This window comes from Rhineura floridana, chromosome 4 (genome assembly GCF_030035675.1).
Source record: "Rhineura floridana isolate rRhiFlo1 chromosome 4, rRhiFlo1.hap2, whole genome shotgun sequence".
NCBI classification, from domain to species: Eukaryota; Metazoa; Chordata; class Lepidosauria; order Squamata; family Rhineuridae; genus Rhineura; species Rhineura floridana.
Window position 1 is genome coordinate 29259513 of NC_084483.1, and position 114472 is coordinate 29373984.

A 114472-nucleotide genomic window follows, 5' to 3' on the forward strand; every position below is an offset into this window, starting at 1 on the left:
CATAATGATGTCATAAAATCATAAAAAATAAGTAACTGGGGGTACACACCCCAAAATCTGCTCTGGGCCAGGACAAATCATATACCCCAGGAAAGCGGAGGGTGTCCCCTATGAGATGCCACTGCGTCCCATCCGGCCCAGAGCTTCTGGTGGGCACCGGGCACTCACAAGGGCATCTATGCAAAATCAAACTGGACAAAAACAGAAAAAAATAAGTAACTGCGGGTACACACCCCAAAATCTGCTCTGGGCCAGGACAAATCATATATTCCAGGAAAGGGGAGGGTGGCCCCTATGAGATGCCAGTGCGTCCTGCCTGGCCTAGAGCTTCTGCTGGGTGCAGGGCACATGAGAGAGCATCTATCCAAAACCAAAGCAGACAAAAACATACAGGAAAAAATAAGTAACTGGGGGTACACGCCCCAAAAACTGCTTTGGGCCAGGACAAATCATATACCCCAGGAAAGGGGAGGGTGTCCCCTACGGGATGCCACTGTGTCCCATCCGGCCCAGAGCTTCTGCTGGGCACCAGGCACTCATGAGGGCATCTATGCAATATCAAACTGGACAAAAACACACAGAAAAAAATAGGTAACTGTGGGTACACACCCCAAAATATGCTCTGGGCCAGGACAAATCATATACTCCAGGAAAGGGGAGGGTGCCCCCTATGAGATCCCACTGCGTCCCACCTGGCCCAGACCTTCTGCTGGACGCAGGGCACATGGGAGGGCATCTATCCAAAACCAAAGCAGACAAAAACATACAGGAAAAAATAAGTAACTGGGGGTACATGACCCAAACACTGCTCTGGGCCAGGACAAATCATATACCCCAGGAAAGTGGAGGGTGTCCCCTACGGGGTGCCACTGCGTCCCGTCCGGCCCAGAGCTTCTGCTGGGCACCAGGCACTCATGAGGGTATCTATGCAAAATCAAACTGGACAAAAACACGCAGAAAAAAATAAGTAACTGGGGATACACACCCCAAAATCTGCTCTGGGCCAGGACAAATCATATACCCCAGGAAAGTGGAGGGTGTCCCCTACGAGATGCCACTGCATCCCGCCTGGCCCAGAGCTTCTGCTGGGTGCAGGGCACATGGGAGGGCATCTATCCAAAACCAAAGCAGAAAAAAACATACAGGAAAAAATAAGTAACTGGGGGTACGCGCCCCAACATCTGCTCTGGGCCAGGACAAATCACATACCCCAGGAAAGGGGAGGGTGTCCCCTACAGGATGCCACTGTGTCCCGTCCGGCCCAGAGCTTCTGCTGGGCACCAGGCACTCATGAGGGCATCTATGCAAAATCAAACTGGACAAAAACACACAGGAAAAAATAAGTAACTGGGGATACACACCCCAACATCTGCTCTGGGCCAGGACAAATCATATACCCCAGGAAAGGGGAGGGTGTCCCCTATGAGATGCTACTGCGTCCCACCTGGCCCAGAGCTTCTGCTGGGCGCAGGGCACATGGGAGGGCATCTATCCAAAACCAAAGCAGACAAAAACACGCAGGAAAAAATAAGTAACTGGGGGTACCCACCCCAAAATCTGCTCTGGGCCAGGACAAATCATATACCCCAGGAAAGTGGAGGGTGTCCTCTTCAGGATGCCAGTGCGTCCCATCCAGCCCAGAGCTTCTGCTGGGCGCAGGGCACAAATGAGGGCATCTATGGAAAACCAAACCAGAGAAAAATGTGCAGGAAAAAATAAGGAACTGGGGGTGCCCATGCCAAAATCTGCTCTGGGCCAGAACAAATCATATACCCCAGGAAAAAACATGGTGTACTCTATGAGATGCATGTCTTTCCCAGCTAAAATAATGAAGAGTAAATATGGCAAAACTGGTACAGAATGCGGCGGCGCGCGTGATTAAAGGCAGCCGCCAGCGAGATCATATCACTCCAGTGCTAAAAGAGCTGCACTGGTTACCAGTTGCTTACCGGGCCCAATTCAAGGTGTTGGTTTTGACCTTTAAAACCCTATACGGTTTTGGCCCAGTCTATCTAAAGGAGCGCCTCCAGCATCATCAGCTATGCCGCCCAACAAGATCAGCCTCAAAAGACCTTCTCTCCATCCCATCAGTCAAAACAGCCAAACTGGTGAGGACGAGAGAGAGGGCTTTTTCAATTGTGGCCCCCACCCTGTGGAACTCCCTCCCAAATGATCTCCGCCATGCCCCTTCTGTGATGAGTTTCCGCTGGGCCTTGGAGACCTGGCTCTTCAGGCAGGCTTTTGGGGTGGGCTAGATTTTATCTTCATTGTTTTTAGATTTTCAATGTCTAGGTATTATATGCCTATGTTGTACGTCACCCAGAGTGGCTGGACAGCCAGCCAGATGGGCGACTAATAAATTCTATAAATAAATAAATAATAATTTGTGGTGCCCACTACAAAATCTTCTGTGGGCTATGAAAAATCATTCACTTGAGCAAAGTGAATAGTGTCCTCCGCGAGATTTATTTATTTATTTATTTATTTTATTTTATTTATATACCGCCCTAAGCCCGAAGGCTCTCTGGGCGGTGTACAAAAAGGTAAAAAACAAGCAATGTATAAATACAATAAATACAATAAATCAAGAAAACAAAACAAACAAACAATAAAAGAACCAAACAACATCCAAAATACAAATAATGATGAAAATGCATCCTGCCTGGCATGGTTTGTGGTCATACAGAACAGGTATTGACATCTATGCACAACAACAATAATCAAGCTATGTAAAAAATACATAAGGAACTGTGGGATTCCACCATCAAACATGCTTTGGGCACTGCAGATCATACACCCATGCATTCTGGAGAGGGTTCCCACCCAATTCAGAATTTCTTGTATCTGTCGGCACAGACAAGGGCATATATGTATTAGAAAATATAGCAAATATGTACAGGAAAAGAATAAGGAAATGAGGTGCTCATCACAAAAGATGAGGTGCCCATCATGAAACATACTACATTGCACCTGGAAGAGTGTCTTCTCTGAGATGCCATCCATGAATGCTTTTGAGTGTCAATTATGAAATTACATCTTCAAGAAATCATTGTTGTTTAACCTGCCACGTTTCCTTCTGTCGCCAATACCAATGGCTTTTTAAAATAATAATATTTGAGCTGTAACAAGGTGAGTAAGAGGGTAGACTGATACAAAAATTAAACATAAAAAAATCCCATCTTTCAACAACCCTTTTAAGGAGAGACCTTGTCCCAGTGTGCTTCTGTATTGGAATTATATTTAAGATGTTTTCAACAATGTTTTGTAATTTTCAAAATGTGTTTTTCAATGTTTTGTATTTGATTTTGTAAAGATCTTTTGTTTTTAAGATGTTTTTAAAAGACTTGGGGGGTATCACTTTTTTGCCACCCTGGGCAAATGTGGTGATGTTTGTGCAACAGATGAGTTGTTCCAAGACTTCACAAAGAAAAATAGTACTCCAAGTCATATTGTAGCAATGAGGCTATAAAGGACCAAACAATAATGATGATGTGCAATGTGCAGTTTAGAAGGTCCTCTTCTAAATCTACTACTATTTCAGAGATGTTTGAAAACCATGGTTTGAAAACCATTATTTTGAATGGGTGAAATTGTTTAATTCCAGCCCATGTGAAATGGTGTTGATTTTGTAAACTGCAAAAATGTTCTAATATATTTCTAAGCAAAATGTTTTTTACTGTTTTCCCAGTTCTGATAAATATGACTTCCTTATTTTTTTTTAATTAAGTCTGCACTTGTTTATATGTTCATTTGTATACTTGGTTGTTACCTGCTGGAGAAATATATATGTGTAGTAATTTATTTAGAGATATAATAAATCAAATGCACAACAATTCTTCTCAAAGTATGACTCTATGTTATCTGGTGCCATGGCAGATGGAAACTTGGCCGGATCACCAGACAACGATTCACTCAAGAAGCATAAAGATGTAATTTCATAGATGAGACTCTAAACTATGCATGGATGGCATCTAATAGAAGACAGTATCCCTGATGTATGGAACTATGATTTGTGGTGCCCCAAATCATATTTTGGAATGGGCATCCAAGTTTCTTATAATCTTTCCTATATATTTTGGCTATTCTTCTGATACATAAATTAATGTTGTTGGTGTTGTTTAGATTTATTCCCTGCAGTTAACTAAAATGTTTCGGGCGGATCACAAAAGTTATAAAATGCATAATTAAATACAGTTCAAACACTCTAAAATCAGAAATGATAAATGACCTTGTCTGAGCTATAACTGAACAAAAAGCTCTGACCTGGGTTGGAACCAATGCCATCTTGTAGAGGACCCTGTCCTGTATGAATATATGTATGGATTGTCACCTTGCAGTGGTGAGTGGGCTTGCGTGTTCCAATGAACCCTGTGAGCTATGCCGTCAGGAGTCATGTACTCCCAGCGGGGTCATCCATGGCGGTAAGGTCAAGGGAGAGGAACCAGACAAAGAACGATCCAAGAAAGTCCTCAATGGCAGAACAGGCGGAGGATAACAATGTGTATGTTACAACGGCTGTGAAGGCGGATGAAGGCTGCAGCAGATAAAAGACTTCCAATCAACGTGGTATCCATGCCATTGTATCAAAGCCTTTTTCTATCAAGATTGTGTGTTGATTGTTGTGCACCGATCTCCCCACATAAAACAAATTAACACACAGGCATCTTCCAACCAAACCAAACCAAAAGTCCCATGGCGATCGGCGGATGGCAATGGGGGCAGGACTGGGAAATCCGGAAGCCGCTAGTCATGGACCGGCACATGGGCAGCGGATACAGACTCAGTAGTCCTGGCTCAAGGACCGAGGCAGTTGAGTTGTTCGGCAGCTGTATCCATGACTGAGCGGTCCTATTCAGGATCCACTATGCTCACCCCATATGGGGAAGGGGCTAGAAAAGGTGCCCTAAACATAGTCTGCCTCATCTCTCTCCCTGACTGGATTACCACATCCAGTGGGGTCACCACTTAGCAGTCGTAAAATACAAATGAACTTTGGAACGTGGAATATACTGACATTACTGGACAATACAGATAGTGAACGTCCTGAACGCAGGACTGCCATCATTGCAAGGGAGTTAAGACGTTTTGGTATTGACATAGCAGCATTCCAAGAAACTCGAAGAGCAGGAGAGAGACAATTGAAGGAAGAAAAAGGTGGTTACACCTTCTTATGGAATGGACTGCCTGAACAAGAACGACGAATACATGGAGTAGGCTTTGCTATTAAAAATGATCTTGTGAAGCTCTTGTCAGAAGTTCCTACTGGCATTAATGAACAACTCTCAACTCTCCGATTAAAACTTGCCAAAAACCAGCAGGCAACTATTCAAAGTGCTTATGCACCAGCATTAGATGCTGATGAAGACATCAAGGAAAATTTTTATACCCAGCTGGACACCATCTTATCAGAGATACCTAAGGAGGACAAAATTATCCTCCTGGGCGATTTCAATGCAAGAGTTGGGCGTAATTTTGATTTATGGCCAGAAACCATTGGGAAAGAAGGAGTTGGCAATAGCAACTTGAATGGAACTCTACTTCTGACTTAATATTCAGAGCATAATCTTATTATTACAAACACACTCTTTCACCAGAAAGATAAATTTAAAACATCATGGAAGCACCCTCGGTCGAAGCACTGGCATCTCCTCGATTACGTAATTATCCGTGCCAGAGATCGTCATGATGTACTCCTCACCAGGGCCATGACGAGTGCCAATGACTGATGGACAGATCACCAATTAATTCGATCCACTATGGCCATTAATATTGTTCCTCAACGTAGGCTCCAAGGAAGAAAACCAAGGCGTAAAATGAACATCCACGCCCTTCAAGATCCTATTAAGCGAGCTTGCTTTCAAACAACTCTCAAGAAACATCTACCTACGGAACTTCCTGAAAACGTTGAGGAACACTGGATTAAACTGAAGACATCCATTATTGCAGCATGTGAACAAACTATTGGATACCAAACTAAGAAACATCAGGACTGGTTTGATGAGAATGATAGTGAGATTAAACATATCATTGTCAAGAAAAGGAAAGCCTTCCAGATATGGCAAAAAGACATTAACTGTGCTGCTAAGAAAAAAATATATGCTAGTGCAAAGGCTGAGGTCCAAAGAAGAACTAGAGAAGAACTCCCAGTGGATAAAAAAAGCTCAAGAAATCCAGCATTTTGCAGATGCTCATGATGCACAGGGCTTTTTTAATGCCACAAAGGCCATCTACGGACCAACAAATTATGGTACAAATCCCTTACGTTCAATAGATGGTACCAAACTTCTAAAGGACAAAGAGTCTATTGCACTGCATTGGAAAGAGCATTACCACGATCTCCTTAATCGTAACTCTATTGTGGCTGATGAGGTCTTTTCGCAAATCCCGCAACAACAAATTAGAGATGAGCTTGCAATATCCCCTAATTTGGATGAAGTCAGTAAAGCCATTAATCAAATTAAAAATAACAAAGCTAGTGGACCTTATGGGATTCCTGCTGAAGTCTTTAAAGAAGGTGGGCCTGAACTTACACAACAACTTAATAAACTCATCGTAAAAATCTGGATGAGGGAGGAGATCCCGGAAGACTTTAGGGATGCAATAATTATCACTCTTTTTAAGAAGGGTGATAGAACAGATTGTGGGAACTACAGAGGTATCTGTCTTCTTGCTACCGCAGGTAAAATCCTTGCAAGGATCCTTGCAAATTGCCTCCTACCTATTTCAGAAGACATTCTCCCTGTATCCCAAAATGGTTTCCGCCCTTCCAGGGGGACAGTGGACATGATCTTCACTGCACGACAACTTCAAGAAAAATGCAGGGAGCAAAACCGACCTCTGTATATGGCATTTATTGATCTGACTAAGGCTTTCGATACTGTAAATCAAACTGCCCTCTGGACCATCCTTCTGAAAATTGGATGCCCTGATAAATTTGTGAATGTTTTGCGACTCCTCCATGACGACACGAGAGCAACAATTTTGGATAACATTGGCTCTCAAAGTGATCCATTCAAAGTGGGATCAGGCGTCAAACAGGGATGTGTCATTGCTCAGACCTTATTTGCTATTTTTATCGCCATGATTCTACACCTTGTTGAGGGAAAACTTCCCACTGGCGTGGAAATCACATATCGAACAGATGGAAAGCTTTTTAATCTCAGTAGGCTGAAAGCAAAAAGTAAGGTAATTACAATCTCTGTCATAGAACTTCAATATGCCGATGATAATGTAGTCTCCACACATTCAGAGGAAGATCTTCAAACTATCCTAAATGTCTTTGCAAAAGCATATGAAAAGCTTGGCCTCTCGCTTAACATCAAAAAAACCAAAGTGCTTCATCAGCAGGTGCGAACCAATTCCAATCCAGCTTAATGGTGCAACACTGGAGAATGTCGATCACTTTTCTTATCTTGGCAGCCATTTCTCTGTAAAAGCTGACATCAATGCTGAAATTGAGCATAGTCTGAGCTCTGCAAGTGCTGCATTCTCCCGAATGAAACGTAGAGTGTATGAGGATTGGGATATTCGCAGGGAGACCAAAATGCTTATTTACAAAGCCATTGTACTACCGACCTTACTGTACGCCTGTGAAACATGGACCATCTATAAACGCCACTCCCAACTTCTTGAAAGATTCCACCAACGCTGCCTCTGGAAAATTCTGCAAATTACTTGGGAAGATATGTGGACTGTTAGCGTATTGGAAGAAGCAAAGACCACCAGTGTTGAAACAATGATCCTCCAACCCCAACTTCGCTGGACCGGCCATGTTGTTCGAATGCCTGATCACCGTCTTCCAAAGCAGGTACTTTACTCCCAACTTAAGGATGGAAAACGGAATATCGGTGGACAGCAAAAGAGGTTTAAAGATGTTCTCAAAGCTAATCTTAAAAGATGTAACATACATTAAGAACTGGGAAGCCTTGGCCCATGAACATCCCAAATGGAGGTCGGCCATTATCGAAGGTGCTATGGACTTTGAAGAAGCACGAGTGCAGGGCGAAAGAAACAAATGAAGTGGAAGGCACATCAAGCAAATCCTCATCGTGACCATCTTCCATCTGGAAACCTATGTCCTCACTGTGGGAGGCTGTGTGGATCCAGAATTGGCCTCCACAGTCACTTACGGACCCACTGCTAAAGACCTTACAATCTTGCTCGGCCATGAGTGATCGCCAATGAATGAATGAAATGAATGAATGAATGATATATAATACTTCAAATAAAGTTTTGGGATGGGCACCACCAGATCCTTTTTTCCCCTACCTAATTTAACATTTGGATGTGTATAGTTGCTCAGATCCACTCCTTCTGCACACAAGAAATTCTGGGCAAGTCAGGAAGCCATGGATTCTCGTAGAAGATGTTTTTGTCCATTTTAGTTGTGAGTATATGCCATCATATGCACCCTGTGCCCTGCACAACCTCTGGGCTAATCAGGACGCACTGGTACGTTATAGAGGACACCCTCCACTTTCCTGGGGTGTATGATTTGTCCTGGCCCAGAGCAGATTTTGGGGTGGGTACCCCCTGTTACTTATTTTTTCCTGTATGTTTTGTCCAGTTTGATCTTGCATAGATGCCCTCATGAGTGCCTGGTGCCCAGCAGAAGCTCTGGGCCAGGCGGGACGCAGTGGCATCTCATAGGGGACACCCTCCCCTTTCCTGGGGTATATGATTTGTCCTGGCCCAGAGCAGATGTTGCGGCGTGTACCCCCAGTTACTTATTTTTTTCTGCGTGTTTTTGTCCAGTTTGATTTTGCATAGATGCCCTCGTGAGTGCCTGGTGCCCACCAGAAGCTCTGGGCCGGATGGGACACAGTGGCATCTCATAGGGGACACCCTCCGCTTTCCTGGGGTATATGATTTGTCCTGGCCCAGAGCAGATTTTGGGGTGTGTACCCCCAGTTACTTATTTTTTATGATTTTATGACATCATTATGTATTTATGATAATAGCGGAATCCTGATGATTTTGATTGTATACATTTATTGTCAGTCTTGACGGGGAGAGTCTCCTGATTACAGCGATATATCATACAGGGTACCCCATTATATATTCTGGGCTTCAGGGGCATGTTAAATTTGGCTTGACGTTGCTGTAGCTGTCAGCTTTTCTTCTTTGTTAGTGATTGAACTTTCACACAAATAAGGAACTGGGAACTAGGAACCAACTTCAGCGTCGCGTTCAAATCCATAGTCAGTCATGAAGCTTTCTGAATGAGCGGGAGACATCTCTCAGCCTAGCCAACCTCACAGGTTTGTTGTGGGCGTAAAATGGAGGCAAGAATTAACCGTACATGCCATCTTGGACGAAGGGAGGATGTGAGCCATAAATGTAGTATTGTTGTGATTATTAATTACATTGCTTTGGCTCTGAAATATAGCCATCAACGTTTCATAGTCATCCTTTTTTGAACAGAGTGGAATTTGCGAGTGAATATAGATCGGTTCCTGAATTTTGATTTCTGTTGTAATCCAACGGTTTTGATTTCTATACTATAATGTTTATATATGATGATAAACCGTAGGTCCTTGCTAGAGATGTGAATGCCCGGAAGACAACCGCCCCCCCCCCGTTATTTTCCGATTTTCCCAGGGTCTTCACATTTCTAGTCCTTGCCTTTTGCAAGTGTTTCAATTTTGCGAAAACAAGTTTTAAAGGAAGCCCTAAGGCTACATCGCAGGAACCTACAGGTAGGCGGGGTGTGAAGCTGCTCACCTATGTAGAAACGCGCGAGGCGGTTGTAAGCGCAGTTGGACGGAATGTTAAGCGCCATTCAAATAATTGCAACAGGCGCCTTACGATGCGCGTTTACGCAGAAGAGTCCCCACTGTGTTCAGTGGGTCTTAAGTACTCCGTAGTAAAGAGTATTTAGGATTGCAGCCTGAGTTGCATTGAATGTAGGCCTTAGGATCGGGTGCCTATGAAGAACTGGATTGGGCGGAGAGAGTGGGCTCAGGCTGCTCATGGTTTTAAACCCCCGGGTGAATCGTGGCCGATGCTACTCCAGGCTGCGAGGGTAGGGGGAAGAAGAGTACAAGACATCTCGCTGCAAGGCCATGTTCTGCACCGCCACACCAAGTTACCAAGTTAGGCAGGCAGCACTTAGGCGCCGCGTGGTGGGTAAATGATGCTGGATGGTTCGGGGGCAGAATTTTGAACTTTTTCGATGCCGGCAGCAAAGACCGGCGAAGGCTTCGTTAGAGCCCGACGCAGCTCCGTCCGGCCCCGCCCCTGGACTCTCAAGTCCCCGCGGGCAATAGCTTGAGGGGGATGCTCTTACCACTGTTATGGCTGGCGCTCGAAGTAGGGATACGCTCCCGCAAGGGAGGAAGCTGCCAAACGCCGACCTCTCGCAAGAGCAGACGACGACCGTGGGCCCTTCAGCAGAAGAGGTGAGTCCTACTTCCAGCGTTCCTCTTAGGCTGTCCCGAAAGCTCCCTTTCCCCAACGCACTTTAATATCTATCCGGGTTGCTGGGACACATAAGGGAGAATTCAGGTTTGTTGTCCCTCTTGTAACCCTCTGAACCCTCCCTCACAAGCCAGGGAATCATTCCCCGCGGGAGGCCATGCCGCTAACGCCCTCATAAACTTGGACCCCGGGAGTGACACGCTCCCTTCGCGTCAAGCTAGACGTCGTTTTCAAAGGCTTGTTCAAATCTGGTGCTTTTTTTCTCTCCCACAAAAAGTAGGTGCGTGTTATATCGGAGTCAGGCTAAAGTAATCCAGAATAACTGTCCCTCTTATTTGTTTGTTTCTTTGTTTGTTTAACAAAATGGATATACCGCTTGAATGCAAAGGTTTCCAAGGTTAGGTATTCAGAATAGCCAGGAAGTCCTGTTTCTCCCAAGAAACATGCAGTGAACGAGCGAAAAAAGCCTTTTAACCATCTCTGTGAACGTAAGGGGTTTTTGAAGGGGTAGCCAGTCTGTGTGATGATGCTGAGTAGGCAACATTAAGTGCCGTTTTAAGTATTACAAATAAAATTACGCTGTATTCCTGCCTGAAACTCCAGTGTCATTGAAAGTACAGCTTGCTGCAATTCCAAATTCAGTTAGCTGCAAACTATTACTGGTATTTCAAAAATGTAAGCCTTGTTTGGTTTTTTGGGTTTAATATTACAATACAGATCTACATAATACCCACATCCTTCTGATATTGCACCCACCTCCCATAATCCAAACCCAGGAAATTAAGATAAAAGGAAAGGTAAAGAAGAAAAAGCAGAAAGAGATGCAAGGCAAGCTACAAGGGGCACTCAGAAATATGGGGGGGGGCAGGGAAAGACTGAGTTAATTTTTTGCTGTCATTCAGTCAGAATGTGAAGAACGTCTTTTTAATATCTTGCTTGCTTACAGTACAATTCCTATACATTTAACTCAGAAATATCTCCCATTGAGTTCAGGGGGACAGGTAAGTGTGCAAAGGACTGCAGCCTAAAACACACACTGGTTGCTTCTGGTCCTGGATGAAGCATATCTTGAGTACCATCATCCCAATTTGTTTTCAAAACTTTGCACAGAGATTATACAATGTCATTGTCAAATGGCTGTTATTCTGCACCTTGCATGGTAGGATTCTGTTACTTTTCTTACTACTAAAAGTCCAGGTTGGGTATGTGTGTATTCAGAAGTGGATCTGTTGCACAAGAGCACTGTTTAGTTATTGCTGTTTATCACAATGTATCCGCTCCCTTTGTGATGGGTTACGAAGATGCACTCTTATTGTGAAACAGGTATAGTCCCGCATCTGTCCGAATACATGTGAGATTCATGCCAAAGTGTGACAGCTTAGAAGCATTCTCTGTCAACTCCTCAAGGAATGGGGAAAGTACGGGAAATATTGAAAGAATCAGTGTTCTCAAAATCTATTATTTCCTTAACAAATGTTGTATTGAATGGTTTTCTTTCTTTCTTTATATTTTAATTCTGTCCCACCTTTTTTCCCTGGAAGGATCCCTAAAGCAGCTTACAGTAAAAAATAAATCAAATATAATTACTTCTACTCCCCCCAATACCTGCCATTGCTCTCTCTTAGTATATACTCTTTCCCCCCATCCCCCCAATTCATATTAGGTCATTGTGGCCCATTCCATTATGGCTTTTACCCCATCACACTCCCTTCAGTTCTGGCTGGTTGGTGGTCTGTTGCTTATTGCTCCCTTCTCCAGGACATCAAGTCTTTTCACTGTCCAAAGCGGGAGGATTCAGGCGCAGCAGGTGTGCTTCTGTATTTATTTAGCAGGATGCTAGGGGCAGTGCCTGGAAAAAATGTTCCTGAAGCCTGTAAGAGTTTTCAGCATTCTTAAGTGGTACAGTCCCAAAAGAGCTGTAACATGCAATATTTCTGAATACCTAGTTAGACATTTAGTTCTACTTCATATGTAACCTGAAGCCTTTGTGTAGTGAAGGAGCAGCTTATCTCAGCCATGACACATGAACCAGGGAGAGTTTCCATGCAAACATCTCTTCACACAAATGGTCTCCCTCATGGGAGGGATGGCTCACACACAGTGGAGGGCACCTTGCTCCGCCATTATGCAAAGGATCAGGTAACTTTATAAGCAGTTGAAGCAATTAACATCTTTCCATGTACTATGGCTGCAAGCAAAGAAAATATTACTGAAGTGTAATCTGTCTTCCAGCAAAAATGCCTTTCTTATACTGTATTTTTTTGTTCTTCCTTACTTGTGAACAACTAAGATATATATTAAATGAGTGGAAGACATGAACAGCCACTCCTTATTTACCTTCTGAGCATATATATATTGTCTGACCAATCTGTCTTGGACTATATTAGATTTATCTTGGGACACCAGTTATACCATTGCAGCTTCGTGTGTGGCTAGAACGGCTCTTGTCTAGAATGGCTTATTGAAATAAATGTCTAATACATAAATGTACATAAAATGCCTAGTACACAAATGTACATAAATAGACGTTATGCTTGGGAAAATGTAAAATAAAGAGATAAACAATGTTAACAGCTTCTTGGTTTAAAGCAAGTACTGCAGGTTGACATAATTAATATTCTGCTGTTGCTACCTCAATAAAAATACTTATGCAGAGACATTCCCTGTACTTCCAGAATAAAGCAGTTATTTCTTATTTTAAAGCTTAAAGTCTCTGTCTGACTAATTTGCAGGGCAGGTATAATCTTTAGCAAAGATTAAAACACACACACATAAGCTCGCTCAGCACTCTCCGTTCCCAGCATCACGACTCTCCAACACCCTGAATGTCTACTGAATATTTTTCTTTAAAAAAGAATACCTATGGATGACATGGATGCTGCCTTGGGTTCCATGACGGAAGAAAAGTGGGATATAAATATAATAAAACACTAGTAATTTGTTTATATAATTTGTTTATATAGATCAGTATAAATTTAATTGTTGAATTGCCAGATTCTGGGTAGTACAAGACATTTCTACTCTTCAGTGCCCCAAATTATTTGTAGACAGAGCACTCAGTTCCATTCATTTTGGAAAAATGCATAGAATTTGTTTTGGGAAGAAAATGAAAGGGGATCCAACTAATTAAAACCTTTACCATGAGACAAAGTATTGTTTATTTGTTGCATACCATCTTTCCTCAAAGGCACTCAACATGGTTCATAATTTAAAATATTAAACCTAATAATAATGAAAAATGGAAATGGACTGCCTTCAAGTCGATTCTGACTTCTGTTGACCCTATGAAGAGGGTTTTCATGGTAAGTGGTATTCAGAGGGGGCTTACCATTGCCTTCCTCTGAGGCTAAGAAGCAGTGACTGAGGCTAAGAAGCAGTGACCTAAGGTCACCCAGTGAGCTTCATGGCTGTCTGGGGAATCGAGCCCTGGTCTCCCAGGCTGTAGTCCAACACCTTAACCACTACACCACACTAGCAATAAAACAGCAGGCCATTGGTGGGCTCTTCAGGAACTGATGGCAACCTGGGCTTCTCTTCTGTCTTCCCTTCAGGGCAAGCAGACTTTTGTAAACCCTGAGGTGGGGGAAGGGCTGATCCAACTGGGTCTCCGAGGAGCAAAACCTATGCATTTCTTGGCCTGAACCTCTTTCAGCAGTGGTGCTGATCTTTGGGATAAAAATCGTTTTAGAAATTAAACATAAGCAATTTTTTCTTATAATCAATGGTGTTCAAAATCTTAAACAAGAGGGGGGAAATCCCCTTCAGATTAACTAAATGGGATCCATTGGATTTTTTAAGCCCAGTCATCATACTACTTTGTCACTCCTTTTGAGGCAGGAATTTGACGTAGCTGTCTCTGGTCCCTCCATGGACAATCCAGTTTGTGCCTTTGGACAGTGAAATGGAGAGAATGGGAGATATGAAGTTCTGTGGATTTCAACAAGGGGGTGCAAAGTGAACTGAAAATTGTTGAATTTGGGAAGGCTAGAAAGCATGAAACCAGCTTATGCTTACTGATGAGGTTGTTTCAAAGAGTTTATAGGAATGGGTAGCTCTCATTTTACATATTCAAACTGAGGATATTACAGGATTATACTTGAACTTAAGTTTGAAAACTTATTTCTTGAGAAATGTAAGTTGCTTTTGTACTATAGATTCTAAACTTGACTGATTTTCACTTTTTAACACAACTGTTAAAAATAATTTTTCAGTAATGTTGGTTCATCTTTGCCTCGGTGATAAGGCTGACCTGTAGTTTTATCTCAGAGTCCCATGTTTTGTAGTTCCTTCTCACTCCTTTCAAACCTCTGCTGGTTTGATCCTGGTCCTTTCTGATAAGAATAACACAACAACAACATGGAAGTGGATGGATATTTGAGTGACAAGGTTTGAAATTCAGTCCTGTAGCTGAAAATGTTATGTGCCTCTCATTCTACATATGATCTCTTGTTAATATTGTGTTTAAAATTAACAAACAGCAATATGTGCATTGGGGCTCATTGTTGTTGTTATGTGCCTTCAAGTCGATTACGACTTATGGCGACCCTATGAATCAGTGACCTCCAAGAGCATCTGTCATGAACCACCCTGCTCAGATCTTGTAAGTTCAGGTCTGTGGCTTCCTTTATGGAATCAATCCATCTCTTGTTTGGCCTTCCTCTTTTTCTACTTCCTTCTGTTTTTCCAAGCATTATTATCTTTTCTAATGAATCATGTCTTCTCATGATGTGTCCAAAGTATGATAACCTCAGTTTCATCATTTTAGCTTCTAGTGATAGTTCTGGTTTAATTTGTTCTAACACCCAATTATTTGTCTTTTTTGCAGTCCATGGTATCCGCAAAGCTCTTCACCAACACCACATTTCAAATGCGTTGATTTTTCTCTTATCAGCTTTTTTCACTGTCCAACTTTCACATCCATACATCCTTTCACATTCCATACATGGAAATACCATGGTCTGAATGATCCTATCTTTAGTGTTCAGTGACACATCTTATCATTTGAGGACCTTTTCTAGTTCTCTCACAGCTGCCCTCCCCAGTCCTAGCCTTCTTCTGGTTTCTTGACTGTTGTCTCCATTTTGGTTAATGATTGTGCCAAGATATTGATAATCCTTGACAAGTTCAATGTCCTCATTGTCAACTGTAAAGTTGCATAAATCTTCTGTTGTCACTACTTTAGTCTTTATGACGTTCAGCTGTAGTCCTGCTTTTGTGCTTTCCTCTTTAACTTTCATCAGCATTCGTTTCAAATCATTACTGGTTTCTGCTAGTAGTATGGTATCGTCTGCATATCTTAAATTATTGATATTTCTCCCTCCAATTTTCACACCTCCTTCTTCTTGGTCCAATCCTGCTTTCCGTATGATATGTTCTGCGTATAGATTAAATAAATAGGGTGATAAAATACACCCCTGTTTTACACCCTTTCCGATGGGGAACAAATCGGTTTCTCCATATTCTGTCCTTACAGTAGCCTCTAGTGCAGAGTATAGGTTGCGCATCAGGACAATCAGATGCTGTGGCACCCCCATTTCTTTTAAAGCATTCCATAGTTTTTCATGATCTACACAGTCAAAGACTTTGCTGTAATCTATAAAGCACGGGGATTTCCTTCTGAAATTCCTTGGTCCATTCCATTATCCAATGTATGTTTGCGATATGATCTCTGGTACCTCTCCCCTTTCTAAATCCAGCTTGGACATCTGGCATTTCTCGCTCCATATATGGCAAGAGCCTTTGTTGTAGAATCTTGAGCATTACTTTACTTGCATGGGATATTAAGGCAATAGTTCGATAATTACTGCATTCCCTGGGATCCCCTTTCTTTGGAATTGGGATGTATATGGAACGCTTCCAGTCTGTGGGCCATTGTTTAGTTTTCCATATTTCTTGACATATTTTAGTCAAAATTTGGACAGATTCAGTCTCAGTAGCTTGTAGCAACTCTCCCTCCCTAATGCAGACAGAGAGGGACGAATCCTCGGAATTCCAAAAGATCAAAGACGATGTCCCTGTGGATATCATAAGGAGGAGGACATTCCTCATATACTGCTTCATTGCACAATTTATCAGGATCCCAGAACTAAGTTCCTCAAGAAGCTTTTAGATGAGTCTGAATCTCTTACAGAAGCGGGGAAAGTAATTTCCTTAATGTCTGATTCAAATTTGGATGTAACACATAAGGTATCCCTGTTTGTGTTAGCAGCTTTGAAACTACGAGCTAATTTTATTCTGAATCTTAATAACAGCTGCCGTTCAAGTCTGTCTTAGTTTTAAATTTTAGACGCTGTACAATCAGCATAGATTCTCATTACCTTATGATGTTTTAAATTTTCCTTTATAGAATTTATTTTAAACTCAATTATAAATTTTAACATGGTAAGTTTGTTGTACATGATATATTAATTAATTTTGTGTTGGCCTTTGGCCCTGCAATTTAAATAAACTATGAGAACTCTATTGGTATGCTGTCTATTCCTGGTGATTTGTTTCTTCCAAGTATTTTAAGAGCAGCTTTCACCTCACATTCTAAAATTTCTGGTTCTTCATCATATGGTTCCTCCGTGAATGAATCTGTCATCCTAGCATCTCTTTTATAGAGGTCTTCAGTATATTGCTTCCATCTTCCTTTTATTTCATCTCGGTCAGTCAGTGTGTTCCCCTGTTGATTATTCAACATCCCTACTTGTGGTTTAAATTTCCCTTTTGTTTCTCTAATCTTTTGGAATAGGGCTCTTGTTCTTCCCTTTTTGTTGTCCTCTTCTATTTCTATACAGTAACTATTGTAATAGTTCTCTTTGTCCCTACGTACTAGTCACTGTATTGTTGCATTTAGGGTTCTGATTGTGTTTCTATCTCCTTTTGCTTTTGCTTTCCTTCTCTCTTTAACCATTTGAAGAGTTTCTTCAGTCATCCATTGGGGTCTTTCTCTCTTTTTAACTAGAGGTATTGTCTTTTTGCATTCTTCTCTGATAACATCTCTGACTTCATTCCATAGTTCTTCTGGTTCTCTGTCAACTAAGTTTAAAGCCTCAAACTGGTTCCTTATTAGATCTTTATATGCTTCTGGGATGTTATTTAAATTGTATTTTGGCGTTATGATTGCTTTGTTGGTCTTCTTTAGCTTTACTCTGATTTTCGATACGACCAGTTCATGATCTGTACCGCAGTCTGCTCCTGGTCTTGTTTTTGCAGAAAGTATGGAACTTCTCCACCTTCTGCTACCAATTATATAATCAATTTGATTCCTATATTGACCATTTGGTGATGTCCACGTGTATAGTCGTCTTTTCGGTTGTTCAAAAAATATGTTCGCAAGAAACAAATTATTGGCTTCACAGAATTCAATAAGTCTTTCTCCTGCTTTGTTTCTGTCTCCTAGGCCCCATTTCCCCACAATTCCTAATTTTTCTCTGTTCCCTACTTTTGCATTCCAATCCCCTATGATTATCAGCACATCTTGTTTTGGTGTGTGATCAATTTCTTCCTGTACTTCTGCATAAAATCTCTCCAATTCCTCTTCTTCTGCATTTGCCGTTGGAGCATAGACTTGGATGATGGTTATGTTGATAGGGTTCCCATTTAATCTCATTGATATCAGTCGCTCAGACCTTGTGTTGTAGCTCCTAATTGCTCTTGCTACATCACTTCTCACTATTAAATCAACCCCATTTCTTCTTAATTTCTCATTTCCTGCAAAAAATATTTTGTAGTTGCCTGATTGAAAATGTCCCATTCTCGTCCATTTTAGTTCGCTCACACCAAGTATTGTAATGTTGATGCGTTCCATTTCTTGCTTGACAATTTCTAACTTTCCCTGGTTCATGCTTCTCACATTCCATGTTCCTACTGTGTGTGTCGTACAACTCCGGACTCTCCTTTCGCATCTGTGCGCATCAGCCTCTGGGCCTCCTTTCGGCTTTGATCCAGCTGCGTCATTAGTCACAGCGCTGCTCATACTTGTCCTTTGTTCTTCCCCAGTAGCTCGGTGAGTGCCTTCTGACCTGGGGTCTCATCTTCCAGCACTATCTCATTTTGCATTTTGGATACTCTGTTCGTAGGGTTTTTGTGGTAAGAGATATTCAGAGGTGGTTTACCATTGCCTTCCTCTGAGTTTGGATGCATCTTAGTCTGGTGTTTCAGCTTTGACCATTCTGCCTTCGGTGCCCCTGCTAGGAGTCTAGCCTCTTGGTCTAGACTCCTGACGGCATTGCTCTCAGCTTCTTCAACACACTCAAACCCCCTCACCACATTAAGGTGCGCATCCGAAGAGGAGGATTGGGGCTCATAATAGCCACTATTTTAAAAGAACATTTTAGTTGCTCTGCTGGCTAATGGATTATGCCCAATAATGGCTTAGCCCATTATACAACTAGTTGACTTTACAATATAATTCACCTAATTTCCCTGTTAATACAAAATGTCCCTTTCTGCATTGGTTTGAGCAAGGTAGTTATGCTGTAGATCCCAGCACACCTCTAGCTTGTACTGCAAGGGTCCTCAAACCAGCCATGTCTGTAGCAAACATATTTGATGAGACGCATCATTTAATGACACCAGAGCAGAGAGGAGTCTGCAACACTCTTGTCCTGGGCGTGGGATCTGGTGGATCAATTAAAGGTATGAAATAGGTCCAGGGTACAAATGTCAAAAAGGAAGAGAATCCTGCAAAAGCATAGAATTGCTTAATTATCCTTCATCACTGTCAGTGCTGAAGTAGAGGGAATACATCTAGTTGTGTTTTATAATGAATGGGAGTATGGACTGGTAATACTGCAGAAAAATTTGGACCTCTAGTTGAGCCCTAATTTGGTGGTCTGGTCCAGGCCATAAAGATCTATTTTGTAGTGAGTGGATAATAAAATACCTTGCATACATTTTAATAGGAAAAAATGCATGCCCAGGGCTAGCCCAAGACATTTTGTTCCTTCAGCTGTAAAAGCTGAATGATATCTCCCTTCCCCAAGAGGAAAAAAAGTTTAATATGAGCCTGCTGCTCCAAATCTGGTACCTGAAGTGGATCAGCTCACTTAGCCTAATGTTAAGGCTGAAATTGGAAGTTCTTTGCAAAGCACAATTTGAAATAACACTTTGACATTCAAAAGTTGAATTTAAGTTTGGCTTCTGAGGAGGAATTATTTTAAAAAGTATCTCTACAGCTTATGATGGGTACTGACAGCACATATGAATGCATGTGGTCTGCCTTACAAATTTCCAACAAAGAGACTATTCCTGTATTAGAAGTCAAATATTTTATTATTGCAATTTTCTCTTTTTGGGGTGGGGATGAGATGGGATTAAAATATTATAATGCAATTCCTTCATCTCTTGATTCTTTTTTTCACATTTGCAACGCTCGGCAGATGTAGTAATTTTTAATGATACAGAAACAAAAGTGATACAGAAACAAAAGTACCTTAAAAGCGGAATTTCTTAATAATATGTCAGGTTATGTTGCAGTTGTGAAGTTATATAGTTGCAGCTGTTGCTGCTGCTTCTAAAAGCTCTATGTATATATATAGCAACCTGATGGCTGAACTTCCCTTTTTGGTTCATTAACTGCCAGTACACCAAACAAGGGAGTGAAGCAGAATGTGGCTTGGCTCCTTTCTTGGTTTAAATGTTATGTAAATTACATAGTTGCTATTCTCAATAGTCATGTTAGTTTATACCTGCCTATCAAGGGTAGAGGGAAAAGTTTGGGGGGGAATGCAGATGATATAATTCCTTTTTTCACACACAGCAAAGATGGCTGTTACGCTGGGTACATATTTCAAAAAGGAGTTATTAACTGTGAAAGTAGTCTACTGCAAGCACAATTTCTTGATTCCTGTACAATGGTAAAACATTCCATTAAAAAAAAATTATCCAGTGCTGGTAGATGGAAAACACACACATCTTGTTCAAGTTAAACTTAACATACATCGGACAATTAATATAATTATAGGGTAAACAAATTTGCTCAAGGTTGGAAACAAAAAAATCCACATTTTTAATTTTATTATATCTATTTTGCAAAGGGCAGAAATACAGAGAAAGAAGCAAAAAACACAGGGTAGGAAAAAGAATAAAGTATTGTCCAATGTGGTGTGGACACTCTCGTCCTTCATCAGGGAAATCTACAATGGAAAAAATGTTTATAATTACAAAACTGAATGTTTTATTTGTTATTTTTATTTATTAGATTTATTAGTCACTTTATTCCTGAAGGTCCCCAAGAGACTTACACAATGTTAAAACAAAACAAATAAAACACACTGTGAAAGCATAACAAACAACAACAACAATAACAATGCCACCACAACCCCCACAGCCACAGAAAGGTTTGGCAGCATCTTAAAAACAAAACAAACTCTTCATATGTAAAAATCATGATAGACTTAAAAAGAGGAAACAAAACAAAAACATTCAAAAACCAAGTAAAAGTATAAATCAATTATTCCCTTTTCCCCTACCCTGTGCTATTTGCTCCTTTCCCTAGTCCCCCTCCCCTTTTTGCACTTGCCAGAAATATGGGGAAGCAAGAAGTAATTCAATTGGAGGTTTTCAAAACACATTTCTGGAGTCCTAGGGGCACACCATCTAGACTACAAAGAGTAGAAACTGAAGTTATGCCTGTGATGGTACCAATGGCCTACCCTTGCATCCATATATAAAAGAGAGCTGTCATTCAGTGCTAATCTCATCAAGATTTCTTTAAATGAACAACAATTTAACTCTTTATCTGCTGTACTGGTCAGGCTTATCCACATGGGAGTATAACTTTGTGTTAAAGATGCTGTTTTTACCTCCATTTTCTGTTTGTACCGTCTACAGTAAGGGATCAATGCCAATTGCAAACACAGTGTTTTCTAGTCACACTTGAGAGGAAGCATCAATCACGCAGTTTCCTAAAGACCACACCCTCCAATTTAACATTTCCACTCCCTCTGTTTACCTGGCAACCAAGCATGATCAGTTTGTTCTACCAGTAAGTTTCATTTAAAAACAACAACCCAGAAGTGCAATTATTTGTATTTTCACTTGTACAATACAGATGAAATACAAATCTTTCTTTGAGCAGTGTTATGTTTTTGTGCACAAGTTAGGGGGGGAAGAAATAAAGGCACTGTTTGCAGCAACTTAAAAAAAACTTGCAGAATAGGAGGGAGAAGAGGAAGTTTCTCTTCAGCCCGCAGGAAATGAAATGAAAGAAGGGAGGAAGAGGGAGAGGGGAACGATTGACACACCCACCTCAAAGCGTTGGAACAAAGCGTCTACAAGCCCAGGCCTAGAGATACAGATTGAAGGCATTTTTCCCTTCCCTTTTTGGATTATCAAAGGATTGGGTTGGTATGGATTTACAGGGGGGAAACTGTGATAGCTTCTGTTTGCCAGTAATTGTTGGGATAGGCAAATGTTGCATGTTCATTTTAAGGGATATTTGGGGAACATCCCATGTACCTGTTTTACCATGATGTAACTTCCTAGTGGGTGGGGTTAGTTACCTGGTTTCCTCCTCCTTTGTCCTGGGGGATTTCTTGCAAATTCTCCATTGCTGATCAATCCACCATTGAGAGAGGCTGCATGGCAAATGATGCTCTCTGCTGAGAGCATCACTTTAAGACTAAGATGGACTGAATACCTTCTATTTTTTTTCATCTAAGCTACAGCCTATGTTTGTAACATATGAAGAGGTCGTGAGTAAATGTTTTTATCTTTTACCTAAGAAGTTTGTGTCTGTTGTTATTTATATAGAGAAAGGTGGGGCTGGTTACATTCTCATTCTGCTGCTTGTGTTTTTTATATCTCTGCTAAGAAATAGGACCAACCACATTAGTTCCTATTTCTCTCTGGTATTTTTATAATACCGAACAGTAATATCATGTGAACCATGCAAATTAAAAGGGGATGCAAGTAGCACCAGATACACAGTAAAACCCTGTGTAGATGAGCCCTGTTATTATATATTATTGTAATTTTGGTTGGTTTTGTTATTTGCTGCCCTGAGAGGTGTGTAGGCACCAGAAGGATGGGATATACATTTTTATATATAACAAGCAAAACTCTATGAAATTGATTGTGTCTGGACTTGGTAGCCAACAAATCCCGAGCTAGAGGTAATGTTATAAAAGTGTATCTGAGTGTTTGCCTTTCCACTGAGTAAATGCAGGGAGTCCCTCCCAGCACAGAATTAAGGAGAAGTGTTTGTTGGATGTGCTGTTCCTCACATATCTGAGGTCTTATTTTCTTGAAATTAAACATTATTCCTACCAACTGTGCCATACATACGCAGAACTAGAGAACATAGGCTCCTTCTTAGAAACCCAGTCCTGATTTTCCCAACTCCCATCCAGCAGCTCTTCACAACCAAAATACTATCCTCCTTTGCCACAACTCTTGCCACATGCAGGATCTTCAATCTGAGCATCCGCAGGGCTCCTTTCTTCTAGAGCACAGTCCCTCAGAAATTTGATTTCACCACTAGGCCCTAAAACAGCTAGTGAATAAAATATTTCCACCAAAGAAATCCACACCAGGTTGTTGTTTTGGGAGCCTTTTGGGGGGGACGGACTTCCTTTCCCTCTGTGTCCCTCATTTCTGTACTCATTCTTCAAAGGGAGTTGATACAAAATGCACATACTCCTTTCTGGGGCGGGGTGTGTGGAACCAGTGCAGAAAATACCCTTCCCTTTAAAAAAAAATGAATAATACAATTCTGTTATCTTAGGAAAAGTCTGTAGAGTTGCCTTCCTGTATCACTGCGTGCCACCGCTAAGCCATCCTCATGTGATACAATTCCAATGAAGGAGCATCTTTTAAATTTTGTGCATATGGGCTTGAGCCTCTGAATACAGCCACTTTGGAGTCTCCAGTTTTTTAAAAAATGTACAAAACTTTATTGCGGCAGGAAAACTTGATGTGGGCAGCAAAACTGGCATTCCCTTCTTGGCGCTGAATGAAACAGGATTAACCTGTTGGAAACCATAACCTGAGCCCCAATAATGATATAATGGCTCTACTTTGTCACAGTCCTAGTCACTTCTCTGTAATTTTGTTCCATGTGAAGGAATAAAAGTAAATACTGAATGCCAGTCCAGCACTAGGAGCACCTAGTTCCCATTTAGGTAAGTATAAGAGCATACAGCAGGATTCAGGTGTGCCTTTCTCTCTGTGTGTGTTGAATGTATAGATATAGATGTTTATACAGATGATAAACATTGTATAACAAGAAACAATGTATACTTTTATATATAAGGTGTGGACAACCTACAGCCCAAAGGCTGTGGCTCTCTACCTATTTTTTTGTGGGTGGCAAGGAGGGAAAAACGGGGAAAGGGATGACAGAAAGAGAGAGAGAGAAAGGGGGTGTCCACCCATCCCTGGTCTGGCCTTTCTACTGACATGCAGGGCCCAACAGAATCAACAGAATATGTCCTAGACATTCACAAAAAGGTTTCCTGCCTATTATATATATTATATATATAAATGTTATAAGGCTATATATCAGGGCCAGTGCCAGGCATGACTGGGCTCTTGGGCACCAGCTTGCCCTAGGCACGCGGCTCCTGCCTGTTCCACCTATCTTTCTCCTGTGTTCCGTTGCTATGCATGCAGGGCTGCCATCAACCAAGATGGCGGAGGAGGCTTCTCTAAGGGGCTAATGCCCCCGCCGCCATCTTGGTTGATGGTGGCCCTGCACGTGCAGCAACAGAACACAGGAGAGAGGTAGGTGGAATGAACGGGCAGGCGGTCTGGAAGCTCTGTCCCTGTGATCCGCAGCAGGGGGCCTGCCACAATCGTGAAAGGGGAGTGCTACTCTCCCACCCAAATGAGGGGCCCTTCCTTTGGCACCAGCCTTGCTATATATAATAATCAAGCTTTTAAAAAGGAGTACAAGTATTTTCAGGAGTGAATCTGTCATAGCATCTTTTAGTGACACTTTTATGCCAGAGATCATTTATTTTAAACATCTTAGTGGTTTAACTGAAGTTATGTCAGGCATATATGGAAAGAGAATCTGTTCATAACTTTCTGAAATTTGATACCCACCATTTTTGTGCTTGATCCTGGCCTGTACTTTTCCCCATAAAGTTCTCTTTTTTCTTTCCCCCTTTTCAGCTCAGATATGAAGACAAGCTCTCGATGTGCAGCAAATTATGCTATGGCATTGGAGGTGCTCCAAACCAGATTGCCAACAGCGCCATCTCTTTCTTTCTGCAGATCTATCTCTTAGATATAGCTTTGGTAAGTAGTTTTTACAGAACTTTGTTTTTACAGAGCTTCATTTTAGCAAAAAGTTTTGGAAGCACTTGCTGTGAACATGTGAGAAGTAAATAGAATTACTAATTCAGTGGGAGCCAGGAAGGAATATTTGGGTGGGACGAAAGGCTGTGAAGAACTCCTTTGTCTCATCTCCTGCAATAAAATTATCATTAGAGGGAGACATCCTCACTCCCTGACAGTCACAGCAAAGGGAGGTAGAACCTGTTTCCCTTCTATCCCTTCAACGATCATAGGGTGCTTATACCCCTGATAATCACTGATAGTCGGGAATTTGGACTGGTTGAGCACGCTCAGCTCCTATGGGTCCTCCATACCAGTCTCCTGAGTGCAATAGCATGAATACGTATAGCAGCCTGTAGGTGGGATTGGATAATGAAAGTATCTGTATCCAGAGGTTTTATGGATTGCGCTGTTGACCGTTGCTCACATAATAGCTGCTTGGCAGTGGACTTTAACATTTAAAGTTTAAATTTTAAAGTTTAAATCATTCTAAGTGACAATTGTGATCACAGAAAAGCCTGAACCTGCCCCCAAGTGCCAATGCAGACCTTTGGACAGATTTGTGACGAAATGGTCAATTAAGTGATTGACATATAAACTACGCTCTGCTCCTGGGGGGTTGTCAGTTGCCTGACCCACATGATTACTGCCTATAGAGGTAGCCAGAGTGCAGTCATATCGAAGCAAGTGCTGTGCTGCTCAGAAAATGTTTATATTAGTCCTCAAAAGTTGTATACCAGGAATTCTTCAACACTGCTCCAGATGAGGATTGTGGTTTACTTGGCCTTTGTAGTCCACCATAACTGTGTTCATTATGTAGAAAACTTCCTTCAAGTCTTCTGAATTGGAGGGCAATAACTTCTGCACTTTAGTAAAGTGAAGCTGTACATTCCTGCTAAATTGGTGATAAAGAAGAACCTTGTGTTGTAATTTCTTGCCTGACAAAATTTCAGTGACAGAATATCCATGAACTAAAAGTGCCTAATCACCACCTAGTAACACTTAAAAGCTGCATAAGAGTAGAGAAATATGCATGCTTTAATCCAGCTTTTGTCACTTGTTTGCTCTGGAAAGGCCATAGTTTTCCTTATTTTGGTTGTCATTTCACAGACCATCTAAAAGCTGACCATGGAGCACAGTTTGTGAATCACTATGCTATTTATTTATTATTTGATTTATATCCCACCCTTCCTCCCAGCAGGAGCCCAGGGCGGCAAACAAAAGCGCTAAAAACATCAAAAAAACAAACCTTAAAATACATTAAAACAAAACTTTAAAAACATATTTTTTAAAGAAACATATGAAAAGCAATTCCAACGCAGATGGACAGGTCCCAACTTAAAAGGCTTGTTGAAAGAGGAAAGTCTTCAAAAGGCACCGAAAAGATAACAGAGATGGCTGCTGCCTAATATTTAAGGGGAGGGAATTCCACAGAGTAGGTGCCGCCACACTAAAGGTCCATTTCCTATGTTGTGCAGAACGGACCTCCTGATAAGATGGTATCTGCAGGAGGCTGTCACCTGCAGAATGCAGTGATCGACTGGGTATATAAGGGATAAGACAGTCTTTCAGGTATCCTGGTCCCGAGCTGTATAGGGCTTTGTACACCAAAACTAGAACCTTGAACTTGGCCCGGTAGCAAATGGGCAACCAGTGCAATTCTTTCAGCAGCAGGGTGACAGGTTGGCGATACCCTGCCCCAGTGAGCAGTCTTGCCACCACATTTTGCACCAGCTACAGCTTCTGGACCAACCTCAAGGTCAGCCCCACATAGAGCGCATTACAGTAATCCAGCCTGGAGGTTACCAGTGTGTGGACAACAGTGGTCAGGGTAAATCGGTCTAGAAACTTCCGCAGCTGTCTTACCAGCCGAAGCTGGTAAAAGGTACTCCTAGCCACGGAGGTCACCTGGGCCTCTAATGACAAAGATGGATCCAGGAACACCCCCAGACTACGAACCTGCTCTTTCAGAGGGAGTACAACCCCATCCAAAGCAGGCAACTAACCAATTATCTGAACTCGAAAACCACCAACCCACAGTGCCTCCGTCTTGCTAGGATTCAGACTCGGTTTATTGGCCCTCATCCAGCCCACCACCGAGTCCAGGCAGCGGTCCAGGGCTTGCACGGCCTCTCCCGATTCAGATTTTACAAAGAAATAGAGCTGGGTATTGTCAGCATACACCTTGCCCCAAATCTCTTGATGACTGTAAAATAGTGCCTCCAATACCCATCTCACCAAGTTGGCCCAGAAGGATACCATGGTCAATGGTATCAAAAGCCGCTGAGAGATCAAGTAAGAATAACAGGGTCGCATTCCCCTTGTCCTTCTCCCGATAAAGGTCATCCATCAGAGCAACTAAGGCCAATTCAGTCCCATAACCAGGCCTGAACCCAGACTGGGATGGGTCAAGATAATCTGTTTCATCCAAGAGTACTTACAATTGCTGCACCACAACTCTCTCAATCATCTTCCCTAAAAAGGGGGTATTTGCAACCGGTCGGTAGTTGTCACAAACCAATGGGTCCAGGGTGGGCTTTTTCAGGAGTGGTCGGATCACCGCCTCTTTCAAGGCAGCTGGAATCACTCCCTCCCGCAATGATGCATTGACCACACCCTGTCTCAGTAACCTATTAGAATTCTTTGAGAGTGTCAACAAGCATATAGATAGAGGTGATCCAGTGGACATATTGTACTTAGACTTTCAAAAAGCGTTTGACAAGGTACCTCACCAAAGGCTTCTGAGGAAGCTTAGCAGTCATGGAATAAGAGGAGAGGTCCTCTTGTGGATAAGGAATTGGTTAAGAAGCAGAAAGCAGAGAGTAGGAATAAACGGACAGTTCTCCCAATGGAGGGCTGTAGAAAGTGGAGTCCCTCAAGGATCGGTATTGGGACCTGTACTTTTCAACTTGTTCATTAATGACCTAGAATTAGGAGTGAGCAGTGAAGTGGCCAAGTTTGCTGACGACACTAAATTGTTCAGGGTTGTTAAAACAAAAAGGGATTGCGAAGAGCTCCGAAAAGACCTCTCCAAACTGAGTGAATGGGCGGAAAAATGGGAAATGCAGTTCAATATAAACAAGTGTAAAATTATGCATATTGGAGCAAAAAATCTTAATTTCACATATACGCTCATGGGGTCTGAACTGGCGGTGACCGACCAGGAGAGAGACCTCGGGGTTGTAGTGGACAGCACGATGAAAATGTCGACCCAGTGTGCGGCAGCTGTGAAAAAGGCAAATTCCATGCTAGCGATAATTAGGAAAGGTATTGAAAATAAAACAGCCGATATCATAATGCCGTTGTATAAATCTATGGTGCGGCCACATTTGGAATACTGTGTACAGTTCTGGTCGCCTCATCTCAAAAAGGATATTATAGAGTTGGAAAAGGTTCAGAAGAGGGCAACCAGAATGATCAAGGGGATGGAGCGACTCCCTTACGAGGAAAGGTTGCAGCATTTGGGGCTTTTTAGTTTAGAGAAAAGGCGGGTCAGAGGAGACATGATAGAAGTGTATAAAATTATGCATGGCATTGAGAAAGTGGATAGAGAAAAGTTCTTCTCCCTCTCTCATAATACTAGAACTCGTGGACATTCAAAGAAGCTGAATGTTGGAAGATTCAGGACAGACAAAAGGAAGTACTTCTTTACTCAGCGCATAGTTAAACTATGGAATTTGCTCCCACAAGATGCAGTAATGGCCACCAGCTTGGATGGCTTTAAAAGAAGATTAGACAAATTCATAGAGGACAGGGCTATCAATGGCTACTAGCCATGATGGCTGTGCTCTGCCACCCTAGTCAGAGGCAGCATGCTTCTGAAAACCAGTTGCCGGAAGCCTCAGGAGGGGAGAGTGTTCTTGCAGTCGGGTCCTGCTTGCGGGCTTCCCCCAGGCACCTGGTTGGCCACTGTGAGAACAGGATGCTGGACTAGATGGGCCACTGGCCTGATCCAGCAGGCTCTTCTTATGTTCTTATGTTCTTATGGATCCACTCGGTCAAATCCCCTCAGCAAGCTTTAATAAGCCAAGAATGGCAAGGGTCAAGAGAACACGTTGCTGGCCTCATCATCGCAAGCACCTTGTCTACATCATCAGGCCGCGCCAACTGAAATCATTCCCAAGAAGTTGCAGCAGACGTTGCACTGGACACCTCAATGGGGACTACAGTAGATGTGGATGAATCATCAAGACTGCTACGGAGGTGAACAACCTTACCCTCAAAGTGTGTTGCAAACAATTCACAGTGGGCCTCTAAAGGGTCTAAAACTCCATTTCTGGAGTTGATGTCAACAGACCCCTGATAATACGGAAAAGCTCCACTGGACGGCTACTTGAGGATGCGATGGAGGCAGAGAAGTGGGCCTTCTTTGCCACCCTCACCATCACACAGTAGGCACGGTTATGATGTTTTACTTGTGTCTAATCAGCCTCACAGCACGTCTTTCACCACTTGCGCTCTAGCCATCATCCAGCCTGTTTCATTGCCTTTAGCTCACTGGTGTACCAAGGTGCAAACCAGACTCCACAATGCCGGAGAGGACGCTTGGGAGCAATTGTGTCGAGAGCCTGACATGTCTCACTGTTCCACAGCGTGACAAGGGCTTCAACAGGGTCACCTGCTCTATCTACTGGGAACTCTCCCAGGGCATTCAGGAATCCTGTGGGTTCCATTAGGATCTGGGGGTGGACCATCTTAATCTGTCCACCACCCCTGCAGGGAAGGATTGGAACCATAAGTCTAAACTTCACCAGGAAGTGATCTGACCATGACAATGGGGTGACATCCACCACCACCCCATCTTCAGACCACCCCTTCCTCCATCTGGAGCAAAAACCAAGTTGAGGGTGTGCCCTGCCCTATGTATTGGGCTAGTGGCAACTTGAGACAGCCCCATGGTTGTCATGGAGGCCATAAAGTCCTGAGCCGGAACACTAGAGGCAGCCTCCACATGGACATTGAAATCACCCAGCACTATCGTTCTGGGCTCCTCCAATACCACAGCCAAGATGGCCTCTGCCAGCTCAGTCGGAGAAGCTGCCGGGCAGCAGGGTGGACGGTACATCAGCAGCAACCCTAGTTTACTGTCTCCTTGGCCCGACACCAGGTGCAGGCCTTCATAGCCAGCTCCACAACAGAGTGGTTTCCTGGTGACAAGAGAAGATGGAAGCTCTGTAGACCACAGAAACTCCTACCCCTTCTCATCCCTGCGGCCTGTGCTGGTGTTGCACTGAGTATCCAGATGGGCAAAGCTGGGTCAGATCAACTATTTCATTTAAACTGTAAACGTAGTGCTAGTTGCTGTTCCTCACTACTGATAGAGAGTTCTCTATTTGATGCGGAATAGCGACCAACATGTGGTGTTGTGTCCTTATTTATTTAATCTTCTATCTCACCTTTCTTCAAGCTTTCAAGCAAGTAAAATGATGCGAAACATACCATAAAATTAACTAGCAGTAACACAAATGAAATCTCTGGCAAAACAACACAATAATAAAAATTCTTACCACATTTTATATCATGCACTGAGACAGGGTTGAAAGCAACAAACAGAACTTCACCTAAGCTTGCTCTGGATCCCTATAAGGATTCCATTAATTGTCTAAAAATATATACACTTAATTGTGATGAACAAAACTGAGGTTTTTTATTTTACTAACTAACATAGCTAATGAAGGCAGAAGCTGAAACATTTTGCTTTTATAATGCACTGAAATATATATTTTGGGGAGATATTTTGTGCTGTTTAATTCTTTTGATGATTATGCCTTACTTAAAGTAGCTGTCCTTTTTTTTGGTTTTTCAGATTACTCCATTCCATGTCTCTTTGGTGCTATTCCTTGGCAAAGCATGGGGAGCGGCTGCAGATCCTGTTGCATGCTATCTTATTAATAAAACCAAACAGACTAAAATTGGCCAACTTATGCCTTGGTAAGTATACTAGTAGTTTGGGTTATTTTCTTCTTTGCTGGTTGCTTATAATACACATTTTCTTCTGTTCTACTCATGTGCCCGGTCCCTGAACAAGGCTGGTTTTTATGAACATGTTTATAAAAATTTCAATTACAAATTCAGCTTCACAGTTATGAATGCAATTTTATACCTCTGAGAAGAATTTGGGGTGGGGGCAGATCAGTGATGTCTGAATCCAGTACAAGAGACAGGCAAACATACTCTTCATTTTTAAGTGAGTTTAAATTTCATTGATACATACTTTTTTCACTATAGGACTTTGTTAGAGTTGTAGTTGATGCTGTAACTGTCTAAAAATATGCAAAAGTGAAATTTTAGCTATGATTGTAGCATGTATAGATGCCTTCCTGGCTCCTGCCCAAAACACGACAGCAAAGGCTCTTACTTGGAAATAAGGAAGAGATCTTTATTTAAGCAGAGTAACTGTACAGACTCAGTTACTGGCAAAGAGCTAGTCCTGTCCCAGCACTCTTACAAGGCAATGGGATGGTTGTTATGTGCCTCCAAGTTGACTACGACTTATGGTGACCCTATGAATCAGTGACCTCCAAGAGCATCTGTCATGAACCACCCTGTTCAGATCTTGTAAGTTCAGGTCTGTGGCTTCCTTTATGGAATCAATCCATCTCTTGTTTGGCCTTCCTCTTTTTCTACTTTCTTCTGTTTTTCCCAGCATTATTGTCTTTTCTAGTGAATCAGGTCTTCTCATTATGTGTCCAAAGTATGATAACCTCAGTTTCATCATTTTAGCTTCTAGTGATAGTTCTGGTTTAATGGTGGGGGAATCCAGTCTAGCAGCATGGGCCCAGGTTCAGGAGTCCAAGATGAAGAACAAGGAGTTAAGACAGGAAGGGAGCTGCGAAGCTGTTCCAACAAAATTCCCACACCCACCTGCCAAACTTTAAATTCAAGGTACGCCATGCTTGCTTATGAGAATTCCTAGTTGTGTGCAGGCATGCACTGCATCTAAGTGGGCACATCTCTTCCTTTCTTTGGAGGCAGTGCCTGGTTCTGGAAGACAAGGCTGGGCCTGCCTCCCCCTCCAGATCTTGTCCAGCCACCCTAGCCTGCAGATCCTCTCCCTCCTCAGACTCTGCCAATGCTTTCTCCTCTGCTGGAGGGGAGGTGTGAGACGGGACTCCTGCTATACTGTACCATCAAAGACAGCCTGGTTCAAGAGGCCCCGCCCACCAGACCCTGCTCCAGTCCTATTCCTTCTCAACTTCCTCCGTCTTCCTCCAGAACCTGCCATCCCAGGTCTGGGCCCAAAGGTGCCGCAGGACTCGTGACACAAAAGACAAAAATGCATCTGATGGTTCAGAGAAAGTAAAATATGGCACAACAGGAAACATCTTTCAGAGGTTGTCTCTTTATAAAATACCCTAGTAACTTACCCTTGTTTTTAGGTGGTTTAACCATAGCAACTGATAGTTAAATATATACAATACTGAAGGGTTCAACAAAAATTTAGAAATGTGAATCACAAAGTATAGATAGGGTGTGTGTATTAGCGTATTCCAGTCTGCAGATTGGTGATATGGTTGAAAGGAATTGACTACAGTTTTGGTAGAAGTAATCAGAGGCTGGTTGGTTCCCAGCAGCCCGTGAGTAATGGTTGCAACTGATGCATGCCAGATAACTTACATATTAGATTTGCAGGAGCCTTGCTTGGCCTGCACATAACTGAACAGCACAAGGCAGAAATAAATAGTCATAAGAGAGTACAGAAACACAGCCTCTTGAATTGCAGCCCCTTTTACAAATGCAACAAATCTATTTTCAATTTTATTCAGATTCATGTTTATTTATTGGTTTATATATATCGGTAATTGTATTCCGGCCTTCCTTTGGGGAGTCACAGGTGGCATACGTGCACTTATATATTCTTGTCACAACAACCTTATAAGGTAGAAAGTTATGCTAAGAGAGAAATAGTGACCTCCTTGACATTAAATCACTGGTGCCCAACTTTTTTGTATCTGTAGGCACATTTTGAATTTTGGGAGAGTGTTGTGGGTGGTAGTTATAAAATGGCAGCCATTGGAGTATGGCATAACACAAAATTAGGCAGTGCAGTCATAGTGAAACTTTTCCATATGAGAAAAAGCTTAACCTGTTGAATTTCTGTATGCTATAGAGCTGTTAAAGGCACAAGGACACTGCTTTTCCCCAAACACAGAGACTTCTGAGGTCTGTCTGTCTGTCTGTCTGTCTGTCCTGGGCTGGCGCCAGACATGCTGGGGCCCTTGGGCTCCAGCTTGCCCCGGGCTTCAGCACAGGCATGTGCGCGCCCCACCTACCTGTCTCTTGTCTTTTGTGGCTGTGTGCAGTGGGCTGCCATTAACCAAGATGGCGGCCGAGGTTTCCCTAAGGGGCTGAAGCCTCCGCCACTATCTTGGTTGATGGTACACATGCATGTTATGCGCACACATCCCTGCCATCAACCAAGATTGCAGCAGGGGCATCAGCACCTTTGGGAAACGTCAATGGCAGCCCTGTGCATGCAGCCTGTGCAGCTGCAAAAGACAGGAGAGACAGGTAGGTGGAGCCAGAGAATGTGTGGGTGGCTTGCAAGCTCCCTCCCTGCATTCTGCAGCAGCTGCCCTGCTGAGGATTGCGGAAAAGGAGCACTACTCCTCCCCCACCCTATCCAGGGGCCCTTGGCCAGGGCCCGACCTGGCTGCCCTTTAGCGCCCCCCCTATCTATCTACACACACACACAGTTGAAGTGTACTGTAACTATACAGTGAATTGTTAAGGAATGCTTGATCTTTAACTTTCATGCCTAAGCCTCTTTGCAAAGCTTTCACATTTGCCTTTTGTGGAGAGGAGGGATTTTTTAACATCCACCCATGCTTATTCTGTGGCAGTATTTGCAGAAACTAACTTCTAGGGACCACCGGATCTCAGACAAACCCACCACAGGAAAGATGCATCCTGGTTGCTTAAGAAAAAGAAAGGGCAAACTACAGAGATTCAAAGGACTACTAGAAAATAAGACAGAAGCAGGAAAAGTGCACTAAAGGGGAGGGGAAACAGCAGCTCTTTAGGGTCCCAGGGATTCCTGTTGTCTGGTGTCTGAACAACTCACTTGTCAATCACAACTCCAACTTTATTAATTGGCTAAAAATACTGATAAGTGAGAACAGCCAGGCTGGCTCATTTCACAGAAATTGCTTAGAAAGGCACCTGCAGATTTTGCTTCATAACTTTCTTTCTAGGAGGGCTAGAAACCTACTTACAAAAAAAAGAAAGGTCAGAGTCTGAGACCCCTGCCCCGAGGGCACCAGTGAAGGCCTTTGTAGGCAATATGGCACCTTCGGGTGCCAGATTGGCAAACCCTGCATTAAATGATGGCATCACCAATAGAAAACAATCTCCTCATTTTAGGATGATCTACAGCTGCAGAAGGAAGAGTATGTTGCACAGTAGCTAAATGATGGTCAGATCTTTGTCATCCTTGATAGCATTTGGCATGGCATTGCCTTTTATCTTGTCTATGCTCAGTCTTATCAGCCTGTTGCAGTGCAAACTAACTCTTTTTGCCCCTGGAAATATCATAGTAGCTGTTGGATGTTTTTTTTAAATGTGCTTGTTCAGATAGCTTACGCTTTGGAAGAGTTGTGTGCTTAAAACAAAGATAGCCAATTGTAGCCAAAGAAGGGGAGGGGGATCACAGGTTGTTTTCTAAATTTCAAACTGAGAATAAGTTACAAAATGGATTCACAGATTAAACACCCAAATCCCCACCTTTGTTTTTCATAGATCAAAACATCTCTGGGGAAAAGACTTACTGGGGTGGTGGGGGTGGGGGGAAAGGCTTGCCAAACATAGATATGTCCAATTTATCCAGCGCAGACAGATCACCAGAGGTGAGGCCCTGATAGGAGACAGATGCTAATAAGCTGATACTCTTCTACCTTACTAAAGTTTTAGGGAGGAATAAGGGATGAACGTTTTTTCCTTTTCTGGTTAACTACCTGCACATCTGCAGGAAGCCACTCTATTGCTGTGTAAAACAGCTTTAAATTGTACAAAATGTCACATATGATCATTACAAAGGAACAGCAGCTTCGCAGACATATATTAACATTGCAAAAAAATCTCATTGCTTTGGGACGATAAAAATAAGAACTGGTGTGAAGTAAACATTCAGAACTATCATGTGATTTGACTCTTTCTAGCCTATATTATATAGCCACAACTGTGGCTGTATACTATAGTCAGCATGGATTTTTTGCATTCCGCAATGTTAAATCGAAAATACCCTCACATGCCATTCTGATGCTTCCCATGAGCTCATTTCAAAACAAAACCTTACAAAACATACAGTTCTGAACTAACTTTTCATGGTGATACACAAAACAGTTAGAGAGAATCGAGAGTTCAAAGTGTAAAAAGAGAGAGAAAAACCAGACTCCTTTTGGACTTTTTTCTCAGAGTTCTCATAATCTGTTGAAATTAATTAAAAATCAGCCATGTTCACAGAGTTGCTTCCACCCTACTAAAACAAGATCAGCACAGCACATGTCTGGTTTCTGTTATTTGGGCTGACCGCAGGTGTTGCCACCACTCATCATGTGCTCAGAGGCACATGTTACCAAATTCTTCCAAGCTACACAGGAAGTGGATTGGACTGTGAAAGACCAGCCCAAATTGCCATTGTATTTTGACAAATTTGTAGGGCAGTCCAATATCTCAGAGAGGAGGTCAGGTCTCCTGTTCCCCTGGTGCATTCACTCTAGCTGCCCAATTTCCCTGCTTTTTAAAGTTTGATAGAAATATCTGTGGGCTATAGGTACATTCTTAAACCGCAAGGTTTTTTGCCTATTAGTGAACTTCCCTGCTTTTTAATCCAGGAGGTAAGAAACGGGATCCTGTGCAAGTTTGCTGAGAATGGATTGATCATTTGCATGCTTATGGAGTTCAGTGGGATTTACTTCCCTGTAATCTTGCTTAGGATAGGTGAAACTGACCACAGGGGATGAGGAGGGGAGGTGGGGGAGGGGAGCAGGCAGGAGGGGGGAGGGCAGGTTTGATCATTTGCATGTTTATTGAGTTCAGTGGGATTTGGTTCCATACAATCATGCTTAGGATAGGTAAAACTGACTATGGGGAGGGAGGCCTGGAGTGGGCAGGGAAGGAGAAGGAAAGGGGGAGGAGAGGAAGAAGGGATGAGGAAGGGGGAAGAGAGGGGAAGGAGGGGAAAGGCAGGTCTGATCATTGGCATGCTTATTGAGTTCAATAGGCTTTACTCCCATGCAATAATGATTAGCATATGTAAAACTGACCGAGGGGGAGGGAGGGCTGGAGTGGGCAGGGGAGAAGGAAGAAGGAAGAGGGAAAGGGAGGAAGAAGGGAGAATTCTGCTGTTGCTAGAGGTCACACTCTGGGAAATTAATTGTATCTGCCCATCACTCGCACATAACAAAAGCTAGAATATACTCAGTTCTGTCTCCCAGCTTTACACAAGCTTGAATGACATGCATTTTATCAGCCTTGAGTGTCACTTTATGGGCTTTTTAGAAACACATTCCCTCATTGAAGAGATGATGTGTGTTTCCATGGAGTCATGCCATTAAAATAAATGGCAGCAGAATCGGTTCCAGTATCATAAAACACAGAGATGATAAGAGGGGCCACATTTAAGTGACAGTGATAGAGAGGCATTCACCTCTTGTATGACTGTTCTGTATTTGATAATATATCAGTAGTGAGCTCTTCTATGTCTTCAGCTGAGTGAAGTAGTACTAATAGTAATAATCATATTTAATATTTATTAAGCAGCTAAACTTGTTAGATGCTGTACAAAATATATTTAAAGAAACAGTAACAACCTATATTGCCCAAATTTAATTCTTCTTATGTCAAGTCTTGCCAATTCAAATACAACCACATTTTCTATATAAATAGTAGACATTTCTGAACAATTTTTTTTCACCAAGGTTAAAGCCAGACTCAGAACAAAAGTCCTTTCCAAAACATCAAACAAAGGAGGGCTGAGACTTTCCAATTTATGTTGGTATCATGATATTGCACACATAAGAGACACGATTCTAAAGATGCAGAATTCATCTCACTGCCTCTGGGCAAGTGTGGAATTAGATACAACAAATAAAAACAGACTGAAAGCCCTCCCCTTTTTAGCATATCAACCCATAGTTCTGAACAACATCTGCAACCCATTTGCACATGCTAAAATTATGGACTGACTGGATTAAAAAACTAATTCCTCCAATATATCATACCCTATCAGCACCATCCCTTATTTTATCAGAAAGATAGGGAGCATGACATTTGAAGGATGGAAACAGGCTGTTTCAGTCAAGGAACCTCTATTTTGAACTTAACCCATGTACAGGAACTCGAATTAAAGATAAACTTGGACCTAATCACAAATTGGCTTCATATACACTAAGTAACACACTTCTCTTCTCTTTTGACAATTACCACCCAAGTCACAAAACCATTTCAGCCCTTAGAGTATTCTACATATACTTCTAAAAACTTGTTTCTATGATCTATAAAACAATATATGTCAGCAAGACAGACAACCTAGAAATCTTGAAACAATGGGAAGCTGACTTTGACTGCCAAATTGAATGGGGGATTGGCAAAAATGTGGGATAAGAAACTGTTCAGATTGGTCTCTGCAAAAACAAAGGAAAATCAAATGATTCATCATTGGTATTCTACTCCTTGAAATGCCATAAATAAACCCACAGGGCAGTGCCTAATGTTGGAGGGGTTGTAAACAATTGGGTGCCTTCTTCCACATGTTGGTGGGATTGTAAAAAGATTAATAATTTTTGGGATCAGGTGCGTAAAGAAATAGGAGCAATGATCAGACAGTTGGTGTCCTTTCACCCTAAATTGGCACTGTTAACTTTGTATGTGAAAGAATAAAAAGATTTAATATATAAAGACCTAATTACTTTTCTACTTATGGCTGCTCATTATTGAAAAACTGCTAATAATTTGTCATTGGATACAAAAAGCCTGGTAAATAGCATTAATTAAAAAATAATCAAGGCAGCTGAAGGCACAAATTGAATACATATACTCAGATGATTTTGCAGAACACTGGTATTGTTTTATTCAGCATATAAGACATAGAACATTAAAGAGATATTCCTTCTATGTACACATGATTGTGGAATGACCTGTTAAGATACAACAAGAACAAAAGAAGACATGGTACACAAAAATACAAAGAATCATCCAGTCCAACTTACCTGCATTCTAACATGGGATACCTGAGGACTTGGGGGTGGGTGGGGGCCAGTTTGTTTGTTTGTTTATTATGCCACATACAGGTTTTTGCAGTGTCTGATTTGTTTGAAAATGGCTACAGTTTGTAAAAATAAGTACATCTAAAAGATAATGAAAGAAACAATAACAACCTATACCCTCAGGCTTATAGAAAGTGTGAGGTGGTATAGAAAATAAAGTGTTGAGTTTGAACTGGGGAGACCACTGAGCCATGAAGCTCATTGGGTCTCTTGGGCTAGCCTACCTCACAGAGTTTTTGTAAAGATAGAAATAGGAAAATCCTATGCCTGTTATCTAAAGCTTCTTGAAGAAAGTGCAGAATACAAATTATACAGCCACGAGAGTGGCGGTATACTATAGCCAGCGTGGATTTTTCACATTCCACAATGTTAAATTGAAAATACCCCCCATGCCATTCTGATGCTTCCCATAAGCTCATTTCAAAACAAAACCTTACAAAACCTATAGTCCCTGAACTCAGAAATGCTTGCTTAAGAACTCTGTAAATTTTCATGGTGATACATAAAACAGTCAGAGAGAATAGAGAGTTCAAAGTGTAAAAAGAGGAAAAAAACTTGAGAGCCCCTTTGAACTTTTTTCTGTCTGAGTTCTCATAATCTGTTGAAATTAATTAAAAATCAGCCATGTTCACAGAGTACCTGTAATCCTATTACTGATCTTGCCCCATACTCTGACCTTCATCTTTTGCAGTTTAAACATTTAAAAAATGCCTGGCTGATTTTTAATTAATTTAAGAAATTTTGGCTTGAACCCAATGATAGTGTTGGCCATGCTCAGTAAGAACCAACTGTCAGCGTTCTAAAAGCCAGACTCACAGCTGCTTGGCTTGGCTAGGCTAATTGGGGCCACACCCACATCAGACTTTGATTTCACTTGAGACAGTCATGGCTTCCCCCAAAGAATCCTGGGAAGTGTAGTTTGTCAAGGGTGCTGAGAGGAGACTCCTATTCTCTTGACAGAGCTCCAGTGGTCAGAGTGGTTTAACAGTCAGCCACTCTGACTAAAGCTCTGTAAGGGAAACGGTGTCTCCTAGCAACTCTCAGCACCCTTCACTAACTACACTTCCCAGGATTCTTTGGGAGGAGCCATGACTATCTAAAGGAAAATCAAGGTCTGGTGTGGAAGTGGCCAGGAACAGCTTTGGTTTCAATTTGGGTGTGAGGCTACATGTGCCTGCTGTAGAATAAAAAGGTGGGGGAAACCCTGAAACAGAATGATACTGTTCACAATGTTTTCCTTTCAGAAAGGAAAGGGCTTCCCCTCTGCCCAGTGCCTACCCATCCAATCCCCTCCCCTTCCTGCCCTCCTCCTCCCCTTCCTGCCCCTCCCCTAGGTCAGTTTCACCTATCCCAAGCGTGATTGCACAGGAGTAAATCACACTGAACTGAAAAAGCATGCAAATGATCAAAACTCCAAAAATAATTGTGGAATAATGGCACTGACTATGATGTAGAATATTCTCCAGTGGATATCAGGAGTGTCTCAATTTGCACAAGATAAAACAGTGGGAGGTGAAATATATTCTAGCAAAATGCTAGGTGTGCTCTATGTTTTTAATTGACCGTGCCCACCTTGCCTTAAATGAAGTGGTTTAAACACAGCAGGCTGAAAACATGCATCCTCTTTTTTCCAACAGCTAGAGTTATGGCTGAAGTAGCAACATATTGTAATCCATCTGATTTTACATCAAACTGCAGTTTCAGATTCAACTGTTAACGCACCCAAAATAGAAATAGAACATAACCTCCAATTTGAAACACAAAAGGCTGTCTTCACCATCATATGGCACTGACCAATAAAAAGGCTATGAAATTAATAAAAATAAATTTGACACAGATTTCTAGGATGAAAAATGAGAAAAATAAAAATTTTCTAGAAACATTAGTAACACAGGGAAGAAGCAAAGTAAGAAGAACACCAACAAACATACAAAAATATAATTATCCATCTTTGGAGATGGCAGGTGTTGCTACCACTCCCCATATGCTCAGAGGCACATGTTACCAAATTCTTCCAAGCTACACAGGAAGTGGATTGGACTGTGAAAGTCCAACCCAAATTGTGTTTGCATTTTGACAAATTTGTAGGGCACTACAATATCTCAGAGAGGAGGTCAGGTCTGCTGCTCCCCTGGTGCATTCGCTATAGCTGCCCAATTTCCCTGCTTTTTAAAGTTTGATAGAAATAGCTGTGGGCTATAGGTACGTTCTTAAACTGCAAGGTTTTTTGCCTATTAGTGAATATAAATAAAAATACACTGGAAATCAATCTTAAACTTGATGAAAGCTGAATGGAATGTATGTCTTTGTCCCTAATACAGTAGATATGGATTTTTATAGGACAAGGTGGCGACTTTGTCAGTTAATTTATCTCTCTGTGTGAGGTGCAAGGATTGAAAAGATGTGTACATACTAGCCATCCCTCCCCACCACCACAGCCACCAATATGACACCACTAGCGTACTCATTTGTTATGGAGAGTCCAGAAGATGAGTTGTATTCAACTACTAAACCCTACTGAGAGTAGATCTGCCAAAATAAATGAACTTCAATTAGGCTGTAATCCAATACACACTTGCCTGGGAGTAAGTCCCATTGAACCCAATTGAGCTTACTTTTGATTAGACATGTATTGGATTGCAGCCTTAGTTACATCGATTGACTTCAGTGGGTCTTTTCTGAGTAGGACTAGCATTGAATACCATCTGATATTTCATGCTCCTTTGGTAGTTGCTAGGTTATAGTTACATTTTTAGTACCTCTGTCACAATTGTACTGTCGCTTGAGGTAAGTTTGAACTAACTTGTATCATCTGGTTTGTAGGTATACGTGGGTGATGATGTGGAGCTCTGCCTGTCTCCATTATTTATTCCTCCATGTTATCTGTTCAAAGACGCTGATCCTCTGTCATGCTCAACACACACACCACCACCACTAACCGGTATTCTGTTGGGGTGGCTAGTATTTGGCAGTATTGTATTAGCAAATTCAGAAGTGCAGGGTCCCTTCATGATAGTTATACCATGCCCCCTCACAGGCATGTCCCCAGGATTCACCCTTTCTTCTGCAGTTACAGAATTATAGAACCAGAATAAAACTGCTGTGTGTGTAGTCTCCCAACCCGCACCTCCCTCCTTCTCCCTCTCCCTCTCCCTCTCTCTCTCTCTCACTCTGGGGGCTAAACATTGCCAGAAACATTTTGATTCTGAAATGAAACCAAGTTTAAGACTAGGATTTGGGAGACCAAGGCCATGAAGGTCACTTCTCACCCTAGGAGCCAATCAGCATGAAATGGGAGGGGGGCATTAGCTGCTTCTCACTAATTGACTCACCACCTTTAACTGTGATTGGCTCCAGTCAGCACAAAAGGACAAGGAAGCATGTTGTTAGCCAAGTAAGAATGCCCTTCTCAGTGGCTAACACACTCCCCTTTTGTGTTGATTAGCTCATACATTGGGACCCTGCCCGCCCAAAAGCAAGGGGTCTATGATTCCCCACAACCCCGGATGACTTCATCCCTGTATGTGATTCTTCACAAATTTGCATGAAATTCAGGGAAACAAAATTGAATGGATAAGTGTCTGGAGAATCAACAGGAACAAAACAAAATGCAGAGAAATAATACTGGAAGAAAGGAAGGCCATGCATACAGATTCATGGTCTCTTCAACAACACTCTTGCAGGGCTCCTCCAATACCTGCCCTCTTCTCCCACAGAAGTCAACGATTCCTTCTGACGTCTATGGGAGAGGCTATGAGAATACTTCTTTTTTTGTGGGGGGGGGACAGCAAAATTCCCTCCAACAAGAAATTTCTCAGGTTCCCAATTGCAGTCACTTGATTTTCTTCCATGGAAACTTGCAGCATTAAACTTATCTATTTAAAATTATGTGACTGTATTTTATTATTCCATATTGAAGAACATTTTCAGAAGTGAGGTTTAAATCTGTTCTTGCATTTCTCATGTCTGCAAATCATCAATAATAGCTAGGACTAGTTTTAAAATGTCTGTGTTCTGCTGTCTATTCTCTGTTAACAATGTTAAAGCATATGCTTGAGTAGGACCTAAAAAGCGTCAGAGTGCTTTTAGTGTATGAAAAAGTCTTAAAGAGTTCCCAGATTCAGTGGTTCTCAAACTGTTGTGTAGGTGGTCAGAAGAGGTGTGGCTTGGGGAGAAAGAAGAGAGTTCTACAACATTTTCAGTTTATGTTTTTCAAACATTCTGCACTTCATAGTTTTTGAATAAATTGTAGAACTGCAGCTATAGTGTATATTGAAATGGTTCAGTATCTAAAACGTGAATAAAGATTTCGAAGACTCCATCTTGTAACTACTTATTTTAATAGTAACTTTGTAATACTTGAAAATTACATGTTGTGTTTGTGTTTTCTTTATGCATACAGTCTAAAGTACTGCATGGAAAATGAATTGTATTACTAACACTACCTAAAATTATTAACCGGACAGATTTTACCCCTTTTCTTAGCTTTAAGCTATCAAAAAACTTTCTGTGTATGTTTGATGTGCACCATATTGTTTTTATTCCAGGTTGTTGGGTTGTACACCTTTAATTATTGTGACCTATTTTTTGCTGTGGTATTTCCCTTTCTTCATATCTGCAAGAGTTGTGTGGTATCTGACTTTCTCTTGCCTTTTCCAGGCACTGACTACAGTAAGTTGATCAATGCTGACATCCTTTTTCTCTGCTATTTGCAAATGCTGTATGCTTCTGTGTATCATATCACTTGGATCACAATTACTTCTAAAATAAGATGAGACACCCATCAGTAATATAAGACAGGGAGTAGAGAACTGCATCTCTCCAGTGTAACTTGATTAATTTAGAAAGTTCAGAGAGATTTAATCAGACCACTTAATGAAAACTGTCCTGCATCATATTTTAATGTAGATCTGGTAACACACGGCAAAGGCTTTTTGAAAGAATATTAGTATATAACATCTCTCCAGATCATGTCAGGTAAATGAGACAACATTAATGAAACTCTCACGAAAACAAAGAACAATTAGGTGGGGAGCCAGTGATTGCTTGACCCTCTTAGTTGACATCGTTAGCTAATGCCTGAGGTACAGCTATTAAATTCTATAAAATTCTCAGGCCTTTATACTGTGTAATAATGGGCTTTTAGAAGTTAGATATGGGTTTGTGTGTCTATCTGAAATATTTACTCAGTTCCCTTGCTATTATCTGTTTGGAAATGGATCAAGAAACAACAATGCCTTACATTAGCGTGCCTTTTTTCTTAATTCTTTGAAGATGAAAAGTGCGCTCCACCCTTGTGGAATGTTATTCATTACTCAGTGCAAATATCCCTCAAAGTTGATTATAGTTTTTGTACCCACATTTGTGTCCGCTCATTCTCATATACTTCAGGCCTTCCCTGTGCCTATTTAGGCTTTGGAAATTTTGTACTTTCACAAGGGGATGCCTCTGCCTGAGAGGCCCTGGGATAATTGCTGTGGGCCTTTTAATCGCAGTGGTTACCTCTTTCAAGACAGTTAGGATCCAGTGTACATAATCTTTGTACTTTCGGCTAACCTAATTCAATCAAGACTGCTTGATTTTAACACTGGGTTCAAATTGTGGTGGAATTATAGTGAATGGGGGGGGCAATTCATGTACATGCTCAGCAGCGTGGCAGACTGCTGAGAGATGCAACTGCATGGGGAACTGCTTCACATGAAGGAAGCAACTGAAATTTGCTTAAGCTGTGATGGAGGCAGCTCTTCCATTGTTGGCAGTTGCAGTCAACATCTCCCACTGAGGACCTCTGAAGCAAAGATACCCACTGATTTCAATGGTAATTATTTCTGTAATTACTTAACACTCCTAATTCACCTGAGAGAGTAGCCTTTTGAACATTTATCCATTTTGTTTTCTATTTGGTCTTCTTTTCAAGTCAAATATAGCTTTCAATTAGCAGCAGCAGTAGTAGAGTTCTATATTTGTTCCTACCAAGCAGCTTTTTTTTAAGAAAGAAAAAACTTCCATATATCTGCCTTTTTATATTCCCACATAAAATCATTAAAAGGTTTCTGCCAGTCCTGAAGCATCCTTTTTTGATATCTTCAGTGCGATATCCTGGAACAGACTATTCTTACTGTGCCTTTTTTTTAAAAGAAACATATTCCTTTTTGTAAGATAATGAGTGGGCATTTTCAGACATATACTAGCAGCACTTCTGTGCTTCTCTCACCCTTTGTGTGCATCATCTCTCTGACTGGATCACCGCGTCCAGTGGGGTCACCACTTAGCGGTCGCAAAAGACAAATGAACTTTGGAACGTGAAATATACGGACATTGCTGGACAATACAGATAGTGAAGGTCCTGAACACAGGACTGCCATCATTCCAAGGGAGTTGAGATGTTTTGATATTGACATAGCTGCCAGGGCCGGCTCCAGGCATGCGGGGGCCCTTAGGCATCAGCTTTCCCCGGCCCCTTCGCCCCCCCACGGCCCCCCTTACCTGTCTGGGCATTAGCATTGCCCTAATGAAGGTCTGTTTTAGCATTGCCCTTAATGAAGATGGCGGCCGTGGCTTCCCTAAGGGGAATGAAGCCTCCACTGCCATCTTTGTTGATGGCACACGTGCGTGCTACTCGCACACATCTCTGCCATCAACTAAGGTGGCGGCAGCGGCTTCAGTACCTTAAGGGAAGCTGCGGCCACCATCTTCATTAAGGGCAATACTAAAAAGCTGCCTGACAGGTAAGGGGGGGGCGTGGTTCACGGGGGTGGGTGGGAGGGCCCTAAGGGGCCCCTGTAGCTCCGGGGCCCTCGGGCCAGTGTCCAACCTGGCCGCCCTTTAGAATCGGCCCTGATAGCAGCACTCCAAGAAACTCAAAGAGCAGGAGAGGGACAACTGAAGGAAGAAAAAGGAGGTTACACCTTCTTCTGGAAAGGAGTACCTGAACAAGAATGACGAAAACATGGAGTAGGCTTTGCTATTAAAAATGATCTTGTGAAGCTCTTATCAGAAGTTTCTACTGGCATTAATGAACGACTCTCAACTCTCCGATTAAAACTTGCCAAAAACCAGCAGGCAACAATTGCTTATGCATCAAGGAGACATCAAGGAAAATTTTTATACCCAGCTGGACACCACCTTATCAGAGACACCTAAGGAGGACAAAATTATCCTCCTGGGCGATTTCAATGCAAGAGTTGGGCGTAATTTTGATTTATGGCCAGAAACCATTCGGAAAGAAGGAGTTGGCAATTGCAACCTTAATGGAATTCTACTTCTGACTAAAAGTGCAGAGCATAATCTTGTTATCACAAACACACTCTTTTGCTAGAAAGATAAATTTAAAACATCATGGAAGCACCCTCGGTCGAAGCACTGGCATCTCCTCGATTATGTAATTGTCCCTGCCAGAGATCATCATGATGTACTCCTCACCAGGGCCATGACGAGTGCCGATGACTGCTGGACAGATCACCGATTAATTCGATCCACTATGGCCATTAATATTGTTCCTCAACGTAGGCTCCAAGGAAGAAAACCAAGGCGTAAAATGAACATCCACGCCCTTCAAGATCCTATTAAGCGAGCTTGCTTTCAAACAACTCTCAAGAAACATCTACCTATGGAACTTCCTGAAAACATTGAGGAACACTGGATTAAACTGAAGACTTCCGTTATTGCAGTATGTGAACAAACTATTGGATACCAAACTAAGAAACATCAGGACTGGTTTGATGAGAATGATAGTGAGATTGAACATATAATTGACAAGAAAAGGAAAGCCTTCCAGATATGGCAAAAAGACATTAACTGTGCTGGTAAGAAAAAAATCTATGCTAGTGCAAAGGCTGAGGTCCAAAGAAGAACTAGAGAACTTAAGAATGCCTGGTGGATAAAGAAAGCTCAAGAAATCCAGCATTTTGCAGATGCTCATGATGCACAGGGCTTTTTTAATGCCACAAAGGCCATCTACGGACCAACAAATTATGGTACAAATCCCTTACGTTCAATAGATGGTACCAAACTTCTAAAGGACAAAGAGTCTATTGCATTGCGTTGGAAAGAGCATTACCACAACCTCCTTAATCGTAACTCTATTGTGGCTGATGACGTCTCGCAAATCCCACAATAACAGATTAGAGATGAGCTTGCAATATCCCCTAATTTGGATGAAGTCAGTAAAGCTATTAACTAAATGAAGAATAACAAAGCTAGTGGACCTGATGGGATTCCTGCTGAAGTCTTTAAAGAAGGTGGGCCTGAACTTACACAACAACTTCATAAGGTCATTGAAAAAATCTGGATGAGGGAGGAGATCCCGGAAGACTTTAGGGATGCCATAATTATCACTCTTTTTAAGAAGGGTGATAGAACAGATTGTGGAAACTACCGAGGCATTTCTCTTCTAGCTACCGCAGGTAAAATCCTTGTAAGGGTCCTCGCAAATCACCTCCTACCTATCTCAGAAGACATCCTCCCTGAATCCCAAAATGGTTTCCGCCCTTCCAGGGGGACAGTGGACATGATCTTCACTGCACAACAGCTTCAAGAAAAATGCAGGGAGCAAAACCAACCTCTGTATATGGAGTTTATTGATCTGACTAAGGCCTTTGATACTGTAAATTGAACTGCTGTCTGGACCATCCTTCTGAAAATTGGATGCCCTGATAAATTTGTGAATATTTTGCTACTCCTCCATGACAACATGACGGCGACAATTTTGGACAACAGTGGCTCTCAAAGTGATCCATTCAAAGTGGGATCAGGCGTCAAACAGGGATGTGTCATTGCTCAGACCTTATTTGCTATTTTTATTGCCATGATTCTACACCTTGTTGTGGGGAAACTTCCCACTGGCGTGGAAATCACATATCGAACAGATGGAAAGCTTTTTAATCTCAGTAGGCTGAAAGCAAAAAGTAAGGTAATTACAACCTCTGTCATAGAACTTCAATATGCCGATGATAATGTAGTCTCCACACATTCAGAGGAAGATCTTCAAACTATCCTAAATGTCTTTGCAGAAGCATATGAAAAGCTTGGCTTCTCGCTTGACATCAAAAAAACCAAAGTGCTTCATCAGCGAGTGCGAACCAATCCCTCTGTACCACCATCAATCCAGCTTAATGGTGCAGTGCTGGAGAATGTCGATCACTTTTCTTATCTTGGCAGCCATTTCTCTGTAAAAGCTGACATCAATGCTGAAATTCAGCATCGTCTGAGCTTTGTGGGTGCCGCATTCTCCCAAATGAAGTGTAGAGTGTTCAAGGATCAGGATATTTGCAGGGAGACCAAAATGCTTATTTACAAAGCCATTGTGCTACCGACCTTACTGTACGCCTGTGAAACATGGACCATCTATAAATGCCACTCCCAACTTCTTCAAAGATTCCACCAATGCTGCCTCCGGAAAATTCTGCAAATTACTTGGGAAGATAGGCGGACTAATGTTAGCGTATTGGAAGAAGCAAAGACCACCAGTGTTGAAACAATGATCCTCCAACATCAACTCCACTGGACTGGCCATGTTGTTTGAATGCCTGATCACCGTCTTCCAAAGCAGGTACTTTACTCCCAACTTAAGGATGGAAAACGGAATATCGGTGGACAGCAAAAGATTTTTAAAGATGTTCTCAAAGCTAATCTTAAAAAATGTAACATAAGCATTGAGAACTGGGAAGCTTTGGCCTGGGAGCGTCCTAATTGCAGGTCGGCCATTATCGAAGGTGCTATGGACTTTGAAGAAGCACGAGTAGAGGGCAAAAGGGACAAGCGAGCTAAGCGGAAGGCACGTCAAGCAAATCCTCATCGTGACCATCTTCCATCTGGAAACCTATGTCCTCACTGTGGGAGGCTGTGTGGATCCAGAATTGGCCTCCACAGTCACTTACGCACCCACCGTTAAAGACTTTATCTTGGAAGACAATCTTACTCGCCCACGAGTGATTGCCAGTGATGATGTAGGTTTAATAGTAGTTGTTACAGAAGCAAGAAATACAAAATGCTTTTCTGGTGTCATATCTAAAAATGCCTGTAATTTTTGTGAAGAAATAGTAATTTGTTTGTTGGAAAAGCTTGCTTTTAAATGTTAAAGTTTAAAATAAAGGATAAGCAATGTAGCTTTCCTGATAGGTTTTATCATGGTTCAGGGAGTGCGTTAATCATTCCGCTCTGCAGTCAACACACATGGGATCTGTGCCTGTGCAGAACAGCATTTCAAGAAATTATAGAGCAGGAGTGGCTAACCTTTTTTTCTACCCTCTAAGGGCTGCATCACTATTTGCCAGCCTTTGCCATTGGTGGGTGTGGTCACCTTATACTCTCCCGCACACAGCAGCTGAGGAGGAGGAGATATCACACCCTCCCCATTTATCAAATGATTGCTCTGATGACAGGGGAGAAGGTGATGTATGTCAGTACACTGGAGTCGCTGGCCACACTACCACTGTTTCTCCTTTATTTTTATTTTTGCCACCACTGCCAAAATCAGCAGGGTGTTTGGGGACCAGAACAAATGGCTGGGGTGGCAAGCCTTGTCCTTGAGCAGAGAAACTCTTTCTATTCAGGGTTGTGGCCAATGCTCCCTTGATTTCTTTTTTGAGTTCTTGCACATTTTATACAGCTTGTCTCTAAAAGGAACAGTATTCCTGTGCCTAAATGCATTGGGGAGCATTCTGTTTAAAATGAAAAAGACGATGCTAAGCACTGGAAGGAAGGGCGGGGTATAAATGTAATAAATAATCATGTTTTCCTAACTGAAATGTATGGCTTTTGTTACAGCTATTTCAAGTACCGTATGCTGCTCTCACGATGTTTCTGAGCGCAGACCAGAAGGAGCGAGATTCAGCAACAGCATACCGTTAGTCTTACTTACCAGGAACCTCCAGTCTTTTGGGAGCTGGGACAAAAAGTCTTGAAAGAGAAAATTCATGGGCTGGTTCTAGGGTTGCCAGGTTCATGGCCTGAGACTGATCCTGTATCTTTAGGAGAAGAGAAAGTCAGCCAAGTGCAGGTGTTCTTGCAACTTTCTTGGAGGCTGAGCCTGGCAACTAAGAGGTCTTCTTTAAAAGTTGTGCAGGGGGAAAGGAGAATTCCACCTTGTGGTTTTTCCCATTACAGGATCAGTCTCAGGCCATAAACCTGGCAACCCTAGCTGGTTCACATGTAATGCCAAACTATGTTTTAGTGTTATGTGAGTTATGTGTTTTCCTCATCCCCTGCCTTCTGCTCCTAACCTTCCACACCCTGATTCTGCCTTACAGTTTCAGGCAAACCATTGTTGCTATTAGATCCAACTAGCAAATTTTGTTTATGCTTGCCCTCCAAATTAGAATGGGAAGTTACTGTTTGAAAGTGGTTTCAGTTCTAGTTTGGAGGGCAAATGTAAACAGTATTTTCCTGATTCAGATGCTGGGTGGAAAATGAAGCATGCAAAGGGAGGAGAGGAGGGAACATGAAAGCCTGAGACTCACTCATGTAATGGCAAACTATTATTTGGTGCTACATGTAGATTGGCTCCATGTGTCTTCTAGTACCCTGGCTTGAACTGTAGGAAGATAAATATGCCCAGAAAGTTTACTTCTGCCTACAAGAGCTCATTGTTTTTAAGGCAGGAGTGGCTAACCTCTTTTTGAGCGTAGGGCCACACTGACGCATGGTCAATCCTCTGGACCCCCAAGTGTAAAAGTGGGTGTGGGCAGAATGTATTTATTTAAAGAACAAATTTTGGAGAGTCGGGGGGGGACTGTCCCAAAAATCGTTTTGCATCATAACGTGGGGCCTGCAGATGTGGCCAGCAATTTCTGGACCTCATCAATTGTTATTCACCATTTCAGGTTTGTAAAAGGTGTTTTTTCCCTCTACTTTAGGAATGGCATTTGAAGTTCTTGGAATATTGGTTGGAGCTACATTGCAGGGGAAAATGGTCTCCAGTGCTCACACCTCTGAACACTGTAGCCAGCATCCAACTGTAGATGGTGTGCACTCTCCCATACTGCAAGGAAACAGTTCCAGTGTCCCAGACCTGTCCAATGCAGTAAGTTAAAAAGCTTTTGAAAGGGTTTTTTGGAGGGGTATCATATCTCATCATCCTATTGTCTAAATATGCTATTGAATCTCTTGACAATAATGGCATTAGAATAAGGACAGCAACGTTATTAAAATGCACCCTGTCTGGTCCTAAACATGATAGTTGTTTTTAAAAATAAGTCCTTCTCTGAGCTCATAACTTCGGGATTCATTACTTTTAATTTAGTACAGGCGGGCCCGCTTATACGGCAGGTTCCGTTCCGGACCCCTGCCGTAAAGCGGAAATCGCCGTAAAGCGGAACCTATTGATTATAATGGGGCGTGTTGCGCGAAAATGCTGCAAAATCTCAAAAATCGGCTTTAAACAGGGGAATTAAAGCTGCTGCATTAGCGGAGTGCCGGTAAGCGGGGCCCTACTATAATACTAATATTATCTCTTCAGTTATCTATTAAACACTGCCAAGAATCTTAAATGAAGATGCCATTGAGGGTGGAGATAAGTGATTGTCCTGCAGTGTCATCTTGTTTTTTTTAAAAAAGAAAAATGATAGCGCTGTGCACTGTGGCAAGATAAGGGCTAAACAGGGTATAAGACAAGGTGGAACAAGGTCCAGGCTAGATGCAATGGAAGGCTCAGTCTGTGCTCTGGGAAACAGAGCACTGAAGTTGCCCTAGCAAGGTTCAAGCTGAAATGGAGCCCTTGTGTTGTTGTTGTAGTAGCAGCAACAACAGTGAGTGCAGCCTAATTGTTAGCAGCACATGTGCTGCAAGATGATGCTGTTCTTTAAAGGGTCCAGCTTTCAACATACAAGAGAGCAGGGAAGCTTTAGATCTTCCTGGGCCTTCTGCAGCAGGGTCCTCTGAGTCAGAGGATGGCAGTGTCTTCTCCTCAGGCTAGGGGAGTGTGGAGAAGGGGCTGTCCACTGGTTCATCTGAGAGAGTTTCTGGGGCTGGCCATGCATCCCCTTCCTCTTCTCTGTTTCAGAGTCCTCACCCTCACCCCCTGTTTCAGATTCGTAACAAAAACAAGCACATTACTATAGTAGTAACAACAATCTACATATGAGTAAGGATATATTTCAAACAAACTGAAGAGAGGAGCTGTGTTTTTTTTTAACTTGCAATTCAATCAGTGGGAGCTATGCTTTAAAAATCCTGTTTTGTTTGGAACATTTTTACAACATTTGTCATCGTCAATATACGTCAGCCAAGAACAGAGAGAATGGATTTCTAAGCAAATAAAAGTTCAGCTGTATGGCCAGTGAAATGTGTAACAAATGTTAATATATATATTGGACCCAATGGCCTTATAGGATCCTTCCAACTGTTCTAATCTAAGATTCCCTGTAGATCAGCAACAATTGTCATCAATATACAGGGTACTTCAGGTAAAAAAGACAGATCCCTGTCCGAAAGAGCTTACAGTTTTCATTTGGAGAGAAAACAAGGTGGACAGATGAATATGAGCAAATGCAGTTATTCATTCTTGGACATCATTGCTGTTGGGAACTAAATAACATATTGAGACATATATGAGATTTCATTTACTGTTACATGTTTTGCACTTTCCCAAGTAGTGAGAAGTTCCAGGTGTGGTGTTTACCTAGGTTTGGCTTCATTTTGAGAGTTCGCTAGAGACTTGTGGCATTTTTGTAATATTTGGGTTTATTTTACAAAGACACAAGTTAAGTGTAAGTTGTGGCCAACAGCATAGTACTCCTAAAAAGGCAAATTCACTATCACTCATCAAATCCCTAGAGAAGCACACAAGCACCCTTGGATACTTTCATCCACCAGCACACTCTCTCTGGCTGGTTCGCATGTAATGCTAAGCCATGGTTTATTAAACCATGGTTTATTTGATAATCTGACCTCTGCCCAGCAGCTTAACTGGTTTAACTGCCATGGTTTGTTATTGGCTTACAATCTTTGGTTCGTTGTAACTAGAGCTCGGCATTATGTGAGAACCCAGCACCTACCTTTGTTTGTTGTTGTTATGTGCCTTCAAGTCGATTACAACTTATGAATCAGCAACCTCCAATAGCGTCTGTCATGAACCACCCTGTTCAGATCTTGTAAGTTCAGGTCTGTGGCTTCCTTTATGGAATAAATCCATCTCTTGTTTGGCCTTCCTCATTTTTTACTCCCTTCTGTTTTTCCTAGCATGATTGTCTTTTCTAGTGAATCATGTCTTCTCATTATGTGTCCAAAGTATGATAACCTCAGTTTGGTTAATGACTGTGCCAAGGTATTGATAATCCTTGACAAGTTCAATGTCCTCATCGTCAACTTTAAAGTTACGTAAATCTTCTGTTGTCACTACTTTAGTCTTTTTGACGTTCAGCTGTAGTCCTGCTTTTGTGCTTTCCTCTTTAACTTTCATCAGCATTCGTTTCAAATCATTACTGGTTTCTGCTAGTAGTATGGTATCGTCTGCATATCTTAAATTATTGATATTTCTCCCTCCAGTTTTCACACCTCCTTCATCTTGGTCCAATCCCTCTTTCCATATGATATGTTCTGCATACAGATTAAACAAGTAGGGTGATAAAATACACCCCTGTCTCATACCCTTTCCAATGGGGAACCAATCACTTTCTCCATATTCTGTCCTTACAGTAGCCTCTGGTGCAGAGTATAGGTTGCGCATCAGGACAATCAGATGCTGTGGCACCCCCATTTCTTTTAAAGCATACCATAGTTTTTCATGATCTACACAATCAAAGACTTTGCTGTAATCTATAAAGCACGGGGATTTCCTTCTGAAATTCCTTGGTCCGTTCCATTATCCAACGTATGTTTGCGATATATCCCCTTTCTAAATCCAGCTTGGACATCTGGCACTTCTCGCTCCATATATGGTAAGAGCCTTTGTTGTAGAATCTTGAGCATTACTTTACTTGCATGGGATATTAAGGCAATAGTTTGATAATTACTGCATTCCTTGGGATCCCCTTTCTTTGGAATTGGGATATATATTGAATGCTTCCAGTCTGTGGGCCATTGTTTAGTTTTCCATGTTTGTTGACAATTGTTTGTCAAAATTTGGACAGATTCAGTCTCAGTAGCTTGTAGCAACTCTATTGGTATGCTGTCTGTTCCTGGTGATTTGTTTCTTCCAAGTATTTGAAGAGCAGCTTTCACCTCACATTCTAAAATTTCTGGTTCTTCATACAGTTCCTCTGTGAATGAATCTGTCATCCTTGCATCTCTTTTATAGAGTTCTTCAGTGTATTGCTTCCATCTTCCTTTTATTTCATCTCGGCCAGTCAGTGTGTTCCTCTGTTGATTATTCAACATCCCTACTCTTGGTTTAAATTTCCTTTTAATTTCTCTAATCTTTTGGAATAGGGCTCTTGTTCTACCCTTTTTGTTGTCCTATTTTTATACAATAACTATTGTAATCTTTGTCCCTACGTTCCAGGGACTATTTTTCTACGTTTGCAAGAAACAAATTATTGGCTTCACAGAATTCAATAAGGCTTTCTCCTGCTTCATTTCTATCTCCTAAGCCCCATTTCCCCACAATTCCTAGTTCTTCTCTGTTCCCTACTTTTGCATTCCAGTCCCCCATGATTATCAGCACATCTTGTTTTGGTGTGTGATCAATTTCTTCCTGTACTTCTGTGTAGAATCTCTCCAATTCCTCCTCTTCTGCATTTGCCATTGTAACGTAGACTTGGATGATGGTTATGTTAATAGGTTTCCTGTTAAATCTCAGTGATATAACTCGCTCAGACCTTGCGTTATAGCTCTTAATTGCTTTTGCTACATCACTCCTCACTATTAAAGCAACCCCGTTTCTTCTTAATTTCTCATTTCCTGCATAACATATTTTGTAGTTGCCTGATTGAAAATGTCCCATTCCCATCCATTTTAATTCACTCACGCCAAGTATTGTAATACTAATACGTTCAATTTCTTGCTTGACCATTTCTAACTTTCCCTGATTCATGCTTCTCACATTCCAAGTTCCTATTGTGTGCGTCATACAACACCGGACTCTCCTTTCGCATTACGCATCAGCCTTTGGGCTTCCATTAGGCTTTGACCCAGCTGCATCATTAATCACAGTGCTACTTGTCCTTGTCCTTTGTTCTTCCCCAATAGGTTAGTGAGTGCCTTCTGACCTGGGGGTCTCATCTTCCAGCACTATCTCGTGTTGCATTTTGGATACTGTTCATAGGGTTTTTGTAGTAAGAGGTATTCAGAGGTGATTTGCCATTGCCTTCCTCTGAGTTTGGATGCATCTTAGTTTGGTGTCTCAGCTGGGACCATTCCGCCTTGGGTGCCCCTGCTAGGAGTCTAGCCTCTTGGTCTAGACTCCTGACGGCATTGCTCTCCGCTTCTTCAACACTCTCAAACCCCCTCACCACGTTAAGGTGTGCATCCTAGATAGGGAGCACCTACCTATGGTTTGTTTATTTGCCCCACCCAAGTTGTCTACCGAGCAATAGTGACTCCTCTTCCATTAGTGACATTCTCAGCAGCCCTCTCCAAGACTTGCAAGATGCCACAACTTCTTCATGATGAGTGGGTTACCCCATCCTGGCAGTTCTACAGCAGCGCAAACTATATATAGGCTCCAAATCAGTCTTCAATCAGAGGTTGAAGTCCCATTCAAGTACCATCTCTGGAGACACAGTGCCAGAGCTAACACCATGAGAAGAGGAATCTTCAAACATCACCAACATGCACAAAAGGGCACCACCACTCACCAAGGCTATAGCATTGATCCAGAATGAACCCTTCATGCTCTTCTCTTTTCCCAGAGGCAAGAGGAAAAACAGGCACAGGAGCAAAGCCAGCAACTTCTGTTCAACCTAGATAGTGCAACAGAAATGGAACACCTTCTCTTCAGGAAGTCAGTGCTCGGGATATTTGCCGATCAGTTGGACAGTGCAGAATGATGCACCTGTACTTACCATCCAGCAGATCCTCAAGGAACCAGATGGCTCCACCATCTTTGACTTGAAGCACAGAAGCATCCATGAGTTGAAGTGTACCCACTCTAGATATTTGTCTCAAGGGAAGCGCTTTCCTCTGTTCCTACTCAAGGCTTCCAGAGGAGAACCTCCAAACTGGTCAGAAATGGACTAACCTCTGAACTCTTTCTTTCTCCATCTTTTCTACACTTTCTTCTAGGCATAATAAATGAACAAGAATAAGAGCAACATGAAAACTGCTTATGTGGAAAAATAGCTGCAGGAAGAAGTGCCACTGACTGATGTGCAGAGGGAAGCTAGGCTAAGCACTAGAGAAAGTCAGATGGTGGGCAGCTTGCAAAGAACTTCATGAAAGAATAAAAAGGACACTGGGAATAGGGCTGTGGAGGCTCGCTAATGGATATTGCAAGACTGCTAGGTTTCTGTGTGATGTATCTACCATGTCACTACCAGTATTAGGGACAGTAGTCAAACCATGGCTGCAGCTGTGAGAGAATCCAGTGCATAGCAGAGGCAGCTGCCTTAATCAAAAGACAGACTAGTGTTTTGGGGTGCATTGCAGACACAGTACATAGCCAGTCACTTGTAATCCCCCACAACACCACAAATGTATCAATGTTTGGGTCAGATTGCACAGCAATACCTGACCATTCAGCAGTTACGTTCACAGCACCTCCCCCACATCCTTCCTCCCCCCTATTTAATTGGGCCTTCTTATTTGCTCTATATTTCCTCTTGAGTGTTGATGAGGCACTTAGCGGATGTCTAGGGCAACATTCAACCAACTGTCCAAGTACACCACACCAGTACTGCAGAGCAGTACACTGTGATGTGCAGAGCAGTCCCTTAAGAAAAGGCTGACATTGAACCAGCTGGCCTTTAATGTGGGCTACCTGCCTCTAAGCATCACCTTTGAGGTAGGCAAACCCACAGCTTATGAGATATTCTGAGAAACTGTCAGTGTTCCAAATGAATGGTATGTTGCCAGTGTGATAAATGCCAGGGTGAAGGAAAAATCCTCCCAGGCTTCTGTGAGTTTGACTTCTCGTGAATTTAGTGGTGCCCTGGATTCACCTCGCATCCATATTTTGGCTTCCAAGGAGCATGGGATGGAGTAGAAACTGCTTCTACAGCATGATTCTGGAGGAAATGGTAGATGCCTAGGCCAGTTCATGGCTGTGTACACCAGTGCTTCAGGGAGAAGTCACATGGCCATCTTCCGGACATCCCGACCAGCAGATAAGCTTGAGGCAGGCACTGTCGTTTATGGGTTAACAGTGCTAGTCAGTGGAGTTCCCATGTGTCCCTTCATCCTTATGGACCAGGCATTTGCCTTTGAACTCTGGCTGATGGCTCCCCACAAATCCAGTGGAGAGGCATCAACGAGAACATTCATAGTTAAATGAAGCTGCTGGAGAAGAGAGACACTTCAAGCGTTTAAAAGCTATGGAGGGGGATGGCGTACGTGTGATGAAGAATAGTGGTAAAAAGTGCAGGCTTGAGTCTAGTATAGAAAGAATTGCCCAGAGTGATGGAAAGGAGGTTTAAGGAGCTTCTTGACTTGAAAGAATGTTGGGCATCCTTTGTGGGGCGGGGAAAGATAAGGAATCTGGTACCGTGTGTCCATTGCCTAGAGCGGCCAAAGAGCTCTGAAGAGATTTCCCACCCCCTTCATGCAGCTGGCCAATGTTAAGTGGAATGATGATGCAGGAGACGATGGAAGTGTTCAGACTGTTAGGTGGGGAAGATATGGCTGGGGTGGGAGGTGCGGACCTCCAAGGGCTGGTTCACATATGAGCCAAGATCCACATTAAAAATGCTGCTTTTTCCATCGCAATTGATTTTGACAGTTCACATACTTCTGCCCTCGCTGCGAATAAATTGGCTGTTTTTCTTTTTAGCATTCACACGCGTGTGCGTTTATTGCTGTCAGCGTTTCCTTGTTGTCGCACCCATACATTAGAATGTTAACTGCGGAGGAGGGAAGGGGCAGTGTTTCCCTAAATGAAGGGAGGAATAGGCGCTTGGAAGAAAGGGAATCACCTACAGCTGCTCCCTTCCCTGCAGTGCAGGCTTTCTCCCATCCCCCCTGCTCCCACCAGTGACTGTTAGACTGTCCCTGTGCGAGATTGGTGTGCATTTGGCACCCCGGGACAAGCCTCAGCATGCGTTTTGGGAAACATAAAAAAACCCCAAACAATTATCTTTAGAGAGACATTAAAAGCAGCTACTAAAGGAAGCATTGACCGTTTAATATTATCACTCTCCGTGAGTGGATCAGATGCTGGGATGAGGCGCCAAGGCAGCTCCCCTTTCCCCTGCAGTTTTGGGTGCTCATAAATTACCCCAGCGGCGCCTTTGCCAGCCTCCTCTCGCCGTGGCTGCACACGCTCCAAGCCTGGGTGTAGCTCCAGCAAGCGGTGCGTAGCAGCTTGCGGACCCCCCCCACTCAAGCGAGAGAGCTGGTCAAGGCTGAAGGGGAGTCTCCTTCTCTGGTGGCCAGGAAGGAATTTCCTGAGCTCCAGGTCTTCCCTGCTACCCTCGGGGAGTTGTTGGTGTCACTGCAGAAGAGAGAGAATGAAGGGGTGGGGAAAAAACCTGCTCACATCACATGCAGAGAGCTTTCACAGAATTAAATACTCTAGGGTGAATAATTTGGATGAATGTGATTTTGTTTAAAGGAGTGGGGAGGAACGTATTGGGGGGAAAGCGGGAGAAAGCAGGAGAAAGGAAGGCAAGAGCAACCGGAAGTTGCTTCGTCAATGGCAGGCAACAATGACGCCCAGAGACAGTTAAAGGGGTGGAGAAAAGGGAGGATCTAATGGCGAAGAAACTGTGCAGCCAAAAAAAGGCGCTTAAAAGGTAATACACTGTAGAAGCGCACTGAAGCAGGTGCGGATTTTAAAAGCAATTTCAGGTTTTTGTTGCATCGATTTAATCCGGAGTTAAAGGCAAAAGCAGCTGAATGTAATCGCGGTGGCAAAAATTTCATGCAAACAGTCCAAATTAAAAGGATCTGCAAAAAGCATCAGATACAGATTATACCGGCATCTGATCAAGCCCCAAGCTTTCACAAAGTAGTTTGTTGTTTGGTGATTTTGGGGATAACACCCGCTTTGTTAAGCTAGGAGTTAGCATTACGTATGAACATGGCCTCTCTTTCTTTCTCTCTGTGCCTCTCTGGTGTTTTTGTCAGTCTGAAACTTCAGTTTCTCTTCTTTTTCAAAAATACACGCAGATATTTGCCAATCTCTCCCCGAATCAGGAAAGCGGGGGGGGGAGTGTGCCATCCCATATATATATATATATATATATGTCTTCTATTTGAGAAAGTATCAACCAGGCATTGGCAGCAATTAGATAGCAATGTCCCTAACAAAGAAATGGCTGACAAATAAATGCATAATTTGCACTGAATTTCTGGCAGCCTATAGTCTTCTTCTAGATCCATGTTGGCTCCACTTCTTACTTTCTAACATGTAACAAAGTTATTTTTCTTGTAATTTATCTTGTATCCAGACCATCATTTCTCTGTTCAGTACACTCGTTTAGTAAAACAGCTATTCTTATTGTTGTTTGTATTGAGCTGCAATGTGATAAGCATTTTCTCACTAGTGTCATCTGCTTCCCTCCTCCCATCTCTCATCACTACCACCAACACCTTTTTAAAAAAGAGACAACTCTACATGACTGCAGCTGGAGTAATAGGAGGAATGTACTTTGCTGGCATTGTTGCCCTTTACTTTGGAGTGAAAGAAAAAGTAGGTAAGTGTGTTTAATCCCTCCCCCCAAAATTTCCAATACGTTTCTTTTCTACTTTTAAATTAAGATATCATATATGCATATATATATATTCCACTCCTTATAGATCCTTACGCCTTAAAATCAGACCAGAAAGTTCCTTTCTTTAAGGGACACAAGCTTGCACTGAAGTATGGACCATATGTGAAACTTGCAGCAGCATTTCTCCTGATTTCAACAGCAGTTCAGGTAATTATAGTTCACAAGAGGACTTGCATCAGCCTGCTATGAAAGAATTGACATCAGCTATGAAACAGAAATGTGTTCATTTGCATGTAGATAGTCACAAACCGCTGTTGTTAAGTTAGAAGCTGTTATAGTGGATTTTTCCCACCTCAACGTAGTTGAACCATCTCAAGAAATTTTCTATGAAACTAGTTATTTGTATCCTTACAAATATTTAAAATGGTAACAGTAATTTTTAATTTGATTTGAAAATTTAACAATTATTAAACAACGTGTCCAAAAGCAATCCAATTATAATGACGTGTATTTGAAGTAAGTGAAGTAATGCACTACGACCTAAAGAGGAAATTCCCCATTAGATCATTGTCCTGAGTCTAATATTACCTAACTGTATCACTCACTGGTAATTCATATTAGATGCTGTACCTGTATGAGAACAAGTTTTGTGGTTTTTAATACATTTAAAAAGTAGATATATTTGCATAGTGGAAAAGGGATTATGACCAGAGATTTTGATTACGCTCTTAGGTTGTAACAGCTTAATTTTGTTGCAAACTAGCATGTTTAATTGTTAAAGCAACCAATTCACATGCAAATGTAAATGGGAAATCTGATTTTAAATCATTTAAATCACCTTGATTAATTAACTCTACTCTGAATTGTGACTAACCTAACATCTAATTGTGACTAATTTTGTCTTCAACTCACAAGGTTGAGCAAAGCAACTTGGTCCTCTTTTGTACTCATGCAACTGATCTTCGCAACCACTTTCAGATTTTAGTGCTGCTCATCTTGGTAAGCATGTGGACAAAACAGAGCCTTCTTGCAAAGTATGTTCATATTGTCTTATTTTGTAACATGGTATGCATATCTGCATGGAGGTTTAGTTTGCATGTATTCTTAAGGGACTGCAATTTACTTGGAAATAAAGCCCACTATATTCAACTGGGGTTACTTCCAAGTAAGTATGTTTTAGGATTGCAGTCTTATTTATAATCCAGAAAGACACACGCATGTCCCAGTTCTTCCACATAAAACTAACACTGTCCCCTCTCTGAACCTTATGCAACATACTACCCACATCTGTGTACCTTTCCCTCCCAAAAGGTTATGTTTTCTTCTTAAAAGGTGGCAATGATTGTGTTCCAAAAAGTATACAAGTCTCACTTGCAAAACTGATAGAAATTGTACCCATTAAGGAGAGATTGCCTTCTTTGTTTTCAGATCACTGGGTTTCCTCTAAGTATGAATAACACTGGATATCACCTAATGCCTCTGTATGTCAGGATCTAAGCCTTATTAGCAAGTCATGCTAGGGGAATATGGCAGCCCAGTGGGCAACTGAACTATTTTTTAAGAAAAACGAAAAAGGGTGTTGTCGCTGCTACCCATCCCAGTAAACCCCCAATCCATGAACATTACTAGACTTTCTCCCATTCCCCAAAGAATTTGTGAAAATGCCATTTTATGTAGCCAGCAAATAGGCTGCAGAATTGAGCAGCATTTTCAGGTCAGCACTATTTTAAAACTTCTAGTTTATCCATGTAGATAAAGGAAGCCATCTGCTTGCAATAATTTCTAGAGGAACCGTTATGTTATTCTGTTACAGGAAAAGAAACAACAAAAAAGAATATTGTGGCATCTTTGAATATATTATAGCATAAGCTTTCGTGGACTATAGTCTGCTTCATCGTAAGCATGAATATAACTGACAGCAGTTATTCACCAATGGGCACTTGTGAGCGTAAAACAAGGATATTTTTTCCTATCACTTATGGAATTTATGGAAACTATTGACATGCTTAGGAACTTTCAGTTACTGAATCTTAGTATGGACACATCAGCAGCAAGAATTAACATTTTTGTTTTGACTTAGACATTACTACTTCTCTCAGGTATTTATGAAGGCTAGTTCTGTTTTAGAAGCGAGGTAGACTAGTATGTCATTCATATCTTGGGGGGGGTTGATGACCCCACCACAAGTTATTTCTGCATTCCACCATTTTTGACCCCAGATTGTGCTATACCAGGGGCCAATTTCATGTCACCAGGTTAGCAAATGATCTGGATCATTGTTAGGAAGTTGAACAAGCTGTGAAATTCACTCAATTTGATTTGCTTTATAAACAATATTATTTGCTAGCTATCTGATCATCTTTTTGACTCATGTCTATTGAATTCACATGATAAAATCTGCTTTAGAGTGAACCCAAATGGCCTGGTGTGCACCCCTTCCTTTTTGTGATGTGTGAAACTGTTCATATTCTGTCTAGAGCTGGTAACCTGCTTGCTAGATCCTCTTGAGCATTATAAAACATGTTTTCTCCCAGCTGACATATTTTTCTCATCATTCATAGCTGTCTGCATCAATGAGCATTCCATTCTGGCAATGGTTTCTGAACCATTTTGGCAAAAAGAGTACAGCGTGTGGGATATCAGTAAGTAGGCCACTGAGGCACAACATGCAATCTGACATTTTTGTACTTTAGGAATAGCCTTTTCTGGGATTGCATCAAAATTATTTAGCAAGAGCTAAAGGAATGAGCCACCTTCTTCAGGCCTTTGTGCAGCTTTTTGTAGTCTGGCCAATACTGGCCACCTATTTCTGGTTATCATCCAAACTTGTCTCCTGCCCGCATTCCCTCTATTTCACATCAACTCATGCTCTCCTTCACACTAATGGGTGATACTCTACTCTGACTGGCCGGGTGTAGATTATATAACAAAATACTAATTGGAGGCTACTCCTGGTAACACTGGATCTCTTCCTGCAGTCTTCCAAAGACTAACCAGTGTTTGTCAAGGAAACCTTGATTAGCTTTAACCACAGTTAAAGATGACAGTGGCAAACTGCTTGATTTTACTTGGTGTAGCATAAAGAATACTTAGAACATGCCTAAATGGTCAGCCTGGTACTTTACCTTTCTGCAAATTATAATATGAAGTCCTAGGATATTTTACTTTGCTTAAACCAGAATGACAAGGGTTCCTCAACTGTGTCAGGAAAAGTACTTTTCAAGTGCAGATTGTGTGTTATAATTAATAGGAAAGCTAAGAGCAAATACTGCCTAAAATCATTTGTCCACAAATAGCAGAAAACCTCATGTCAGCTATGAGTTTCTTTTCTGTCTTCTCTGTGTATGCTAGCAAAGCGTCTAAGAATATTAGTCTGAGTCTGTGTAATGTTGGGTCATACTCCTTCTTTGCTATCATATCCAATTTTAGGGCACTATTGGTTTATAAATATCTGGATTATTGATGCCTTGCCTAATTGCTTACAGGCACATTGCAGTCTTGCATTGTTGGAGTGCTCTCTTGTGGTTAAAAAATGACTATTGCAGAGTATTACAGAGGTGTAATTCAAGTATTGCCTAAGTTTCTCATTCAGAGTGCTCTTGATTGCTGTCTCTTTTGTGTTAAACAAAAATGCTGATTCCATAGGCAGAGCTGTCTAGCTGAGTGTCTGCTGCATGGATGATTAGGCATTTTAAGCATTTTGGCCTGCTAGCTTGGATAGTATGGGGAGCAGGAACCTGAAATGCATAGCGTATGCACACCTGTAAAACATTCTGATATTAGGAAGATGCACTGTTGGTGTGATTGGCAGATACTTTCCTAGTAGAGCAGACAGGGTGTGTGTTCTATACCATAATGGAGATGGAGAGGCAGTTACTTCAGGAACACCATGGTTACAGTAGATTTCCCCTGTAGCAAACATACAGCATGTAGACAACATATCTGCATCTTTAACCTCTGTGTAGTCATGCTTGTCTGATTACATGTTAAATATAGGAAGCACAGGGGTGCTGACAGGATTTTCTGGGCAGTACGCTTGATGTGCAAGTGCACTTATACAAGGGCTGCAGCTCGGTGGTACAGCATCTGCCTTGCATGCAAACATGTCTCCAGAGTGTCAACAGGTGAAGCTTTCCCCATAAGTTCATTTCCAAAGTACAAAAGGCTTAATCAGTTAAATTTTTTACGTTTTAAGAGCCATGACCTTCTCCACAATACCAACCCTAAACCGTGCAACCAACTCAGGATTTGTGAGTTATAAACTAGTTCTGTTATTTTGAAAATTGTATATTTGAAAATCTTTTTAGTAGAGAATGTTTGATTACAAATCAATGTGTAGGCAGTGAAGCAACGTCTAGATCCGAGGGTCGGGGAGGGGGGGTCGCTGTGATCTATAAGAGTTCCATCTCACTCATCAAGCACCATGTCCATGTAGTTACTGGTCTGGAGTGTTTGCACCTTGTGTTGGGTCAGAGGGACAGACTGGGAATCCTGTTGGTGTGCCGCCCACCTTGCTGCCCAACGGCCTCCCTAACTGAGCTGACGGAGGTGGTCTCGGAGGTTTTGCTGAGATCCCCCAGACTACTGGTACTGGGGGATGTCAACATCCATGCCAAGGCTACTTTATCCGGGGCAGCTCAGGACTTCATGGCTTCCATGACAACCATGGGGCTGTCCCAATATGTTAGTGGCCCAACGCATGTGTCGGGGCATACTCTAGATCTTATTTTTGCTACTGGACATGGAGATGGTGATCTGGATGTGGGGAGTTTTACATCTCTCCCTTTGTCATGGACAGATCACCGCTTGCTGAAGTTTAGACTTACAGTGGCTTTTCCCCTCTGCAAGGGTGGGGGACCTACTAAATTGGTCCGCCCCCGGAGACTACTGAATCCTGAAGGCTTTCAAAGGGCTCTGGGGGATTTTCTGGCTGATAAGACTGGCTCTCCTGTCGAAGCCCTGGTCGAACTGTGGAATGCGGAGATGACCCGGGCCGTTGACACGATTGCTCCTGCGCGCCCTCTCCTGTGTAGAGCTCATGCAGCTCCATGGTATACTCCAGAGCTGAGAGCGATGAAACAAGATAGGAGGCGGCTCGAGCGGAGGTGGAGGCAAACTCCCGACGGATGCAACTATGCGCTGGTAAGTGCTTCTACTAAGCTGTACTTGGGAGCGGTGAGGGCGGCGAAAAAACAACATTTTGCTGCCACCATTAAGTCATCTCTTTCCCGCCCAGCGGAGCTTTTTAGAGTTGTCCGAGGGCTACTTCACTCTGGCCCTCAGGACATGGTAGGGTTATCGGTGGCCCGCTGTAATGAGTTTGCTGGACACTTCCAGAATAAGATCTTATGCATCCGCCGGAACTTAGACTCCCAGTTTACAGCAGTTGATCCTATTGAGGTGTCCGGAGCACAGTCTTGTCATGTTTTATTGGATGAGTTTCAGCTGGTTCAGCTCGAGGACGTGGACAAGGTGCTTGGACAGGTACGTGCAACCACTTCGGTACTCGATCCTTGCCCCTCTTGGCTAATAAAAACTAGCAGGAATGGAACAGCTAGTTGGGCCAGGGAAGTGATAAATGCCTCTTTATGGGAGGGAGTGGTCCCTGGCTGTCTGAAAGAGGTGGCAGTGAGACCACTTCTGAAAAAACCTTCCTAGGACCCAGAAAATCTCAACAGCTACAGACCAGTAGCGAATGTTCCATTCCTGGGCAAGATCTTGGAACGAGTGGTTGCTGGCCAGCTCCAGGCGCTATTGGATGAAACCGATTATCTAGATCCATTTCAATCGGGTTTTAGGCCCGGTTTCGGCACCGAGACAGCCTTGGTCGCCCTGTATGATGACCTATGTCGGGAGAGGGATGGAGGGAGTGTAACTCTGTTGATTCTCCTTGATCTCTCAGCGGCTTTTGATACCATCGACCATGGTATCCTTCTGGAGAGGCTCGTGGAGTTGGGAGTTGGTGGTACTGCTTGGCAGTGGTTCCGTTCCTACTTGGCGGGTCGTCTCCAGAAGGTAGCGCTTGGGGAACATTGCTTGACACCGTGGGTTCTTCAATGTGGAGTCCCACAGGGGTCAGTTCTGTCCCCCATGCTTTTCAACATCTACATGAAGCCGTTGGGTGCGGTCATCAGGAGTTTTGGAGTGTGTTGTCATCAGTACGCTGATGACATGCAGCACTACTTCTCCTTTTCATCTTCTTCAGGTGAGGCTGTCAATGTGCTGAACCATTGCCTAGCCGCGATAATGGACTGGATGAGAGCGAACAAGCTGAGGCTCAATCCAGACAAGACTGAGATGCTGTTGGTGGGTGGTTTCTCTGATCAGATGGTGGATATACACCCTGTCCTGGACGGGGTTACACTCCCCCTAAAGGAGCGAGTTCGTAGTCTGGGAGTTTTTTTAGATCCTTCCCTGTCACTCGAGGCTCAAGTAGCCTCGGTGGCACGGAATGCGTTCTACCAACTTAGGTTGGTAGCCCAGCTACGCCCCTATCTGAGCAGGGAGGACCTCACATCAGTTGTACATGCTCTGGTAACCTCGCGTTTGGATTACTGCAATGCGCTCTATGTAGGGCTGCCTTTGAAGACAGTTCGGAAGCTACAGCTAGTGCAAAACACGGCGGCCAGATTGATAACGAGGACCAAGCGGTCTGAACACATAACACCTGTTCTGGCTCGCTTGCACTGGCTACCAGTATGCTTCCGGGCCAGATTCAAAGTGTTGGTTTTAACCTATAAAGCCTTATACGGCACGGGACCACAATACCTGCTGGATCGCCTCTCCTGATACGAATCTGCCCGTACACTGCGTTCTACATCGAAGGCCCTCCTCCGAGTTCCGATTCACAGAGAGGCTCGGAGGGTGGTAACAAGAACTAGGGCCTTCTCAGTGGTGGCCCCCGAACTGTGGAATAGTCTTCCCGATGAGGTGTGCTTGGCGCCGACATTGCTATCTTTTTGGCGCCAAGTTAAAACCTTCCTCTTTTCTATGGCATTTTAATCTAACTTTAAATTTGTTTTAAGTTTGCTGTAACTGATTTTAGATTTCTTATTCTTTTATGTTTCTGTTGTATCATATTATGGAATTTTATTGTATATATTTGTATTCTTTGTTGTACACCGCCCAGAGAGCTATGCTAGTGAGGCGGTATAAAAATCTAACAAATAAAAAAAAATAAAAATAAATCTATCATTCCCATGGAAGACAGGTGCATGCAGAAGAAGTTTTTAGCTAATAGTAGTAGGAAACATTATATGTTGCTTCCTAGTACTATTTGCTAAAAGCTTCATGCAAGTCCTGTCAGGAAAGGTCAAGGTTAGAGTCCAGTTGATTTTATTCTAAGAGCATTTGTTGTGGTTATTTATGCCTCATAACTACAGCAATGTTATAAGTCAAGCAGCCACGGTTTTCTTTCTTTTTGGAGCAAAAAGAATTTGAGCCTTTGACATCTATACACCTATTTGAGTGTTTATACCAGCAGCAGCAACTGTCCCCCAAGAATCCCAATCCCCCAAGAATCTCCCTATTCCCATCATCCAAAGCAATCATTCCTGTCCCATCCCTTGTTGTTATAGTCACCTTAACAATCCCTCACAACTGCATTTCCTTAAAAAAAAAAAAAAAAAAAAAAAGCCAACACACCAAGAAACTGTATAACAACATAGGGTTGTCGTTAGGGATGGGATCAGTTGGTCAGTGCCAGGTCAAAGGCATTTCATCAACCTAACAGGCCAGTAATTATTCAAGTTCATTCTTTGTCCACTAACCGCTTCTTTTACCGATCTGTTTTTTCCTTTACAAAAAATATTGACATTAATATCAATATTTTGAAAGGAAATATTGATATTTTGAACGGAAATATAAATGAAATTATTATCCTTAATATCAATATTTTAGAGCCTTTTTTAAAAAAAAACTGTTTTTGATAATAGCTGCAGAAAATCAATACATAAAAAATCTGATCCGCAACAATAGAGAATAAGTGAATTAATGGAATATTCTGTACCAAATCTGAATTGGACAGAATTCTAGCACGTCCCTAGTTGTCATGGACCACTGCAAAGGTGGGGAACTGAATAGGGCCAATGGATTTGACAACTTTTTAAAGCAGAGCATTTCCCCCTCTTCAGGGGAAGTGGTTTGGATTCAGAGCAGTGGAGGAAGTGCTTTGACTCCTTCACCCCCCTCAGCTGCACTAGGGGAGTTCTCAACAGGATACTGTGTAGTGCAGCTGATCCCAGCAGAGCTCCCTGTCAGCATTGAAGAGCTGATTGGTACTGCAGGGAACCCTGCTTGCAAAGGAAAATGTATCATTTACAGTAGGTGTTGACCATTGAACCGCACTGTCACTGAGTCTGTTTTCCATCAAGTCTGAAAAACTGTAACTAGGGGGAGTTATGTCTTTGCCCAGTCTGGGAACGGACTGCCAAGGCCGTTGCTATGGTAACCATCGCGATAGACTGGGGAAAAGTTCTAGCAGCTGTCTGTGTTAAGCTGAGTCTTCTGTGTTTTGCCTCTGAACTGTGAGGCTGGTCTTCTGTGTAATGTCTTTGAACTGAGAACTTCTCTCCTGAGGGGGGGATCTTAAAGCCTTAAGCCATAATGTCTTAATAAAGACTCTTAATATGATCTAACGCTCTGAAGAAGTTTCTTGCTCAACTTAACTCCAACGTAATGTATGCTGTTTCACGCAACAACGCACACACGCCAACAGGGGTTATGGGCCCAGATCCACAGCGTGTTACACAAGAGTAAGTTGCTGGTCTGAACAGCAAACGGAGTTCCAGCGAGGGCAGCTTGATTGATTGTGCCAGACAGAGGTGAGCAGGATGGCTACCATAAACATGTCTGGAGGCTTGCCGATGGAACGACTTAATGAAAAGAATTATGGCAGCTGGAAGCCGAGGATGCGGGCTTTGCTGATAACAGAGGATTTATGGGACATTGTTGATGGAAACCCCCCGGCGGTGCCGACCGCGGCCTGGAAGCGTTGAGACCAGAGGGCGCAGGCGTTTATAATCTTGGCTCTATCGGATTCTCAACTGATGTGTGTGAGAGATGAGCCGTCGGCTAAACAGATGTGGGACGCGTTGCAGGATTTGTCCCAGGAATGGCAGCGGAGGCAGAAGGCGCAGAGAGCCGAGCTGATGGAAGCTGTCAGAAGCAAGGAGGAGAAAAATGCCGAACCGGAGGAGGCAGCCGAAAACAAACAGGATTACAAGCATCAAAGGCTGAAGTCTTGTTATGCCTGTGGGGCCCATGGACATCTCCAGCGGGATTGTGCAGTCAAGCGAAACTCCAGGGACGGAGGCTTGAAGCAGGGAAATGTGAACTTTGTTTGTAAACAGAAGCCACAAACTATAGCACCTGTTGACTGGCTGCTTGACAGCGGAGCAAGCCATATATTAATTAAAGACAGACGTTTGTTTTACGTTTCAGAAGAAGTGCAAGATTTTGTGCACCTGGCAGATGGATCGCGTAAGAACGTGGAAGCTCGAGGTCTGGTGAGATTTGATACACTTGGAATACTTTCAGAATGTTTGTTTGTTCCAGAATTAGCTCATAACATTTTGTCAGTCAGAAAACTGGTGAGTTGTGATTTTTCTGTATTGTTCCACAAAGACCAATGTTTTGTAATGAGGGGAGATCAAGTGTGTTTGCAGGGAAGCCTGAATGATTCACAGTTTGTAATAAAGAGCAGTCAATCAGGGTGTGCTGTGTTAAACGCTAAGACACAGGTACATCAGGGCTGCGTCCATGAATGGCATCAAAGGCTGGGGCATGCAAACCTTGACACGATAAAGAAAACCCCTATGCATAGTGAAGACATGCGTTTAAGAGATTGTGGACAGTTAATGGATTGTGATTCTTGTCATAAAGCTAAAATGACTATTGCACCAATTAACCGGGAGGCTGAAAGAACCACAACAGCTCCCTACCAGCTAGTTCATGTTGATTTATCAGGGCCAATAAATGCTTCACGAGGAGGTGCGAAATTCTTTATGGTACTGGTTGATGATTTTACGAAATACACTCATGTTTATTTGCTTAAGCAGAAAAGTGAAGCTGAGCAGAAGCTGAAACTGTTCATTAAGAGAATCGAAACTCAACATGACGTCACTGTGAAAGCGTTTCACTCAGATCAGGGGGGGGAATTCACGAGCAAAGCGTTAAGTGACTTCCTTGAGAGTAAGGGAATACGCCAGACTTTCACAGCTCCTTTTAGCCCGTTTTCCAATGGATCTGCTGAGAGAAAAAATAGGGTGCTTCAGGAAGCAATGAGAGCCATGCTGATGGATTGCAGTTTAGGGAATTCTTTCTGGGCAGAAGCAATTCTTTATGCGAATTACATTCACAACAGGGTGTTACACAGTGCACTTGGAATGTCTCCTTATGAGAAAATCACTGGCAGAAAACCGAAAATACAACACATTCAAAAATTCGGGGCAAGGTGCTGGATCCACATTCCACAGGGAAAAAGGAGGGGCAAGCTGGCGCCCAGGGCACAGCAAGGTTTTGTTTTGGGATTTCAGAATGCATATTTCAGAGTTTGGTGTCCAGAAACACAGCAGTTAATTCTAAGCAGAAGCATTAAAGTCTCAGAAAAACCTTGGGATCAAAGGGAAACAGTTGTTCTTACAGGGTCAGATGACACACAGGAACAATCATTTAAGACAGATCTTGACATTAAAGTGGAAGGCACACAAATACCTCTCAGGGATGCTTTGAATGAGCTCATTTGTGCAAAACGCAGATCAAAGAAACGCAAGGCTGAGGAAATGGAATCTCCTGCACAGGCTGTGCCAAGCACAAGCACAGATGGGGGGGCTGAGAGAGCAGAAGCTCTGGTACCTTTAAGACGTTCTACAAGAGTAAACATAGGGAAACCACCTGAAAAATTCACAGTGGGGGTGGTATCCAGTCCTGGAATGCACAAACTGGTTGAAATGGATCCTGAAACGTTATATGTTACTTGTGTTCAGCCAAAGTTTGATTGAATAAAGTGTTAGCCAAAATGTACAGAGATGTTTTGAACTGTACTGAAATGTAAGCTGTATTGCAAGATGTATTGGAGAAATGTATTGTTGTTATTGTTGTAATGAGTTACAGACATGATGGGAAAAGGGGGGGATTGTTGACCATTGAACCGCACTGTCACTGAGTCTGTTTTCCATCAAGTCTGAAAAAGTGTAACTAGGGGGAGTTATGTCTTTGCCCAGTCTGGGAACAGACTGCCAAGGCCGTTGCTATGGTAACCATCACGATAGACTGGGGAAAAGTTCTAGCAGCTGTCTGTGTTAAGCTGAGTCTTCTGTGTTTTGCCTCTGAACTGTGAGGCTGGTCTTCTGTGTAATGTCTTTGAACTGAGAACTTCTCTCCTGAGGGGGGGATCTTAAAGCCTTAAGCCATAATGTCTTAATAAAGACTCTTAATATGATCTAACGCTCTGAAGAAGTTTCTTGCTCAACTCAACTCCAACGTAATGTATGCTGTTTCACGCAACAACGCACACACGCCAACAGTAGGGCCCCGCTTTACAGCGATTCGCTTTACAACGATTCACTAATACAGCGGTCTCAGTTAAACTCAATTAGACTAAAGGCCCACTCATACGGTGCTTGTTCCGGTTTTACGGCAGTTTTCCGGTGTCGCGCACCATTCTATTCAATGGGTTCCACTTTACAGCGTTTTTTGCTTTACAGCGGGGGTCCAGAACGTAACCCGCCGTATGAGTGGGGCCCTACTGTACATATCTGACTTGTTGACTACAAACACTGAAAAGTGAGAGCAGGTTCAGATTTCACAAAGCAATTGCTTCAAATGGTGCTTGCACATTTTCCTTCATAACTTGTTCTGAATGGGTTAGACTGCAGGTGTGGGGAACCTTTGGCCCTCCAGGTGTTGCTGTACTACAGCTCCCATCAGCTCTAGCAAGCATGGCTAATGGGCAGAGATGATGGGAGTTATAGTTCAGTGACATCTAGAGAACCAAAGGTTCCCCATACCTGAGACTTTTAAAGAGTCTAGGCCCCTTGCTGGCCCTGGTAAGCAATGTCCTTTATACCCCCTGTTGGCAGCCCCACGGAAGCACTCAGGTATAACAGTGCTTCCTCAGATTTTGTTATAATCAATGCTGAATATGATTAATCTTTCTCCCTGATTTCCATTCTTTCTAGTTGATGATTCCTTCTTCAGTCATGCTGGTGATCTTCCCAATCCCGGTTGTTGCCTACGTTGTGGCTTTTGTATCTGGGCTGAGCATTGCAGCATCTTTGCTGTTGCCATGGTAGGACAGTCTTATAGGTGTGTGTCTATATGTGTACCAGGTATAAATTAACAGTTCTCAGCATCTAAAGGAAATACGTATTACATAGTAGTATGTGAGGGATGTGAGGCGTCCTTCCCTGGCTCTCCCTGTCAGGTTCCTACCTGCGCGTGGCTACTGCCTGTCACTAGGCACCACCAGGGACTCCACCAGTCCGGACCGCTCTCTCTTATGGTTTCTCTCCCCGCTCTAGCACAGATCTCAACAGATCCCCCTGCTAGGCAACCACCAGTAACGTCCCAATACTAGTATTCCCAGAGACTCTGAATACTGGTATTGTTATTCTCTTCACCGCTGCCACCATTTGTTACAGTTCCCCTTCAGCCTTGGTCATTACCTTACCCTCCCTTCTGGTCTGTGAAACCCCAGCCAAGGATCAGGCCTTTGGTAAACCAAATTAAGTATTTATTACAGATAACAAAGCTAACAAGATTAACAAGATTTCTTCTTAAAGCACATAAGCATATGGTTTTACTCAATACTAATCCGAACTCCACCTCCCTCCTTCTCCACTCTGTCCTGTCAAACAACTCTCTAAACCCCACCAAGCAACCCACTCAGTTCTCTTCTCCCCCCCGATTCCACTCTCACTCTTCCTTTTATACGTTCAGCCATTTTAAACACTCAGCCAATCATCTAGCATTCTACTGCCCATTCACTCCCCCTCCTCTTTCACTCCACTTACCATGTATCTTCTAAACAACAACACTTACCATATATACATTAATATAGGAACATCACATTTCCCCCCCTTAAAACAACGGCAGAGTATTATTCCTGTTCCAGGATTTATACGTCGCGTTAACAAATAAAAGTCTCTATGGGGAAAATGTCTTTCTTTGTTCCTCCGTCTGGTCCCGTCACTGCAGTCCCAGCCACTTGCCTGGAAAGTCCATCGGCCAGTACATTGTCCTTGCCTTTTATGAACTGGAAGTCCACTTGATAGTCCTGTAGGGCCCAGGACCACCTCTGCAGCATAGTGTTATGGTTTTTCATAGTCTGCAACCATAACAAGGCCTGATGATCCGTAGTCACTGTGAATCTTCGTCCCCACACGTATGGGCGCAACTTGTTCAGTCCCCACACGACCGCTAGGCACTCCTTCTGGACCGACAAATAGTTTTTCTCCCTCGGCGTCAGCTTGCGACTCAGGTACGCCACTGGATGTCTGGTGCCTTCTCTCTCCTGCAGCAAGACGACTCCCAGCGCCTGGTCCGACGCATCTGTAGCCACGATGAATGGTTTCTCATAGTCTGGTGCTATTAATATGGGTCCTTGGCACAAGGCTTGCTTCAGTAGATCAAAAGCCTTCTGACATTCATCCGTCCATACCACACGCTCAGAACACTTCTTCTTTGTTAATTCATGCAAGGGGGTTGCTATTTCCCCAAAATTTCTCACAAACTTCCTATAAAATCCAGCCACACCCAGAAATGCCCTTACTTGTTTTTTGGTTAAGGGGATCGGCCACGCTTGTATTGCCTCCACCTTGCTCCATAAGGGGGTGATTTTCCCACTCCCCACCTTATGTCCTAAATAGATTACTTCCTTTAGTCCAAACTGGCATTTCTTAGCTTTTATTGTGAGGCCTGCTTTTCTTAAGGCCTCCAATACTGTTGTCAGGTGTTGGACATGCTCAGGCACCGACTTGCTAAAAATGGCCACGTCATCGATATAGGCCACTGCAAAATCTGACATGCCTCGCAACTCAGTATTGATTAGCCTCTGAAATGAACTTAGTGTGTTCCTTAGTCCCATGGGTAAGGTCACAAACTCATATAACCCATCTGGTGTACTGAAGGCAGTTTTGGCTCTGGATTGCTCGTCTAGTTCCATTTGCCAAAATCCTTTACAGAGATCTAGTGTAGAGATAATGGTTGCTGCCCCCAATAACTCTAACATTGCGTCTACCCTAGGCATAGGATACGCATCTGGGACAGTAATTTTATTGATTAGCCGATAATCAATTCAAAACCTTGTTGTTCCATCTTTTTTCAGAACCAGGACAATACTTGAGGCCCAGGGACTGATGGATTCCCTGATCACTCCTAATTCCAGCATATATTCCACCTCCTTTTTGATCTCATTCAAAACTTTCCCATTCACACGGTACGGAACAGATCTGATTGGGGCATGATCTCCAGTATCAATGGAATGTATAACTATACTGGTTCGGCCAGGTTTGTTGCTAAAGAGATTCCTATAGGTTTTCAAAACTCTCAGAATCTCTTCTTTTACTTCCTCCTTCATCTCCTCTGACCATTCCACTTGATCTACCCCTCTTTTGTCTTTGCTTTCCTGTACCAAATCTGGAAGTTCAGGCCCACTTCCCTCAGGGAATAAGGTAACTTGCAACACCTGTTCATCCCTGGTATGGTAAGGCTTCAACATATTTACATGAACCACTTTGCTTTTGTTTAATTGGTCTGTGGTGATTACATACGTCACTGTGTCAAGCTTTTCTCTGATGGTATATGGTCCTTCCCAGTTAGCCTGTAATTTGTCATGTTTCCTGGGTATGAACGCCATAACCATATCTCCCACATCATACACACGTTCCCTGGCTGTTCTGTCATACAGTAACGTTGCTTCTCCTGTGCTTGACTCAAATTCTTTTTCACCATCTCCATCATTGATGTTAATTTATTGCGGAATTCCAATACGAAATCTACTACAGATGTTTTGTACTCTCCCAGGGTTCCTTCCCATGAATTTTTTAATAGTTCCAAAGGTCCCCTCACTTTTCTAGTGAACATGAGTTCAAAGGGTGAGAAGCCTGTTGACTCCTGAGGGACTTCTCTGTATGCAAACAAGAAGCATCCCAACCGTTCATCCCAGTCTTGTGGGTGATCTTGAACATAGCTTCTGATCATGCCCTTCAAAACACCATTGAATCTCTCTGTTAACCCATTAGTGGCGGGATGGTAAGTAGTGGTCTTTAGATGTTTTAGACCACAACATTTCCACATACATTGCATCACTTCTCCCATGAATACACTGCCTTGATCCGTCAGCACTTAATGAGGGAAACCCAGCCTCATAAAGATTTTTAATAAAGCCTCTGCCACTACAGGGGCTTCCACGGATCTTAGTGCTTCTGCGTCTGGGTACCTGGTGGCAAAATCCACCACCACCACTAGATATTTCTTGCCATGCCTTGTGGGTTTGGAAAAAGGGCCCACCAAATCTATTCCCACTCTATAAAAGGGTTGTCCAATTATAGGAAGGGGCTTTAAGGGTGCCTTAGTCTTTACTCCACTTTTCCCCACCTTTTGGCATATTCCACAAGATAGACAATGTTGTTTTACATCTTTGGAGATGTTTGGCCAATAATAGTGTGCTGCCAATCTCCTCTTGGTCTTTTTTATTCCCAGATGTCCTGCACATGGGACATCATGGGCTACCTCTAGCAATCTGGTTCTGTATTTGCTAGGTACTATCAATTGCTTCACTGGTTCACATTCATCCTTTCTCTCAGCAGGCATCCACAGTCTATATAAAATCCCATTCTCACACACAACTTGATTCCTCAGTTTGTCAGTGAAAGGAATCTGTTGGGTCAGAGCTTGTTCCTTTATCTGCTTCAAACTTATATCTTTTTGCAGCTCTTCCCTGAATTGATGTGCCTCATCATTATCAGAGACCACTTGATACAGTTTGTCTCCTTCAGCAGGCCTGCTAGTGGTTGCTATGGTGACCTGAGGCTGGTTAACAGATTCCACCCTGTTTGTTTCAGCCCCCCTTAATATGGCTTCTTTTTCTCTGCCAATTTGCTGCCTGGTCACTACATAGATCTTTCCTTGGGCGCCCATTACATCTCTTCCCAGTATTACTGGTTCTTGTTGCTGGGCATTAATGCCTACTTTATATCGGCCCTCTCGGCCTCTCCAAGTCATTTCCACCAGGGCCACAGGCAAACTTTCTGGTTGACCCCTCACTCCTTGGATAGTCACAGTTTCCTGAGGTAATATTACCTCAGATTTTATTAAATCTGGCCTCAGTAATGTCTGAGCGGCACCAGTATCAAGCAATGCCCAATAATTTGCCCCTTGTACACTCACTTCCTCTCTCAGACTTGAATCAAGGTCTGTTACTTCTGTCCAGTTTATCTGGCAGAACTGAACCTTTTTCGCTGTTTCTAAAGCCTTGGGCTCTGTTTTCACTGCCCTTGTCTGAGCAGGATTACTAATGGGGTTGGCAACCTCACATTGAAAATGTAGGTGCCCCGGTCTACCACATTTGTAGCATAATTTCTCCTCACTTTTAGGGTACACAGATCCACTCTGGGGTGTCCTGTGCCCTTCAGATTTTACTGGAGGACTCACTCTCTGTGGTACCACATCCCTTCTGCCAGCGTTATATGGTCTGGGTTTAAAATCTCTTGATGTTTTCCCCACCCAGCCAGTTCTGTTGGAGGCGAAGTGATCCGCCATCTCTGCGGCCTCCTGCACCGATGTAGGGGAACGGTCTTTGACCAGGAGCCTTATTTCTGGTGGTAACTGATGGTATAATTGATCCAATATCATGAGGTTTTTCACCTCCTCCACAGACTGAGCTTTTGCACTTGTCAGCCATTTCCCAGATATGTCCATCAGTTTTGCCCCCAGCTCCACAAAAGACCTCCCTGTCTGTATCTGGCAATTTCTGAAAAGCTTTCTAAAATAATCAGGCCCCAGTCTGAATCTTTTAAACACTGCTTCTTTGAATTCAGCATAGGTGACGGGCCTGTCTGAGGGGAAATATTGGTATACCTCAGCCAATTCCCCTTTAATCAGGTTTGATAAATACTGCATGTATTTATCTTCAGGTAGCCCCCACAACTGAGGTGCTTTTTCAAAGGTGCTGAGGTAAATTTGAGGATCTTGACCAGGCTCATAGACAGCAAAGTCCTTTGGAGTAATTTTTATTTTTGTTCCATCTCTGTCCTTTCTTGTTTCATCAGAATGAAACTTCTCTCTTTCAAATTTTAACTTTTCTACTTGTAATTCGGCATCCACTGCTCGTTGCTTCTCCCTCTCCTCAAACCCCATTCTCAACTTCTCAGTTTCCAACTCCCTCTGTTTGTCTTTTTCCTCAGCCTCAAAGACCCGCTGTTTGTCTTTTTCCTCAGCCTCCATCCTCATTCTCTCAGTTTCCATCTTCAACTTCTCTCTCAAGTACTCTATATAAGCGGGATTGCTTAAATATCCTTCTGGGGTCTCTTCTCTGACAGGTTGTTTTTGCTGGGCAGTTGCAAATCCTATAAGTGCTACCCTCAATTCGTCTACCCCTTTACCCTCATGAGGTAAATTGAATGTTACGCACTTCTCCACCAGCTCCTCTCTTTTCATTTTTATATATTAAGCCATGGTGTTTGAGTTCACTCACTCTTTGCCACACACTCTTTGCCAGTCACTCTCACAAGTAATCTTGTTTTGTTATTTCTGTTTGCCACACCACTGGTAGGGATTCTCTAGTATTCGTATCTCACTGCTACAGCCAACACCTGTGACGTAGTCTCCTTTGTTCGGATCTGGATTCTCTGTTGTTCGTATCCCACCGCTACTGCCACCATGTGTGAGGCGTCCTTCCCTGGCTCTCCCTGTAAGGTTCCTACCTGCTCGTGGCTACTGCCTGTCACTAGGCACCACCAGGGACTCCACCAGTCCGGACCGCTCTCTCTTATGGTTTCTCTCCCCGCTCTAGCACAGATCTCAACAGATCCCCCTGCTAGGCAACCACCAGTAACGTCCCAATACTAGTATTCCCAGAGACTCTGAATACTGGTATTGTTATTCACTTCACCGCTGCCACCATTTGTTACAGTTCCCCTTCAGCCTTGGTCATTACCTTACCCTCCCTTCTGGTCTGTGAAACCCCAGCCAAGGATCAGGCCTTTGGTAAACCAAATTAAGTATTTATTACAGATAACAAAGCTAACAAGATTAACAAGATTTCTTCTTAAAGCACATAAGCATATGGTTTTACTCAATACTAATCCGAACTCCACCTCCCTCCTTCTCCACTCTGTCCTGTCAATCAACTCTCTAAACCCCACCAAGCAACCCACTCAGTTCTCTTCTCCTCCCCGATTCCATTCTCACTCTTCCTTTTATACGTTCAGCCATTTTAAACACTCGGCCAATCATCTAGCATTCTACTGCCCATTCACTCCCCCTCCTCTTTCACTCCACTTACCATGTATCTTCTAAACAACAACACTTACCATATATACATTAATATAGGAACATCACAAGGGACATCAGTGTCTTTGTAACATCTATAAGAAGTGAGCTTTCCCAATCAGGTTGATAAAGAGCAACCATGTGAAAGGCTTACTGTCTCACCAGGCTCAGGCAAAATGATCAGAAAGTGCTGACCTGTAGTAATAGCTTCCATGACGGTCATGCAGTAAAATGTTAAAGCTATATTTGCAAGCATTCATTACTTAAGGGTTGTTTTTTTTTAAAAAAAGGATGTTTTGAAAGCTTTTTTAAAAACATGTTTTTAAAGGTGTTTTAATTTTAAAATTTTAAAATCTGTTTTTATGGTGTTTTAAAGTGTTTTTAGTGCTTTTGTTTGCCGCCCTGGGCTCCTACTGGGAGGAAGGGCAGGATATAAGTAAATAAATAAGCAAGCACGCAGAATGTAAAGCTGGAAAAGACTTTAGCTCATGAATAAAAGCGCTCAGAGACGCATTATGATTGTATGTGGAAATCAATCCTGTAAAAGCTGTATTGCCCATTGTCCTATTTGTGTGTGTGTGTGTGTGTGTGTACGCACATGTGTCTTTTCCTCATGTTTTATTTATTTTATTTATTTTTTATTATTTCAATTTATATACCGCCCTTAGCAGAATAGCTCTCAGGGCGGTGAACAAACCTCTTTGCCCTCTTTGTCCCCCTGCTCTTTACATGTGACATTTCTGTGGCTCCTGGTTGTCTTCTGCATATATGCATGTACACTGTTTTTCTGTTCTGTGTGAAAGAAGAAAGAAGTAAGCTAAATGATGGGATGATTGTGCATAATTCACTGGCACAGATGGTCTGATTCATTTGGGCTACTTGTTAACAGCCTCAAGGATTCCCAGTTGTAAAATGAGACAAATGTCTTCTAGAATATTCCCTAAATGATATAATTCCTTACTTCTGAATAGACATGCAGAGGTTCTTACTGTTAGTGTACTGGATTTCTCAGTAGGGCCCAACTGGAAGATCTTAACCATTCCTGATGTCCTTAATGTGTATTCTTAAATACAGTATTCATTGATCCATTTGTATGGATGCTTTGGACTACCTTACAAAGGAATTGTAGCATGGATTGAAAGAGTGTTTGCAAGAATGGAAATAGCCTCCAGGCACTAGGGGGTATTGTGAAGGGGAGATGCCTGGGTGGAGTTGGGATGCCTGGAAGGGGGGTGCTTGGGTGGGTGCGGTTAGCATACGAAGCACATGGACAAAGCCCCTAGTGTGTACATAAATACACAGATTGTACTCTTGTTGAATGTAATGCCTGAACACTCCTTTAATTGTGTTGAAGCCACCAGGGGAGAATGCATGAGACTGAAACCTACATTATCTAGATTGTGTGTTTAATTTTGAGCAATTTGCTTTCTACTTGCTGCCCCCCCTTAACAGCATTAATTTGTTTGCACGAATAGCATGGGGGGGCATAACATTTTTACTGTCACGTTAAAGAAAAAAACACAGGTGCTGTTTATATACAGTTTGCATATACATTGTTCCTGTAATAAAACTGTTTGGTGGTGTTTGATGTATTTTATTATTTGCTTTTTGCTAGGTGCAGAATGATGGGAAAATAAGAGGTTGGAGGCAATATGAGTTTAGAGATGTGATTAGAATCCATGGGAGGTAGCTAGGAACCATATAAGGGTACAAGGGTGTGTTTGCTAGAATTTCTGCTCAAAGTCACCTCTTGATTTCTGAGTAATGAAAATGTACAGATAATTTACATCATGAGAAGCTTACCTTTAAAAACAAAATGGAATAAGAAATGCAGTCCATCTTGTGACTGCTTCGCACATCTTCCCAAGTCCAATCACAGACTGTTTTCAGCCATTGGGTTTTCATGGTGAAGCTGTGCTTGTGTCCTCCGTCATGGTGCAGTATGAAAGGGAATGATGTAACCAGTATCTCAGCAACCTTTTGACTTCCCCCAACTTACAGATCAGATCTTCTCTCTTTTTTCAGCTATATGCACTGGAAGCAACTGTCTAAGCTGAGGTTAAGAACCACTTTTCATGCTATTTTTTCCTAGCATGGATATAAATTGGGTAGAAATATGTGAAAGGGAAGGTGAGAATGTCTATTTCTCTCTTAATCCTCTCACTGGGAGAGCAGCCTTAAAGATACTTCCCTTAAAGTGTGAGGCAGCCCTAAGGAGGAGTTAAACCAACATTTATTTATCTCTTACAGAGAATACAGCCAGGCACCTTAAGTGGGCTATTGCATCCATAAAAGGTTTATGGTAACAATAAATAAACATGTGTGTAGTAATTAGAATTAGCTGAAAGCAGATCAAAGAGCTTTTCAAACAGGAGTTTTCTTCAGATTTGTACTTGCGCTAGTATTTTAAGCCAGCAGAATACTGATTAGGAGCATAGATATTTGGGAGCTTGCTCTCTCTCCCCCCCCCCTTCAAGTAATAGCTTGAAAGGTTTTACAAATATATCTTATTGTTTTCCATTACAAAAGTCCTCCTGGGGAATATGGTATACTCATTCAGTTTTATTCTCTCTTGTTCTGGATATCACTAACCTATCAGCAGAAGTAATTAAATATGATGTTAATTGAGTATACAGTCCCAGCCTCCCTTACCCACGATTATCTCTGAATAACACTCTACCAATGCTAGTTTCTCCTGTAAACCTGAGCAGGATCAGTGATTGTGTCAGGATTAGGGTTGCCAGGTTCAGGGCCTGAGACTGATCCTGTATCTTTAGGAGAAGAGAAAGTCAGCCAAGTGCAGGTGTGCTTGCAACACTATGATGGGAAAAACCACAAGGTGCAATTCTCCCTTCCCCCTGCACAACTTTTAAAGATACAGAAGACCTCTTGGTTGCCAGGCCCAGCCTCCAAAAGGTCTTCTGTATCTTTAAAAGTTGTGCAGGGGGAAGGGAGAATTCCACTTGTGGTTTTTCTCATTACCGCGTTGCAAGAACACCTGCACTTGGCTGACTTTCTCTTCTCCTAAAGATACAGGATCAGTCTCAGGCCCTGAACCTGGCAACCCTAGTCAGGATTCCTTTCCAAGCTGACCTAATGAGTTTGTAAACCTTCCATGCTTTATTTAAAACTTATAAGTGGTATAATTATTAATCATGCCACAAAATATGAAAATATGTTTTTTAAAAGTATGCTAATCATTAAATGCAATGACATTTTCCAGAAATATATTTGATTTGTATATTTGTTTTAATTTTTTTGATTGCTGTAAACCGCCCAGAGAGCTTCGGCTATGGGGCGGTATACAAGTGCAATAAATAAATAAATAAATATGTAATGGATGTGTATCTTTTCATTTGGTGGTTAAAGGTCAATGTTACCTGATGTAGTTGACCACTTTCGAGTGCAGAATCCTCATTCAACAGGGCATGAAACCATCTTCTATTCTTCATACGTCTTTTTTATTAAGCTATCGGCTGGGATTGGACTGGGAGTTTCTGCCTCCAGTCTGGAGTGAGTAGTTTCTTATATTCACTTAACTAGCTAGTTGTAAAAGTGTTGCTGCAGACATTTTGCATCCCTGTAATCTTTAACACTGTATATAGATGCACATTAGAAAATGTTCATAAACCGGTACCTGGGTTCTTTAAGGATGAAATGGGGAACCTTCGGCCAACGGGTCAAACGTGGCCAACCAGGCCTCTCCATTTGGCCTGCAAGGCCATTTTTGGGAAGCCACACCCACTCACCCTGTACCTGATGTTATACATGACATTCAGTATGGGGCAGAACTTCAAAGGAACAATCGGGAGCTTAAAGTGAGCTCCCGATTGTTCCTTTGCTGGAGCAAGGTGTGCTCTCACTGCCCATCAGTTGATGGGCATTGGCAGTGTGATTTGCTCAAGGAGGGGGAAGCAGCTTCCATTCAGTGGAAACTGCATCTCCTTCCCAGCATTGCTCTTTGAACCTCCAAAAACCAGAGGTTCAAAGAGCAGCATGGGTCACTCTGTTTGAAAACCCTTTCCCAAACAGGCCCACACTAGTTAAACCTCTGATTTTTGGAGGTTCATGGAGCAGCACAGGGATATTTTTGAAGGGCTTTCAAACTGCCCTGTGTAAATATCCCAACTTTGCTTTTTAAATGTCTGGTTTTCGGAGCTTTAAGAAGCAGTGTAGAGATATTTTCAAAGGACTTTCAAATATCCCCACACTGTTCTTTGAACTGAGAAGACTTTAAACCTAAAGGAACGATGCAGGGATGTGTAGAAAGGGCTGTTTGAAAACCACAAGCTGTGCTTTGAGGTCCTGATAACTGGGGCTTTCAAAGTGCAGCATCACTATAACATCAGGTGATTGACAGGTCAGGGCTCCCACCAACCTGTCAGATTTGGCCTGCTAGGGGCTGGAGAGATTAAGATATGGACCACCCACCAGAAAAAGTTCCCCACCCCTATTTTAGGTATGTAGGAGGCCAGGACATGCTTAACTAACTGGGGCCTTGTTAAATGTGAACTGTTATTTTTCAAGGATCTGATTACCACCAGAACCAGCATCCACAACCAAGAGTTTCAGTAAGCAATGAGTACTAACAAGACAGTGATTCTCTTGAGTATCGAACATAGTGAGAGCCAGTGAGGTGAAGCAGCTAAAGTGTCAGACAAGGGCTGAGGGAGATCCAAGTTAAATTCCTTACAGCTACGAAGCTCACTAGAGGTAACTTTGGGCCAGTCTCCATTTCTCAGTTTATGTACTCCTGGGTGTTGTAAGAATAAAACAGGCAGATGAGAACTTTGAATGGCATCCTGAGCTCCTTGGAGGAAGGGCAGGATGGAAATGGGATAAATAATATTTGTGGCCTTCGTACAAAGGGCCATTCTGAAACTGCAAGCCAACACTGATTTGTTTTTAATTTATTTTAAAGGGGAAGTTGTGACTCTGTCCAAACGGTGGTAAAAAAAAGAATACACTTGTTTAAAAGATGCTGTCCCTGATACTGGAAGAATGTGGAAGCAGGTTCCACATGTACAAATTGGTGTACTGTGAGGAGTCCAGACCCTCACAGGTGCAGAGTTCTACTTGCCATAATGAAGGTCCCACCACCTTCTGGTTAGTATGATGGTCCTCAGCTTTCCCCTGGACCTTGGAGCTGAGGAGGAGATGGCATTTCATCCCCATACTTATGCCAGACATATGAAGCACAAGATACAAACCTCAGCCCTCATCTCAAAAGGCTCCTCTCCCAAATGTGCAAATGTAAAGTATGTAGGGATCATCCCAGTAGTGGATTTTAAGGACAATCACAAAATCCAGCCACTTTTGAGTGAGTAGCAATGATTCCATATGCACACAATTTTTAGTGTAGCTTAAAATTAACTGTAACTGCAATTTAGTGAACATTTCCCACTCGTGTTTCAATGGCTGTAGACAGGGAACTTACAATTCACAGTGTTTCTGGTGGATAATTAACTGTGCTGCATTCTGAATGGATAAAGATTCCAGAAAAAATTAATTGGATACAAAGATTAGTGGGTAATCTGTATGTATGTACAGAACGAAATAATTCCAGAATGTGACATTGGTTTGCCAAAGATATCAGCTACAAATTGTACATAATAATTGGCTGATTCCTTCAATCTTGAGTACAGTGAAAAAGGTAAAAACATGAATATCTTTCATCTGCAAGCCCTTAATGTCTGCATTACTCAGATCTGAAGTTTCATATAACAGTGGCATCTTCTGAGTGTTGGCATCAGTGAGAAAAAGTCTCTGGGGCTGCTGAGATCATATGAAGGGGCTAGAAAAGCACTAGAAAGAAATTAAGGGGAAACTTCAAGGTGGGGGTGGGGGTGGGGGTGGGGGAGGAGCTTTTACTGTAAATGATGGTATGAAGCTATGACACTAACAGCTGCATTTATTTTGTAATAGGCTTACAGGCTTCAAATCAGGGATGTGCAAACAGTCAAGCAGTGTTGTTATCATGCTGAAAATCTTGGTCGGTGCAGTCCCATCTATCCTTATCCTCTTAGGCTTGTTTGTACTCATGTTCTATCCAATCAATGAGAAAAGCCGAAAGGAAACAAAATATGCCCTTCAAATGCTAAGGTAACTTTGTACCAATAATAGTTTCTCTTAGTATTTACTACAGAAGCATTTCCTAGAATAGGCTAGACAGGCTATTTTTTAACGCAAACGTGTATTATGCAAAGTACAGAGAATTTCTTTACTGACCTAGGAAACAAAGCCTTTTATGTTGAAAATCAGATTGGATTGCTTGAATAACAACATTTTCTGGCTTCAGTCAGCAGATGCTCTCACAGGTGGAAGAGAGGGACATGATTTTTGTTGATTGTCCTTCCCCCCTGCATCCCTCCAGTGCCACCTCCCATACTGTCCTGGAGTATCCCTCAACTCTCTAAAGCAGATTCAGGAGGGGAGAGGTGTCTCTAGTCTAGGGAAAAGGGAAAAATAAGTGAAAATTGCCTCTTCCGCTAGCAGCAACCTCTGCTGGATCTGAGCCATTGTTTATACTAATATTTGACACTTTATACTCCTGAGGTCATAACAACTCCAGTCAGCATACATGGCAAGTAAAGGTATCATTCATTTAAACGATCTGTTCTGTTTGAAGGATTGAGGATAAAGCTATCTGTGTCTACTAGCCATGATGGCTGTTCTGCCTCCGCTGTCAGAGGCAGGATATCTCTGAATACCAGCAGCTGGGAATCATAAGTGAGGAGAGTACTGCTGTGAGCTCCTCATAGACATCTGGTACTCCTTGTGAGCAACTCAGAGGCATGGTTGGCCATGGTGAGAACGGCATGCTGGACTAGAAGGGTCTTTGTCCGAATCCAGCAGGGCTCTTCTTATTCAAACAAATAAGACCAACACTCTGAAAGCTCAACAAATTGACCATCTTCTACTGAGCCCAATCCTTGGTCAGTCTTAGCCCAGTAATTGAACTGTTTGGCACCAGCTTTCCACAGTTTCCAGCAAGCAAAGATCTTTCTCACCTCTGCTACCTGAGATCCCTGTTGACTGGAGAACCTGGGATCTTCATGCAAAGCATGTGATCTGTCACTGAGCTAAGTCCCTCTTCCACTTTAAGCAGGTCTAACTAAAAAAGTCTTGTGCTCATTCCTAGGGACTAGCAATGCGTGGCTATGGCTAGTCTTCCTGGGCACCTGGTTCCAGAGTATTGGTGATGAGATGAATGAGTAGTTTGGCTTATGTGGGAATTGGTGATCCCTGAGCCAATATACAGGGTTTTGGCTAAGGTTGTAAAAGTGACCACCAGCATTTTGAATTAACCCTGGAAGCTATTTGGCAACTGATGCACATGCCTATATCAGTGCTTCTCTGTCCCTTTGAACAGGTGAACAGCTACAACGGGTGGGGAATCTGTGCCCTGCAATCTGACTTGGCCTTCCCCAGTTGGCTCGTGAAGTTTTTTCTGAACCACCACCACCCTGCCTGCCCCACACCTGACATTATATGTGCCTTCAGGTGTGAAGTAGATACAAACATGGCTGCAGAAAGCAGGACTGAACTCCCCACACACATCAGGTGATGTGTGGGGAGTTCAGTCATGCTTTGTGCAGTATTCTCCCCCGGCAGGCCAACTTTGACGGGTGGGTGGTTGCACCTACCTGCCAAACTTGGCCCACTGGCATGTGGGAAATAATATTCTGACCCATTGTCATGCGTGGTTCCTTTGCATTTTTTTAAAACAGGAATCATCCAAGCACTGCAAGTCACCCTGAGAATGAAGAAATCACCGCTCTTTGAAAAGCCTGAATAGAAATTGCCTGCGGTAACTAAAACCTAACCAGGCAGCTGCACTTGGTGGGATAGGTGGCTTTTCCCTTATCCCACTGAAGCTTTGTTTCAAGGACAATACAAGCATTTATATGTCAAGGCTACATTAATTCAAAAGACATTGTAATGTGGAGCATGGCTTGGACAAGAGTGCTTAGGAGTTGTATGTATATAACGCTGCATCGTACTGCAAAGCTCTGGGAAAGCTTCCTGGTGCCCTTTCCACTGATTCACAGCTATTTTGAGGAGGATTGTAAGTACCTAAAAACAAGCTGTCTTGCAGGAGAGACAAGGCTAGCTAGGGCCTGTGAATGTTGTCCTGTGCCTCTTCATGAATGGGCAGTACTCAAAAATTTCAGCTAAGGGATCATGTTCTCCATGCCTAAGTAGACCATGTAATTCCCATTCGTCACTTGTTCTAAATAACTGATTACAGCAACGTAATAAAATGAAATGAAATTAAATGGGAGGGGGCCCTTTGTCTCATCAACCTTTCAAAGTGTCACTAAAGCATGTGTTTCATGCTTTACAAATATATTTTGCATTGTCTTCATATGTGAGGATGTTTCAGCTAAATTGTTTTCGGTCTGTAGGCACTTGGTTTTGTCCCATTAAAAGTGACCATGTACGAAAACATATTGCCAAATATGAATGGATTGCCATGTGCTTCCCATGCGCTTTTTAATTTAAGCCTGTTTTTAAAACTCCTGAGTTAAGGCTACAACAAAGCAGGAGCATCCCTAATGCAGCATTTTACCAGAATGTTCCAAAAATGCAAAGCTTTAGTGTGAGGCTTTGTTCCTGTAACATGTTGGAGATTTGTTACACCAAGTGAATAGCTCCACAATTATTTACCTGGGGACAATATTATTGAGTGTGGCTATTCAAAGTCAAGGTTTCAAAAAATTGCTACTCCATTTTATTACTAATTATGGCATAGACTGCCAAATAGTATAATAGTGTGCACAATGGGGTTGGAGGCATTTTATTTAATAGCTAATCAAGCCAAAATAATATTTTCCCAGAAATTGTGTTATTTGGAGGCGAACCAACCTTTTGATTAATTTGAAAAAATAGAAATACTGTATTCTGAAAGTCAAGATGTTCAGTATTGCACCAAAATTTCAGGCCATTTTATACCATCTAGGAGGACTCACTTTACTACCACAGGGCCCACCACTGATTTTGTCGCTGGAAGTTCATGTGGAGACTCTTGGGTTTTTTTTAACTGAAACCTTCATGTTGGGTGCTGAACGTGCAGTCACCATAATTTCCATAATTGTACCAGCCCATTTGTGAGTGGCTATGACTCAAATTGCTGCAGTAGTGAATGTGGCCTTGGAGACACCAGTTCACACAAACAGCATCTCCATATGAACACCTCCTGCTCATGTGCTCAGTGGCAGATGTGTGTGCCTCCTGGGGAATTTCACAGAAGATGCCAGATAATATGAATTAGCCCTTTGAGTGGCAAATGCTTATAACAGAAGTCTTATGTCTGTCTATGCACATGGTATATTGGTATTATTTTCTATCAAAACACTCTGGTCATACCACCTGAATTCACTCTGTCATCCAGTGCAACTGCACTTATTTACACCAGTTAATGTTTTGGTCCTGGTTTGTGAATACAGATTATTGAAACTTCTGAACTTGTAGCCAGCCCATACATAGAAATAGGTACAAAAGAAGAGCAGACTACTTCATGTGCTTTCTTCCCCTGCTTGTATGTAATCTGACTCTCCAGTTATGTTCTTAATGAGCTAAAAATATAATATGCAGCATGTAGCATGTAGCATTGCTAGGAAATCTAATGTGTGTGTGTGTGTGGAAATCATACAGTACATTGCACACTTTCTGCCCAGTGTTGGCGAAATGTGAAGAGGTATTAAACTCCATTATCTCTGTTGCCAGCACAAAAATTGTGGTATTTTTATATAGAAAAGCAGGTTCTCTCAGTCTGACTGGGTACATCTCAGTATTCTTATTGCTAAAATGTATAGTTTAATATATTTGAAAATGTAGGGTTTATTTTTGTGAATGAACTGGAGTATTTATTTTTATAATGCTTAAGTTTAAAAGCACTCACTGAGTTGGGAGAAATTCTTAATGCTTAGTATTGGTACATTTCAGTTATTTGGAGCACAACCCACTGGAAACAGTTCTTTACCTGAGCCCAGTGGAATGAGGTGAAGTTGTGCAGAATCCAAGCAGGGTTGTTCTTGTGACTTTTGCTAATTTTCAGTGGGAATGGTACAAAATATATTATTTGTGAATTGTCCTACATCCAATCAATAAAATATACACACACACAGCCACTCCCAGGATGCACCTCCACAGATTATGGCATAGAATTACTCAAACTGTCACCGATCCATCTAAAATGTTTGTTATAATGTCACAGTATTCATGTAGAAAGAGACCATATTGGATTGCAGAGCAAACCTACTTGAATAGGTCCTGTACAATTAATGCCGCAGTCATCAAGTCTATGTTTAATTTAACATTTCAGAGAATACTCATCACTTTTTACAGCTTTGCAGTAGAGACTGGAAACTCAACAGAGGTCTTGCCCAAAGACAAAATGCTCAGATACCAATTTCAGTTAACCTTCTGAAGTAATGTGCAAAAATTCCCACACTGTAAAGTGCCTCTTGGACAGGAGAAGTGGGAGGGTACAGTATCTGTAAAATGAGGTTCACGACCATTGTATTGCATATCAAATATTTGCAGTGTGCTTGAAATTTCATTTTCATATTTAATTTCCTCCTAATCTGAGTAAAATTATAGTTCAAATAATTTGATAACAGACCATATCTGTTACATGCTTGCCTCATGCCTATTGGATAAATGAACAAAATAAACCAATTAAATCAGCTGTGTCTGTATTTCAATGTTTTTCCCCAGTTTACTTTTTGTTACCTCATCTGGGGAGCAAAGCTAAAAAATGGGCACACCTTCAGCAATATACACTGTAATGACAAGTATTCAATCTCTCAAGAGTAAACAATGGTGACGTTTTGTTAGCCACACCACCCTTCAAATAAAAATCTAGATTAAACATTTTATCATGGCTTGGCATTGCTCTTAAAAGCAAAGTAGTCATTTAGGAATGGTTAGCTGTACTTCATTTATGATTTATCACAAGAGCCAGTGGAACCTGCCTGCTTCTTTCAACATGGCAAGAATGTGAAGATTTCAATGTGTGTTATTTCTCATTGCTTGTGATATTTTTCAACAAAGCAGAAAGTTTAATACCCAAGCCTGAAGCCTTATGAAATTATACTTACCTTTACTTATGGAGATGGCAAGGCAAATATGGGACAGAATGAGGGGGAAACTGACCACTCTTCATATCACTTGGTGAAGATTTCAGACAGGCATGGGGAAACTTTGGCCATCCAGATGATGTTGAACTATAGTTCATAACAGCCCTGACTATTGGCCATACTAGCTAGGATGAGAGATGTAGTTTAGCAACATCTGGAGTGCCCTAATATAAGCCTGCAAAATACTTGTGTCTAGGTAACTGTAAGATTGAAGTGGTCTCAGAAATGACCCAGTAACCCAAATAATTCCAAACTTCTTGCTGTCAAGGAAGCTTGTTCTTCTCTGTGGTCTCTGTGCAGCCACTACGAATGACTGAGAATTCTGACAAAGAGAAATGGGATTGGACATTGATGTTTGCTTATTTGTCCCATGTCCAGAACGGAAAGCTATCTAGCAAATGTGATCTGTATTTGCTGCTGTTGCTGCTTTCAGTCCGTAAACAATGCATAATTGGTAACATTTTTACCCATTTGCATTGTGTTTCCTTTGCAGTGAAATGAATAGGGTGGAATAATAATGACAACATAATTTAAATAAGTAATTACATAAGTTATGTAATTTTGCCACAGTGAACAGCAAGACTAATGTAGTTTTAGCAACAGACAGACTACAGCAGAATGGAAACAGTGTTTGATGCAGTGAACACAGGGTGGAATGGAAAATGATGCTTTCTTGCATCCCTAGCAACCACATATACATTAAACCTGTGAAGACCCTCTTTTGGAAGGATTCTATAATAAGCTAGAGCTCAAACAGACAGCACACCCTGGAATGAATCCAACACTCCTGAGGGTGAATGGGACAGCCAAACCGCTTTTCAGGCACTTTTTCTAGCCTTAAACTTAACATCTCAGAACTGCTGATAGACGTCCACATGCCACAGAGCATGGTTTGAAAAGAACCACTGTAACGGATCATGCCACATTCCAGAATGAAGCCATACTGTTGAGCTAGCCAGCAAAGGAAAGACAGCAGCAGTTGCTTTTGGGGGAAGCTGAACCAGTTTAAGTATAGAAAAGAGTCCAATTCTTGGTATATTTAAGATAATACCTGGGCAATCCACTGAAAAATGTAATAGCAATATTACCTGTGTTTTTGGCTCACGTGATTGCAAGTTTTTCCATTATTACACATTTTAACCAGGTTTTATCAAGATGGATTAGGGTTGAAGATAGGAGACAGCACCGAATATTCATATTGATTTTTAATTGCATTTTTATTGCTTCTTTTATTTCTTATATTGTATTAAGAGTTTGAATTCTATGGAATTACAATTGCCTCCCCAGGCAGAAAAATCATTAAGTAGTCTGCAAGCCACTCACCAGTTTTCAAGTGTTTCATTGGGGGGGGGGGTTTGGAAATTGCTGGTCTAAAGAATAAAGTCTCCTTTTCCAGAATGTCTGAGTGGTGATAACAGTACCACATTATGTCTGAGGTCTCACATTGTTCCCAAATATTAGCTCAGGACCTCACGCCCTAGGGTACCATGACAGTAATATCCGTTTAGAATACCCAGCAAGCAGCCTTTATAGCTGTTACAAAATTTCTTTTATTTTAATTTAAAATTGTTGACCTTCCGTACATGCATACTTTTATACACTTTGAAGGAAGGAAGGAAGACTGAGTTGAGATACATTAAGGTTAGATGCAATTACTAGTCTCATGGTACCAATCAATTAGTGACCAGCTCCGTGAGTGGATTTAAATAGCGATTTGTTCAAGTGCATAGCAATCTCCAGGCACTGGTAAAATATAAAGACAGTAGTAGAATGATGCCAAAACTGTAGCTGTAGGATTGTGTCCTATGACACATAATATGAGCAAGTTTTGATTTCTACTTCTAGAATCATTAGAAACACAAGTAATACATTTTTCAGTGTGTTCATGCCACTGAGATTTCTCCTGAGTAACTTCTAAGGACAAAACTCCTTGAAGACCAATGCTTTGGATAAAATTTAACCTTGTGTTAAGTAGAGATTGGTGATAGTCTGAAAAAATATAGATTTGTTGACTCAGCTTAATACATAGGGTTGTTACTTTACACCACCCTATTTTGTGAGGGCGATAAATATATAAATAAATAAATAAGTGATTGAATAAACATGCAAACACTGACTACAAAACTATTCTAGGTATCATTAGTTTAAAACTGTTGCTTGCTAAAACAACCTGGACTTGCAGAGTTGTAAATTATGAAAAACAGACTGACAAGGCAAGATCTACAGAATGGTGAAACATCATACAGTCTAAAGCAAAAGCTACAGTGAAAATGCAGCTTTTAATTATGGACAGTGAACATTTTTAGTCTTAAGTGACAGGTAACAAACTGTCCTGGCTGAACAACTTTAGTTTGGTCGTGAAGAGCAGCTGGTTTGGCCTGAAGAATTGTTGCTCTCTACTAGACACTGAGATGTCCTCCTAGTACTTCCATAGAACTGGTATCAAGATCCAGACTTTGGGAGGAAAGCTTCCTATATCCAGCTGTAGAACTGACAGCATCCAGTGTTTTGGAAGAATTTGTGCTGCTGTTATTAGAGTTGACACTTGCGTCCCTTATGACTATCTCCTGCAGGACATCAAATGTTAATGGAATAAAACCTTCATTGTCTGCAGTGAGAACAATCCAGGATAAATCTGTTGAAGAGATTAGACAGAATTTTTCAAGAAGCATAATAGAAAAACAGTAATGGTGAATACATTTTTTGTTGTATAAAATATTAGGCAAGATGACAGTCGCTAGTTGACTGCCTACATTCAGAATTAAGCTTAAATGTATCAGATCAAACAGTTATGTATTGTACAACACACTGCTAACTAGCTATTTTAGATTAGTTTTTACCTACAAAGAAATTGGCAAGAAATACATCTTAACATGACTTCAGTTAATGGGCAACTTTTAAAACAGGTTTATATCAAAATGACACTTTGACAATGACCTGGTTTGGAAGCATTTAAGTTGACTAAATCCCTGCATTGTGTCTTATGGGTTTTACACCTTGTACATTTAGTACCAGCATATTACACTTTCAGAACCAGCAGTGGAATTAAAATGATTATACTCCCTGAATTAATATGGCTGGTACAAGCTAGTCAGATGTGGGCATTTTAAAGTCCAAATCAGAGCTTGGAAGTAACTCGTTATTTTTAACGAGTTACTTGTAATTAGTTACAATTTTAAACAACGAGTGGGTAATTCCATTACATTTGGCAAGTAACGGAACGACTAGTAATTTCCCTACTTTTCAGCTGCAACTTTAACGTTTCCACGTTAGGTTGGATGTTACTTGGGGGCGGGAACAAGGGGAAGTCAGCTCCTGGCTGTGATTGGTTAACACAAGACATGTGCCTCACACTGATTGGACCTCTGCGCAGACTCTCTCTTCCCTCGTGATCTGTGTTAGGAGGCACGAGGGAAGAGGTGAATAGGCAGGGCCTGCTAGCGTCTGAGAGGAAAAAATGGACGCCAGAGGAAAAAGCCAGGGCAAGGACAACGGAGGAGAAGGCAGCAGCAGAATGGCGAAGAGCTGTGGAGGTGAGTGACGATGATGTGTGTGTGTGCGTGCGCGCGCGTGCCCCCCCGCGGCCCCTTCCACCCCCATGGCATTTTTGCCCCCCCGCGGCCCCTTCTGTCCCTCCCACTGCCTCTCCTTGCCTTGCTGCCGCCCCCCCATCAATCACAAGGCACTTCTGAAACTTCGGCTACTTCTCTTCCTTCCCCCCCTTTTTGAACTCTTCCCTTTGTTCCCATGCATAGCTGTGTGCTGTATTTATCCAGACAGAGCACTCCTGCCTTTTAAAATGCCGGCTAGCTTTTTATTGTATATTTATTTGAACTCCATCCTTCTTTTTATTTGTATTTTTGTCCTGTTTAATCACAAGACTGAATTGTATGTGGGACAAAAACTGTCTCAGTAATAATAATAATAATAATAAAAATAAAAAATCATTAGGCGTATAATAAATGGCTTAAGGCTGATTTTTTTGTTCTTGGCAGAGATGAGGTGAGAAGTAGGGTCCTTGCAGCTCCTCCCCTCAGTCCCCCAGCTCTCAAACTCATGTTCTGTGAGAAAGAGAGAGATTCCCAGTCCCAGAGAGAGATAGACTCTTGACAATCTCTGCTAATATCTATACAAATGTACATAACATGCATCACCTGAACTCACATGATCTAGAGTTACCTTAGATCTTGCAAGATTTGCAAATGAGAAGCAATAGGGTTTTATATTAGTTCTGATTGTCTATTGGGCTATCATAGGTTATATGTTTTTTTTCATTTTCTATGGCATTTTCTATGGCAAAAACTCCAACTTCAGTGGAATTTATGTGATGTGTTCTAATCATTTGAATTTGGCTAATGAATGCTTTATTCTTTCATCAGAACTTTAGCAGTAGTACTAAAATATTAATAAAAAAGAAAAGGGAAAGAAAAAATACTTTACATACATCATTCAGCTGTATTGCTAATTATAGATATAGATATAAAAGGTAAACGGCATTTTGTCAAAAGTATTTTTGTCTACATTTTATACCTCATCCTTGGTTTTCCAAGCTTGGCATGGAATGCTTCTCATACAGAATTAATTTGAAATGCTGCATATTTATTATCATAATCATCATATTCAAAATAAAAAATATATGTACCGCCTTCAAGTTGATTCCAACTTATGGTGACCCTATGAATAGGGTTTTCATGAGGCTGAGAGGCAGTGACTGGCCCAAGGTCACTCAGTGAGCTTCATGGCTATGTGGGGATTTGAACCCTAGTCTCATTTTGTTCTCACAACAACCCTGTGAGATAGTAGGTTAGACTGGCCCAGGCAGGGTTATTCAGTGAGCAAAAATGATGCAAATAGGATCTCTTTTAATTGTGCTATCGACCTGCTTACTTCCACTCTGACAGGGGGATCTTGCAGCATGGGAAAGAGATGGGGGCACATCACAGCTGAAGTTCACCCATAGAGCATTATCTCTTGTTTATTACAATTGTTGCAGGTTTTGCTGCTGAGAGCAGCAGTCAGTTAGTGCGGCCACTTGAGTCACAGCTTGTTGATCCTGAGGAGGCAAAACTAGAAAGTGAGGTTCAGAAAGGAGGCCCTGTGCATGAGGAGGAGGAGGGCATGAAGCAGTGCCAGTTGCCCACAGCCACATCTGCAGAACAGCAAGTACCATGGTTTGGCTTTGAGAAAGCTTGTACATTTGTGAGCCAGAGTGGGAAAAATGTTGTTGTACGATGCAATTACTGCCTTCCAAGGATCAAAAATCTGAGATCAGCTGTTTCCTCCTCATCCAATGTGAAGAAACATTTTGAGGTAAGCCTTTGTCATGCTGGTCCTCAAAGAGTGTCCATTGTCTATTTATGTTTAAATTGTGAAGTTCCTCTTCCGTTTTTTCTTGGATTCATGCTTTGTTCTTCTTCCTCAGAGGGCACACCCTGAGAAGCTAAGAGCAATTGAAGAAGCAATAAAGGCAAGGAGACGTGGCCTTCCTGAACCAATGCATGACACCCCTCCTCCCAAAATGCTGAAGCAGCAGCAGACAACCCTTGAGAGGTGGGGATCTGGCAGGGAGCCTGTGACCCAGAGCAATCTCGACAGGAGAATCATTGATTTCATTGTAGAGGAGACATTACCACTTCAGACTGTGGACAAACCATCATTCATTAATCTGGCTCGCACTGGACTCCCCAAGGATCTCACCATCATATGTGCCAAGACTCTGAGAGACAGAATTGAGAAGAGAGCATGCCACATGAGAGAAACTCTTGCAAACCGAATGGGTGCTGTGGCATATATAGCAACCACTGCAGATTGTTGGACCAATGGCAAGAAGAGTTACTTTGGGGTAACAGCCCACTGGATCAACCCAGCTACCCTGAAACGTGAGGTCGGGGCCTTGGCTTGTAAGCGTCTGAAGGGGCGCCATACATATGATGTCCTTTCAAAAGCACTGCATGATGTACATGTGCAGTACAGGATCCACAACAAAGTTATGTGCACTACTACAGACAATGGCTCCAACTTTGTGAAAGCGTTCAGAGTTTTCATGGCCAAAGAACCAGTGGAAGCTGCAGGCACCAGTGACGATGATGGTGATAACCAGGAGGAGGAGGAGGCTGAGGTGGAGTTTGTGCCTATCTGTAAGATCCTGGACACAGGACCTGAGGCAGAGGAAGAAGCTGCAGACTCAGGAGAGGATTTTGTTTTACCACCACACCAGAGATGTGCTAGCCACACCCTCAACCTTGTGGCAACACAAGACATGGAGGCCATGCTTTCTGACTCCTCCAAAAGTAGTCTTCTTGGTCCTTTCAAGAAACAGTTTCATTCCTTGATGGGAAAGTGCAGCAAGTTGTGGTCCAAGCAGAACCAGTCAGCACAGATTGCTGAGTATATCCGTGCGCAATGTGGTGTGTATCTGAAGGTACCGAATAAGACCAGGTAGAATTCCACCTCTGATGCATTGAAGCAACTACATGAGCTCCTGTCAACTGTGCCACTAAAAATGCATGCCATAATGGACCGTTGCTCCTTGTCCAGGATCACAGCTGCTGAGATTGAAGTGGTACAGGAATACACAGAGATTATTGAGCCACTAGCCCAGTCCCTAGATATCCTGCAACGGGAGAACGGCATGTTCATGGGGTATTTGCTACCAACGCTCTGCAATCTGGACCGCAAGTTAGAAGGACTGGAAAACAAACCTGAGAGGTACACATACTGTTTTCAGCTGCTGAGAGGTGTGCGCAAAGCCCTAAGAAGGCGGTTTGCAGCTATCTGGGAGGACAAGAGGCTTCTTCTGGCAGCCTGCCTACACCCTCGCTTCAAACTAGATTGGCTGGAATCGTGTCAGGCCACCACCCATACCAACAAGTAAGAACATTAGGGAAGCCCTTTGGGTGGATTACTCCAAGGGAAATGTTGTCTCAAGGGAGGCATCAGAGGGCTTAAGGTGGTAGGCAGGGGCTGGGCCTTTTCTTCCTGGGGCTCCTCATCACAACCTTGGGTTGCTGCAGGTAATCCTTAAGGGTCTGCTGTGCTGCCCCATGAGTGTATATGTGTTAACATATCCTCTCTCTTTCTTAGATACACAATGGAAGCCTTGTTGAAAGCTGAAATAAAGATGGGTGTACTTAATGAGGACAGTGATCAGTCTTCAGATAAAGACCAGGAAGGAGATGACTTAGAAGATGACTTCTTTAACTTTCTGCCCCAGGGCAAGAAGTCAGCAGTGGACACTGCTGAGGAGGAACTGGTGAGGTACCTGAGGTCTCCCAGCAGGGAAGTGTCATCACTCCATGGCTTTCCACGTGTGCTGCGGTGTTTTTTGCAGCACAACACAGGCATGCCTTCAAGCGCCGCAGTAGAACGCCTGTTCAGTACTGGTGGCAACGTAATGACTGTAAAAAGACATTCCTTGTCTGACATGCTCTTTGAGCATCTTGTTCTTTTGAGACATAACAGAAACATATTATAAAAGCATTTCAAGGGTAAAATTTGATTTCAAGAGTTGGGGTATCTTCATTGCTTGGGGGGATGTGAGATTCTGTTATGCCATTATGTTAATCTTATGGATAATTTTTTTTATTCTACTACCCCGTGTGTGTGTTTATTTTTAATATTGTTTTAGGCTTCTTAGATGTGCAGCATCCAAGGCCAGCACCTTGTAGGAGTTTTTTTTAAAAAGTAACTGAAATGTAATTGTAGTGATTACTTTTGAGAAAAAGCAAAGTAATCAGTTACTTTCAGAGCAATTGTAATCGTAACAGTAATTACTACTTTTTGGGCCAAGTAATTGTAACTGTAATTTATTAATTTTTAAAAGTAATCTTCCAAGCTCTGGTCCAAATTCACTCCTAGGGGAAGAAAAACTTGGAAACCAATCAGCAATCGATAATGACCACTGACCGATGGCCATTCATGACTGAGGGGCAAGTGGCAGTACAGCAATGGAGAAGCAAGAAGGAAGAGAGGCTGGATTTGATGCCATAGCCAGGCCCAGAGATTCTCTTGTTGTCCAGGAATGCTACAAACCCCCATTGTGCTACAGTTTGGCTGGCCACAACTCAAAATATTCCTTACTGAAATCTGCTTATCCTGACTCATTGTTTCACATTGGTATGTGAAAACCAAAGAGGAAACAGGATGGTCTGAAAAAGGAATTATTTGTGTTAAACATAACCTTTCACAAAGAGTATTACTAATTGCTAGTCAAATCAGTGGGGGTGGCTGAACAGATTTTAAAACAGTGGTATGCCCCAGGCATTCACCAGGAGGCAGCACACATGGCATCCTCCTGTGTCACTTGTCATCAATTTTCTACAGGAAAAGGAGAAACCACCCAAAGTGCTCATCAGTGGTCCTATGGCTCTTTCCAATATTTGCAAATTGACTTCATCGAATTACCCCCATCTTGTGGTTTTCGATACTGTCTGGTGATTGTTTGCATTTTTTGTGGATGGGTAGAGTGTTTTCCTAGCAGATGTCAAGACGCAGTAACAGTGGTAAAGAAACTGGTGACCGAAGTGGATCCCAGATTTGGGATTCCTCTCAAAATAGATTCTGATAAAGGAGGTCACTTCACTGCAGAAATTATGGAAAAGTTATGTACTGCTTTGCACATTGAGCAAAAGTTTCATTGCCCTTACCATCCACAGAGCTCAGGACACGTGGAACGCAAGAATTTAGATTTAAAGTGGAAGTTGGGAAAAAATTGTGCTGATACTGGTTTGAAGTGGCCCCAGGCCTTGCCTCTGATGCTTATGCACATCAGAAATACACCAAACAGGAAAAATGGGCTGACTCCTCATGAAATCATGTTTGGTAGACCTTTGCTACCTCAAATAGTAGAAATATGTCATGTGGCCATTAAAAATGGCCTAGAACAGAGCCGGCTTTTGCCCTCCCTTTCCCTTGCCTTTCTCCTTCTGTTGGGATGGTAGCCTCCACCTACTATCTCAGCTGCTCAGGGTCCTCTTCCCCTTAATCCAATTCAGTTGCAGCCCATCACTGCAGTGTCAAGCAAAATCCCAAAACAGCGGGGAGGCAGGGTGGGCGGGCTGGAATGTGCATGGAAACTTCGTATAGAGTTTAGCCAGCCTCTGCTTCCCTAGGTCCTGTACTGTCATTTAGTTGTGCATACAGACAGCAGTTGTGGTGTTTGTAGCTCACCTCTGAATGGCCAAATTCATTTCTGATCCTTTGCTTCCATGCCTGTTGAGCACAGCAGTTTGTCCTCCCTTTTGCCAATTGCTAATCATGCCAATAAAGTTTAAGATGAAGGTGGGGATTGGTGTGATAGCTGCAGAGGTCACAGCAGTACCTATGGTACCCCAAAGCAGGTAAAAGCAGCAATTTTTTCTGATGCCATTCCAACGTGAAAGAAGCATCTGGAGGTTTGCTCTCAGGTGGAAGGCCACAGGCTTCACAAACAGCAATCAAAATAGGGAAGGGGAGGAGAACCATGCGTGCCAGTTTGAATTCCTTGAAGGAAAATGGTGGGGTATGAATGTATTAATATCCACATCGGCAAAGCAGTTCAGGAGGTACAGGGAGGCAGACTTGCAGATATGTAGAGGTGAGGGCAGCATTACAAAAGATGCCAGAAAGGACAGCAAACAGATTTATCTAGCTGCCTCCTACTGAAAGGATTTCAGTGCAACCAGCTTGTATTTTTAAAGGGGATAAAATGTCTCGCGCTGCTGGCTGTTCATGTAGCAGTCCTATTAGTTTGACAGTTTGGATGCATGTTTCTTTGGAAATGCTATTACTGGATTACAGAGGTAGTCAGCTGCTGGCTGTCATGCAGTACTCATATTTTACATCAATGGCGTGACGTCATTCACTGCAAATAATCTTAGGAACTGCAGTTCTTACTAGTGGTTCCATTTGTTGGTTATGAAACACTGTGTGACAAGTGACATCATGAGAAGATTGCAGCTTACTGTCATGTGAACCTTTAATCTTGCTCCTTAATGCCTTATTTGAACTCACCGTAAGGCCAATATCACACAAGACTTTCACAATATCTTTGTGGGCACACACAAACAAGCCAGTATATGCAACATATTATATACACGTTAATGAACTAATACCATTATAGGTAATAGTCAATGCTAGTTCTACTCCAAGTAGATCCACTGGAATTTACAGACATGACTAACTTGGGTTCATTAATTTCAATGGGTCTAACTCTGAGGAGAACTTGCATACTCCCTATGCAAATCAGATTAGTTTAAGTAAAACTTTGGAAGATACAATTCCTTAATTGAATAAAGGAAATCAATCTGAAAATAACTGTTTATCGCAATAATACAACTGCTTATTTGAACAGAATGGTGGCTCATTTTCTTAAGTTATTCCAAAGGTTATTTATGAGTTATCGCACCAGCTTGCAACTAACAAAGCATGCTGAAGCCACTGGGGACAGGCTGGATATTGCTGAATTGGGCACATTCTGTTTTTACTGGGTACTGTTAAGTGCTATTAACTTGCAAATGTCTGCACAGGGATCTATGGCACGATTGCACTTGGGATATAGTCACTGTACCTCAAAGCAGATACTACAGAGTTGGAAAAGGTGCAGAAAAGGACAGTCAAAATGATCAAGGGGTTGGAAGAAATTCCCTTTGAGGAAAGGTTGAAATGTTTGGGGCTTTAGAAAAAAGAAACACGATAAAGGTGAACAAAATTATTAATGGTATAGAGTTTCTCTCTCATAAATACTAGAGCCCAGCTCAATCTAATGAAGCTGAATGTTTGAAGATTCAGACAAAAGGAAGCACTTCTTCACACAGCCTATTGTGAAACCGTGGCATTTACTGCCACAAGATGTGGTGATGGTTGCCAACTTGGGTGACTTGAAAAGGGGACTAGAGAAATTCATGAAAGGCAAGGCTACCAACAGCTACCAGTCATGATGGCTATACAGTATATTACCTCCAGCATCAGAGGCAATAATTCTCTGAATACCAGTTGCTGGGGGACACAAGCGTGAGAGTTTCGCGCATGTCCTGTATTGATCCTTCCAGCCAGCCACTGTGGAAACAAAATGCTGGACTAGATGGGCCTTTGGTGTGATGCAGCAAGGCTCTCCTTACAGCCTGTGAAAATAATATTTGTCTCAAGCATGAGGCTTGCAAGAGCAGTAAAAAAAAGTGGGCCTACCACTGAGCCTACAGAGAAACAGAACTTATACACAAGCTTGTGCACAAACTGCCACAAATGGAAAGCCCGTGACGGTTACTCCATTGCTGGAAACAGTCTGTATATCCCAAGCAGATCCATTTTTCATTAGCCGAGTTGGGAAGACTGTCAACCGTGTTACATCTGTGCCACGCAAGATCAGGTCCTTGACATTAATTAATCAGCAGCTATGCAAACACTCTTACTACCATGCCCACAAATATGAAGGCTAATTAGAATTCTTACTTACTCATAAGTAACTATTGGAATAGTGAGGGACGGAGGCGAAACTACTTGCTTACAACTTTTTAGCAACCCTTATTTTGAGGAGTAATGATTTTACATGTGACATCTCAGCTACGCAGTAGTACCAAAAACCCTTACCCACAACATGCTGCTCACCAGTCATAAAATTTAAAAGGATCTTCCACACACAGGAACAGCCCTATCATTAGGCAAACTGGAACGGACACCTCAGACAGCAGAATCAGGTGACCCAGAGTCAGGTGATCACCGGGCATGGTGAAGCAGGTGCCTTGGGCAGTAGACGCTGGGAGGCACAGAGCAGAACTAAGGTGTTAGGACAGTGTTGTGTGTGCCTCATGGCCTGCCCTGCACCCTCTGAGCTAGCCTGCTGCCCTTGAGTGTGATGAAGGATTCTGTCCCACTGACAGTACTGAAGAAAGGTTCAACTGCCAGTTTGGTTGCCTTCTGAACACAGAGACCTTTTTCTCAGACAGCGAAATGGGCTGCCCCTGCAACACCCGCACACCAGTGCAGCTTCTACCTGGGCTGTACTTTTTTGGTATTCAGGTTCTATAGACGTCTGGGACAGCCCCTGGGACAAGACCCTTTAAAGGCATGAAGTGCTGTCAGAAGTAGCCATGGTTAAGTTGCAGCGCAAACAAATGCCACGTAAACTGGCTCAAAGACAGGGTGATTTGAGTGTTACAAGTACAAGTTACGTGATCTTGTCCGTGCCTCTAAATAAGAAGGATGTCATTTTTAAAAAATGGTTACAACCCTTCACATGCACTGGCCTGACTTGGACTTAAGCACAGGTAATCGAGTGCAGGATTGCAGCCTTCGACAAGAGCTGTGAAAGACCCTGTACCATCTTTCAGAATTTATTTTAAAATAATGTATTAATTCCCCATCATGTTGCATTGACAGGCCTTACAGTGAGTGTAGTGTAGCAACTAGAGTGCTAGGGGACTAGGGAGACCCAGCTTCAAGTCCTCACTAAGTCATGAAGTTCAAGGAGTGACCTTGGATCACTCACTGTCTCTTAATATAACCTACTTCACAAAGTTGTAGCTGGGATAAAATGAGTGTGTGGAGAACAATATTCTCCTTGGAGAAAAGGGCAGGGCAAAAAAACAGGAAATAAATCAATGTTAATTGTAAAAAAGTTCCAAAGGGAAACCATGTACCTTCTTAAATTTAACACTGTCCAATTCTGCAGGTTTTATAATGTTATAAGATACGTAGTTATATTTTATTGTTTCTATTCAATTGTTTAAATTTTCTCTTTTATATTGAAATGTTCAATTTTGTCGTTGGATGTTTGGAAACCGCTTTGTGATTTTTTTCTTGATGAAAAGCAGTATACAAATAATTTAAATAAATAAATACATTTTTTTATTCCCAGAATTTAATACCTGAAGGGAAAACCCAGCAATGTGGTAATATTAAATGCATTTTTCAAACTATCAGCAGAGTCTTGTGGCACAGTAACGACCAAGCAATCTACTTGGCCATCCATTTTGGTGGCCTGGGTCCCACTTCGTAAGATGCACTTCTTCCAATGCATTTTCCAGCATATACGGAAGCCTAGAAATAGGTACATAATGCCTATTGTGGAAGACCAGAGCTAATGCTCAGGAAAGTCTCTTTAAACTTGCTGTAGAAGAGACATTCTTCTGAAGTGTAAAAGGCTATACGGTGAGAAATGACACAGGAGATCCAGATGACACAGAAACCATCAATATTCCTTTTCTGGTCACTGTAATGCTAAAACAGGAGTTGTTCCCACTGAAACAGCAATTCAAATGACTAGGCCTGGTGTACACTACCCAAATGTTCTTCTGATAAGCATAAACTCTAGCTGAAAATAAAGGTTTCTGGCACCCTTACCTGTCAAACAAACATGTAATGGAAAGGCCATTTCTGAATTCTGAAATAAATCAATTGTAACACACAGCACAACTATTTTTTCCCACTGGCACATTGCCTTCCTTCAAGATCAATCTAATATTTTCATTAAATACCATATTTCTGACCAACAAAACTTACCATGTTGCATTTCAATAAGACACAGGTTGAAAATCTGCTGAACTACGCTGAGACGAAGTTTGCCATCACAGAGGATAACAGCTCGCTTTTCAGGAGTAACAGTTCCAGAACAATCCTTCTGTGAATTAAGAACAAACTACTGGTGTGATCAGAACTGTTTTATTTCATCCCACTCTCATGCACCCAGCTCCAACAAGGCTGATCTACATGCATATAAATTTGCAGAATGGTTCTGCTTGTAGAAGTGCTATGTGGAATATCACCCCATATGCATGGGGACACATGCAGGATGCCTCCCACCAGACCATCAGTGTGGTCAACTCAGACTGCACTGATGATCTGCTTGGTCCAGTGATAAGGGAACTAAATCCAGGCCACCTCTTTGTTTATCTGCCCTTTACAGGTAACTAGCGCAACTACTAAAATTTGACAGTAATTGTCATAAATGAAACAGATGCATGCCATCTATGATCGCGTTCAAGGATCTGCAAGTCAATGCAAGAGAAAAACATACAAATATACTCCAATTTGCCAGATATAGATATAGATGTATATTTTCCCCCTTCAAGGAGCTCAGGTCCCCCAATATGCTTTGTAACTGGAGATCTGAACCTGAGTCTCCCTAATCTTAGTCTGCCACTCCTAATGACTTCAACACAGTGGCTCTCAATTAACATATCTGGAACTCTTAAGACTAATTTTCTAGAGTATGTATTAGACATTGCCATATACCGAGCCCTTTTGTTTCTACGCAGAAGGATTCCAAGAATGCCTCAATCATACTGATGAATCCACTGTGGAGAATTTCCAGGGGCCTCTTTCCCCACTGTCTGTCTAAGAACAGGGGACCTCTAGCCCTTCAGATGTGGTTCGACATCCAACTCCCATCAGCCCCCGTCAGCATGGCCAATGGTCAGGGATGATGGGATTTGGAGTCCAACAAGATCTGGAAGGCCACAGGTTCCCCATTCCTTGTCTATGCTTTTAGCCTCTTACAACTAGTTTCTGGCAGGAAAATAGTTTGCCTCCTTTCAGTGATTTTGTGGCAAACGATATTGTTATGCAAAGGTAAAATTGTCCCCGAAGGAAGCAAAATTGCTAGTATTTAAGTATAGCTGGTAACTATAAGGCCCATGAATGCATATACTTTATGTCTGAAAGTTACCTGGTAAATTATGTTAACAAAAGAGGGTTCACGAGAAGATGGGTATCCTGGCAAAGGTTTTTTCCCTGATTTCAAAAGCTCAGTTATTTCAAAAAGCTGATGCTGCAGTTCTGTAAACCTACTGCACAGTCTTTCCAGATTTTTAGAGGTGTAACAGGCTTCTTCATTTCTCAATAAGTTTGTTTTTGAGGAATATGAAGTTTCAGAAGAACTATGCACTTGCTTGTTCGGTGAAATTGGTATGTTAGACAATCCCAAAGACGTTTCAAGTCCTTGAAGAACCAGTGAACGATTTGTTGGTTCAACATCCAAATTCCCCAGGGCTTGAGGGAAATCCCTGGAAATGTTTTTCTCTTGGAAGTCTACCACACTGGCCAACAGGCTTTGCTCATTAGCAGCGCTCTTAATTTCTTCTATGAGTTTTCTTCTGTTTCTAGGAGACTTAATAATTGTGCACCCTGGGAGCAGCAATCCATCACTCAGAGGGTGCGTGTCTGAAGAATGAATTTCGATGGCCTCTCTTTTCACAGGCATGTTTGTAAAGCAAACCTGGGTGGCACCTGAAAGTACAGAGGAACCTTCTTTGCAAACAATTTCGTTGATCATCAAACGGAGAATGTATTTGTCTGAGCGTGAAGATGGAAGAAAAGCAGGGTCTGTTAATTTCTGTTTTCCAACCAATATCAGTAATAGTTTATCTGTCAGGAAACACAATCCTTTGGGCCTCTCACATTTTTCCAGTTGAATCTGTTGAATGTTAGGCAAATGAGAAGAAGTTAGAGAGTACACTAAAATTATATTACAAGTGTTGGATGCTACTGCCACAGCCTGAGTTTTAGAGTCAAAAGTCATTATGTCCGGGACCAGAATTCCTGGGATACAGACTTTTTTGGTAGCCGTCACTTTTCTTTCAAAAGTCACCAAGATCAGGTGTGAAGCATCTTGGCCACTCCCTGTTAGGTAATCCTTAGTTCTTAGATGAATTAGAGAACTGTTATCAGATTGTTGTTTGCTTGAAGTGAGATGGGTTAGATCCACAGCTGTAGATGTAGATGTTACAACAGTACTAGATTTTTCTTGGTCTGTTAACTTTTTCCCGTTGTCCATAGAGAGGTCTTCTTTGCACCCTGATGAGGAAGTTTGTGAGGGAACAGAGTTTCCAACAACCTCAGGTGGCATTTCAAATGAAATGCCTGCATTTAAGCTACATATCTTATCTAGTGGAAGCTCAGTAGCAACAGCCACTTGACAACTCAGCGTTGCTTCAATTGCACAGATGTAGCCTCCCACATCAAATACTGGGCAAAAAGAGCATGCATTTAAAGTTTTCTGATCATCATCCCAAATATAGGAATGGAGGGCACTGCCTATCCCAACCACCAAGCGGTTGCCTTGCTCAGTCCAACAAGCACAATGGATAAGACCAGTGCCTTTAATATCGGCTTTTATTCTGGAGTTGTTGATCCGAACTGAGTGCAAGACAGAAGTGTCCCGCGTAGTAAGCACAGCCAAGATTTCTTTTTTCGGATGCCACACACAACCCTGAGGAAGTATAGGAAACAGCTCACCAATTTCACTGATTTGATAAACCATCAGTTTGTTTCTTTCAGAAATGCTGTAACATAGTTGCCACATGGTGATGTGTTTTTTATGCTGAATAGCAAGGAGAGCAGGAAGATCTGGAGCACAAGATGGACCCCAGTAAAGTCCATGAACATGTTCAAACTGACCAACAACATTTGAGTTGCCAAATTTAGGTTCTCCGTTTTGTAGACAGAATGAAGTCAGTATAACTTGCTTTCCATCTGTCCAGGCAATCCCATGCACAGGATGTATGGCCTGGTATAAGGCATTGAGGCCAGTTCTCAGCAATTTTCCTTTCCCCAGCTCCATTTTTAAGTTCTAATGGAATACATCTGCAAAAAACAAAAACACTTTTTAAAAAAACATTTACTTATTTGCCTTTAATATTGCAAATACAAAAGGTCAAAAACAAAAGGAGATCATATATAGTAGATCTTCTGTCTGTTGTTGAGAACTTCCCAGGTACATTTTGTGGTCCTCATGCTGGATGCATCTTTGGCTTGATCCAGGTGGCTCTCCTTGTTTTCTTCTTTGAAGTTTTCACCTTTTTTCTTACCTTTCCTTTACTGATGGAAACATAAACATATACAAGTCAAGCAAACACAGTTTACAGCTGAGGCCCATGTACCAACAGGCATTATTCATCTTTGCTTCGCTTTTCCTACTTTCACAAGATTCAAAGGGCTGTTATGTCCTGCTTTCCCTTCTCACCCACCACCACCTTGTCTGTAGTAGATGAGAGGCGTGGCATGTTATTTATATTTTCCAAATACACCTTTTATGTATAGCAATGCTGCTCTGTTTCTCCAGCCCTTGCTATAAACACCAGGCTGCCAAGCAAGCCTCACCCCCACCTGTGCCACCGTATGTACTTTTCCTAAAGGCCACAACTATGGGTTAGTTTCCTTCACTTGCTACTGTAACTCAGAAGTACTTTTTGCTGCCACCATTTGATACTTTATACCACACTCTTGTTTTTGTTTTGCCACCTTATATGCTCTCTAGTAGCTGGCCAAGAAGCAGGCGTGTTTTTGAAAACAAACCAATTTATTTTAAGAACAGATGTTTCTTTAGCAAGAATCCTTTTGGTTCAGGTACTTAAGCATGTGGTTTCAATGATACATTCCTCACTTTAATACAGTTCCCACAATAACTTACTCACTTACCAAAGTCAATGTCAACCTGCCTACCTAATCCTACTACAACCCAACTCCCACCCATTCTCCCTCCAAAGTCAAGCCCTATCTAACCGTTAACTGACAACAAAATATAAACCAATCATCCCACATTCACCCAGCCAATCGCACGCAGTATACATCAACATTCCATCCACTCATTTCCCCCTCCCAACACTCAACACTTGCCATAATAACCTATTAAACATCACTTACCATATTTACTATAATACAGAGACATTAAAACATTATTATCAGACAATGGAACATCACACAGTACACTGACAGGTTAACAAGTCCCAAATGTCTGTATATCCCCAACATTGTTATTGAATAAGAACAAAATCACAGGGAGAGCAGTGGACTATCAAAAGCTTCTCCACATTTGATTGTAGCATGTAGAAGGGTGTTTTGCAGAGGTGTCCTAAATGGCAATCAGTAAAAGATTGCCAAACCATATAAAATGATTCCAGTGTACCTAGCATCAACACACAGTGTTTCATAGATGTGTGTTTTGGGGGCTCCCGTATGGACCTGGCACCCTTGTGACCCCTAAAACATTTACCCCATTTACAGTACTGAGCACGCATAAAACAATATTCTAATGCAACCACACTTCTAGACTTGAAGAGATTAAGAGTTCCCACCCTAAAAGGGAGAATAACAGTGAAAACACAGAGATAGCTGCAAAGTTACCTCTCTTAGCATTGGCTAAAGTGTTCCTGAAGCTGCATGTGTGGAGGGGATGAAGGCACTGGAGAACCAGGCAGCGAACTCAGGAGTTCTAACCCTGTAGTGAGTTCAGATCTTTATTAGGATGATTACTTTTGTGGTGTTGTGATTTTAAGTTGTTTTTGTGCTGTATTTTAAACTGTTGTAACCTGCCCTGGGACCTCAGGGTGAAGGGTAGGTGAATAATAACAATAACAACAACAATAATAGGAGATCAGGATGTCAAGCACAGTCCCTTTGCCACACCTTAGGTCTGAAGTCCAGCAGTGAGTTTGAAGATGTTCCTTGAGCATGAGATGGAGAGGAAGAACCGGAATGCACACCAGACAGAGACAGACAGACAGACAGAGAGAGAGAGAGAGAGAGAGAGAGAGAGAGAGAGAGAGAGAGCAAAAAGAGCCTAAAACCTGGTGTTAAATAAATTTGTTGGAGATCCAAAAGTGTGTCCAAGGGGATTTTTAAAAATGACCAACGAAAAGGGATCAGAATGAAAGAACCAACAGGAATTGGGCCAAATAAGGGAATGAAAGGGGAATGGATAAAAATCTAGGAAGGGTCCGGTAAGTTGAATATTGGATAAGTAATCAATCAAGGACGACTCATCTGAAAAGTTGACTATGGCTTGAGGTTGCCTGCCTCTTCCTGCAGGTGCTATAGTTCTATCGAGTTTGCATTTGTAATTCTACGGGATTCCCAGTTGGTTGAAGGAGCCTGCCTCCAGAGTCTAAAGCAGAGGCTTCCAGATGTCAAAACCTCACCTTGTGCCCTGTTGTTTACTAATCAATTGTTTCATTGCCATTATTACAACCTAGCTTCCTTTGGTGAAGGTCAATGAACTCTGGATCTCCTCCTTACCCCTTCTTGTAAGTAGGTCAAACGGGGAGGGGCACACAAGAAACTGTGCACAGAGTCTAAGTACAGGATGTTTCCTATGGTCATCCATTTCAGCCACACTGGATTTTGTCCCATTTTTGGACACCAAATGGAGGCTAACAGGGAAAGCTACAGAACACCAGATCTTGAATTAACTTCAGCATGAATTATTTTCTTAAGCAGAGTTATCTTCCACAGAGTGACACCACAAGTCAAGGGTTAGGTCTTGTGCCTTAAGTATTGACATTTGAAATCCCAGTTCTAGGCAGTTACAGCTAACATCAGATTGATAACAGCAGCCAGCTAGAAGACTCTGCTAATGAGATGGAACTGGTCTTCCACAAACTGCCTGGTGCCCATACAAATATTGATAATGAACAAATGTAAGATGACCTTCATTACACAATACAAAACAAATGTAGTAGTTGGTGTTTAACAGGCAATATACGCCTCAATAACTACCTATAGCTCCCTAAAAATTAGCAACAAAAAGTCAAACTAAGAAAAGTACAGTGCCATATTCTCTTGCTCCCCGCTCATAATTCCAAAAAGTATGTTTTATTGTATTGATTGATTATTATTCTGTTGTTGATGGTTATTTTAATCCAGGAGTAGAGAGCCTGTGGTACTTCAGTACTCATCAGCCACATTCAACACTGCCAGTTGTCAGGGATTATGGGAATCATAGCGAGCAGCATCTGGAAGGCCACAAGTTCCCTACCCCTATTTTAATTGATTTGTCACTTTTCATCTTGGTCTGCAATAAATAAATATTTATTTTAAATAAATAACTTTTTCAAGTGACTTCAAATTTGGCAGCCACATTTCAAAGGAAAAAAACCCACTTCATCTATGCTTCACCATTAATTCTCGATTGAGAAAAATGAAAGAGTATTTTCTGACATGGAAATTCAATACAAGGACCATCTCTGTTACTTATAACTATGGGTTTGGATAAATTCTCTGTATCCCAACTTGACTAGCTCCCTTTCCCTTCTGCCTGAAGGTTTTGGAAAAAGCCATGCTCTAGTTAATTATAGGGGCCTCTTCACATGTTATGTTTTTAGACATACCTTTATAACAGATGTGGGAAACCTTTGGCTCTCCAGATATTGTTGAACTATAACTCTCATCATCCCTGGCCATTGGCTTGCTGTGGCTGATGGGAGTTGAGGTTCAGCAACATCTGGAGGACCAAAGCTTCCTCACACCTGCTTTAGAAAGAGCCTTGGCTCCTTCTGGGAGGAAGAATGGGCTATAAATAAATACATACATAAAATATATCTATAAATGTGATGTGTGAATTTGACAAATGTGTTTGCAAACATTTATTATTTTTTTACAATAATTACAACAACTTTAATAAACATTGGAGTACTGGTGTTCTTGTCACATTACCAATTTGCCAGGGAGGGAGGGAGAGACTGTGTTATGTGGGCCGTGCGTATATGAGTATGAAAGGGTGTGTGGGGGGGGGAGAGGATGGGAGAAGCGTGCAATGGTTAAATATTTGTTAAAGGTTTAAAACCTTATTTCATTAATTTTATTATTTGAGTTATATCCCGCCCTTCCTCCCAGCAGGAGCCCAGGGCGGCAAACAAAAGCACTAAACACACTTTAAAACATCATGAAAACAGACTTTAAAATACATTAAAACAAAACATCTTTAAAAACATTTTTAAAAGCTTTCATGACATCTTGTAAAAAAAAGGTTGTCTGTACAATGCAGATTGTGCCTTTTCTCTCACAGCTTGGATCACTCTGAGTGATCCGCATGTGTTCTGAATCAAGGAGAGTAAGTGAATCTCCATCACAGAGAATTCAGAACACAATGCAGAGCCCTCACTCAGTGATCCAAGCCAGTGACAGGAGCCTAGTCAGTCTCAGTGTTCCCATCTCTGAAATGGGTAATGTTTCCTATAATGCTTTCTAACTGCATAATCACTTGATAATATACTATTTTTATTTATTTTCTTACATCTATATCCCACCTTTCTTTCCTCAAGGTATACATGTGTTTCCCAGGTGATCTCCCATCCAGGCACTGACCTGGCTCAGACCTGCTTAGCTTCAGCAAGACTGTGGTCTCACGTGCCTTCAGACCATACCCAGGACTACGCATATATGTATGTAGCACTTTAAGGAGGAATACTTTTATTTGCCATAAACTCTTGTGGGCCAGAATCCACTTTGTCAGATATAAGACAGCTAACAACTAATGCTGCATATATGTGACTTGGCATTAAGTCCACAGGTGTGTATGTCTGCACTTATGATACAAACACTATCATACCACTTTATTATTATTTATTGCATTTATATATCACCCCATAGCCAAAGCTCTCTGGCCAGTTTACAACAATTAAAAGATTAACATTAAATATAATCGCTTTAAACAGTCATGGCTTCTCTCAAAAAGTGCCCTGGGAAAGAGGGATTGATTATTAAACCACTCTAGGAACTGTAGCAGTGGGAGGGGTATAGGGGACTCCTAACAACTCTCTTAGCATACTACAGTTCCCATGATTCTTGGGGGGGGGCTAATTGAAAAGCAGTATGATACCGTTTTAAATGTCTAGTGCATATGGGGCCTTACTGTGTGCTTTGTGCCTGTGACACAATTCTAGTTTGGGTTTGTTAGATTACTCTGCATTAGCTTAGTATCATGTATGGATGCGTTGCTTGATGGCAAGCAGGGTAGGGGGCTTGTAAAGTGTACGCAATAGCAAAAAAAAAAAAAGCGTTTTCTGAACGGAGTGAACAGGGTGTTTTCTGTAGGTTCTGCCTGTCTTTCCGTAGTTGCGGAGGTCTTTGGAATCTGCTCGCCTCGCTCTCCGCATCCTGCTAAATGCCAACCAGGGTTACTGTGTGATGTGTACAATTGCCATCCCTACCCTTTCATTACTCCCTGGCCCAGTCATGGGCTAGACCGTAATGGAGAATCCCTGGGGCTGGGGATGATGGAAACTGAAGCCCCCCAAAAAACACCCGAAGAGCCACAGGCTCCTTACGGCTACATTTGAAAAAAAGGGGGCACTGCGCTATAACAGAGATCCGTGGGTTTGGTGTTCTGTAAAGGCACGCTAAGAAGAAAATCCCACTGAATCCCATCGAGCTCGGGTGTACAGGACTGCTGCGGCCTAAATCGAGCGATAAGTGTCATCCATTATAAAACCGCAGAGCCCCCCAGTTTTTCAGGGCCCCGCCCCTGCCAAATATTCCCTCTCAGTAATGTTATTCCGATCTCAGTAATGCCCGACACTTGGGCTCCGCCTTCTCATTCATTGTTGCCCACTTGCTTATTTCGCCGCACCCCCCCCCGCTCTCACCTTATACGGGCACGATTCGGTTGCCACTCGGTATAACGGCATCATCATCTTCTTGCACCCACTCAGTGTTTAATTCATTCCCACTGGCGCCCCATGTTGATTTGGGGAAGAGGGGGAAATACTGCTTCGGCTCATTGCCCTCACTCTGAGCCGCCACACTCGATGCTGATCTTCGGAAGCCCGCCTCCTACGGTAGTAGGCGAAAAAAAGGGGCGGGGTCTGAACTCAGGCGCTTCGCGTCACTCTCCTGTCTATCTTCGTTCATCACTGGCGCTCTACTTGCCTATTGGTTTCTATGATCCAACAAACGCCCTCTAGCGACAAGTTTTTTTTAAAGTTTCTCACGGAGCTAAAGCTACAAGACGGTTCGGTTTGCGCGTGCGGTTCGTGAGGAAAGTTTTGCGAGGGAGGCAGGACGGGGAGACGTGTTTGTTACTGCTACTGCTAGGCGTATGAGGCCGCCGTTCACTTTTCGTTAACTAGCACTCAAACTCCTCCGTGCATTGTTTTTGCTTTTAATCTCGCCATTATGCTCCCAGGGCAACAATAAAAAATAACAAGTACATTTTTTTAAAAAATACAATATACAAGTTTATTTCATGTACTCACATACAACTTTCCGTTGGACTCTTACATTGAGGTAATCCTAATTATACTTTCTTAAGGAGTAAGCAACACAAATTTATTGGAACTTAGTCATCATTCCACCCCACTGGGGTGGAAGAATCCACGCCACACGCTTAAAGTTCTCTCCAAAAAATCCTGGGAAAACTAGTTTCCTAAGGATGGCACAGGAACTGCAGCTGTGAGAGTGAAACTACAGTTCCCAGGATTCTTGGAGGGGGGTATTCATGTGTTGAACGTGCTTTAAATGTATGTTCCACATCCACACCAGACATTTATTCCACTTTAAACAGTCATGGCATTCCCAGGAAGAATCCTGGGAAGTGTAGTTTGTGAAGGGTGCTGCAATTTGTTGTTATTATTGTTATGTGCCTTCAAGTTGATTACAATTTATGGCGACCCTATGAATCAGTAATCTCCAATAGCATCTGTCGTGAACCACCCTGTTCAGATCTTGTAAGCTGAGGTCTGTGGCTTCCATTATGGAATCAATCCATCTCTTGTTTGGCCTTCCTCTTTTTCTACTCCCTTCTGTTTTTCCCAGCATTATTGTCTTTTCTAGTGACTCGTCTTCTCATTATGTGTCCAAAGTATGATAACCTCTGTTTTGTCATACTGGAAAGAGCCCCTGCTGTGCTCTCTCAGGGTTTATTCAGACACTTTTCTGATTTGCATGTATGTTTCCTCTCACCCTTTTGCAATTATAAGTGACTGATGGTTTCATTTGCATTTACTTTCATTTTTATGACAGCCACAGAGAGATTTTGAGGAGTGAGGCTTTATAACAAAGATTATGTATTATAAATTACAGGTGGTGGTTGTTATGTGCCTCCAAGTCGACTACAACTTATGGCGACCTTATGAATCAGTGACCTCCAAGCTCGGGTTGCATTTTGGATACTCTGTTCATAGGGTTTTTGTGGTAAGAGATATTCAGAGGTGGTTTACCATTGCCTTCCTCTGACTTTGAATGCATCTTAGTCTGGTGTCTCAGCTTTGACCATTCTGCCTTGGGTGCTCCTGCTAGGAGTCTAGCCTCTTGGTCTAGACTCCTGATGGCACTGCTCTCAGCTTCTTCAACACTCGCAAACCCTCTCACCACTTTAAGGTGTGCATCCGAAGAGGAGGATAAATTACAGGAGTCAGACTTTATAACAAAGATTATGTACACTCGCTTCCTGGAGTGCTAGCATGTTATGCAAAGATGGGTGTTTTTATGTGAACAGTCCTCATTTTAAGCAATTAAAATATCGTCTTAATACCAGAAATAACAAAGGGTCTTATGGCACTTTGAAGATTAACATATTTATTATAACATAACCTTTTGTGGGCTACAGTTCACTTTATTAAATGCATTATGAATAAATAAGTAAATGAAGTGTTAGCCAGGTATATAATAAAAAATGATTGGAGGGAGTGTAAACAACTGGGTCAGAGGGAAGTGAAATGCAGAACAGTACAGACAATTATCATCACAGAATTAACCATTGTAATTGAAATGGTTGTTGATAACAGACAGCCTGGCATTGGTAAGCCAAGTAACACATATGAAATGGACTCCCTTCAAGTCGATTCTGACTTATGTGCGATCCCATGAATAGGGTTTTCGTGGTAAGTGGTATTCAGAGGGGGGTTACCATTTCCTTCCTCTGAGCCTGAAAGGCAGTGACTGGCTCAAGGTTGCCCAGTGAGCTTCATGGCTGTGTGGGGATTCGAACCCTGGTCTCCCAGGTCGTAGTCCAACACCTTAACCACTACACCACACTGGCTCTCGTAACATATATAGTAGGCTAAAAATCCTTTCTGATTTCAGATTTGTGTCCAGTTTTTTGCATAGAGACTTGCCTGTGTAGAATGCAGAAGTGCATTGCTGGTAGATGATGACATATATTACACTGGAAGATGAACAGTTGAATGAACCACTGATGTTGTGAATGAGACAATTAGATCCAGTAATAGTGTTGCCAGAGAAGACATGGGAACAGAGTTGGCATTTGGGTCTAGTGTAAGTGCTGCTCCCTTTGTCCTGTTGTTGCTGGTGAATAGCTGTTTAAATTGGGGAGCTCTCTGTAAGCAAGTACAGGCCTACCACCCAAGGCCTGTGAAATGTATGTGTTATTGTCCAGCGAAGGGTACAGATCAGTAACTGAGATTAAATAGGCACTTCCTTGTTGAACGTCAGGTGCATTATGAAGATTTTCTTGTTCCTATGGGCATTTTAAGGTTATATTCAATTTTTTATTGTTTTATTTTTTAATGGCTTGTTTTTATGTACACTGCTTAGAAATGCAAACAATTAAGCAGCATATAGATGTCTTAAATAAACTGTGGGCTGCATTCAACATAGCATTCCATCAGCACAAGAATTTCCCTTTGCTCAACAGAACCTTCTCCCCTTCTCCTCCCTCTGTAAAGTCCCCAAATCTGTTCTGGGGGTTTAGGAAGCAGATTTAGGAAGGACACACACAGGGAGAGAAGAGGGGGGAAATCCTATTGTGTTTTTGTTGATCCTTGTGCTAGTACAAGAATTTAGTTGAATACTGCCGTGTATGTTTTAGTGGTTTCAGCTGAGAACTATAAGTAACAACAAATGGTGTTCTGTTGATTTTTCTCCTAGGTTTGTCCTATAGTAGATTGTTCCTTGTTGGGCCTTATTCATCTGCTTTTTACACTGTGATGTGGAAATCCTGATGTAAATTCTTAAGATGGGAGTCTGAACAAATGCAGTTTTGTCGTAGGGCTTGACTGTAGACAGTGGATTTTGTGATGTGTTCTAGGTAGAAGCAGGAAGCATGTAAGTATGTGAAGTGATCAGACAGGTTAGTCTCTATGCAAAAGAATAAATGGACACAGATCTGACATCAGAAATGGCAATATTCAAAAGTCAGTGGGAAAACATTTCAACCTGCCAGGACACTCTGTAAGTGTGTCTGTAAGAACAGCCTAGAAGAAAATAAGTTCACAGGAAGACTGCAACATGAAACTGATTAATTACAGCAAGAGGTGCAATGCTATCACTTGTGGACTGATCCAAGAAAACAGATTTTTAGCATATTATATGTTTAGCACATTAACTGACTACCAATGCCAGGATGTCTGTGTTATCAACAACTGTTGATGAATTACCACAGTTAATTATGTAATTATTACTGTCTGTACTTTTCTGCACTTCATATCCCTCT

At 42.2% G+C, this 114472-nt stretch overlaps 2 protein-coding genes across 4 annotated transcripts; one reads left to right on the plus strand and one right to left on the minus strand.

Moving 5' to 3' along the window:
- The first annotated feature begins 9184 nt into the window (after positions 1-9184).
- MFSD2B (MFSD2 lysolipid transporter B, sphingolipid) lies at positions 9185-87871 on the plus strand. 3 transcript variants are annotated; one of them, XM_061622713.1, is made up of 14 exons: positions 9185-9260; positions 24523-24648; positions 30494-30618; positions 42500-42623; positions 48720-48798; positions 49808-49974; positions 58588-58678; positions 58782-58903; positions 59612-59695; positions 61258-61338; positions 70876-70985; positions 80558-80701; positions 83114-83290; positions 84919-87871. In XM_061622713.1, exons 2-14 carry the CDS (start codon positions 24547-24549, stop codon positions 84971-84973), a joined length of 1461 nt encoding a protein of 486 aa, XP_061478697.1. In that variant the 5' UTR covers positions 9185-9260; positions 24523-24546; the 3' UTR covers positions 84974-87871. The 3 variants fall into 3 exon arrangements, with proteins under 3 accessions (XP_061478697.1, XP_061478696.1, XP_061478698.1); XM_061622712.1 differs by lacking the exon at positions 9185-9260 and adding an exon at positions 10092-10400; XM_061622714.1 differs by lacking the exon at positions 9185-9260 and adding an exon at positions 10393-10699.
- A 1690-nt stretch (positions 87872-89561) lies between these two features.
- LOC133382964 (WD repeat and coiled-coil-containing protein-like) lies at positions 89562-110911 on the minus strand. The gene is made up of 4 exons (XM_061622709.1): positions 110667-110911; positions 102974-104889; positions 101809-101926; positions 89562-90967 (listed from the first exon to the last, which is right to left on the minus strand). Exons 2-4 carry the CDS (start codon positions 104864-104866, stop codon positions 90732-90734), a joined length of 2247 nt encoding a protein of 748 aa, XP_061478693.1. The 5' UTR covers positions 104867-104889; positions 110667-110911; the 3' UTR covers positions 89562-90731.
- Between the last annotated feature and the right edge of the window lie 3561 nt (positions 110912-114472).

What these genes read in the sequence shown, in the direction of transcription:
- MFSD2B (XM_061622712.1), top strand. Translation starts at nt 10,296, where the DNA reads ATGGCTGGCGCTCGAAGTAGGGATACGCTCCCGCAAGGGAGGAAGCTG. An exon ending in AGATTCAGCAACAGCATACC is followed by an intron (nt 48,799 to 49,807) that starts GTTAGTCTTACT and finishes CCTCTACTTTAG; the next exon opens with GAATGGCATTTGAAGTTCTT. An exon ending in TATGCCCTTCAAATGCTAAG is followed by an intron (nt 83,291 to 84,918) that starts GTAACTTTGTAC and finishes TTTTTAAAACAG; the next exon opens with GAATCATCCAAGCACTGCAA.
- LOC133382964 (XM_061622709.1), bottom strand. Translation starts at nt 104,866, where the DNA reads ATGGAGCTGGGGAAAGGAAAATTGCTGAGAACTGGCCTCAATGCCTTA. An exon ending in TTGTTAACATAATTTACCAG is followed by an intron (nt 101,927 to 102,973) that starts GTAACTTTCAGA and finishes CTTAATTCACAG; the next exon opens with AAGGATTGTTCTGGAACTGT. An exon ending in TCTTATTGAAATGCAACATG is followed by an intron (nt 90,968 to 101,808) that starts GTAAGTTTTGTT and finishes TCTCTTCAACAG; the next exon opens with ATTTATCCTGGATTGTTCTC.